General features: G+C 46.1%; 1 protein-coding gene across 4 annotated transcripts; it reads right to left on the reverse strand.

Moving 5' to 3' along the window:
• Positions 1-24,434: 24,434 nt before the first annotated feature.
• FAM222A (family with sequence similarity 222 member A) lies at positions 24,435-107,194 on the reverse strand. Of its 4 annotated transcripts, XM_075568763.1 has the most exons (4): positions 82,031-83,246; positions 81,498-81,585; positions 66,185-66,305; positions 24,435-30,733 (listed from the first exon to the last, which is right to left on the reverse strand). In XM_075568763.1, exons 3-4 carry the CDS (start codon positions 66,264-66,266, stop codon positions 29,493-29,495), a joined length of 1,323 nt encoding a protein of 440 aa, XP_075424878.1. In that variant the 5' UTR covers positions 66,267-66,305; positions 81,498-81,585; positions 82,031-83,246; the 3' UTR covers positions 24,435-29,492. The 4 variants fall into 4 exon arrangements, with proteins under 4 accessions (XP_075424878.1, XP_075424877.1, XP_075424879.1 ...); XM_075568762.1 differs by lacking the exons at positions 81,498-81,585; positions 82,031-83,246 and adding an exon at positions 106,070-107,194; XM_075568764.1 differs by lacking the exons at positions 66,185-66,305; positions 81,498-81,585; positions 82,031-83,246 and adding an exon at positions 106,070-107,194.
• Positions 107,195-126,846: the final 19,652 nt, after the last annotated feature.

The following is a 126,846-nucleotide window of genomic DNA, read 5'->3' on the forward strand; positions in this document are numbered from 1 at the left end:
CAGTTAAGCGTTGTGAATTAATAGAAGTTGTGTGTTTATTGGGCTAAATGTAGCCTGTTTTAAACCACACGAGTGTATATATATTTTTTTTAAATCCTTTTAATGTCATCGTGCATTGGAGTTTGTTGGTTTTTACCATCTTTACCTAATCTCGTTTTGCGGTAAGACTGTTTGTAAGCTGTTGTGTGTGCAGCTAAATTGTTGACACTTTTTTTTTTTTGCTTTCCTTGTTGGTGTTGCTTGGGTAATGAAAGCAGCATAATTAGTTTAAAGAGGTACAAAGAACGGCCGTTACTGGATAAGAATAGAAACTAAGAATAGAAACAACACAGGCCAAAAGAAAATAGAAACCGGTTCATTTTTATACCGGAAGTGAATATGTGAACAAGTTTCTTGGGGGGGGGGGGACGGGTGGGTTCACATATTTTTAAGGAAGATGATTAAAAAAATACAAAATACAGCAATAAATAACTTTTTACGGGTGAGTCCTACTTAGCTCACAAACAATATGTTAATTATTGCTTCCTTAATCAGATGTAATCAGAGCAAACATTGGTCTCTTTTGGTCTCTTTGCAAATTAAGAGATTATTTCGCCTGAGGGTGGGCACTTCCCTGCTTAACACACTTTTCTCTGGGAACTAAGAGGTTAACATTAGCACTTCCACAATAGTTCCCTTACCCCACTCCCCTGGGCTTGAGTTAAGCTATCGGGAGGGCAACTCCAGTCTTCAAGGGCCACCAACAGGTCAGGTTTTCAGGATAGGACATGATGTGATGACCTGACGTTGATGGAGGAGTGCTGCTCTCTTACACAGGCCTCGCCCGCGCTCTCCCCCGCCAATCCGTTTAATTGATGCGGGGAAGAGCGGGGAAGCCTCTCTCTGTAACTGATTGAGGGGTTCATCCCGACTCCCTTTCCCGCGCTGTCGTCGTCCCAGAGCTGGGGCCCCCGGGACGTGCCAGGCCAGTAGTTATGCCAATAGGCGGGAGCCAAGTGTGGCTACCTGCAGCTTCGGAGGATGGAGGGGACCTGCCGGAAGGCCCCAAGTAAGTGCCTGTCCGAAGGTGTCCGCTGAGGTGCCTGTCAGAGGGGGCCTGGAGGTGTCTGTCAGGGGGGGCCTGGAGGTGCCTGTCAGAGGGGGCCTGGAGGTGCCTGTCAGAGGGGGCCTGGAGGTGTCTGTCAGAGGGGGCCAGGAGGTGCCTGTCAGAGGGTGTCCGCGGAGATGCCTGTCCGAGTGTGTCCGTGGCGGTGCGTGTCAGAGGGTGTCCGCAGAGTTTCCTTTCAGAGGGGGCCCGAAGGTGCCTGTCCGAGGAGGTGCCTGTCAGTGGGTGTCCGCAGAGGTGCCTGTCAGTGGGTGTCCGCGGAGGTGCCTGTCAGAGGGTCCAGTCAGAGGGTGTCCGCAGGCTGGTCTAGGACGTTTGGTGAGATCGGGGTTTATTTTTGGTGAGTTCGGGGTTTATTTTTGGTGAGTTCGGGGTTTATTTATGGTGAGTTCGGGGTTTATTTTTGGTGAGATCGGGGTTCATTTTTTGGTGAGATTGGGGTTCATTTTCCAATGTGTTCAGTGTTTATCTGGGCACTTTGTTTAGTTTCTATACTCTCTTCGGGCTTCTTTGTATCCGATTCGCGGCTGGGTTCCGACAAGAGGTTTAATCCAATAAGAAATGATGCTTCATTTCCGGGATAAAACCGATAGAAAAAACGGATGTGCAAAACGATGAGTCAGTGGTATTTTTTCTGTGTTTTCCGGTTAAAACCTAAACCCGGAATCTCTGTTTGTACATAGCCTCAGTGTTTAATGCAGGCTACATATGGAGCCTGAGGGCAGCCATCTTTGATTTGTGATGTAATTTATGACACTGAACATATTAGAGACACTGTGCATTAATATTCATTATTAATATCTCTTCTGCACAGGGCTAGCATTAATATATTTTAATGCCAGCATTCCCTGGAAGCATAATCCTGGCTGGCGATCCAAAGATGGCCACCAGTAATATGTCAAAAATGGCGTTTGGCAGCTTCCTCACTGACGAGCGAACATGGCGACTTGCCACTTCCAGACTAATTATCCAAAATGGCATCATGTGAGCCAATCATTCATATTTATACATGAGTGAAATGTACCTGCTGGCCACCATTTTGTTTTTTGCTATCAGGAGATAGTAGCATTTAAATCTTTGGATGCCCCTCAATGACATGGGGGTCTGGTACTCCGAGGAGCGGTCACATGATCACGATGTGCCGGAGGGGTTGTGTCACTGTGGAGTCCCATGCCCCCCCCCCCAGCAGAGAACGTTGCCCATAGTAATGAACATACTAAAAATAACTTCACCATCCGAGAGCTGCAAAATGTTCGCACGCAGTCGCCAAACCTCGCCATAACCTCCTCTATCTAAGTGGCATACAAAAAAGGGTGCGGTCAAGTCGAAGATGAGTCGCCAAGAATCAACTCGGCACGCGATCCAGCGTCGTTTAATATGCTCGTTTCCGAAAAATTCTCTAAAATCGCTCGTTTCAAGTAACGCCGAGACTGTCACCGGTACGCACACGCCGAGCCTCGCCCGCTGCCTGCCGAGATTGCGCTGAAAGGTGACTTATTCGGTCGATATTATGAACTAGTTAAAACGTTTAAAGATTTGAAACACTTTAACCATTCGAGTCATCACCTCCCGTCCGCCAGTGCAGATCCGCGTCCTGAGCTCCATAGGAACGCACAACGCGATCTCCCCTAAAAGAACCATTATTTTTTTGGGGGTGGGGGGGGGGGACGTAGCTACTAGGTCATAGGGGCCACTCAAAGGGTTAATGTTCCTGGAAAATGCCATCGGTTTCAAACTCTTTGAAGACTGAGCGGGGAATTTGGAAGGAGCCCATGAAATATCACGCTACTGTGGAACATTTCTCAGAAGCCAGAGCACGGCCATCTTGGATGAGTGTGAAACACGATTGCGATCCCAGACCGGGGAGCCTGAACTTCTGGGATTCTCGCTGACTGGACGTCGATCTCACTGGTTTCACTGGTGAAAAAGAAACCCTTTAGCTTTAAAATAGCAGGGTGGGGGGGGGGGGCGTTTGTCCAGAACTTACTGATTTTGGAGTTAATTCTGCTTTAACCCTATCACTGCTGGAGGCCCCATTACATGAGACTCCATAGGCCTTTTTGAGTGAAAAAACGTCAAATCGCTGTAGCCACAAAAGAGAATTACGTCCCATTAAGTCGTGTTTTCTCTCGTAGAGAGCAGAGCGTTATCGATGGCGGCCGTTGGTGATAATGACATGCACGATATGCAAGTGAGGTGTTACCCTAACATCGCGTATCCACTAAAGCCCGTTAAGGGTAACGCGGGGGGCTTAACGTTACGTTAGGTAGGTCAGATGTAAACTTGGCGTAACTCCCACCCAGACCCCCGATATAGGGCTTTTTATAGGGTCTGGATCGGTGTGTAGGGATAATTTACCTAGCATAGCGTTATTTCCCTCCCCTCTCTTTCTCACCTCCAGTTAAACCCCTTGTCTCAGGACCTGGACTGGAGTAACACTAAGACACACTTACCGTCACGTTATAGGAAGATAACACAACATTGTGCTACAGTAACGTGGCATTAACCACGTGCTAATGAGATGTAGCACGGACGCGGTTTCTGCATATAATTAGCTTTGTGGATACGGGTTCACCTCGGGGAACAGAACATCCGCTCCCGTTTTATATAACGTCCCGTTATGCGCCCGGATTTACCGGAGCGGTGTGGCTCTCGGGACACAATCACGCGCCGGAGAATAAAGTCCATATTTACCAAGGGCTGCTACTCTATAAGGCACCTTACTGCCCATTCAAATGAATATGGAATAGCACATACATATGGTCCTTCCTCAGTACCCTGTGAGAACCAGCTTCCCTGCGCTGGAGAAGATTGTAGCCCTTGTTTATTCCCATGGAGCTGACCCCCTCCTCCAGCATGGGATAGCGGCTGCGCAGCGTATTATATGGAAGCCCAGGCACGCGTTCCACGCTCTGCGGTCTAAAAAAACAAGAGAGATGTTTGACCCCCAGATTCCTACACCCTGCAGTCGGGGGGGGGGGGGGGCGCTGACGTACGGCGCAGGTACGGGATGGATTTATGGCGGATCAGATGGCTTTTATCATACACGGCTCAGCAGTTACCTCTTCCATTTTTAATTGCGCCCGTGACTTTTATGTCCATCTGCCACGTCCTTGGGAACTTTGGAGGCTGTAGGTTCCGAGCCCTTAAAGGGACAAGCTCTCCAAAGTGCACTAATAGCAGGGACGGGGTTTTTTTTTATAGCGGTGACGCCTGGGCGATTGATGCCTTTTTTTAACCCACGCCTGACACCTTTAAATATTTTTTTACGTCAGGCACTTTGTAAACCCGGCGAGCTGAGACTTGGGAGGGGTGGGATATCCTCTGGCTGATCCCTTTCGTCTGACGTCACTGTGTGATCAGCAAGAGTTTGCACAGGCAAAGCCCCCCTCTCTCCCCTTCCTCTTATCGTTACTGGCTCTCTGATAAGGACAGGGTGCGCTAAGAGTAAATAAAACACTCGATTGACAAACGCTCCCTCATTCAGAGGCCGCTTAAGAAATGCAACTTGAAATTAATTTCCAGGGGGGGAGAGAGGAGAGGGGGGGGACCAATGAAGCCCAATTCTTTGTTTTTAAGCATGCTTAGATTGGTGTAAGGAAGCCAATCAGACGGCGACACTTCCCTTTTTAGGCTTCCTGTATAAAAATGACTACGTTTTCATTTTCTCTGTGTCCTTGCAACTCTCATCTTTTCTGTCCGGCGTCTCGTTTGTCCTCATTATCACTTAAAAACTCATCACGCTGCCAAACATGAAGGGGAATGGTGCCACACTTCCCCTGAACAGCTTACAAACAGTCTTATCGCCAACCAGATTAGGTAAAGATAGTAACTTCTTCTCAGTATGACTGAGCCACTAATTGAGCCAGCTGTGCTGAAGTAGGGATAGCCTGAAAACCTGGCCTGGTTGCGGCCTTCGAGAACTGGAGTTGCGCAGGCCTGCGCTACCGCAAACCTGCGAATTGAATTATATCACTAGCCAGTTTTTTGCTCAATGTATACCTACTGTATATAAGCTACATTGCGGCCACCAAGTTCACGTGAAAAGATACATGTATTTAGCGACAATGTTTAGCAATATACACTGTTTAGAAGATTGCAAATGGGAAACTAAATGAACTTCTATTGACTTACCCAAGTGTATACTATAATAAGGGGACATAGAAGATTAATTTAATTATTTCAGCTCTCAAATAGCACGCACGCCCATCTCCATTTTTAATTTATTTTATTGTTCTCGTCGTTACAACATATAGACCCACGTGTATATTTTTTTAGATATATTGACAAATAAAAAAGTTTTTGCGCTGCTGAGGGTTGCGCTCTAGTGCAGCAACACCGGAATTCTGCCTTTCCTACGTAAGTACTATGCGTGTAGTGCCGGAGGCACAGGGAGATAAAGTGACTTTGCCCCAGGTCACAAGGAGTCAACGCCGGGAATTGAACCAGGTTCCCCTGCTTCACGCTCCTGCAGTTTTCTGGGAGACATGAAGCAGCTGTGTTGGCGTTTGCCATGGAAATAACATGGAAATGACATGGAAATGACGGGCACGGCCTTTGCATGTTGTATGATGCATGGAAATCCGAGATGGCCGGAGGAGGTAACGAGGCTGGTGAGATTAACCCGTTGGAAACCACCATATCCTGAGGTCTGACACTACGGGGTGGGGTGGGGTGGGGGGGGGGGGAGGGACCGTCCCGTGCCTTCGGGGGGAGTCTGGGTTCTGCGCTCCTGGGGGATCGGGTAATCAGTGACACCGCGGTCACCGCGTCGTGCCGCAGGGGTTGTGGCCCTCTAGTACCGCGGGCCCCTCCGGCACTCAAAGAGTTAAAAAGTTCAGTCCCCCGTAGCGGACAACCCCCCAGTATTTTATCACCGCGCGATGCACTTCCCCCTTATATTTTCTTTCCGCTTACGTCTTTGTCTAAAAATCCATTTGTATCTAAGTTTCTTCTGGTCTTTTTGGGAAAAAAAATATATTTTGACCTTTTCTGGTACGTGTTGCCCTGCCCCTTTATCTGTTGATGCTAACAATGGCTTCATAATTGGTTCAGGCAAAACAGCGATTGGGGCGGGGGAAAAAAAAGTCTGGATCACACGTAGGGTAGCCAGGTGTCAAGTATTGAACCGGACTGTCCTGAATTTAGACACTCTGTCCAGTAAAAAATGAGAGGTAATATTGGACATGTATGTGTATACCGGTATTACCTCTCTGGGCATGTATGTGCATACCGGTATTACCTCTCTGGGCGTGTATGTATATACCGGTATTACCTCTCTGGACATGTATGTGTATACCGGTATTACCTCTCTGGGCGTGTATGTGTATACCGGTATTACCTCTCTGGGCGTGTATATGTAGACCGATATTACCTCTCTGGGCGTGTATGTGTATACAGGTATTACCACTCTGGGCGTGTATGTGTATACCGGTATTACCTCTCTGGGTGTGTATGTATATACCGGTATTACCTCTCTGGTCGTGTATGTGTATACCGGTATTACCTCTCTGGACATGTATGTGTATACCGGTATTACCTCTCTGGGCGTGTATGTGTATACCGGTATTACCTCTCTGGTCGTGTATGTGTATATCGGTATTACCTCTCTGGGCGTGTATGTTTATACCGGTATTACCTCTCTGGGCGTGTATGTGTATACCAGTATTACCTCTCTGGGCGTGTGTGTGTATACCGGTATTACCTCTCTGGGCGTGTATGTGTATACCGGTATTACCTCTCTGGGCGTGTGTGTGTATACCGGTATTACCTCTCTGGGCGTGTATGTGTATACCGGTATTACCTCTCTGGACATGTATGCGTATACCGGTATTACCTCTCTGGGCGTGTATGTGTATACCGGTATTACCTCTCTGGGCGTGTATGTGTATACCGGTATTGCCTCTCTGGGCGTGTATGTGTATACCAGTATTACCTCTCTGGGCGTGTGTGTGTATATCGGTATTACCTCTCTGGGCGCGTATGTGTATACCGGTATTACCTCTCTGGGCGTGTATGTGTTGTGGCAGGACAGCCTCGCGGCGGGGTCAGTAAGACGCTTGACACGATGGGAAACTTTAAACACTAGTGGTTTATTAGCCACAACCAAAATAAGTACGGGTGCACTGTCCCTTTAAGAAACTACTTTCTTGCAAATTAAAGCCTAGTCCCGTTAGGGACACTAACTCACTTCTTGAGCCCTTACTAACAGGACAGCCAGCTAATCTGGTCATGCCCAAAACATGCTACACAAACGATAACCAATAAGAATAAGAATAAAGTCTTATCTGTTTCAGCTCTAAACAGCAAAAAGGAACACGGTTCCGGGGAGCAGGCTGTGTCCAGCCTCGCAGCAATGTTTATCTTTATCCTAGGTTGGGGTCCCAGCTGGTCCCAGCAGCAAAGCTCCTCGCAGGACTGGGGACCAGAGCAACAGCAACGGCTTCCCAGCCGGGAGAGTTCTCTCCACCTTCCTGTGGAAAAACAAGCTCCCTGTGTGTGTGTCACTTCCTGCTTTTAAACCTGCAGTCTTTCAGGCCTCCTGCTTAATTAGGCTGCAGGTGTGCTTCCTTCTGTCTGAGGAGATTAACACTCTGTGAACTGGCTGCAGCGTCTCTCCATTCACTATTCCAGCCTACTGAGTCAGTGACTCTGTCACAGTGTATACCAGTATTACCTCTCTGGGCGTGTGTGTGTATATCGGTATTACCTCTCTGGGTGTGTATGTGTATACCGGTATTACCTCTCTGGGCGTGTATGTGTATACCAGTATTACCTCTCTGGGCGTGTGTGTGTATACCGGTATTACCTCTCTGGACATACTGACCTGACCGGTGGGATTTCCTTGAGCAGGACTGTTGCTAGTGGGCTGGGCAGCTTCCGCCATACTGATTGGCTGCATTACTCAGCAGCAGCCAATCAGGAGGAGGTGTCAAGAGCCTGGGGGTTGAGCCAAGGAGAGGAGGAAACAGCATGGAGCGGAGAAAGGGGTGTGTGTGTGTGTCTCGATAGTTACCATGGAGACATAAAACGTGTAACCCCTTCTCTGCCGAACCCCGAACATATCACTGACTACCTTGAAGTATTAAACGTAATCCCCTGAGCTGGCAGGTTTGTTCTCAGTTTTGCACCAGCGACTGACAGCCATAAAGTGTCCTCCCTGTCTTATTACAGAGGGTAATACCGCATAGCGGACAAAATATATACACTTCCCGTAAAACAACTAGCGCATGTGTAATACAAAGCAGCCATTTCATTCTCACTTTATATAATGAAGAATTGTTATTGATTTCTCTTGATTTCAAGCGTTACTGGGTTGGCTGGAGATGGTTCATTTAATGCAGGTGGTTCCCCAATTCCAGTCCTCAAGACACCCCAACAGGTTGGCTTTTAAGGATATCCCTGCTTCAGCACAGGTGGCTCAATCGAAGACTGAGCCACTGACTGAGCTACCTGTGCTGAAGCAGGGATATCCTTAGACCCTGATCTGTTGGGGGGCTGGAGTTGAGATCCTCTGATTTAAGGCGATAGAAAGGGGTGAGACTCTTTGACTGTGAAAAAGGCGGTTTCACAAAGCGCGTGACGCGGCTTTTTGTTTACATTTGCGAACGACATTTAATTTTTTTATTTTATGTTAACGTTTTAAAGTGTGTGTGTGTGTGTGTGTGTGTGTGTGTGTGTTATGGGCTCGTCATCATACGAGTTCATCGAAACCCATCCCGATTTCTCCTGTGTACGTCAAAATACATAGGAGCCGTTTTTACATATATATTTTTGAAATAACCTTTATATTGTACAGACGGGACCACAGAATAACACCTTTTATGGACGACATTTAAAAATAGATACATATTAAAAATATTTCCTGAGCGGAAAAGCGACGCTACGCGGGGCATCTCATACGAGATATGGATATTCTAACAGGGCTCGATCAGCAGCTATTAATACAAAGGGGACGGTCTATTTTAAGATGGATGACGCATTAACGTAATTACATTTGTTTAATTAAATGGACTGCGCTGTCATCAATGACATGAGTTTGTAAGTATTGGTTTTACATTATCTGGAGCTCTAATCTTCCTGATACATTTGGAATGGCTAAGTAACATTCTGTTGACTCGACCCGCAGAAAGCCATTATGATTATGGCATAATGAAAAAAACTTTTATTTTTGATGGGCGCTTTTAAGTTGGCGGTGGCCGTGCATTTTTCCTTCTCCCCATTAGAAACAGAAAAGTGGACTCGCTCTGATTTAGCGACATTGCCTTCCAATGAGTTGAGCTCACTGGGATTGAGTGAAGCTTCGTTGAAGTGAGGGAGATTGCTCAATGAGTGCGATTAATTTTGAATGAGTCAGTGTTGTCCAATGAGTGATACTCACTGAGTCACACCGCCCTCCAATGAGTGACACTCACTGAGTCACACTGCCTTCCAATGAATGACACTTGCTTTTAATGAGTTCACACTGCTTTCCAATGATTGACACTCACTCTGATGTGCCAAACTGCCTTCTACTGAGTGACACTCACTCTGAATGAAACACACTGCCTCCCAATGAGTGACGCTCACTTTGAATGAAACAGACTGCCTCTCAAGAAACAAGACGCACCTTTGGAGTTATACTACCTTTTAATGAGTGAAGGTTACCCTGAATGACCCACACTCCAAACAAGCCCTCTGATCTCCAGCCTATAAAACCTAACCCCTTCTCCGTGGCAGGGAAGGGGGGTGATGTGGAAGACGCCCCAAATTTTATATCAACCCCCCCCCCCCCCCCACCCTACACACTTCCCCAAAACGGCGAAGCCCACAGCACGTTGATGTATTTCTCTCACGTCTCTCAGCCGCAGAAGAGCCAAGAATTATCATGCCCGCAGCGGCCGTCAGCCGCCGTATGTAAAATAAGAGATTTATACTGCAGCTCTTCCACTCACACATCTTTATATCCGCTACTATTCTGGGCCACTAAGCCTTGCCTGCATTGTATCACTTAAGCCATCATTTGTAGATGAAGCTGTGCTAATGTGGCATGTTCTGGTCGTCTTCCTGAAGGAACAAATGTAATCAGTCCGGGGATTATTTCCTCTCCCCCCCCCCCCCCACTTCTCCATCATGCTTTTGCTTGTAACTCTTTTGCTGCTGAGAAGGGGGGCTGCGATTCTTAACCCTGTGTGTTCCCCCAAGACGGAATGGGACAGGGGTAGCCAGCTGCAGTCCTCAAGAGCCACCAACAGGTCAGGTTTCCAGGATATCTGCTGCTTCGGCACAAGTGGCTGAGACTGAGCCACTGATTGAGCCACCTGTGCTGAAGCAGGGGGTATCCTGAAAACCTGAACTGTTGGTGGCCCTTGAGGACTGGAGTTGCTCACCCCTAAACTACATTATAAACTCAGACCGTGTCCTACGTTCCCACGGAGCACTCTGGTAGCGCAGTTCCTGCAGAACGCAAAGGGTTAAATTGCTGTTTTGATGTGCAGTTCAAATGGCCATTTCGCCCTCAATCAACTTTTAAACAGCGAACAATTTCAAGCACAACCCTCATCTTCACCCCCCCCCCATAGAAATATCTCCGTAACTACCCATTTCTAAACTAATGCAGTTTGAGGGATTGACCGCTCTCCCAGAATCCTCTGCTTGTCTCGTCCTCGCTACATATCGGCTTCCCCCCGACCCTAATTCTATCCTCCATGTTGTTCTATCCCAGGCGACAGGGGATTTCAGGAATTGCCCCCACTTATAAAGGTTCAGTGATGTTTAGGAAGGGGCGGCAGGAATATATAGGGGACGGATTCAGTGCAAGCTTTCAGATTGAACTAATGACAGTGTGTTCCTACTAGCTCAGAACAAAGTGATTGATGCCTTAATGTTTTAATTCAATTTTGAAAGGGAACATGTTTTCCACCATGCTAAATGTACTATGGTGGAAAATCTTCTTTGCCATATCCCAACGTTAAGATAACCAGATTATTATTTTTTTGGCACGCTGCCTCCTTGTCAAAGCCAAACTAGGAAAATGAACAGGATTAAGTAGAGATAATAAACGCAATAAAACCCACTCTCATTTTACTAGCTGACAATGTTCACAGACATTTCCAGAATAAACTCAAAAATGATTAAGAAGCCCGCCCTCTTGGGATGGGATAGAAACAGGGACAGGACATGTTTAAGGCCTGAAATGTACAAATACGTCTACAGGACAATCTCTCATGTAGATTTAAACCCTTAAAATATCACAGTCAATAAATATCACGTAACGGGTGTTTGTATGTATGCTGAAAGTGTCCATCTATAGGGATTTTTGTCCGGAAATGGCCCTAATTGCTACTTTGGTGTGTGTATGTGTGCATATATATATATACAGGGGTCGACAAATCACCAAAAAATCTACAAATATATAGGTTTGTCGAACACTGTATATATATATATATATATATCTATATATATATATATATCTATATATATATATATATATATGATACGAACCAATCCAAAGACCAGTAAAGAGACAGCACACCGCACGGGGTTAATCCAAAAATCTATATTCACAACATGAAATATACGTAAGCCAACGTTTCGGTCCCACAGAGAGACCTTCCTCAGGGCCGTGCGGCCCTGAGGAAGGTCTCTCTGTGGGACCGAAACGTTGGCTTACGTGTATTTCATGTTGTGAATATAGATTTTTGGATTAACCCCGTGCGGTGTGCTGTCTCTTTACTGGTCTTTGGATTGGTTCGTATCATACTTATTTTCTATGGGACTAGCATCTGCTATTATAACCTTTTCTACTGTAGTGTGCTGACTGACCTTCATGTGTATATATATATATAGATATATATATATATATATATATATATAGATAGAATGAAGGGCAGTTGGCACACTGTAAACTAATAATCCACTGATGCTTGTCCCATATGCACACATAGACAGATACATTTTACCAGATGGAGGTCCCTGAGGAAGGTAACACTTTGATGACCGAAACGTTGGATGCAGTGCCATGTATTTCTATTGAATACAATATTTCTGGATTTCCCTGGCTTTGTGCTGTCTCGTTTTTCCCGGACCTCCATCTGGTAAAAATGTATCTGTATATATATATATATATATATATATATACCTCAGTTTGATCAGCCCTAGAACAGTATAAAGTTGCAGTGACATGTTTAAAGGGCAGATTGTTAGCTCCTCGGGGCAGGGACCTCCTATCTATTGTCTCCGTTTGTCTTGACATATTTGTATGGTATACATACGATGGCATTGCCTCCCACATCGTACTGCACTGCGGAATGCGTTGGCGCCATACACCTAAAAGATGACAATGATGATAATTTAGGCGATTGATGTCAATTTGACTTCTCACAACTATGTGATGTCACTGTGTGTTTGTGATGTCATTGTGCGTTGAGCAGGTCCTGGCCTCCCATACTACATGTGAGGAGCCCCCATCTTCTGCTTCAGTGGTCTGATTATAGGTGTGTGTGGATAGTAGGCTGAGTGGGGTATTACAATGCAAAAAGTCCACCTTAAGACTACAGGTAAAGCCTGGTGAGGTACCATTCTCCTTCACCTCTCACCTCATCATCATTGTGAGGCTGTGGCCCTCGAGACTTCAGTGGGATTAACCTCTTCAAAGTCAGGATCATCTTCTTACCCACAGTGGGTGCCCCAAAAGACGTCAGTAGGATCACGCTCTTCAAAGACTTGTTACGCCCACCATTCCAGCCATACACATTGATTAGAATCACCAGTAGTTGATCCCATAGAGTTTTATAGGATCACTCTATGGAAAGTGACAAAAATCTAACACACCTCGGTTTCCTCCACAAATATCAACTGGATCACCCTCTTCCACACACCATTGGCTCCTGTACACTTTTTAAATATGACCAACCATCTCAAAAGTGAGAATCACACACTCTTCTGCATGTGGATTTTAATGGGATCACCCTTAAAAATCAGGATCCTCTCCCACTAGCTGCCAAAGTTACCGGCCAATATCATTAATTAACACAGATGTAAAAATCTACGCTAAATTACTGGCCAATAGATTAAATGTAATCCTGCCAAGGCTCATCCACCCGGATCAACTTGGCTTCATTAGAGGTAGACAAGCGGCCGACAACACTAGAAGAATTGTGGATATAATAGACTTTATGGGAGCCAATGAGATTCGGGGTGTAGCCCTAAGCTTAGACGCGGAAAAAGCCTTTGACAGGATTGATTGGCCATACCTGGGGTCCACGCTTGGCGCATTTGGGTTTGGAGGCAAATTTCAACAGGCGGTCAAGGCACTATATACGGCACCATCAGCCAGAGTGGTTCACCAGGGATTCCCCTCAGAACTATTCCCAATCAAAAGTGGTACGAGACAGGGTTGTCCGCTTTCGCCCCTGCTATTCGCCTTATGCATCGAACCACTCGCTGCACAAATTCGGAGTAACGCTGATATCGCTGGAGTACAGATCCACTCGCAGGAGCACAAAGTGGCTCTGTACGCGGACGATATTATTCTAACCCTTGCCAAGCCGCTCATCTCGCTGCCCAATCTGTTCGAGCTTCTAGAGCGATTTGCCCAGATCTCTGGCTTCAAAATAAATCAAGCTAAATCGGAGGCCTTAAGCCTACATATGCCAAGAGAAATGGAGAAGCTGATAGAACTCAACTTTGAGTTTAGATGGCGACCATCCGCCATGAAATACCTAGGAGTGCAGATCACAAAAAAGGCGAGCTCCTTATATTCGGCTAACTATCCCATCCTGTTAAGGACTCTCAAAAAAGAGCTGCAGGAGTGGAAGGCATATGGTATTTCTTGGCTGGGGATGATCTATAGTGTCAAGATGAACATCCTTCCCCGAATTCTATTTCTGTTCCAAACTCTCCCGGTTGCAGTGGTTAGAGCAGACATTGCAGGGCTCCAAAAAGCTATTTCTCAATTTATTTGGAAAGATAAAAAACCACGGATTAAAGGAAAAATTATGCAGAAAGCCAAGGAAGCTGGTGGTCTGGCGGTTCCGAGCGTCATATCCTACTATAAAGCGGCACAATTGTGCCAAATCACGCAGTGGCATGGGGACCCGGGGCTCAGGCGATGGGTGGCACTGGAGAAGGAGGTGTGCGCCCCGCTTGAGCTCAGGGACCTAATCTGGTACCCGAGGACACGGGTGAGGGATATACTCATTCCTCTATCCTCTGTGCTCAACTCACTCTCGGTCTGGAAGGCTTCTAAAAGTAGCTGCTCTTTGACCTCTAAACATACACTGATGGCTCCTTTGTATAGCAACCCGGACTTTGCTCCTGGGCTGGCAGAGAAATGCTTCCCACGTTGGCGGCAATTGGGGATTAGTAGATTGAAGGACCTGGAGGTTAAGGGCAAGATCAAATCTTTTGAACTATTACAGTCAGAAACGGGCTTACCTAACACTGATTTTATGAGGTACCTCCAGGTTCGGGCATTTTATAACGCACACCAGGTGAGACCACCGCTGACCAAATTCGAACAGCTCTGCGTGCGCGGAGCAGACACGCGGGGACTGATCTCTGCGTTATGCAAAGAGGTGGTGAATACTGACTCAGACAGGACAGTCAAACCCCGTTTCATGACACAATGGGAAGAGGATCTCCAGACACAACTAGAGGACGAGGACTGGGCTGCGGTGTTCAAAGCTGCGGCCTCGAGCTCCATATGCACGACATTGAAGGAGAACTCATATAAGGTATTATTAAGGTGGTATCTCACCCCAATCAGATTAGCTAAATTTGTCCGGGGTGCTTCCCCGCTCTGCCCCAGGCAGTGCGGGGAACAGGGGGATCTGGTGCACATGCTGTGGTCTTGCCCGAGATTAGTGCCGGTCTGGACCCAGATCCGCGATTGGCTGCAGAGGATCTTTTTAGGGCTCACAATTCAGCTGGACCCGTGGCTATTTTTATTAGGTAAACCTACAAACGAGGTATCTAGTTCGGGTAACAAGCTGATAGCTCATTTTGCTACCGCTATGAGGTGTGAGACCGCAGCACTGTGGAATCAGAATGCGATTCCTTCTATTGATAAAATTAGAAACAGAATTTGGTTCATTTGCAGAATGGAGAAGTTAACGAGTTTAGTTAACGACTCAGCCGACAAATTTGAAAAAGTATGGTCATTATGGCTTGCCCAAACTGATATTCAGGGGATGAATGAGGCCACAATATGGCTTTGATAGAGATAGGTGGGTTCTCCTTGGATGTTGGGCTGGGAGCCGGACAGGACGATCAGACAGTAGGGCTCCCCCCGAGGTACAGTGGTGAATCAACTCACCGACCAACGAAAATCTGATGTGAACCGGAGTTGGGCTCCTCTGAGAGGTGGACTGGAGCAGAGCAAAGGCTGTGGTGGCGAAGGACTCCTGCGAAACGTGGAACCAGCGCTTCTCCCAGGCCGCTCCCCCCATCCCTACCCCCCCCCTTCCTTTCCTTGTCCTTAGATGTTGTTAGTCTGTCTGTGATCTGTCCTGTGGTCCCCCCAATGTTCGTCTGTTACTTGTAAAGTATTCCTGTAAGTTTGGTGTATACCTGACATACTTGACAACATTCTGTTTTCTATGATGTGTATGCATAAAAAACTAATAAAAACAAAGTTGAAAAAAAAAAAAAATCAGGATCCTCCCCCCTCCATAAAACCAGAACCACTCTCTTACACATTGATTAACCCCACAGGTATGGTTGCCAGGTGGCCTCTCCAAAAATACTGGACACAATGGTGAAAGGTTCAATGTGCTCTATACAGAACCACACCCACTCACCTCTCTCTGCTCCATGCTGTTTCCTCCTTTCCTTGGTCCCACCCCCAGTCTCCTCCTGATTGCCTACATTACCCAGCAGCAGTCAATCAGGATGGAGGAAGCTGCTCAGCCCCCTAGCAACAGCCCTGCCCGGGGAAATCCCGCGCCCCCCCCCCAATCCGGTCAGGTCACTATGTCCAGAGAGGTTATACCGGTATACACATACATGTCCAGTGTTACCTCTCATTTTTTTTAATGGACACAGTGTCCAAATACATGACAGTCCGGTTCAATACTGGACACCTGGCGACCCTACCACAGGATGCCAACGGTGTTACCCTAGGAGAAAACCATAATGCATTATTTTAAAAAGGGGAACTCCTAACGAGAGAAACGTCTCTTTTTATTTAGATTTGTCTTCAAAGACGTCCTTGACATGTTGATTACAAAAAAAAAAAACCGAAACAAAAAAACCTTCCTTGACAAGAATGTGAGAAGTGTCAGCGAAAGCTGATTAGTCTCCCGGCGGATAAGGCTAGATAAACAAGTGCACGCGGGCTATTTTCCTCTCCCTATCGCCGGGCGCGGAAAGGACCTTTCTCAAGGTCTTGTTAATTGATAAATGCCTTTTAACAGAATTCCAAAAGATGGAGAACTAAGATATGCATGCGTATTACCGCTTAGAGACTTCTAATGCTGCTTTAATTAAACGCCTTTATTAGAATAGATTCGAGCTGGTAACCTTGATCTTGTTAGAACTTCAGGGGCCTCGGTGCATAGTATAACATGTAACACTGCATCAATAATATTGTCCACCCAAAAAAATAAAAGGCGAATTTAAACCCCACAGTGCATATGAATTCCTTCCAACAAGTCTTTCAACATCAGACTGAATATTTATAGCAGTAGGACTGCAGTTTTTTTTTTAATTTGGAGGACTTTTATGATGGCAGAGGGAAAAAACGGAGGTGCATTAAAAGTACATGAGTCTAAGTTAGTTAGGTGTTGTAAATAGGATTCTTTATGTAAGTTCCGTTACTAAGTTTTACTCCTACTGAGTAATCCATGTATGTATATGTAAATGTATATATAGATAGTTAGATAGATAGAAGTTATAAACCAACCTCACACTGATGAGACCCATTAAGGTTGAAACATGTCTGTGAGTGGTTTGACTTGCTTTGCATCTAATCCCATGCTGTGCTTAAAAGCTGTGTGAACAGCATTGCATTTGCTTATATGGACTCCATGTAAATGGTCTTTCAGGCAAAAGGTGACCCGTGTGCTCATTTGCATGTCATTTCCCAGAATCCCTTGCTGCAGTGGAAGCACTATATGCTAGGTCAGTGGGGCGCAAACTTTTTTCCCTGCGCCCCCCTGCCAGCGGTCCCCTCACCTCCGTGCCCCCCATGACCCCCGTTCTACTGACACGGCGTCATGACACGGTGTAATATGTCATGTGTTGTTGTTCATCTGAGGTTGTATTTACCTAATTTTAAGACCTGCTAAGGAACAGATGATTGTTATTATGTCCTGATATGTAAAACCATAGAATTCAAAGAGGGTGTACTTTCTTTTTCACACAACTGTATCATTTATATAATAATATATATATATATATATTATTATTATTATTATTATTATTTTCGATAAGTACATTTTTCTTTAAAAAAAAAAGAAAGAAGTGGCATATGTCTGTAAGAGAAGAAAAAGAGTAGTGTTCCTGTGGTTTTGTACATTAATATAAAAACCGCGGGTACACTGGCATGTTATTAAAAAGTACAGTAGTGATCCTCTAGGTTAAGAAAGGAAAGGTGCTCCGGGTGTATAACTAAAAGGAAAAGCAGAGGTGCTGTGGTTGTACCATAACAGTCTTATCATCATGTCTTGGTCCCAAATCAAGCTATATTGTGTTTGTGCTTCCAATGAAAGCCCCACGTGTGAGCACATTCACGTCTCAGACAGCTCTGCGATCCTGCCTTTCTCTTAGCATACAGCGCTTCCAGTGCAGCCAGGGATTCTGGGTAATGGCATGTAAATGAGCCCTCACACTGTGTCACTCTTTGCTTATCCCTTTTAACATGGACCCCTGTAAGCTTACGCCTGTCACATTGCACAGCTTTTCAGCACAGCCTGGGTTAAACCGTTGCATAGCTGAAAAGCTGTGTAATACGGCAGGCGTAAGCTTATCGGGATCCATGTTAAAATGGGTGAGAAGTAGAGTCACACTACGAGTGCTCATTTACATGGCATTTCCCAGAATCCCTGGCTGCAGTGGAAGCACAGTATGCTAAGAGATAATGGGGAAAGACAGGGTTGCCACCTTCTACTGAAGGCCAACCCGGAGACAACATTTAAAAATTTCGCGCTTACCTTCGGCGGCGTCTCCCTGGCATCGTTCCAACATCCCCCGCTGCAACCGGTCAATATGGCCGCGCGGCGTCACATGGCTCCGTGTTGCCATGACAACGGGACACCGCACGGCATCAGGTTGCCATGACAATAGGACGCCGTATGGCGTCAAGGCGGCGCACTGTCATGGCAACGGGTGTCACGTGATGCCGTGACGTCACATAGCGTTCCTGTTGATATGGCAACGTGGGCACCATTTAACACCGCGCGGCAATATTGACGAGTTACTTGCAGGGGAAGACGCCGGGAGATGCCGCCGCCAAACGCCCCAACCCGGAGGTTTACTAGGTAATCCCAGAGCCCGGAGAATACGTGGTGAAAATCCGTAGTCTCAGCGTCAAACCGAGAGCGGTGGCGACCCTGGTTACAGACGTGGAAGTGCTCACACGGGGGATTCTTATTTGTTGTGCATTGTAAGGTGCAGGATTTATGTCACTTTTTTTTTTTTTTTTACCCACCATAACATTTTTTAAATGTGTGTTTCAAATGAAATACTCTTTTTCATTTTCGGAGCGCTGCTCCCTTATTTCACCTTCATTTTGGGTTTACAACGATAACACCCTATCGATGAATAAATAAACGTCGCAAATGGCTTGTTTTGGCACAAGGAAAGCTCATTTTAAATTGCCAGTGTGCTAGCCCGAAATTTCTCTGCACCATCCACGTCAAAAACTGTTTTTTTATTTTTTTTATTTGTTGCACAGAAATGACCTGCGCTGGGTGTCCAGCTGGTAATGGGATGTACCAAAAAATGACGTTTCTGTGCGCCAGAATAAAAGGAGAAAGTGCGCCAAAATCATCAGCACGGCGTAAATCCTAAAGTCTCCTAATAGCGTCAGCGCAGAATGACGTTGCAACAAAGAAAGTACACGTCATTCTGTTTTCATTGAAACGGTATCAATCAAGTATTTAACATGACGCGATGCGGCAAACCACGAACTACGCGTAGTGCGGATGTAGCGAGACTTCCAGTCTCTGGAACAGCGGCTGATAAAGTTTAAAGCAGCTGCTTCGGATATAGGCCAAGCTCAGACTGGCTGCTACGTCCGCGCGCTTGCGTACGTGCCTCCGCCGTGCGCTCCTACAGCCCAACGATCTGTGCTCAAACTGCAGGAGTTGGGTCGCAACGTTTTGGGGGCGTGGCGAACACGTCACGGAGCTGGTTCGCCTTTATTGGCTGAACCAGCTCACGTGACGCGACTGCAGCCCCAAATTTCAATTTGGGTTGTGCGGGCAAAATGTTGCAGCGTCAACGCTGTAGTTTGCCGCCACAAGCAGTTTCTAGTGTGACAACTGTCATCCAATAGACTCAAAGAGTGACGAATGTGCGCGTGCACATAACACGGTCTGTCTGAGCGAGGCCATAGTGCTGATCGTGCTGCAGGAGGGGTCCATGCTTCCTGATCAGAAGTTGAATCTTCTCTACTACAAAAAGTTTTCCTTTAGAACAAACAAACAAACAACAAAGAAAGTTTCTCTCCGTATTTCTAACACTGGACCTGTCTAAACAGGAGATAATCCCAGCTGGCGGAGATAGAACGTGGCAGGTAGCCTCTCCGAAGCTTTTTTTGGGCAGCCTGATGATGTCGTTGCCCTCACTCGGGAGGGTGAAGCCACTGATGGCGAGACAAGCAATGGATTCTGGGAGAAGAAATAGCTAGAAGTCTGGCTACGTGAAGTCACATGACACACGGCGCACACGTTTTCGGAAGGTTTGTACTGTATCTTCAGCGCTGCAATTTTGACGCAGGTTTAAAAAAAAAATATAATTTTCGTGCGTAGTCTGCAGAGGGTTAAAAGCAGCGCAGGAGTGATCCCCAGCTCGGGACCTGGTGTTAGGAGAAGAAACGCAGCCCCTTCCTGATTGAATTTTATCCTCAGATGAACACAAACGTCAGTGGATCTGTTTGCTTAAGCCTTTTTTTTTTGCCTAACATAACAGCAGTAACGAGATGTGAAATGTGGAACAAAGGAGAATTTGTCAGAGTTCCTGTTTAAATCTGATTAACCATTTTGTAGCGTGTGAATGCAGGGGAAGTTAAACTTTAACCCCTTTTTTTTAGAGGTCCCCCCCTCCCCCCCGCCCCACGAGCATAGGGGCCCCACGCTAATCTATGCACAGACCAGAATTTAACACTACATTTCCGATCACCCGCCTCAACATTCAAATCTCCCGCTAACTCGGTAGAAGGAGAAAAATTACGACTTGTGGCGGAGAGTTGGCAGGGCCCAGTGCACTGCTTTGCCCGGGGGCCTATAATGCTGTTAAGACGGCCCTGGGTGGGGGGGGGGGAGGGGGATGGGCTTTGAGAGAACCAATAAGCAGGGAGCAGCAAGGGGATTCTGGGAGGTGACATAGCAACCATGGCGTTACCCTGATAGTGTGTCGATCCCCTCTCCTAAACTTGTTTTATTGCATGAACTCCCATGCAAACAGATGGCAGAAAACTGCAATGGCGGCCATCATTAAGATGCCCAGGGAAAAATAATTTTGACCCACCAACATATCCAATATCTGCTCATAGAAATATATATATATATCGATTACCGATATATTATATGTATAGTATATATCATTTAACCTGTTCGGTGCCAGAGGCCTGCAAATCATGGCTAAGAGTTCAAGGCATCTGCTTTATTAACAACACCAACAAAACACCCTTTTTTTTTTCTTTCCTCCAGAAGCCTGGAGACGGAATAAAAACAAATCTAAACAAATTCCTTCTTAGATAAAACATTCTCTCTAATGAGCCCAGCGCCTTTCAAACGCATCTGTTTGTCTCCGCGTTAAGCTTTCCTTTATTTTCCGCTAGGCCTCGGGCCTTCATAATGACACACCATATGCTCAGCTGTCTAAGGCTGCTGAGAGAAGCAAGCCCGTGTGACACAGCCTGTGTGTGTGTGTTGTGTGGAATTGAATACTATTATACTAATGCAGGGCTCACCATTGTTCTGTTTGCCGTGACAGTGCGGGCAGGGTCACGGAGTGGGAGAATTAATTAGGATTAACCATATTGTGAGGGAGATAGCGGAGTCAGCAAGTGAGGGGAGTTGAATGTACAGCGGTCCCCCCCTGCCGCCCCCCCCCCCCCCCCGCCCCTCCGGCCTCTGTAAATTCCCCTCATTCCACTAACTGGAAGTCTTATCAGCAAAAAGAGTTTAGATAAAGATTGTAAAAGAAAGAAAACAAGAGCTTTTGTGTACCGTGGTGATGTTAAACGTTTTGAAAACTCATTTATTAAGACTTGACGCTCGTTTAAAAATAACATCTTCATCCACTACAAACTTGTCACTTTTAGGAGGGATTGACCCTTTTAATGAGGTTATGAGTAGAAGTCCCTTCCTTCTGTATCGCTGTCTCTCTCTGTGCCACTTTCTGGATGTCCCCTCCTGTTGCTCTGACTTTCATTTTAAGTCCCCTGGGCCCCCGCCCCTTTGGTATGGAGAACACTGCAATAAGTACAATAAAAAATATAAACATTTTTTGGTAAAAATGTGCCTTTGTTTCACTTATTTGCATCCGGATCACAGGAATGTGGGGTAGTAGGAGTGTAAGCACGTTGGGGCAGAAACTCACCTGCTTCTGTCTGTAGGAGGGTGAAATCACCCTTGTTCAATCAATGTGTATTTCATGTTGTACAGTGCCGAGTACTAGCACAGGCTATATAAGAATAAATAATAAAGTTATAAGAATCTGTCACCTCTCACCCTTTTGCCCATTTAAAAGGTGTCTTCGCAGTATTGTACAGTAAGGTTTCTGTTTTCACTCTCTAGTTCTCCTTTTTAACTATTATTTTATTCCTAAAAGCCTAAAATAACATGGCTGCTGATTCACCGTCACGCAGTGATATTAGTAGGCCTCAGAGAACCTTCTTTGAGAAGCTTTGTGCGGCCTGGTGGAGGGGAGCAAGTATGAATAAAGCCGCTTGAGTTACCACTGTGGACATTCTTACTACAGGCTTTGGGCCTTTTATAAATAGAAATCTGGTTTATAATCTGCACTGTAGCCTCACACGGAGTTCCCTTTCAAAATAAGTCATACAGGCATACCCCGGTTTAAGGACACTCACTTTAAGTGCACTCGCGAGTAAGTACATATCGCCCAATAGGCAAATGGCACTTTGCGCATGCGCCTGTCAGCACGTCCTGAACAGCAATACCGTTCCCTACCTGTACTGAAGCTGTGCGCAAGCGGCGAGACTATAGAGCCTGTTACAAATGCGTTAGTTACATCAGTTATGCACGTGTATGATGATTGCAGTACAGTACATGCATCGATGAGTGGGAAAAAAGGTAGTGCTTCACTTTAAGTACATTTCCGCTTTACATACATGCTCTGGTCCCATTGTGTACGTTAAAGCTGCAGTTTAGTCTTTTTTTTTTTTTTTTTTTTTTTTACATTTATTTTTTTACTTCAATAGTTTTATGTGTGCAATCTCTAATTACCTAAAGAACAGTATAGCTGCAGCTCAATTCGTTTTCCATGTATTGATAGGTCGAAATTTGGTGACATATTAAAAGCTGGCATTTGTTTATAATCTGCTTGACTGGCAGTGGAAGCTCATGAATATTCATGAGCAGTCCTGCACTGACAAGTGCTAGAGGGAGGGCAGTGCTGACAAAGGGGTGTGCCAGGGCTCGTGACAGGACATGAAGGGGCAGTGCCTTAGCAAATGGCTGTTAAAATAGAATACAAGAAAATTTGTTTTTCAAAGTTGTTTTTTTAAAAACAGAAAATGATAAAAGTATTTTTTCTTACTACAGAACTGATTTATTAAAAAAAAAAAACATGCAGGATATTGACTGAACTGCAGCTTTAATACGGGGTATGCCCGTATACGAGCATTGCTCGTTGTGGCTATGTTTTTTTTAAATAGGTTTAAGCAGGGGGGCTCCCGGAGCTGAACTGCGTTGATTTTAGCTGCGGGAGCCCCCTGCTTCCCGAGATACCTCCCTCTGTATGGGGTGCCGGTTGCAACCCCTAGTTGGGTTCACAATATGGCGGTCCAAAAGTCCCACGTCACGCGGGCCGATAGGAAGCCTCAACGTCGACTTTACGGCAGGGGTGGCCAACTCCGGTCCTCAAGGGCCACCGACCGGCCAGGTTCTCAGGATATCCCTGCTTCAGCACAGGTGGCGCAATCATAATGTTGTTATAAATAATGACTGAGCCACCTGTGCTGAAGCAGGGACATCCTGAAAACCTGGTCTGTTGGTGGCCCTTGAGGACCGAAGTTGGCCACCACCTGCTTTACGGCTTTCCTATTGGCCCGCGTGACAGGAACATTGAAACCAAAGACTATCTCGGGAAGCAGGGGGAAGGGGTCTCCGGGGCTGAAATCACCGCGGTCCAGCTTTGGATAAAACATCACCGCAAGGATTGCTCGTTTAAAGGGGAACGGCACTTTTAACTGCCTTTTAATGGCCTGTTTCCCAGCGGGAATGCAGTTTATCATCCGTTTAACTTCAGCTCCACGGCCGCATCATTATGAATGCAAATGATTGCGTGCACGGAGCCCGCTCCCTTGCCTGGCAGAGCGCTGGATTATACCCATCTCTGTATATCCAAACAAGAGAGTACGGATTATCAATCAACACAGGCTTTCTGTACATATTTGCCTAAGCCGAGGTTTTGTGTAAGCAAACTTGGCAGCCGGCTTCCAGGTGCTCCTCTTCTGTAATCACAGGTGGAATCGGCGTGGGCAGCGCTATCGTTTATTGATTGCTGAAAATCTATTGGATTTAGAAGCCGTTTTCGTTTTTTTTTTTCTCAAAGGCCTTGAAGGAGAACCCTGGTCTGCAACTTCCTCTCCCAGAATCCCTTGCTTGTCTCGCCCTCCCGAGTGAGGGCAACGACGTCATCAGACTGGAAATAAAGCTTCGGCTGAGGGTAGCTGCCATGTCGTTCTATCCCCGCCAGCTGGGATTTTCTCCGTTTTAGAAAGGTCCAGCGTTATGAACATGGAGAGATTATTATTATTATAATATATATATATATATATATATTTTTTTTTTTAAAGACCAGCAAAACTTTCTGTAGTGGAGAGGATCCAACTTTTAATACACAGTATTTATTTATTTAGGGAAAATAAAGATCAGGGCATTACAGCCATCGGCAATGTAGAGGGGGAAAAAAAAAAATAACAAGAGGCAAACAGTTCAAATAATATCCTGATTTTACTCTGGGAAATTCAACAATCAGTAGTTATACATCTGCATTTTTTATTTTTTTGTAGCGTTTGACTTTTTAAACAGCTGTAGTGCAGACGGCGGGGTTCACATTGGCATGTTGTAGAAAAGAACAAAACGTCGCTTCTATGCCCTTTTAATAAACGTTTTAACCAAATTCAGAGCCAGACAGGCTGACCTAGCAACACACTTAATGCTACACAGACCGCTTAAATAAAGACATGGGATATATATATATATTTATTTTTGTTTCATAATTTTGTGATTAGCGCTGTTTTTTCTGATATATATATATTATTTATTTGAAGAAAAAAAAAATATATATATAGCAAATAAAAAGATCACTTGTGAGCACATTCACGTCTTAGACAGGTCTGCAACCCTGTCTTTCACCATTATCCCCAGCATACAGTGCTTCCACTGCAGCAAGGGATTCTGGGAAATGACATGCAAATGAGCACACCGTGTCTCTCTCTCTATATATATATAGAGACACATATGTATCATGAGTTTTTAATGGGCAGTGTGAAATGCAAGCAGCAATCCCACCTACTCGTTTGTTTTAAATGGATTATTTTTACATAATTAGAACCACGGGTCCTTTGAAGCTGAACGGTGCTTTTTTTGAGCTCGGGGGAGACCCCTGACAGTTCCTGAGATACGTATTGGTGTGGTTGCCAGTGTTTCTGCCCCCATTAGGGAAAACAAAATGGCCACCAAATGCCGCGAGACAGTAGGAAGCCAGGGTTCGTATTGGATAACGGCGGGTGTCATATTTGAAAGATCCACCAAAATAAGGGCACGGCAAGTAAAACCGTCATCTCTGGAACGAGGGTGTGCCGGAGCCAAAAAATAGCACGGTTCAGCTCCAGAGGACAGCCCAGTTCAAATGATGCAAAAGGATAAATAAAGGTGTATTTAAATGGGCAGGATTGCTACTTTACGCTGACGCTAAGAGACCCAATTCAATCCGTCAATGTTGCATGGGACTTTCAATCAACTTTGCCCTGCTTAGTCTGAGAGCAATTATAGGGAGCAGTTAGAAGAGGTTATAAGGAGCAGTTATAGGGAGCAGTAAGGGGTGGGAGTTATAGGAGCAGTTAGGGGAGGAGTTATAGGGAGAGGTTATAGGAGCCGTTAGGGGAGGAGTTATAGTGAGAGGTTCTAGGAGCAGTGAGGGGAGGAGTTATAGAAAGCAGTAAGGGGTGGGAGTTATAGGAGCAGTGAGGGGAGGAGTTATAGGGAGCAGTAAGGGGTGCGAGTTATAGGAGCAGTGAGGGGAGGAGTTATAGGGAGCAATAAGGGTTGGGAGCTATAGGAGCAGTTAGGGGAGGAGTTATAGGGAGCAATAAGGGTTGGGAGCTATAGGAGCAGTTAGGGGAGGAGTTATAGGGAGCAATAAGGGGTGGGAGCTATAGGAGCAGTGAGGGGAGGAGTTATAGGGAGCAGGAATGTGGAAAGGTTTCCTTCCAGACTTTAAGGAAAGCAAAAAAAAAAAATATATATATATAGATGGATATTTTTTTTTGTATGGGCAGAAAGGATTGCACCAATAACAGGTGAATTTGTGTGTATATATATATATATATATATATATATATATATATATATATATATATATATATATATATATATATCCATATATATATTTTTTTTTTTGTCCAAGGGCCTTAACTCCTCCTTTGACAACATAAATTGCCTGAAATGTTGGTGACATTTAAAGTGATTTTTTGCTACTTAGTCCATATTATTGTCTTTATTCACAGCACACTTCAGGCTTCAAAAGCGCGGGGGGAGAAAGAGATTGAAAATGTAATTATTCTAAATTGCAATATAGAATGATAGAAGAAAAGATGGTGATAGAATTAAGATTAGCAAAGGGAAATCCAAATTGACAAATTGCCCACCCTAACAGCACTAACTTTGCGGTACCTCGCCTTCCGTTTGCGGTCGAAAATGCGCATTAAACTTTCGGGGGAAACCGGTTGATGAATTCTAGCCCACGGATTGGAGAAAATAAAGCATGAAAAGCACTTTTGGAAGGCTATTCTCAAGGGGAAGAGAGGAGGGGGGAGGAGGAGGATATGAGGAAATGTTCTTTAGCAGCCAACATAGAAATTGTACAATTTTATTAAACTAAGAAAAAAAAAAAATATTAAAAAAAATATTCAAGTTTTCAAGTTTGTTTTTTTTTTTTTTTTTTTAAATCATTTTCGTCTTTTTTTATTTTAAATATCCGTCTGCCGCCTGTTCTCTGTTCTATGCTTGTTTATTACTAGTGCAAGTTACGGTCTAAAAAGGAAATTTGCGTTATTAACCCCCCCCCCCTCCTGCTAACAGAGCCTCCGACACCAAGCGCGAGTGGCCATTTTCTTCCTTCTCTTTCTAAAGCGACGTTGGCATCACGTTGATATAAATAATTTTTTCGATACCACATACAATATTTCGTAACAACGTTAATTCCCCCCCCCCCCCAAGTCAGCGCAGGACTTGGAAATATGACGCTTTCTCCGATGTCTCCGAAAATAGCAGCCATCCTTTTCCCCTCTCGTGGCATTGTTGGAAATGAGCCTAATTCATTCATTTTGATATACTGGGCTCACCTCGAGGGACATCGAGGTTTAGGTGAAAAGAAATCATTTGCGCCACGCGTTTTACCGTGAGGGGGGGACACGTGAGGTTAACCCCCTCACTGCCACAGGAGCCTGCAATGGATTGGAAAAAAGCGTTGTCTTTTTTTTTCCCCCTTCCTTTTTGTAACTGAGAAACGCTTTGAGTCTCATAGGGAGAAAAGCAGCACATATAGTTATTATGATGGAGCGCGCCAAAGAAAGAACGCAAAGGTGTCTGCAGTAAGCGTTATGCAGGTGTAGCAGATATTATGAGCCGTTCATGTGAAATAATGCGTTAAATGCTGTATGCGTTAACGCTAGTGTTAAATGCAGTGCCAGCGTTAACGCTGACTCATCAGGTTATCTGTGCAATACAGTCTGCTACATCTGTATAAGCATGTATGGGCCTGCGTTAAAAATGTATGTGTGTGTCTGTATATTAATGTGTTTATGTGGGTGCATAATTCTGTGTCTGCGGGTGTCAATGTGGTGTATTAGTGTGCTTAATTGTGTGTCTGCATGTGCATCAGTGTGTGTATCTGCGGGAGCATCAATGTGTGTGTGTGTGTGTATATCTGCGGGTGATGAAACAGTGTGTGTTTGCGGGTGCTTCAGTGTGTGTGTCTGTGGGTGCTTCAGTGTCTGTGTGTCTGTCTGTGGGTGCATCAGTGTGTGTGTGTCTGCGGGTGCATCAGTGTGTGTCTGCGGGTGCATCAGTGTGTGTGTGTGTGTGTGTCTGCGGGTGCATCAGTGTGTGTGTGTGTGTCAGCGGGTGCATCAGTGTGTGTCTGTGGGTGCATCAGTGTGTGTGTTTGTGTGTGTGTGTGTCTGCGGGTGCATCTGTGTGTGTGTGTGTCTGCGGGTGCATCTGTGTGTCTGCGGGTGCATCTGTGTGTGTGTGTGTGTGTGTGTGTGTGCATGTTTAAGAGGCTAATTCAATAAACTCCTATTGACATGACTGATTCAGGGCAGCGTATATATCTATATATTTAAATTACCTGAACCAGGGAGGTCTCTTTGAGCCAATCGGCAGTGTCCCAGACCTCCGCGGCCCCCTCCCTGTTCCCCAGGGCACATGCACCATAGAAGAATATTTGCCTGCCAGACGCAATATGGCCGTGGGGTGAGGGTGCGGACTGACAGCCCAAAAGAAGTTGCATCATCATCCAGAGACGACATTTGCAACTTTTTCTTCCCATGACCCCTGCATCCATATTCATTGGGTTTTTTTTGGTGTCCAAATCGGAGCACACACAGAAAAAAATACAAATATTTCGGGATCTGGGGGGGGGGGCTTTTTGGGTGGGGTTGGGGCTTTATTGTGCGTCTGTGTGTGTATCGGTGTGTGCGCAGTGGTGATAAGCAGTATCAGGAGCGAGCATTAAAGGGTCCCGCTGCTAGAAGGATCTGCAACATTTGGCTCCCGTGGCAGCGCGGGGGGGGGGGGGAGGGGGCAGCATTCTGTGCCAACAAAATAAAATAATTGTTCCGTCAGTGTAAAAATAAACGTGACAGATGAGAACATATTGTTCAGGGTCACTTGGGGAGGGAAATACGGACGATTTTGGGGTCTTCTGTTGAAATGAAATGGCCTGGGAACGTTTTGCAGGGAGAAAGTAGAAAATGTATGGACTTTTCAGACGCGGTTGCTAAGTAGACGAGTGAAGCTCAGCAGTGAAGGGGTTAATCGCAGATTGTGTCAGAATACCCCACCCTCCCTCCCCAAAATATACTCTAGTGTTAACCTTCATTTTCTGCTAAAACTGCCAGAGATTTGGAGATTCAGCTTTACTTAACACCTCCCCCAAAAATAGAAACAACTAATACAGATTATCATTTTTTTTTTCTGGGGGGGGGGTGGTAGGGAGGGGCAAAAAAAGAATCGAACATATTCATTAATTTAGGGGAATGGAACATGCGCTCACTCGCACATCTTCGGGTGCGAAACGGCAGCTCTTCCACACTCTGGCGTCCAATGCAGCGGTCGGCCATCCAGCTTTAAGGCCGTGCCCTCCTCTCCCCAAACGTATACCCTCCCAGAAAAACAAAAAGAAGGTACTGTAGAAAAAAAGTCGTATTAACCCTTTTTCGACACCAGAAAGAGCAGCTACGGCCCCGCCCTGGACGTAAAAGAGGGTAAATTAACGTGCGCCTGCGTCTCAGTCACCCCAGCTTGGTTCGATTGCTAGTTAACCCCCGTTGGCGCCTGTGGGGGGGTAGGAGGGGCGGCCAAGACGTCACTGGCCCATCAGGCAGCGGAGGGGATAAGGTTGCCATCACCGTTGGCCATATCACTTGTCCCGGGTCTCTGCGCTTGTTGAACATGCCTTCCCAGCGCCGAATAGTATCGTTTAGTACACGGAACCAACGCGTTCAGCATTAAGCCACCTCTCTAGAGACACAAAGCAGCTTCTTCTATCTGTAAACGGGCAAGCGGATGTGGGCATGCTGATGATCTAAAAGCCTTGGCACTGAGACTGTCTCGTACCCCTTGCCAAGCATCTGCTCTTTGATACAGGGTGGGTGAATGTCGTTGATGAGATACTCCAAGGACTGAAGACTGCTGCTAAGGATGGAGGTATTGCAAAGGGTCTTGCTAGGTATGCTGGTTAGACCGTCCGAAGGGTGGACTGCCAAATCCCTGTGGCCATGGACAATTTCCTGGGTGTTGTAACAGTCGCTATTTGGCGTGACCAAAATGCTGTTCCATGGAGGGGCAAAATACTGCCCCACCGAAAAGTTGCCATGCATGCCAACACAGTTCAGAGGGGAGGAGCTGACTTTGTCAACAGCGCTGGCGAGGGTGTAGGGGCGGGACACCCCAGGGCACACTTCGGGCGACTTACTGACCGCTCCACCACCACCACTGCCACCGCTGTATATCCGGAGCTGCTGCTGCTGCTTCTGCTGCCATATCAGGTAGTCCATGCCATCCGGGTAAGTGCCAGTTTTGGCTACCACAGGGGCTGAACCCAGCATCAGCTCGCCGCCCCCTCTGCAGTCTTGCAAGATAGTGCCGGTGTAAGCCATGGCGCCCGCCGTCATGGTGGCGAAACTATTGGTCATGCCCTGCTTGGCTGGGCTGGAGTTGGTCACCACCACCCCATGGCAAGCCTGGTGAGAGACCTGAGCCTGGCACTGCTGGTTGATCTGGTAAATGATGCTCTGAATGGAAGGCAGGTTGGACTGTTGCAGTGCCAAGTTCCTGCCGGTTAACGGAATGACAGACGCTGCCACAGTCACGTTGGGTGGTACTAGGGCCTCCAGCTGCTTCTGGTTCCCATGATAACCCAGTTGTCCACCACAAGGTTGGCCTTGAGTTAAAGTGCTTGACATTGGATAAGGGGCAACGCCAACCTGTGCTGAAGAAATCTTAGTTCGTTTGCCCTCCACGTTCTTCACCACGCTTTTGCTGGAGGATTTCACAACGGCCAACAGGCCCTGGTACCCGCCCGTGTGAGGCGGGTAAGGGCTGTAGCGCTGGCCTGTGGTGTCGTAACCATTCACAGTCCGGTTTAGGTGTTTCTGCTGGGGGACCCTAATGTTGGTGGGGAAGATCTTGATGTTCAGGGGGTTGTTAGCCACTTTCTGTGCGTAGGCATCTAGTTCGGCAGGACTGGGGTACCGTGGGGAATGCATCGGCGTGACGGCTTCACCTGCAAGACATTGGAAAGAGGACAACTGTTGGCTTGAGAATGTCTAACACATCAAGAGATCCAGGGTTTGAATCGAGGAAAGAATACAATATCTCAAACATCTATAGGATGGTAAAAAGGAGGGAGGGGTGGGAAAGAAAGGAGGGAGGGTGTGGGTATGAGAAAGAAATGGGGGAGAGGGAAGAGAGAGGAGGAAGGGGTTATGAGAGAGGAGAGGGAGGGCATGAGAGAGAGAGGAGAGGGGCATGAGGGAGAGGGGGCTTTTAGAGAGAAAGGAGGGAGAGGGGTTGGAGAGAGAAAGCAGGGCGAAGTGGGCATGAGAGAGAAAAGAGGTAGAGGGGGGTATGAGGGAGTAAGGAGGGAGAGGGGGTATGAGAGAGTTATGAGGGAGAGGGGAGATAGAAGAGAAAGGGCGGAGAGGCGAAAATGAGGAAGAAAAGAGGGATAAAGGGTATGAGAAAGGAGAGATGGAGATACAATAGAGAAAGGAGGAAGGAAACGAGAGGATAGAGAAGAGAAAAAGCAGATGGGACATGAGAGAAATGAAATAAAAGGCGTGGTAATAGAAACGGGGATTAGCAGTGATAAAATAAAACAACTTTCAAGTGTATCAATAAGACACAGGACGGAAACACTACTCTTGTTTGATACAGATGCAATGCCTGGATATGGGCAACACCAAACTAAACGTATTTACAACGACGCCCTGTCCCAGAAAACCTCATTAAGCAGGCCCATAAAAACCAACGTGCTTCCATTTCCCATAACCCAAGGGTCTCAACGCCAGTCCGCAGTACCCCCCCGCCCCCCCCCCCCACCAACAGGTCAGGTTTTCAGGATATCGCTGCGTCAGCACAGGTGGCTCAATCAGTCCCGGCTTCAGCACGGGTGGCTCAGTCTTTGACTCAGCCGCTGATTGAGCCACCTTTGCTGAAGCAGGGATATCCTGAAAACCTGACCTGTTGGAGGAGGCGGTCTTGAAGACAGGAGAACCCCCTGACATAAGCCATCACCTTAATCTATAAACCTGTAACGTCCATCAACTTCATCCTAATCTCAATGTAATTGCTTTAAAATGGACATATATAACTGTAAAACACACACACACACACACACACACACAAAATTGCATTGTTCTCGATTGTAGCAGTAAAACTGTGTTTCCCAAAGAGCATCTTTTTTGATGACTTAAAATTTTTTTAAAAATACATATTTGAGGGCTGGCATTTAATATTATAATGATAGAGGACGCATGCAGCTGTCAGCTTATAACAGTCGTCTTAATTCTTCTTTTACAACAGACAAAAAGAATCTCAAAAAACGCTGGCATCTGGTTCCACCCAAAGTACTTAAAAAAAAATAAAAAAAAGACGACTGAACCGCTGTCTTCAATAAAAAAAAAAAAAAAAATCCCCCGTAATTACAGAGGAAAGTGCGGTGTGTGGGGCCGCGGCTGTCTTTCTCAACACTTAACCGCACAAAGAGCTGAGAGGCGCTCATATTATTTTAACAGGTTAACGAGAGAGTGATTTGCTTGTTATGTAAGGTTGTTCGGTATCTGGAGTTGGTTAGCATGTCGCCACGAGACGGAAAGGCACATCAAGGTGCCGGGTGGTTAAAAGGCGCTCATGTGCCCCGTAAGCAGGTGACATTGTGTTTTAGTTACAGTGCTAGAGGCAGCCGGTGATAAAAGCACACAGTGCGATTATATACTATACAGTATAGAGGAATATATCTACATACAGTGTGTATATATATATATATATATATATATATAAATATATATAAAATAAAATCAAAAACGAATAGACGATACCGTTCTGTGGCTAACGAAATGCTTTTATTTGTGCGAGCTTTCGAGATACACTGATCTCTTCTTCCGGCGATGTGACAATGAATGAAGCAGAAAAGGTTTAACTTAAAAACAGTGCATCCTGGAATGTTATCTGTGACTGAAACCTATCCCTCCCCCTGTGCTGTATGCGATTTATGACTCGAGGTGTTAAATGATCCCTGAATGTTAGTGATGTAAGAGTGTGTGTGTGCGTATGTTTGTGTATGTGTGTGTGTGTGTGTGTGTGTGTGTAAAATACACAGTGAAACACCTATATATCTCTTGAAAAAGTAATTTAGTTAACCCTTTGGCCAAAGCCTCCTCCCGCCCAGGGTTTAAAGCTCGCCCCTCCCCACTGTCCAAGTAAGCAGGTTTTCTTTTCATGCAGCTGGCTGCGACAGGTTCAATGCCAGGACCATCCTTCCTCTAATTATAGAGGTAAATAAGGATTTTAATCAGTTAGTGTTAGGACCTGCGAACTGGTCATGCCTTGAAAGTGGCTCGCAGGCCTATACACTTTGGCCAAAGGGTTAACTAAATGACCCTTTTTTCAAGAGATATATACAGTAGGTATTTCACTGTGTATTTTTGTCACATTGGATGTTGCTCTGGACTTCCTTTTTGCTTGTTTTATACAATTAGCCACGCCCAGCAGCACTCCTTTTGATAATACTTATATACATACATATATTTTGTGGTAATTTTGGGGGGGTTTCTGAGAGCTTGCTGGGTATCTGTGTGTTTGTTAAGTATGTATATATAAATTTATAAAGCGCCCACAGTGTATACAGCGCTTTACAAAAGGTGTGTGGCGTGGGAGTGTATTCCAATGGTGTGGGTACGTGTAGAAATGAAAGAGGGTGTTGCAATATTATAAGTGTGTGGATACTATGTGGTCCTTATTGGTATATAGGGATAGATTTACATTGTGAATATGTATGTGTAAGAGACAGCTGTGTGCATTCATATAGCGCAGTTTGTATAGACATGGTCTTTAGCAATCATGGGAAGAGAATTCTCTTGTATCAGTAGTGACTCATGAAACTTCGGTCTCGGTTTAGGCCACCGCTAAGTGTCCTGAACAGTTGCATACATTTGTAGTCATGCAACCGCCTCTCTTTCGGTGTTCTAAGATTACCTTTGCTTATGGCCACCTTCAGATCGTTCATCTTATGGCCAGAGTCAGAGAAATGTTCGCCGACAGGACTGTCACATGTTCCGCGTGTGATGCTGTGGCGATGCAGATTCATTCTCTTGTTTAGCCCCTGTCCCGTCTCACCTATGTAGTAGCAGCCCCCTGGGCATTTCATGCACATGATGAGGTACACGACATTGCTGGAGGAACAGGTGAAGCTTCCTCTGATTGTGTACCCCAGATTCCTGTGTGGTATTTGTATTGTGCCCGCTGTGTGGAGCATTGCACAGGTTTTGCATCTTGCGCCCTAGCATGGTCTTGTCCCGCATTCAGTTGTACCGTTGAATACTTTACACTCCTCACCATCATTTTCTTGAGATTATGAGGGTGTCTGTATGATAATAATGGTGTTTCAGGGAAGACCTGTTGCAGTCTTGTATCTTCCTGGAGAATGGGTTGTAGTTCCCTGGCAATCTTGCGTAGGGCTTCTAGGTGTGGGTTATATGTCACCACCAAAGGTACCCTGTCGCTTGTCTCTTTCTGTATTCAAGGAGATCACTTCTTGGTATTCTGGTGGCTTTGTGGATTTGCTGATCTACAATTCTGTGGTTATATTCACGGTTTATGAAATCCGATCTCAAGGCTGTATCCGCTGGCCTCTGTCTGCTGTGTCGAAGCATATCCGGTTGTATCATATGGCTTGACTGTAGATGGTTGCATGCTTGGTATGTGTTGGGTGGAAGCTGTTGTCCCTCAAATAGCTGGCTCTGTCTGTAGGTTTGTGGTATACAGAAGTCTGTTGTTGGTTGTTCTTTATAGTAATGGCGGTGTCTAGGAAATGTACTTCGTCCGGGGAATGGGTGGGTTTGAGGTTGATGGTCGGGTGGAACATATTGAAGTTCTCACGGAACTGTAGGAGGTCCTATTCACCAGAGGTCCAAATCAGGAGGATGTTATCGATGTAGTGAAGGTATGTAAGGGGTTTCAAGTGACAGGTGGAATGAAAGTCACTTTCCAGTTTTGCGCAGAACAGATTGGCATACTGTGGCGCCATCCGAGTGCCCATTGCGGTCCCGGTTGTCTGGAGGTATGTGTCATTTCCACATACAAAAAGTAGCTATGGGTCAGAATAAGTTCAATGCATTTAGTCAGTGTCTCTGTGAGTGGCTCCTGCGGTCCCAGAAAGTATCTGCAGGCTGAAATCCCATCTTTGTGGGGGATGTTTGTGTAAAGTGACTCTACATTCATCGTAGCTAGTAGTGATGCATTTGCTTAAATGGGCTCCACGTGAATGGATTTTCCAGGCAAAAGGTGACACATTGTGTGCTCATTTTCATGTCATTTCCCAGAATCTCTTGCTGCAGTGGGAGCACTGTATGCTAGGTGATAATGGTGAAAGGCAGGGTTGCAGACCTGTCTAAGACATGTGAATGTGCTCACAAGTGATATTCTTTATTGGCTATATGCTAACGGTGGAGGTTTTTTGTTGCCTTTTTCACCCACCATAACTTAAAATGTGTGTGTGTATATATATATATATATATATATATATATATATATATATATATATATATATATTTATATATATATATATATATATATATATATATATATATATATACCACAGATAGATATATTCCTCAATAGGTATAGTATATAATCGCATCTATCTATTTATCTAGCTATCTACACAGTGCGATTATATACATATAAACACAGCAATGCAATTACTCAGTACACATACACACACACACACACACACACACACTTATATACAACCCGGCAATGAACAAAACCAGTGTTGATCGAATCCTGAGGTGCTGATGCTACAAATCAGTGAAACTCCGTTGACAGGTCTGTGTGTAATATAAAAATAAAAAACATTATAGCGAGAGAGGAGTATGTGTGTTTATATAGATGTGTATGTATGCATAATTAGTGTTTATTTTTTTTATCCAGATCTTACTTTCTGAAATCCTCCTGCAGTTTTCTGACTGGGATAAACAAAGATGGCCGAAGCAGTCTGTGAGCCAAATCAGCAGCTGCAACTAGCACATTTAAAAAAAAAAAAACGTACTCTCAGGAATATCCCTGGAATGACCTCACCGCGGGTTACATAACCCCTTCAGTGCCTGCAATGTGTTCAAAAGCGAGGGTTTACCCGTCTTCAAATGTAAAAGACCCCTTTGCAGTTTGCCGTGTGCAATGTGTTGCAGGGGCTGGGTCACTGACACAGAAAACCTTACAGTGTTTGTACACGATGAAAGAAATGCTTATACAATGTGTTTTTCCATTCCATTACTCCTACTGAAAGAGAGCCACAGATAATTGCATTGAGATATTAAACATTAAAACGGCTGCAGCCCCAGAGCCAAGCAAAACTCAGAGTAATAATTTTACCCTCATCCGCCTGTCTGACGGACCCAAAAATACTTTCCTTCTGCATCCTAACCATATACTTCACTACATTGGTTATTAGAGCAATATGGATTCAGTCATTGTTACTCAATGTACAATGCACGAACAGTCAACAGGACAGGCATTCAAAGATCCAAAGACGTATTCCTCAACGATTCAGCTCCCCTATATAAATATATATATATATATATATATATATATATATAACAATGAAAAGAAAAAGAAAAGCGTCCCAACTCAGCACTCAAGTATAGAATATGTATCAGACAGGGGAAATCCCCTATGAACATACTGATGGACCCCTAATACCCCTTGTTCTACATATATTTTGTGCTTATAGGCTTTTTCACCTTGCCTTGGGTATTAGGGGTCCATCAGTATCTTCATAGGGGTTTTCCCCTGTCTGATACATATTCTATCACAGGAGGATGTCGGCGTTTGTTTTAATATTTTTTGTATTTTATGTGTGATTATTTGTGCTATTTAATAAATCATAATTTTTTTTGAAATTTGTTCTGAGTATACTTGAGTGCTGAGTTGGGATGCTTTTCTTTTTCTTTTCATTGTTATATTACTTCTAGTCCCTAGCACCGTTAGTGGTTATTATATTACTAATTTAAGTACTCATTGTTTGCTTAGTCTGTTGCAGGCAGTTTGTCTTGTTGTAATATATATATATATATATATATATATATATATATATATATATATATATATATATATATATATATATATATATGTATATATGTATATATATATATATGCAAATACAACTGTATGCTCATCTGCATGTCTTAGGCAGGTCTGCAACCCCGCCTTTCCCCATTACCACCCAGCATACAGCACTTCCACTGCAGCAAGGGATTCTGGGAAATGACATGCAAATGAGCACAGTGTCACTTTTTGCCTCAAAAAACATTTTTAACATGGTTCCTATAGGCTTAAGCTTGCTGCATGGTCACAGCTTTGAGCACAGCCAGGGTTAAGGTGCATACCCAGAAAACCACCCACAGACAGCTGTTTCGACCTTGATGGGTCTCATCAGTGTGGGGTTGATTTTAACTGAGTATGCAAAGAGGCTATGGATAGGCTATACCATAATACTGAGTTAAGTTATGGTGAGTAAAAAAAGTGACAAAAACCCTCCACAGGAAAGCAAATATGCAAATACAACTGTATGCTCATCTGCATGTCTTAGGCAGGTCTGCAACCCCGCCTTTCCCCATTATCAACCATTAAAAATGGTTTTTGAGGCAAAAAGTGACACTGTGTGCTCATTTGCATGTCATTTCCCAGAATCCCTTGCTGCAGTGGAAGTGCTGTATGCTGGGTGATAATGGGGAAAGGCGGGGTTGCAGACCTGCCTAAGACATGCAGATGAGCATACAGTTGTATTTGCATATTTGCTTTCCTGTGGAGGGTTTTTGTCACTTTTTTTACTCACCATAACTTAACTCAGTATTATGGCATACATACATACATACATACATACATACATACATACATACATACATACATACATACATACATACATACATACATACATACATACATACATACATACATACATACATACATACATACATACATACATACATACATACATACCTCGACAACTGCACTCGCCCCCTCGCCTGGGGCGAGTGCATTTTGCCCGCTGTCGAGTGTTACCTTCGGCGGGGTGTGGCATCTCCCGGCATTTTCCCGCATCCCTCAATCTCCCATGAGAATGGCCGCGCAGTGTCAAATGATAACGAAACGCTACGTGATGTCATGCCGTCACGTAGCGTCCCGTTGCCATGGCAACGAGACTTTCAGATTGCGGATCCAATTTTAATCCGCGGCGGTGAGCGTTGGATAATCTGTTCCGGCCTCGAATAATGCGTTCAGCGGAATGCATTATCTAGCATTGGATAATCTGTTCCGACGGATAACGGACCGTCGAATAGGGAGAACCACCTGCATGTGTGTATATATATATATATATATATATACTAGCTGAGAGACCCGGCGTTGCCCGGGATGTAAATGCGTAATAGGTAGTATTATTTATAAATGGTGGAACAATAGGTGACTATTTGTTGGAAAGGTTGGATAATAATGTTGAAAAGAAAGATGGAAGAAAATGTAATACGATGTTGTATAAAAATGGTTTATTGTAAACACACCACAGTACAATGTATATTTTGGTGACATAAGTGATGTGAAAATGTGAGACGTGTGTCCTGCTAGGGTGTGAGCGTGTGTGAGGCGGCAGGTGGGTGTTCAGTACGGGTGGCGCGTGGGTAGTGAGTGCTGGCTGTGGGTGGGGGTCCTGCTAGGGTGTGAGGCGGCGGGTGTGTGGCGAGTGCGGGTGACAGCTGGTCAGTGATATTGTTGCGTAGGGGCAGGATGCGGCAGGTGTGTGTCGAGTGTGTGGGGTGGGTGAGAGGCGGCGGGTGTGTGTCGAGTGGCGGGTGTCTGTTGAGTGCGTGCGGCGGCTGTGTGGCACAGGGGTGTGAGCGGTGGGCGGGTGAAAGGCAGAAGTGCGGGTGGGCGAAAGGCAGAGGCAGGAGGGCGGACGAAAGGCATTGAAGGAGGGGAGGTGATGTCGGAGGGGTGGTGAGGGGGGGTGGTGGTGAGGGGAGGTGAAGGGGGCGGAGGGGAGGTGAGGAGGATGGGTGGTGAGGGGGGGGGTGGTGAGGGGAAGTGAAAGGGGGGCGGAGGGGAGGTGAAGGGGGGGCGGAGGGGAGGTGAAGGGGGGGCGGAGGGGAGGTGAAGGGGGGGCGGAGGGGAGGTGAAGGGGGGGGCGGAGGGGAGGTGAAGGCGGGGTGGAGGGGGTAGGTGGGAAGGGTGGAGGTGGGGGGCTGGGGGGGAGGTGAAGGGGGGGTGAGGGTAGATGAAGGGGGGGGTGGAGGGGAGGTGGTAAGGGGGGGGATGTGGTGGGAAGGGGGGGGATGTGGTGGGAAGGGGGGGAGGTGGTGGGAAGGTGGGAAGGGGGGGAGGTGGTGGGAAGGGGGGGAGGTGGGAAGGGGGGGAGGTGGTGGGAAGGTGGGAAGGGGAGGTGGTGGGGAGGTGGGAGGTTGTAAGGGGGGAGTGAAGGTGGGGTTGAAGGTGGGGGTGAAGGGGGGTGGGGGTGAAGGGGGCAGTGAATGTGGGGGTGGAGGGGGGGGTGAAGGTGGGGATGGAGGGGAGGTGAAGCGGGGGTGGAGGGGAGGTGAAGCGGGGGTGAAGAGGGGGTGGAGGGGAGGTGAAGGGGGGGGGTGGAGGGGAGGTGAAGGGGGGGGGGGTGGAGGGGAGGTGAAGGGGGGGGGTGGAGGGGAGGTGAAGGAGGGTGGAGGAGGGGAGGTGAAGGGGGGTGGAGATGGGGAGGGGTGGAGGGAGGTGAAGGGGGGGGGATGGAGGGGAGGGTGGAGGGGAGGTGAAGGGGGGGGGTGGAGGGGAGGTGAAGGGGGGGGATGGGGGGTGAAGGGGGGGGATGGAGGGGAGGTGAAGGGGGGGGGATGGAGGGGAGGTGAAGGGGGGGGTGGAGGGGAAGGGTGGAGGGGAGGTGAAGGGGGGGGGGTGGAGGGGAGGTGAAGGGGGGGGGGATGGAGGGGAGGTGGAGGGGGGGATGGAGGGGGGGATGGAGGGGAGGTGGGGGGATGGAGGGGAGGTGGGGGGATGGAGGGGAGGTGGAGGGGTGGAGGGGAGGTGAAGGGGGGGGGGGGAGGGGAGGTGAAGGGGGGGGTGGAGGGGAGGTGAAGGGGGGGGTGGAGGGGGGGGGTGGAGGGGAGGTGAAGGGGGGGGGTGGAGGGGAGGGGTGGAGGTGAAGGGGGGGGGGAGGGGAAGGGGGCTGTAGGGGGGGGTGGAGGGGAGGTGAAGGGGGGGGTGGAGGGGAGGTGAAGGGGGGGGTGGAGGGGAGGTGAAGGGGGGGGGGGGGGGGGTGGAGGGGAGGTTAAGGGGGGGGGGTGGAGGGGAGGTTAAGGGGGGGTGGAGGGGAGGTTAAGGGGGGGGGGGGTGGAGGGGAGGTTAAGGGGGGGGTGGAGGGGAGGTTACGGGGGGGTGGAAGGGAGGGGAGGTGGAAGGGAGGGGAAGTGGAGTGAGGGGTGGGTGAGGGGAGGTGACGGCCGTTCCCTCACCCGTCCGGGTCGCACGTGGATCTGAGGCGGGAGGCAGCGTGTTGTGGCCGCTCCCCCGCTGTGTCCATGGCGCGCGCTCGCTCACTTCGCTCCCCCGCTGACTGTAGCGGCGCCGGGGGGGGGGGGTGGAGGGGAAGTGAGTGAGGGAAGGTGAAGGGGGGTGAGGGGAGGTGATGGCCGCTCACTCACCCGTCCGGCAGCTCCCTCACCCGTTCGGCAGCTCCCTCACCCGTCCGGCAGCTCCCTCACCCGTCCGGCAGCTCCCACGTGGAGGGGGGGGGGGGGGGTGAAAGCGCGGGAAACAGGGAGAGGCGGAGCCTCCGGGACCGGTGGGGAAGAGAGCAGGAGATGTGCTGCTAACACTGTGAGCCCCGCTAATGTATGTAACACGGTCACCATGTGTGTGGGGGGGTTGTGTGTGTTTAGTGATGTGTGTGTGTGTGTGTGTGTGTGTATCGTGATGTGTGTGTGTGTGTATAGTGATGTGTGTGTGTGTATATAGTGATGTGTGTGTGTGTGTGTGTGTGTATAGTGATGTGTTTATAGTGATGTGTGTATAGTGATGTGTGTATAGTGATGTGTGTATAGTGATGTGTGTATAGTGATGTGTGTGTGTGTGTGTGTGTGTGTGTGTGTGTGTATAGTGATGTGTGTGTGTGTATAGTGGTGTGTGTGTGTGTGTGTGTGTATAGTGATGTATGTGTGTATAGTGATGTGTGTGTGTGTGTGTTTGTGTGTGTGTATAGTGATGTGTGTATAGTGATGTGTGTATAGTGATGTGTGTGTGTGTGTGTGTGTGTGTGTGTGTGTGTGTATAGTGATGTGTGTGTGTGTGTGTGTGTGTGTGTGTGTGTATAGTGATGTGTGTGTGTGTGTGTGTGTGTGTGTGTATAGTGATGTGTGTGTGTATAGTGATGTGTGTGTGTGTGTGTGTGTATAGTGATGTGTGTGTGTATAGTGATGTGTGTGTGTGTGTGTGTGTATAGTGATGTGTGTGTGTGTGTATAGTGATGTGTGTATAGTGGTGTGTGTGTGTATAGTGATGTGTGTGTGTGTGTGTGTGTGTGTATTGTGATGTGTGTGTGTGTGTGTGTGTGTGTCCTTCACTCCGCCTCAGTGATGTGTGTGTGTGTGTATAGTGATGTGTGTGTGTGTGTGTGTGTGTGTGTGTGTGTGTGTGTGTGTATAGTGATGTGTGTGTGTATAGTGATGTGTGTGTGTGTGTGTATAGTGATGTGTGTGTGTGTGTGTATAGTGATGTGTGTGTGTGTGTATAGTGATGTGTGTGTGTGTGTGTGTATAGTGATGTGTGTGTGTATAGTGATGTGTGTGTCTATAGTGATGTGTGTGTGTGTGTGTGTGTATAGTGATGTGTGTGTGTATAGTGATGTGTGTATAGTGATGTGTGTGTGTGTGTGTGTGTGTGTGTATAGTGATGTGTGTGTGTGTGTGTATAGTGATGTGTGTGTGTGTGTGTATAGTGATGTGTGTGTGTGTGTGTGTGTGTATAGTGATGTGTGTGTGTATAGTGATGTGTGTGTCTATAGTGATGTGTGTGTGTGTGTGTGTATAGTGATGTGTGTGTGTGTATAGTGATGTGTGTGTGTGTGTATAGTGATGTGTGTGTGTGTGTGTGTCCTTCACTCCGCCTCAGTGATGTGTGTGTGTGTGTGTGTGTATAGTGATGTGTGTGTGTGTATAGTGATGTGTGTGTGTGTGTGTGTGTGTTTGTGTGTGTGTATAGTGATGTGTGTGTGTGTGTGTATAGTGATGTGTGTGTGTGTGTGTGTGTGTGTGTGTGTATAGTGATGTGTGTGTGTGTATAGTGATGTGTGTGTGTGTGTGTGTGTGTGTGTATAGTGATGTGTGTGTGTATAGTGATGTGTGTATAGTGGTGTGTGTGTGTGTATAGTGATGTGTGTGTGTGTGTACGTGTGTGTGTGTGTGTGTGTGTGTGTGTGTGTGTGTGTGTGTGTGTGTGTGTGTGTGTGTGTAGTGATGTGTGTATAGTGATGTGTGTATAGTGATGTGTGTGTGTGTGTGTGTGTGTGTGTGTGTGTGTGTATAGTGATGTGTGTGTGTGTGTGTGTGTGTGTGTGTGTGTGTATAGTGATGTGTGTGTGTGTATAGTGATGTGTGTGTGTGTGTGTGTGTGTGTATAGTGATGTGTGTGTGTATAGTGATGTGTGTGTGTGTGTGTGTATAGTGATGTGTGTGTGTATAGTGATGTGTGTGTGTGTGTGTGTGTGTATAGTGATGTGTGTGTGTGTGTATAGTGATGTGTGTATAGTGGTGTGTGTGTGTATAGTGATGTGTGTGTGTGTGTGTGTGTGTGTATTGTGATGTGTGTGTGTGTGTGTGTGTCCTTCACTCCGCCTCAGTGATGTGTGTGTGTGTATAGTGATGTGTGTGTGTGTGTGTGTGTGTGTGTGTGTGTGTGTGTATAGTGATGTGTGTGTGTATAGTGATGTGTGTGTGTGTGTGTATAGTGATGTGTGTGTGTGTGTGTATAGTGATGTGTGTGTGTGTGTATAGTGATGTGTGTGTGTGTGTGTGTATAGTGATGTGTGTGTGTATAGTGATGTGTGTGTCTATAGTGATGTGTGTGTGTGTGTGTGTGTGTGTATAGTGATGTGTGTGTGTATAGTGATGTGTGTATAGTGATGTGTGTGTGTGTGTGTGTGTGTGTATAGTGATGTGTGTGTGTGTGTGTGTATAGTGATGTGTGTGTGTGTGTATAGTGATGTGTGTGTGTGTGTGTGTGTATAGTGATGTGTGTGTGTATAGTGATGTGTGTGTCTATAGTGATGTGTGTGTGTGTGTGTGTGTGTGTATAGTGATGTGTGTGTGTGTATAGTGATGTGTGTGTGTGTGTATAGTGATGTGTGTGTGTGTGTGTGTGTGTCCTTCACTCCGCCTCAGTGATGTGTGTGTGTGTGTGTGTGTGTGTATAGTGATGTGTGTGTGTATAGTGATGTGTGTGTGTGTGTGTGTGTTTGTGTGTGTGTATAGTGATGTGTGTGTGTGTGTGTATAGTGATGTGTGTGTGTGTGTGTGTGTGTGTGTGTGTGTGTGTGTGTGTGTGTGTGTGTGTGTGTGTGTGTGTGTGTGTGTGTGTATAGTGATGTGTGTGTGTATAGTGATGTGTGTATAGTGGTGTGTGTGTGTGTATAGTGATGTGTGTGTGTGTGTACGTGTGTGTGTGTGTGTGTGTGTGTGTGTGTGTGTGTGTGTGTGTGTGTCCTTCACTCCGCCTCAGGCCAATGAGAGGTGTGCGGGGGCGGGCGGGCCAAGGGAGCAATCTCATTGGCCTGGCCCAAGGTCCAATGAGATTGCCGCTAGGGACACGGGGAGGGGCACAGGGAGACACATACAGACCCGGACACATAGGACACTTTCAGAAATATATAGTAGATATATGTATATATACATACATACATACATACAGAAAACCAATAGGCACACGCTCTAGCACAGAGGGTCGCAAACTATTAGAGCTGCGCCCGCCTTGCCTTCTCCCCCCCGTGCTCGCGCACCCCTCACATCTTGTGCCGGCGTCAAATGGTGCCGCGGGGGTCACATGACGTCACACCACATGACCCCAAGGCGTCATTTGATGCCGCGTTGCCATGGCGACGCGTCACAGCAGCCTTCAGAATCAAGGTAAGTTGAGTTACAGAGGCCTCACGCGATGCCCCTGCATTTAATTGAAATGCCTTGGGGAAGAGCGCGGGACCTCTGCAACCGCCCGCGACCCCCAGTTTGCGCACCGCTGCTCTAGCATACTCACTGTATTGGCGTGGGTATGTATCATAAATGTATGTCTTTATTTATATAGCACCCACAGTGTACTCGGTGCTTTACAAAGACAATACAGTACTGGGAATTATAATACAATAGGAGCAACAAAGTCAGACAATAGGAAAGGAAATCTCTGCCCCGGGGAGCTTACAATCTAAGCGGAATGTTGGGAGTGTTACAGAGACAGCAGGTGAGGGAATACTGTAAGTGCAGTAGATGGCAGGGCTTGGCCACAGTGGCTGGTAGCAGTGACTGTGGCCACATACACAGATCACCCAAACCAGCGGCTCAGAAGAAGGATTCAGCACTCCCGGCACGTCTTGAAGAAACTATATTTAAACCAACGTTCCGGTTCCCGCAGGGACCCTCATCACGGCCGCGCCTCCGCTGCGTCAGTTAAACGTACAAGCGATACACGGACAGATTTCTCACAATCCTGGAATACATTTTTGACAGCAGACATTTTCAAACTGTTTCTGAAAAGTATATCTATGCACCAGACATTTAATAAAACAAAGAATAATGTTAGTGCAATTGCTTTTGCGATCTCCGTTAATGTCTCAATTTTCATTCATCTCTAAAATTGCACGAAAAGGACTTTTCTGGGGGGGGGGGGGGGTTCATTATAAAAAGTGCTGATTTTCTCTCTTGGTAAATGGAGTGTCTTTCCTGGTTTTATTTTTTTTAGAGGGGGGTTTAAACACCCATGAAATTGCTTCTATAATATATTTTAATTCCCGTTTCGTACCATTGGGTAAAAATGTCATTTTGTGTTGTGCAGGGCTGTGGTTCTTTAACCCATTTTAACAGCAGTGGAGCGGTTACGGTATCAGTAGATAAATATTATGCTTTCCGCAGTGGCTCTCTCCTTTTCTGCTGAGGTTGCTAAATGCCCCACAGAAATGCACTTGTATTATGAGTATTTTTTATTTTATTTTTAAATCTAGCTGTGAAAGCGTTAACGCCCAGAATATTAGCACGCTGTTTACGGAAAGGCGTCATCCTTAACGGAAAAAACGTAGACACATTTTTAGTGTCGCCATGCACAACATGTTGATTTTGTACTACTGTTGTGTACGCGCAAGCCCAACATATATATATATATATGCAAATATAGCTGTATGCTCATCTGCATGTCTTAGGCAGGTCTGCAACCCCGCCTTTCCCCATTATCACCCAGCATACAGCACTTCCACTGCAGCAAGGGATTCTGGGAAATGACATGCAAATGAGCACACAGTGTCACTTTTTGCCTCAATAACCATTTTTAACATGTCATTTCCCAGAATCCCTTGCTGCAGTGGAAGTGCTGTATGCTGGGTGATAATGGGGAAAGGTGGGGTTGCAGACCTGCCTAAGACATGCAGATGAGCATACAGCTATATTTGCATATTTGCTTTCCTGTGGAGGGTTTTTGTCACTTTTTTTACTCACCATAACTTAACTCAGTATTATGTTTTATATATATACATACATATATACATACATATATACATATATTATATACATATATTATATACATATATTATATACATATATTATATACATATATTACCCTTTTTGTGTTGTACGTTTGAGCACCTCCTGCACTTCAACCCCACACTGATGAGACCCATCAAGGTCGAAACAGCTGTCTGTGGGTGCCTTGGCCCTTTGGCTTAGATCAAGGCGATATGAGTGCTCCTCTCAACCTGCACAGCTATGACCAAATGCAGTACTATCCTATCTGGGGTTTCAGTAGGAAAGGTCTGTGGCAAGCATTTGGCCCTCTAGCTCGTTGAGAGGTGGTGTCCAGACCCCGGACCACAGAACCCCTGAGCCTTCGGGCTAAGGGGGGATGGCATTTGAACAACCAGCCCTTCGGGGCTGGGGTGCACCCGCACAACCCTCGAAAGAGGGGAGATGATGCGAACTCCCTTGCGGGCCTCGGGCCAGAGGGAGGAAGAGACGGATGTCCTGAATCCTAACGGAGGAAGGCATCAATGTCCCTGGAGACCTAGGCTTTCGGGCTGAAACCTTCAGGGAAACTGTGCACTGAGGGCGGGTCTGACTTCGGTTGGACAGTCCAAAGGCAAGCTCCCTATCCACTGAAGTGGACTGGGATCCGATGAGCGAGAGGGTGTACCCTCTCGGGAGGAAAAAAAAATAAAAAATAAAATATATATATATATATATATATATACACACATACATACATACATACACATACCCAGTGTTCGACAAACCTATACATTTGCTCGCCCCGGGCGAGTGGATTTAACCCCCGGGCGAGTAAATATTGGCCCAAGCAGCACACGTTTGGTACTAGGTGGCGAGTAGATTTTTTTGTGTGGCGAGTAGATTTTTTGGTGATTTGTCAACCACTGCACATACCTATCTACAGTATATATAATATACATATATACACACACACACACACACACACACACACACACACACACACACACACACACACACACACACACACACACACACACACACACACACACACACACACACACACACACACACACACACCTGGATATATATATATATATATATATATATATATATATATAAAAATATATATATATATATACACACACACACACATCTATATATACATACACGTACACGTACATATCTATATATAAGCACACACATCTATATACAGTATCTACTGTACACACACACACTTATGTTTCTCATATATAACACAGAGCTGTATGTTTCATTTTGCAGGGTCCTTGCCCTGGGGAGCTTACTATCTAATTGTGATGCTTGAGGCACAGAGAGATAGATATATGTTATACAGTATAGAGAGGGTAGGATACCCACTGAACAAGGGTACGAATAACGGTCCTACAATGTCTAATACTCCTTACACCAAAGCCTCGTCTATTAAAACTGCCGTTAATTGAACAGGGAAGAAGCCATTTGGGATCTGTTGCTAACTCATCCCATTAAATCAATGTTATGTGCTTTTTACAGGTGTCTTAAACAGGCATCCTTATTAACCAGTATATTAAGCTAATTTAGATCCAGCCTTGGGAGTAAAATTTTATGTTGATGGAAATTGTAATAAGGTCGTTCTCATTTCGGGACGAGCGGAGATGTAAGTTCTGCGTGGAAAGTACGGCGGCTGAACGGGTTATTTTTCCCGTTTTATTTTATGCCTAACCTCTCTATTAATATATTTCAATAAAAAGACATGGTGACATCCAAGGAAAATACCGGGAAAATTCAAATAACGGTCATGTTTAGTAAGCAAAATAAAATATGAAATAAAAACCGTATAATATCTCACGTAACATACATTACAATAATGGAAATCAATGAAATTATAGTGGATCGGCATGCTGGTAATTAATATGAAGATCGAACAGATATAGATCACCTTGTGTTTTAACATTGATCAAACGTAACATTTTTATTGGTGCAATTTTTCACATTTACAGGTGGAGTGTGCTGAATTTATCCAATGCTTCTTTTTCATTTTCAATGGTTGGTTCAACCTGTGTTCCTTAGGGTTTTAGCGAGTAAACTCAACCCCCTTATAACGCTGTGCATGGGGTCCAAAGAATCACATTGCGTTATAAGCGGATCGCGTAAGAAATAATGTACAATTGTACGCATTGTACAATAAAGTATTTAAGATAAGAATAATCGTGTTGTAAAGTATTCATAAATACGAAAATTGGGAGCCACGCTTGCATCGCGTTAAAAGCGGATTCGCGTTGTAACGGATCGCGTTGTAACGGGGTTGAGCTGTAAATCTAATACTTTTTTTTAATAATAATGTTTTTGTATTTACTGATGCACCCTTTGGGAACCCCAGGGCGTAGTTACTACGTCATCGGGACTTGGCACTCTGCGGGCGCCAGGGCGTAGTGAGTACGTCATGCTCAAAGGGACTGTTTTTTGGGGGTTAGATCGTGGCCTACATTCCCATGGAGTGCAGGAACACGATCTAACCAGTGAGGAAATAGTGGAGGAGGGTCTCTCGTCTTCTCTTTCCTCCAAAATGGCTGCCACGCACACATGACCGCACTGGGCCGGAAGGGCAGTGGCACTCCGGCACCGTGACCCCATCTCCAGCACTCAAGGGTAAACCAGAATCAAACCAGGGAGGTGGGTCCTCTAGAGGCCAGACGCTCTATTTTCAGCTCTGGCGACCCCTCCTGGTCCCAGAGAAACATACACTTACATAATGGTATCATTTTCCTAAGATGGCACCCATGGTCATCGGGAAACTGCTGCGCCATCCTACAGACCCGCAGTTTGTACATTTGCAAGAAGCCTGTGAGGTTTGGAAAGCTCCATACACTATAATTTCAGATAGAAAGAACTCTAATGTCGGTCTGCCAAAAGATATCCCAACCTACATCGAATCCGCTTTTCTCCGGGATCAATATGGCTACTAGAACTTTGATCTTCTACATCTTTAAATAATTGTCCCCTTAATCCCTTCACTGGTAGAGAATGGGCTAACACAAATTGACTCGAGACCATATAAATTGAGCCTATTATATATCTCACCATCGTCATCTTCAGCCCTTGTTGACCCGCTGAAGGCCTCCCCAATGATCTCCCAGGTACTGCAGTTACAGCCTCTCTTCTATACACATTTCCCAATGTCATCCTCCCATCTTACTTTTGGTTGTTATTTTGGTCTTTTAAATGCCTCTTGCAATCCAGTGGAGTCCCATCTCTGTCCAGCGATGGTCATTTCTTCTCACGATACGTCTGGCCCAACCGCCATTTTCATTTCTTCCCCCTTATGATGATGTCACAGACTTTTGTTTGGTTTCAAACGCATTCATTCTTTTCCCTGTGTCTTCGGGTAATACCCAGCATGCATCTCTCCATACTTCAAGTTCTGAATTCTATATATATATATATATTTATATTTGAGGCTTCCTCCCAGGTGACAATTTCTCAATGCTAATTCTTAGACAGCATTGGCTGCGAGTGTCATGTCTGCATTGTCCTTCACGCTGTCGCCTCAGCACTCAATTAAAATGACACTAATTAGATTGTGACATTTGCAAAATTCTAATGGAAAATAAAACTTCTTTTTATAGTGCCTTGTAGCAAGACACAAAAATAGCTGCCAAAGAAGCAGCCCCCCCCCCCGTTTATTTTATACTACGATAAGAGAAAGGGGGTCCCAAGAGCTGACCTGTGTCACTTTCAGCTCCGGGAACCACCTGGTCCCCGAGAAACCCAAAAATGTAACGTCGGTCATACTCCTTGGTATTGAAACAGGCCTACATGAAGATGACTCACGGCAAATGTAAACGGCCATTTTGTTCCCCCTTTAAAGGAGCAATCCGCTCACACTGAATGTGGGTGTGGGGGGGGGGGGGGACTGGAAATGTTTTTAAATGATCTGAACCAGGGGGTGTCCCTCAGAGACGATCCGCTGCAGAACGGGACAGTTGATCGCTGTCACCGAATGGCCGCCACCGCTTTGCAGCTGGAATCCCCGCCGCCGGCCGCTACTAAGGTAAGTTTTTGGTTAGGCCCGGGCCATAGACGTGTGGGGAGAGCGGAGGCGCGCTAACGCTGAGGCTCGCCTGCTTCAGTCAGCGCGATTGCACGGACTTGCACGCGAGCCAGCGTGCGCGGGGGGAGACGGGGGAAGGTGGTTGGAGGCGGGGCAGTGACGTCGCTGGGCCAATCGCCCGCGACGCACTGACGTCAATGTCACGGCGCCGACGTCACGGCGCTGTGACGTTGACGCTGCTGTGCTGTGATTGGAGGTTTTCAGCCGACAGCGCGCTGAAAAACAGCTTGGCGCTCGGCTGAAACCTCCAACTCGTCAGCACGCCTGCGGACGCTCGCGTGAGCCCCCTCTCAAGGCATCCTCATTGAGGATGCAGGGGCTCAGCGCGGAGCGTCCGCACGCCTCAGCACGGCTGGTCCATCTATGGACGCAGCCTTAGGGTAGGGACTTATTTTAAGGGGTTTAGCGATTAGGGTAGGGGGTTATTTTAAGGGGTTTAGCAGTAATTGTAGGGGGTTAATTTAAGGGGTTTAGCGGTTAGGGTAGGGGGTTAATTTAAGGGGTTTAGCAGTTAGGGTGTTAATTTAAGGGGTTTAGCGGTTAGGGTACCGGGGTTAATTTAAGGGGTTTAGCGGTTAGGGTAGGGGGGTTAATTTAAGGGGTTTAGCGGTTAGGGTAGGGGGGTTAATTTAAGGGGTTTAGCTGTTAGGGTAGGGGGGTTAATTTAAGGGGTTTAGCGGTTAGGGTAGGGGGGTTAATTTAAGGGGTTTAGCGGTTAGGGTAGGGGGGTTAATTTAAGGGGTTTAGCGGTTAGGGTAGGGGGGTTAATTTAAGGGGTTTAGCTGTTAGGGTAGGGGGGTTAATTTAAGGGGTTTAGCGGTTAGGGTAGGGGGGTTAATTTAAGGGGTTTCACGGTTAGGGTAGGGGGGTTAATTTAAGGGGTTTAGCTGTTAGGGTAGGGGGGTTAATTTAAGGGGTTTAGCGGTTAGGGTAGGGGGGTTAATTTAAGGGGTTTAGCGGTTAGGGTAGGGGGGTTAATTTAAGGGGTTTAGCGGTTAGGGTAGTGTTTCCCAACTCCAGTCCTCAGGGAACCACAACAGGTCCGGTCTTAAGGATATCCCTGCTCCAGCACAGGTGGGACAATCAGCGGCTCAGTCATTTTGACTGAGCCACCTGTGCTGGAGCAGGGATATCCTTAAGACCGGACCTGTTGGGGTTCCCCGAGGACTGGAGTTGGGAAACACTGGGGAAGGGTGTTAATTTAAGGGGTTTAGCGGTTAGGGTGTTAATTTAAGGGGTTTAGCAGTTAGGGTAGAAGGTTAATTTAAGGGGTTTAGCGGTTTGGGTAAGGGGTACATTTAAGGGGTTTAGCGGTTAGGGTAGGGGGTTAATTTAAGGGGTTTAGCGGTTAGGGTAGGGTGTTAATTTAAGGGGTTTAGCGGTTAGGGTAGAGTGTTAATTTAAAGGGTTTAGCGGTTTGGGTAGGGGATTAATTTAAGGGGTTTAGCGGTTAGGGTAGGGGGTTAATTTAAGGGGTTTGGCGGTTAGGGTGTTAATTTAAGGGGTTTGGCGGTTAGAGTGTTAATTTAAGGGGTTTAGCGGTTTGGGTAGGGGGTAAATTGAAAGGGTTTAGCGGTTAGGGGGTTTATTTAAGGGGTTTAGCGGTTAGGGTGTTAATTTAAGGGGTTTAGCGGTTAGGGTAGGGGGTTAATTTAAGGGGTTTAGCGGTTAGGGTAGGAGGTTAATTTAAGGGGTTTAGCAGTTAGGATAAGGGGTTATATATGTTATACATATATATATAATATCCAGCCATAACACAATATTAAAGTTAGAGCAGGGCCATCGCTGAACCCAACTTAGTATGAAAAGAACATCAAATATAGAAAGGAGAGGAGTCAGGGTCAGGGTGACCCGTGCGCTTCTTGCTCTTCACAAGATGTAAATTAAATAAGCCAGTGAAGGGAGCAGCACTCTGAGCAAAGCGCCACGGAAGGGGAAATCATTATTTTCTGCTCTTTGTAATTGCTTTTGACAAGGGCCTCTCAGAGAGAAAAAGACTTCCCATTGTTCAAGGGAACAGGTCATGGAATAGAGAGACGGAGTAAAAGGCAGCAATCTGTACTGAAACGTATAGAAAATATAGTCATATATATATATATAAATGTAAATACAACTGTATGCTCATCTGCATGTCTTAGGCAGGTCTGCAACCCCGCCTTTCCCCATTATCACCCAGCACACAGCGCTTCCACTGCAGCAAGGGATTCTGGGAAATGACATGCAAATGAGCACACAGTGCCACTTTTTGCTTCAAAAAACATTTTAACATGGTTCCCTATAGGCTTGAGCTTGCTGCATGGTCACAGCTTTGAGCACAGCCAGGGTTAAGGTGCATACCCAGAAAACCACCCACAGACAGCTGTTTCGACCTTAATGGGTCTCATCAGTGTGGGGTTGATTAACTGGGTATGCAAAGAAGCTAAAGGATGGGCCATATATATATATATATATATATACACATATATATATATACAAATGTAAATACAACTGTATGCTCATCTGCATGTCTTAGGCAGGTCTGCAACCCCACCTTTCACCATTATCACCCAGCACACAGCACTTCCACTGCAGCAAGGGATTCTGGGAAATGACATGCAAATGAGCACACAGTGCCACTTTTTACGTCAAAAACTATATATATATATATATATATATATATATATATATATATATATATATATATATAGTGGTTTTTAGTCACCTTTTCATCCACAATAACCTAAATAATGTGTGGTGATAACCTACCCAAAGTTTCAAATTGCAAAGCCAGTTCAACCAACCTCACACTGGTGACACCCACAAGGTCGAAACAGTCTGTGAGTGGGTTTATTGGCTTTGCATCTCATCCCAGGCGATGTTTAAAAGCTGTGCTTAAAACAGTGAGCATTGGCTTAAGGGTTCCATGTAATAATGTACTTGAGACAAAAGGTGGCACGGTGTGCTCATTTGCATGTCATTTCCCAGGATCCCTTGCTGCAGTGGACGCACTCTATGCTAAGTGATAATGGCGAAAAGCAGGGTTGCAGACCTGTCTAAGACCTGTGAATGTGCTCACATGTAATATTGTGTGTGTGTTATTGCAAGGAGAAAGGTGTTGAAACCCTAAGCAACCCTGTATCATTGATATTTACAAGAGCAATAACTAATTCAACTTGAAATAAAAGAAATCCCTCAAAAGAATTAAGGGATCATTCTCAAAAATGGTTATAATCATAATCGTCAGCCCGTGTCCCTCCATTGCTGGATGAAGGCCACCAGAATGATCTCCCAGGTACTGCAGTTACAGCCTCTCTTCTCCACGTCGCTCCAACACATTTTATGATTTCATCCTCCCATCTTCCTTTTGGTCGTCGTCTTGGTCTTGTGAATCCAGTAAAGTACCCTCTCTGTGCAACAATGGACAGTTCTTCTTGCAACGTGTCCGGCCCAACCGCCATTTGAATTTCTTCACACCTGTGATGAGGTGACAGACTTTTCTTTGGTTTCAAACGCACTCAGTTCTTTTTCCTGTCTCTTCGGGCATTACCCAGTATGCATCTCTCCATACTTCTTTGAGTTGTCTTGTGCATTTAGGGGTTCAGATTTCGCATCCCTACCTGAGCACAGGTAGGATACACTGGTTGAAAACTTTCCTTTTGGAGGGAAAGTGGAAGGTTCCCTTGTAGGATGGTCTTGGGTCTTCCAAACGCGCTCCATCCCATCTTCATTCTCCTATTGATTTCATTTGACAGGTTCCAGTCTGTTGATACTTGCTGGCAGCAGTAGACAACGTGCCTTAACCCCTAAAGTGACGATTGCATGGAAAGCCATACTAAAGTCAATGGGGCTTTCCATGCGGTAGCGCTAGACATATCCATATTGCACTTTATATAATAAGGCTCCATTGACTCCATATAGCTCTATTCCATTTCTTTATAGACTTGACATGTGTTGAACATCACTTTGGTACTGCTGAGATGCATATGGAGGCCCACCTTCCTACTTGCTTTGGAGAGTTCCCCAATTTGTTGCTGGAGGTTTTCTGGAGTTGTGGCAAAAATACCAATGTCACCTGCGAATCGTAGGTGACAAGTATTCATCGTTGATTTGGATTCCTTTATCTTCCCAATCTAATGTCTTGAACAATTCTTCCAGTGTTGCAGTGAAAAGCTTTGGTGACACAGTCTCCCTGCTGCACGCCCTTGCTGATCCTGGTGACGCGGCGTCTCCCTGCTGCACTCCCTTGCTGATCCTGGTGACGCGGCGCCTCCCTTGCTGATCCTGGTGACGCGGCGTCTCCCTGCCGCACTCCCTTGCTGATCCTGATCCTGCTTGTATCTTCATGTTATCTAATGGTTGATGTGGCTCTCTCGTAACTGTCCCTTATCATATGAACATACGCGTCTTCAACACTTTGTCTCCTTAATGCATTTAAAACCGCCGAGGTGTAGACAGAATCAAATGCTTTTTCATAATTTACGAATCCTAAACCGAGTGGTAGATGATATTTATTAGTTCAGGAAATCACTTCTTGTACGACTTGGATGTGGTCCATTGTGTTGTATCCACTGCACAATCCCACTTTTTCTCCAGGCTGGGCGAAGTCCATGGTCCGTTGCAACCGATCAGCGAGCATCTTCGTTAAAATCTTGTGATTGGAGGGAGGCTGATGGGTCTGTAGTTCTTGAGGTCTTCTTGGTCTCCTTTCTTGTGGATGAAGATTCTTTCTTGTGGATGAGGATAACTGTGGCATGGTTCTGGAATTTACCTGTTCTTCAAGCTGCCACTTCCAAGATTTCAGTTGTAAGTCCATCTTCCCCAGGAGCCTCCCCATTCTTCAAGGGTATTATTCCCTTTGCTACTTCTTCTCGAAGGACGCATAGTACATAAGTATTGGTTTCTTCTCGCTATTCGTCTGATTATTCCCTGTGTTATCTGTGTCCTTGTGCAATTTCATGTAGGAGTTCTCTACTCTCTTTATGATAAGTGCCCGGTCTTGTATTTTCGAACCATCGTCTTGTTTGAGTGCGATGATTTGCTTCTGCGCAATCATAAGTCGCTGCTGCATCCAATTCAAAGTGTGTGTGTGTTACACACTTTTTTTTTGTTACCTGATCCAGGGACAGAACCCCCAATTTCTTATTATGTCTTCAGGAGCAATTTGTTACTTTATCCTTGGTGCAAACGATCTGCGTCACTGCTGGCGAGCCAATCACTGAAAGAGACGGTGGAATGATATGCGCGTTCTCTTTACAGATGCACAGCGCTCATTTTTTGGGCACCCCGTCAAATTTCTTCTGGTTTGTTGGTTCTCCATTAACAATATATATTCTTAAATAGCAGCGGTTCAGGTATGAGCAACAAAATATGGTTTCTGGCAGGAGTGGCCACCTCCAGTCCTCAAGGGCCACCAACAGGTCAAGCTTTCAGGATAACCCTGCTTCAGCAGTTGGCTCAGTCAGTGGTTCAGTCGAGCCACCTGTGCTGAAGCAGGGATATCTTTAAAACCTGACCTGTTGGTGGCCCTTGAAGACTGGAGGTGGCCACCCCTGGTTTATGCAGTGGACGCAGTAATTGGATTAACCCCTTCAATGTTTTTAAAGTGAATGACGGTATCCGTGATGTTTAGCATCAGCGACTGATAGCCCAAGTCTCTGCCACACATCAGTATTTACCCATTACAAAATGCTGTGTTTTGGGGGTCCAGAACCCCCAAATCTCACCGATTTTTGGTGACCGACCGTTCTGGGAAAATATTACAGCTGGTTTTTTATTTATTTTTGCCTTGAGCGGGTGGGGAGGGGAAAAACAAAACATATTTAATAGAAAAGCAATAGGCATCTGACCTGCAAGGGAACTATAAACAAGATACAGACACGTGACATGGGTCCGTGACCGTAAAAAAAAGACTGAGCAATGAATAAACCTTTCTACCCACGGCTTGTTTACAGACGGAATAGCAGAAGCAAAATACACAGAGTCACTGTCCTTGTGTCTGAGCTGAGAATTAACCTCTTTGCTGCCAGGGTGGGGGGGGGGGGGTGATGAATAGGAACACATGGGACGCTGCAAATAAAATAAAAAATATCACCACAGCGAATATAATTCTGCGCTATTTTGCTACAGTGTTTTTTTTTGGTGTTGCAGCCGGTAAACCCTCATTTGCCATATTATCTCTGACATGCTGTTGCAGGCCTCTCTGGCAGCAAAGGGGTTAAGTTGAACGGTTATAACGGTGACATTGTTGCAGGGCGCCGAGATTTTACATGTGGGTTTGAAGTCGGTCTCGCTGATTATTATTTTAAAATTAGAAATCGGCCCCGTAGACGTCTCCGAAGAAAAGAAAAAAAATTGAACATTTAAAAAATGTACTTTTCCATTAACATCGGCAATCTAAGCTCTTTTGTTTTTTAGTCAAGATTGCAGGAGGGGGTCTCTGGAGCTGAACCCTAATTCCTTTTAGCTCCGGGGGACCCCCTGCTTCCGGAGATACTTCCCTCTGTAGTAGATGCCGGTAGCCGCTCCGCACGAGTTTCAAAGCTCTCGCACCCTGCGAGCCAATAGGAAGCCGTGACATCATCAGGTTCGGATTCCGATTGGCCCATGTGACGCGGGAGCTTTAAACTTTAAAGCCCAGCAAGCTCAGCCAGAGCGGCTACCGGCCCTTACTACAGAGGTAAGTCTCTCCGGAAGCAGGGGGTCCCCGGAGCTGAAATTAACGGGGTTCAACTCCAGAGACCCCCTGCTTTAATCCTGGGTCAAAACATTTGGAAAAAATAAATAAATATATATATATATATATACGCCATTTTTGGGAGAACCCAAACCCAACCAGCATCACGAACCCCAACAACGAAGCGCCATTGCGACGATTAAACAAGTCACTGCGATTGAATCTGGTCCTAAGCGGGACTGCGTCTTTAAACTGGTCCAGGCAGGCGGCCCAACTGTGTACACATCATTTTGCATACGTCCGCTGAGCACAAATGCAGTAAGACACATTATTAGCCCTGACTGGTACAACGGCAAAGCTTGTCTTATCCTGTTATAGTCCTAGAGGGAGAAAACCGAAGTGAGCAGCTCAACTGTTTGTACGCGTCCTTAACCACTTTGCTGCCAGAGACGCAGATCTGGGAACAAAGGGGTTAATTGATGATTTGATTATTATTATTATATATATTTTTTTTTAACATGGATAGGAAGAGAGGGTCCGAGGGAGCTGAACGGTGATAATTTCGGCTTCGGCGAACCCCTCCCGTTTTCCCGGAGGATGCAGCGTCGCTGCTTCCCGGTGTTTAAATCGCCAGCGTCACGCCGGCCTGTCAGGAAACGGCGCAGGATGGCGGGAGATGAAAGCCGCTATTTTGTGACCTCGGGCAAAGTCCCTTTATATTCCCCGCACTAAAACTAGATTGTCAGCCCTACGACTGTCAGCCCGGGAAAGTGCTACATGCAGCGCTGCAAACACTGCCCGCGCTCTATAAGAAGAAAAACATATATATATATATTATTTATTGAGCTTCTCGCTAATTTTGGCGTCTCACTGATTTGGAGTCAGCCTCGTTAACGTTTAGCGCCAGCCGTCTCAGACTTTAACGCGCCTCGGACATTCGGCGTGCGGCAAGAAAGGTGCCACCTCCAGGGTCCCTCATGATGTAAACCGTCTCCTTTTTCTTTTGGGGACGTACACGTACCTCACTGAAGCCCCCCCCCGCCCCCCCAGATGCAGAAGTGGCGGAGGTGTCACGACCCTCCGGTGCTCCACGGGTTAATGAAATTTTGCAGTAAACCCCCCCCCCCAAATCTCACGGTTGTCGGTCATGGGGGGGGGGGGGGGGGAAGATACGTTGCATGCAATTGGGGATGGGTGTTCTCTTACAAAAGTGCCGGGGTTCCCGGATCACGTCTTGTGCTGCGGGGGGACAGCACTGTGTCTTTAAGAGACAAATCAAATATTAATATAGGGGATAGTTGCAGATCTGTCTCCTAAATGACAGGGGGGGGGGTTAAAACACGCCTTAGGCAGGCCGCAGGGCCCTTCCAATCCATTTAATGTGACAATCCTTTTTCTCTCGCTGACAAAGATCACTCCTGTTTCAGCTCTAAATTGTTGACTCTGCAGATTAACCTGGCACTAGAGAGTGTGGAAAATGCGTACCGGGGAAAACCATATTTTTAGAGGGATTTTAAAAAATGGCTGACATGCAAACCGTGCATTTCAGTTCTGGTGCCTATTTTTTAGGGTTTACCAAGAAACTCCCTATATGGATTATGAAATGGGTAGAGGAGGGGCTGGACTAGTAACTGGCAGATGGGGAGGAGAGAGAGAGGGGGGGGAGAGAGAGAGAGGGGGGGGAGGAGAGAGTGGAGTGGGTGAGTGAGAGTGAGAGAGAATAGAGCGAGGGGGAGGGAGGAGAGAGACGTGGGGTGGGGAGAGCCAGGGGGGAGGAGAGAGAAAGAGAAGGGAGGGGGGAAGAGAGAGAGGGGAGAAGATGAAGGGGGGAGGAGGGAGAGAGAGAGGAGGGAGGAGGGAGAGAGAGAGAGGGGGGAAGATGGAGAGTGAGTGAGTGAGAGGGAGGATAGAGCGAGGGGGAGGGAGGAGAGGGAAGGAGAGAGAGACACGAGGGGTGGGGAGAGCCAGGGGGGAGGAGAGAGAAAGAGAAGGGGGGGAAGAGAGAGAGGGGAGAAGATGAGAGGGGGAGGAGTGAGATAGCGTGGGGGAGGGGAGAGAGGGGGGGAGGGATGAGAGAGGGGGAAGGGAGGAGAGAGAGGGGGGAGGAGAGGGGGGTGAGAGAGTGAGGGCAGGGGGAGGAGACAGTGGGGGGAGGGTAGGAGGAGGGGGGAGGAGAGAGTAAGGGTAGGAAAGAGGGGGAAGGGGGTAGGCGGTAAGAGAGAGCGAGAGGGGGTAGGAGAGAGAGAGGTGGGGAGGAGAGTGAGAGGGCGGAGGAGAGGGGAGAGGATATGCCCCCCTCCCCCCCCCCCCCACACACACAACACGCACCTATATACAAAAGTATCTTCTTATATTATATATTGGTTTCTACTCGAGTTCTGATTGATCAATACATCAGCACTGCCAGTCCGGGTTAGAAGGGAAGGCATGTGTAAGTGCCATTTAATTAAATACAAGCCTTCTCCTCTCTGCTGAACAGCGCAATATCTAAATTAATTTGGCCGCACGGATTTAATTAAGACGATTTATGATTTAAATACGGCTCCAGCTAACGGAATGGGGAAAGGACCCGCAGGCTCGGACGGTCATCGCTCTGCCACGCGTTCCTGGCTCATCTCGGGAGCCAAGGGGTTAAAATGTCAGTTCCGCATGCACACGGAAATTGCAATTTGTATATTAGCTGCGCACAACTACGCCCGGCGCCTCAAAGCGTAATGTCCCACATAGCAGGGCAAAAAATATACACCGGATCGGTGTAAATCGCTTCCTTACAAATAGTCCACCGCCCTTTAAGCGAGTTTCACGGACCGTATATTTGTATCTTGTGTAAAATGAATGCGTTGCGCTTTTCTCTGGGAACACCGAATTGAAAAGGTAACAGCTACGGGGTGCATCTGTTTGACTAATGACGGTGTCAGAATTACTGTGCAAACATATAACGCAGGGGGGTGGCCAACTCCAGTCCTCAAGGGTCCCCAACAGGTCAGGTTTTCAGAATATCCCTGCTTCAGCACAGGTGGCTCAGTCGTTGACTGGCCAACTCCAGTCCTTAAGAGCTACCAACACGTCAGGTTTCAGGATATCCCTGCTTCAGCACAGGGGGCTCATTCAGTGGCTCTGTCTCTGACTGGTTTCTTTGCAGTGTGAGTTCTCGGGAGACGGGATTTGCAGTGTGAGTAATCTTGGGATATGCGGTTTGCAGTGTGAGTTCTCGGGAGACACGGTTTGCAGTGTGAGTTCTCGGGAGACGCGGTTTGCAGTGCGAGTTCTCGGGAGACGCGGTTTGCAGTGTCAGTTATCTCGGGAGACGGGGTTTGCAGTGTAAGTTCTCGGGAGACGCGGTTTGCAGTGTGAGTTCTCGGGAGACACGGTTTGCAGTGCGAGTTCTCTGGATACGCGGTTTGCAGTGCAAGTTCTCGGGAGATGCGGTTTGCAGTGTGAGTAATCTCAGGAGACGCGGTTTGCAGTGCAAGTTCTCGGGAGACGCGGTTTGCAGTGCGAGTTATCTCTGGAGACGCGGTTTGCAGTGCGAGTTATCTCTGGAGAAGCGGTTTGCCGTGTGTTATCTCTGGAGACGCGGTTTGCAGTGTGAGTTCTCTGGAGACGCGGTTTGCAGTGCGAGTTATATCAGAAGACGCGGTTTGCAGTGTGAGTTATCTCGGGAGACGCGGTTTGCAGTGTGAGTTCTCGGGAGATGCAGTTTGCAGTGTAAGGCCGCGCTTATAGTCAAAACAAGTAGATGTAATCTGTCAAGTGCCCCTATAGTGGGCGTGACCACGACGGAGCAACCAAAATCGCTGAAGTCAATAGATTTTGATATTTACCGCGATGGCCGCACCACGTGACTGCAATAAGCCAATCACATTTCCTCTGCCTGACGTTACCGCCCCTTGCAGCCAGCGACATCGCAAACACTGAATTACAACTTTTGCGATGGGTAACGTCACTGGTCGCGTCGCCGTCAATGTAGCCGGCACTATAAGCTCAGCCTAAGTTATCTCGGGAGACGCGGTTTGCAGTGTGAGTTATCTGTTCTTAATGTAGCTTGGCCCGGACACTGAGATCCATACAACAAGATCTGTGCTCGTTAATTCTATCTGCCTGTCCTTCAACCAGAGGTCAGAGTGCGATGGCAGCAAGTGGTAACGAGTACCATGACCGTACTATTTATATAAGGTACGGGATTAACTTTAATTTAAAGTCCCAAAGAACAAATAAAACTACACACACACCCCCACACCCACAGACAGACACACAGACAGACAGAAAAAGACAGACACACAGACAGTGACACACACACAGAAAAACACAGACACACAGACAAGAAAAACACAGAGACACATACAGAAAAACACAGAGACAGTGACACACACAGACACACACACACACAAAGACAGAGACACACACAGACACAAACACACACAGACAGACACACACAAAGACACAGACACACACAATGACAGTGAGACACAGAGACAGTGTATGTACGCACACAAGATACCATAACCACTTTTTGCATGATGCTTCCTGAGATCAAGGAGCAGGTTTATGTCTACGTTTGGATACATTTTGACGTCATTATGAATCAAGATGGCGGACTCAACCTTTCAAAACTGCATTGATTTTAACCAAATTTGGCCAGATTGTATTATGTACCTACAGGCACTCCACAATAATACCGGAAGAATCCGTTCCGCAAACTGCCGGCAGGATATTGAAAACGTTGGAACGCGAATCCCGTGGCTAAAGAGTGGCGGATAAACCGTTCCAACGTCAGATAATGCGTTCCCGCGGAACGCATAGCGAAACGTCGGATAATCCGAACGTCGGATAATCCGTTCCGACGTCAGATAATGCGTTCCCGCGAAACGTCGGATAATCCGTTCCGACGTCAGATAATGCGTTCCCGCGGAACGCATAGCGAAACGTCGGATTATCCGTTCCGACGTCAGATAATGCGTTCCCGCGGAACGCATAGCGAAAAGTCGGATAATCCGTTCCGACGTCAGATAATGCGTTCCCGCGGAACGCATAGCGAAACGTCGGATAATCCGTTCCGACGTCAGATAATGCGTTCCCGCGGAACGCATAGCGAAACGTCGGATAATCCGTTCCGACGTCAGATAATGCGTTCCCGAGGAACGCATAGCGAAACGTCGGATAATCCGAACGTCGGATAATCAGTTCCGATGTCAGATAATGCGTTCCCGCGGAACGCATAGCGAAACGTCGGATTATCCGTTCCGACGTCAGATAATGCGTTCCCGCGGAACGCATAGCGAAAAGTCGGATAATCCGTTCTGACGTCAGATAATGCGTTCCCGCGGAACGCATAGCGAAAAGTCGGATAATCCGTTCCGACGTCAGATAATGCGTTCCCGCGGAACGCATAGCGAAACGTCGGATAATCCATTCCGACGTCAGATAATGCGTTCCCGCGGAACGCATAGCGAAACGTCGGATAATCCGAACATCGGATAATCCGTTCCGACGTCAGATAATGCGTTCCCGCGGAACGCGTAGCGAAACATCGGATTATCCGTTCCGATGTCAGGTAATGCGTTCCCGCGAAACGCATAGCGAAACGTCGGATAATCCGTTCGCCGTAAAGCGAAACGACGGATAGCGAGAACCACCTGAATATAGGTTTTATGGTCTCTGAGCTATGGCTCTGACAGACAGGCTCTTTTATTACTATACATACATACACTTAGACCCAGACACACACACACAGACACAGACACACACACACAGACCCAGACACACACACACAGACACAGAGCGATACACACACGTATATAATCAATTGAAAAAACTTTGTTAAACTGTAGTTAAGGTTTGTAAGCAAACCATTCAAAAGTCTGAAAATGTCAAAGTTAAGGTGACAAGCAACCGTAACTCCCTTCCTATGCTTTGCTGATGTCATCATACATGACGTCACAGTTTACATCAGCAATGACATCAGCAATGACATCATATGTTTTTGAGAGACTCCTCAGGAAGCAAACGCGCCAAACGCGTAGAGTTGAAAGCTCCGGAGGACTGCTGAGCTCTGAGTGCCTACGGGGACAGCTGATCAGTGGTGCAGGAGAACGGGGCTGACTGCATACATCTGCAAACACCGCGAGACGTAAAGGCCGACGTGAGCGGTCCGCACACACGCCGTCGGCACCAGTCTGGTAGCAGCAAGGCATCGCATCCCGGGCGGGGTGTACCCAAACGCCTGAAACCGCCATGAGAGCTGCTATTTGTACCCCAGTGCTTTAAAGATCTGGGAAAGTGTGAGTGTACAGAGAACCGCGTTCCTTTCCCTGTATAAAAGCTTATTGATTTGCGCTATGTTCCTCTTTTCTCTCTTCTCTGCATACGCTGCTTGATTGATTGGGAAGAGTGGTAATTGCAGCTGATTGCACTGTAGTGCATGAAACAATTCATCTAAGAACCTGTGAGACAGTCCTGTTTTCTATTTTCCCATCCATTTATATGGTTAACTTGTCTGCATATCACTTTTTCAGAGTCACTAACTGTCACATTGTGTTTATATTTTTTTGGTACAGTGCATCCTGTGCTCCTCTTATATTTTTCAGGTTATGTTTTGATACAAAGGGAGCCCAGAGCTACTTCCAATATGACAAAAATACACCGTGAAATACCTATATATACATCTTGAAAAAAGGGTCATTTAGTTTAACCCTTTGGCCAAAGCATTATAAGCCTGCAAGCCACTTCAAGGCATGACCATAATATTGCAGGTCCTAACACTAACTGATTACAATTCTTATTTACCTCTATAATTACAGAAAGAATGATCTGCATTGGATCTGTTTTGTTTTTTGTAGTATACAGTGCCACGCTCAGTAGCACTCCTTTTGACACTTATATACATATATATACTTTGCGGTAATTTGGGGGGTTTATATGAGCTTACTGGGTATCTGTGTGTTTGTTATGTTTTGATGCCTGATGAAACCCCCCCCAATTTAAAAAAAAATATATATGTTAAAAATGGTTTTTGAGACAAAAAGTGACACTGTGTGCTCATTTGCATGTCATTTCCCAGAATCCCTTGCTGCAGTGGAAGTGCTGTATGCTGGGTGATAATGGTGAAAGGTGGGGTTGCAGACCTGCCTAAGACATGCAGATGAGCATACAGTTGTATTTGCATATTTGCTTTCCTGTGGAGGGTTTTTGTCACTTTTTTTACTCACCATAACTTAACTCAGTATTATGGTATATATAATATATTATATATATATATAATCAAAAAATAAATAGATGATACCGTTCTGTGGCTAACGAAATGCTTTTATTTGTGCGAGCTTTCGAGATACACTGATTTGATTATTGAAGCTCGGCTAACACGGTACTGATACCTCTACATATATATATATATATATTTACCCAACAGCGTTAGAAGAAAAAAAAACATCCATTTTTATTCCATTCAGAAACTAAAAAGCCACACCTCCTACTGGCCCACACGCGGGGACAATTATTTCACTTAACATGAATAAAAACGGGGGGGGGGGGGGGGGGAGAACTGTTCCTTCAATTCGGCGAGGACACTGCCCATTAATCGCCTGTGCGCCAGGGAAAAGCCGGTGAAACACTAACAAAAAAAACACTGCTCCCGGCACGGCAGCGAAGCGGTTAAATCGCGGACAATATATTACAAAAAAAAAACCACACACACACAAAAAACCAAGCTACATTTTTTTTTTTTTTTTTTTTTTTAAAGGAGGAGGATTGCAAACCTCCCGGAGTTCAGACAAAGGGAGTGGGGGCTTTAAAATAGACTCATTGAAATGTTTGAAAGGCCTTATCAGCGCCTGTCATATCTGTGTCCGTGCGCTGCCGCTGGGAACGCCAGGCAGTGTTAAAGCTCCGACTCTTCACAGACACAGGCTGCTGCGGGCGTCAATGTTTAACACTATGTATTTATATATATATATATATTTATATATATACGGTATATACACACACACAATATAAAACAATGTATTTTGTGCTTATATACATATGTTAATAAGACGTGTGTGTGTGTGTGTATACACACTGAAAGATCTGTTTGTGTCCTTTCCAACACTGTTTTCACTTTTACAATCTGATACTTTGCTCAGGAGATATGAGGCGTTTGAAATATTAAATTCCCGGGCGGTTAAAATGGGGCTCTCCCCGACACCCAGTGCCGTTTTAAGGTTACCATGGTAACCCCAGGAGCTAGAGATGAAGGAAATACCTGTCTTTTCTTTTTAACAATAGAAAAAAAAATTATATGAAAAAGAAGCAGCACACGCTTAGGGGATAAGAAACGAATATTATGGGGAGTTAAACTTGGATAGGATTCTGGGGGGGGGGGGGGGAATTCTGCTTTAAAATCCTATTGGAAAAGTGACAAACGTCCAAACTCCCCAACTAAACCAGTTCCATCCACTGTATGCAGTTAAAGAAGCAGTCAGGATCTGTTTAGATCATGTGGGGTGTGAACCCCAATACTATGCGAACACTGTCATTACTTGCCTCCACAGGTGACCCGGGTACCATCCCCTGCAGGGGAAACAAAATGGAGGTTCGAATCTCCCTGCGGCACATTAGGATAGCCGCGATGTCACCCGTCCATGGCTTCCTCGTGCCGCGGGAGATTTAAGAAACCAGGAAGTAACCAGCAGCATCTACAGAGGTAGGTATTTAGGGAACGAGAGGGGGGGGAGGGGGGTGTTCCCTACAGCTGAAATAACCCGGGGGGACCCCCCTGCTTCATAACCATTTGAAAAAAAGGCGCCCTACCTAGGAGGGAATGCTCCTTTAGTGGCAGGGAGTATTAGTGATGGTGACATGTACTTGAGCACAGAGAGAGATCGGTGGACAGATTATAGTATTTCGGAGCTAATGGAGATAGGTTTTAATCCGAGGCACAAGGAGGATAATAGAATTTCAAATTGGTGCCGGTAAGGACGGGAGCGAACCCAAGATCAACACTTATTAATATATCCAGCTGTGCCAGGCGAGAGACGGGAGACAGAATGAGCCAATTACTAGGGTAATAGGGGCAAATTGAGTTATAGGACACTTTTCAATTACGTGCCACTCAGCAACATATAATGAGACTGCAACGAACCCGAAAGCGCTCAGGCATATAACAATTGAAGGGATGTTAGGCGTGAAGGCTGTTCTTGATCATATCCAAATACCAGAAGGGATCCCAGCAAGGGATTCTGGGTACATACAGTTGGGTACTATGGAACCAATAGCAGTGATGTGCGGGACTTTCTCACGAGGTCACGAACCTTGCAAAATATGCCCTTTTTTTGGATCCCGGCAAAAGCCGCGTCTGATGACAAGGGTACGCAAGCAAACGCCGTATTTCAGTGTCTGGATGTGAGTTTAGGTATAACTTGTGATATTATAACGCCTCAATTGCTTGTCATTATCACTAACGTTCCGTTGTAGGTAACGCTCTGCTCTTTTACGGTAGAAAACATGACTTAACGTTTACGTTATTGTCCTTTAAAGATACTTCGTTAGTCGTAACGGGACATTAAGTTAGGTTACCGCCACGTTAATTGGCTTAACAAGAGCCTTGTGGATCTGGGCCATAGAATCCTATTAAAATGGGCTTTGGAACCAACCAAGGTGTGATGTTCAGACCACATAGAAGAAGGGGAGGTTGGCCATAGTCATGGCGAAGGACATTTTCTTGACCCTCACCATCTTCACATCCATGGGGATCTTTTATGAAGGCGAAAGTAAATAACTCATACACGTTGCTAGACTCTACATGTCTCTAGACATCATATTCCGTAATGGCCATGAGACTTCTGCTTCATTATTTGAGCTGCTATAAAATATCAGGAGTGAAGCCAACATGCCAAATGATGACTACCATTGCTCTGGCACTTCTTGACGACATAATTACTATCGGCTACTCAGGACGTTAGCATGTCCCCCCCGAATGTCACTTACACTTCCGAGTTTCCAGGCCCTTGTTTGCACAAATGAGGTGCTTCGCTGGAGGATTCTGGGTCCTTTGAAGACAGGCCAACATGGTTACAGGGAGGTACGGTCAGCTGGGCCGGAGGTTGCACTGCAAGAGGAGGAGATACGAGATGACATTTTCTTTCAGGTTAGGGTGGATAAATAGGTCAAAGTAATAGAAAAAGGTGACCTTCCACCGTTCAGACTACAGCAAAGACATAGAACCCATGACTGTATCTTCTACAGCCACCCAAAAACTGTTTTCATCCACCCGTTGTAACATAAGAGTGGTTAAGCTGCCAACAAGGATTCTGGGTAATGGAATGCAAATGAGTATGTATGGATGTTTTCCTACAACATGTGCCTGGTATAAGGAGGTATAGAATCAATACCCACTCAGAGACAGCCTTTTCCTCCTGTTAGACTCCGTTTAAACCTGGTTAATGATTCTGATACGGTGTTTAAAATGGACTTATTTAAATCCAAAAAGGGTTAACCAATTTAAAAAATGATAGGCAAAGTGCCCAAGTGTTTTTGAAGTGAAACTACTTTTGTGGCAGTGCTATCCAAAAAAATGACATAGGGAAAAAACCTGAAAATTGTCACGAAACAAATAATGGAAGTGACTGACTGCGCATGTGCAGAATTATATTCTGCGCATGTGCAGCAATACACACCACACACCTTCCCCCCTCCCAAGCACAGTACTGGCGCAGCTCCGCGCATGGGTACCGGGCCCCCAGCTCCCCCCATGCAGCAGGCCTCTGTCTCCGCTGCTGTTGCGAGGGGCCTCCTGTGTAGGCCCCGCCCCCGCGCCAAATCTTTGGAGGCTTGAAGGCAGGGTACAGAAGATGCGTGCGCGATGTGCTGGGGTGGAGGGAGATGTGAGGTGCGGGGGGGGGGAGATGTGAGGTGCAGGGGGGGGGGAGAGAGATGTGAGTTGCAGAGGGGGAGGGTGATGTGAGGTGCAGGGGGGAGGGTGATGTGAGGTGCAGGGTGATGTGAGGTGCAGGGGGGGAGGGTGATGTGAGGTGCAGAGGGGAGAGGGTGATGTGAGGTGCATGGGGGGGAAAGGGTGAAGTGAGGTGCAGGGCGGAGGGTGATGTGAGGTGCAGGGAGGGAGGGTGATGTGAGGTGCAGGGGGGGAGGGTGATGTGAGGTGCAGGGAGGGAGGGTGATGTGAGGTGCAGGGGGAGGGTGATGTGAGATGCGGGGGAGGGTGATGTGAGATGCGGGGGAGGGTGATGTGAGATGCGGGGGAGGGTGATGTGAGATGCAGGGGGGGAGAGGGTGATGTGAGGTTCATGGGGGGAGAGGGTGATGTGAGGTGCAGGGGGGGAGGGTGATGTGAGGTGCAGGGGGGAGGTTGATGTGAGGTGCAGGGGGGGAGGGTGATGTGAGATGCGGGGAGAGAGTGAAGTGAGATACAGGGGGGAAAGGGTGATGTGAGGTACAGGGGGGAGAGGGTGAGGTGCAGGGGGGGGGGAAGAGGGTGATGTGAGGTACAGGGGGGAGAGGGTTATGTGGAGGGGGAGTATTATGTGTGATGTGGAGTATTATGTGTGTGGGTGAGGGGGAGAGATGGGGTGTGAGAGATAGAGGGGGAATCTCGCAAAGGCCGCTGACACTGGGCGTGGAGGGGGGTGGGGTTGGGCAATGGAAACTGTTGACTTGGGCCCCAGGAAAGCGTTCTATGGCCCTGTCTGGTATGACCACATACACACACACATATACATATACATACATATACACACACACATACATACATATACACACACACACACAAATCTATATACAGGAGGGCCCCGGGCATGCGGCGGGTTCCGTTCTAAGGGCCCGCCACGGAACCGGCGATTTTCGGTGTGTGCGCACACGCAGACCAGTAATTCGCCCTTCTACGCATGCACAACCTCAGAAAACCCCTCATTCTGCGCATACGCGACCTCGGACCGGTCCGTTCTGCGCATGCGCAGACATGGCGGCCCCTTCTCGGTATCGCCGTATCAGCGTATCGCTGAAAAGCGGGGCGCCTAGAAGCGAGGCCTTGCTTTACACACATACATAAATATAAGATGTATCTTCTGGAACCAGGATCACATGTGGGATGTGAGTCCAGTGGTTTAACTCCTCCCCTTTTGAGAGCTCAGAGTCCTTTTATTTTCAACTTTAATGGGGGAGTAAAAAACAAATATAAAGGGTACTTGCAGATGGTAATGTGTGGTGAGAGAGGGCTTCTCTATGTGAAGGTGCTCTGTTATGGGGGGACGGTAAAAAAGGATGGCCTTGCATGGGTGAAATGGAGGAAGCATGTACTCACTAAACCAGCTAGTTAGATCTAAAGCACATGTTCCTGTGGCTAGCAGGAAGGGTCTAAGGACCAAAGTAACTGCTATAAAGGCAGGGGAGTAGGATTGAACCAATCTTCTTTCTATGAGGATTGGAAGGTTGTCAGGGCAACCAACTAGAAATGTGTGAAGGGCAAATGTAGCAATAATGTTGCTTTTCACATGCAGCTAGCTGCTGGAACAGGGAGAATTACAGGCAGTTGAGCAAGGGAGACAGGAATAGTCAAAACTGCAAAGGGAGACAGAAAATGCGTAATCCTGTTCCAGGACAATGTATGTGCCGAACACGCGCCTTCACAATCAAACTTCACTGTATTTTATCAAACAAATTGTACTTTCATGTTTATGGTATTTATGGCATGAAACACTTTTGAGAGTGTCAAAACACACAGTTTCACTTCTTGGCACACACATCCTTTTACTTTATTGCAAACCCAATATATATCGCTAAGTGGAATTTTATGGATAAAAAAAAAAAAAAATCAATAAGTTTAATTCTATGTTTCCTGTGAAAAAAAAATACGTTTTTTATTGTCACTTGGCCCGTGCAAAGCTAATATTATCTGATACTTACTGTTCTGAACTTTTATCTGTTTGGCCTCAGATGGTATCGGCATTACATTACACAAAAACAGAACAAACAAAAAAATTGGTTAAGCTGAAGATAAGAATTCTGGGTAGTAGCATGCAATGATTCGTGACTTTTAATTGGTCGACTGGAATGAAACTGACGCTAGCAGCCATGTTGTTTGCCCCACACAACAATTCAACTCAGCGGGACAATCCTACTGTAAGTAATCCGGGAAACTTATTTTCTTCTTCAATTACAATATTTCTCCCCCTCCCCACATTATAACCATGCCATAAACATGCACCGTGCTCCCCTACACCGCTGGGCCCACAGGTACTGACGGCCGGCTAAATCCACCAATCCCCCCGCACTCTCCTGGTCAACCCACTGTGCTGGACCCCGTACACCCCAAGGCACAGATACACCCCAATATATAAAGATACAAATGTATACAGATACACAGACCCGCACATGCTTATATACTGTATATATATATATATAGGTGGGTGTGTGTACAGTATGTGAAAATGTCATCGGTTGACACCTCCATTCACACTGCAAGGCACCCTGGGATATCTCTGAGCAATTTTGTTTTCAGGTGCTTCCTTTTGGCCTGGGTAGCGTTGAAGATGTAAACGCCATTTTGTTTCCCCTGCAGGGGATTCTAACGGCAGCACCTTCACAGGTACGTATCTCGGGAAGCAGGGGAACCACAGTCATTTCTGCTCCGGAGACCACCTGCTATGTAAAAAGGGGGGGGGGGGGGGTTCAACGCACAACGAGCAGGCGAAACTGCACCTTTAAATGTCAACTTCTAATGAGGCATTCATCTTTTGAAAGACTTTCTCGCCGCGTTCCTTAAGATACTAATTACACGACAAAAACCTCGTTAGCCCAGAATTACTCGAAGGGTCTCAATCCCAGAATCAGTATATTTTCTAAAGCACGGTGCCATCTTTTTCTTAGAGTCTTTTACGGTGTGAAATAGGGGGGGTGGGTACCCCTTGAGTCTGATCCAAGGGGGGGGTCTCAGCTCCTGGGTCCCCCCTGCCCCCCCCCCACTGGGGTTCCAGAGATATCGTTTAAGTTAGTTCGTGCTTTAAACGGGAAGGGGGAAACAATATGGCCACCAAGGGGTCAGCCTCTCTCTCCGGCGGCCAATAGAAAGTTATCTTTCTATAGGTGACCCCGCTGGCCGTATTGCATGCGCTCAGCAATGTAACACCTTGTGTAGCATTTTTTTTTTAATGCGTTTTAGATATTAACTCCACTGCATGTGTGTTCTCTACACACACTTCCTTGACAAGAGTATGAGAACACTCGCGCCCCCCCTCTCCCTGCCACCCCCCCAATCAAAAGGCTTCTTTGAAAACATATGTGCGAATGTCATTTTGCCCCTGGGCCTCGGGTCTTCTAACACTTAGTGGGAAATGAATTTGCTTGCACATCACGCACACAGATTTTACACACACACACACACACAACACACACACACACACACACACACACACACACACACTATATAAAAATATATATGAGTATATATATATATATATATATATATATATATATATATATATACACAGTGGTCGACAAATCACCAAAAAATCTACTCGCCCAACAAAAAAATCTACTCGCCACCTAGTACCACACATGTGTTGCTTGGGCCAATAGCAGCTCACCACGATGTTAAATCCACTCGCCCGGGGCGTGCAAATGTATAGGTTTGTCGAACACTGTATATATATATATATACACACGTACGTACACACACACAGTACATACATACATCTCGACAGAAAGATGCCGTTAACCTCTTCATTGCCCAATCACAGCACAACACGTTCTGATTGAAGGGTTTAAGTAACCCCCCGCCCCCACCACCCCCAGTACTGCAGTGGCATGTTTAAGGACTGCAAGAGGTCAAAAATCAACGAGACAATCAAAGCACTCATTTAAACATATATGCTAACAATATTTGTGCTCAACACATTAATCAGGAATGGTCTATTTTTAAATAGATACAACAGATTATCTACCGCAAAAAATCTGATATAAAAAGGAGCCATTCAACGTGCTAAATATGTTCATTAACGAAGGAGAGTCCCCCCACTAAAAAGGAGGACTCCCGACCCTAAAGTCTCTTTTGGGGAGGGGAAAATGGAAAATAAAGTAATTCTTAAAAAATACACAATCTTCTATTGTATTTTATTTGTTAAATTACATCTAAAAGAAAACCTCAAAACATACAGCGCCTCTCTTTTCATTCAATGAGCCCAGCGCAAATTCTGCCAATGTAGAAAAGTGTTCCACAGTAAAAAGTGGACAGTAAATAAAAATACCCCCTGGTGAGCACATTCACATCTCAGACAGGTCTGCACCCCTGCCTTTCCCCATTATCTCCCAGCATACAGTGCTTCCACTGCAGCAAGGGATTCTGGGTAACAACAAGCAAATGAGCAAACAGGGTCACCTTTTGCTTCAATGCCATTGTAAAGAGGCAACCCAAGCCTGCGATTTTTCCTTGTATAGGATAGAAGCAAGAGGTCTCTGGAGTTGAACCCAATTAATTTCAGCTCCGGGGATCCCCCCTGCTTCCGGAGATTCTTCCCTCCGAAGTAGATGCCGGTAGCCGCACTCCTCCGCTGCCAGGGATCACGCAATGGCCGCTGTTCAAAGATCTCGCACCCTATGGGCCAATAGGAAGCCGGGACGTCATGGGTGCGGCCACCTTTTGGCCCATGTGACGCCTTTCACCTGGACCCCTATAAGCGTATGCCTGCCGTATTAGGCCGCGATTATAGTAGCGGCGTGCATGCGCGCAACGCCAGAACAAATGGATGTACAGCAATGAAGGCGCACACAGCGCACGCTCAAGCGCTAACGAAGTGACAGATAACAGAGGAGACAAATAAAATTGTTCTTGCAGCGCGACGGCCGCGTCAGCCAACGAGGGCGAACCGCTCGCGTAACACCACGGCCACGCTTCCCGGTCGCCTAGTGCATTTTTTTCCGCGCGCGCGCACGTCACCACTGTAATCGCGGCCTTGCACAGCTTTTCAGCACAGCTTGGGTTAAAGAAGTACAGAGCTAGCAAACCTACTCACAGACAGCTTTTCGACCTTTTGGGTCTCGTCCGTGGGAGGCGGGTTATGCTGGCAATGTGACCCTGAGATAGTTTTCAACCACACGTTATATAAGTTATGGTGGATAAAAAGAAAAAAGTTACAATAACCCTCCACCAGTACAGTCTTAAAAAAGGAAAGAATGACGGTAGACAGCGCAAAACACAGCAGCCTTCGCGGTTACATTACAACCCAAATACAGTAGCGGTTTGGCGGTGGCAGAGAAGATGTTACATGGGTGGCTCGTCTCTGATTTTTTTTCTACTGCACTCAACGTTTGAACCTAAGCGGGGACTGTATGTACGGCTTCTATATCGCTGGCTACAATCAGCCCTTAGGGGGCAAGTTAGCTGCAGCTGTTTCTCTGAGCGGGATTAATCAGTGGGAAAGCAGGGAGAGAGGGGGAGAGATAGCATCTCTTGACATAAAGTGAGCCTGGCAGTTCTGCTAATCATCAAATTAGATTTTCTGCTACAGTTGTCTACGTATAACTAAATCTGCCGTTGATGGGGCAGAATGGGGGAGGGCGAGAGGCGGGCACGGGGGGGCAAAATGTTTACCGAGCGCGCATTTGAACCTCTTTGGCTGGTGCAGAGGGCCAAGCAAGGCATTGCCCAGCAGTATAATGCGAAATGATACTGTAGTTCTTAGCATGTAAGCATACATAGCATGTCTGCCCGTGGAGCTAACAATCTACAGGGCTATAGTGATTTGCATGAGGTTAGGTGGGGTCCCAACTGGGTTCACCCACTTTAAAGGCAGTGACATTTCTATTGGCTGCAGGATCCAAGGCTGACCTGGCGGCCATATTGTTCTCCCGGGGCAAAAATACTTTAAGGGTTACCTTATTGGCAGACGGGATGGTCCTTATAGCAACCAAGTTAAACCAAACACACACATACATATATATATATGTTCATTTTCCCAGTCCCATTACAATGTTCATGCACCCCCACTGCGGCATGTAGGGGTTAATCCGAAGCCTCTCTCTATTAAGGACGACATCACAAAGTACCCGAGTTCTTATCCCCAAAGCTGGAGCAGATCAGTACTAAATTGGTCCCTGCTGATCCAAAATTAATCTGCCCATGACTCACGTCCCATCAGCCCATGCAAAACGCCGTCCTTCAGACCGTGTTCAACCTGAATATTTCACCCATCGGGCCCAGTTATTATTAAGCAGTGTGTTTGTTTTTTGAATACCAACAGTGGCCATCTTTAATAAGCCCATAATATATTAACCTCATCGGTTGTCCAAAAAAAAAAAAAAAGCACAGCTGAATGTTTTCACAGCGAGGTCCGTGACGCAGGGTGAAAGGGACGTTAATGCAAATTTTATTGCAAATATTTTTTCTTTTTTTGACTGGCCTGTTTTTCAATTCCAAAAAGAAGGATCCAGCGCTCCACGGATTTTGCAAAATTTCAAATTTTATTGCGCCATACACAACGACCGTTTCGACCTTAGTAAGTCTTTTTCAAGTGAAAAGGCATGAAAAGGCTTGAAAAAGACCTACTAAGGTCGAAACGGTCGTTGTGTATGGCGCAATAAAATTTGAAATTTTGCAAAATCTGTAGAGCGCTGGATCCCTCTTTTTGGCAGTCCAAGTGGATGTTTGACAGGTATCCTTGAACCAGCAGCACCGGTAATACTTTTTGGTTTATAACATCTTAGAGTGTGCAGCATATTACTGTTTATTTGACTGTTTTTCAATTCCACAAAGTAAAAAAAAATACAAAAATACAAAAAAATAAAAAAATAAATATATATATACATATATATTAATGTAATTGACTTTGTTAGTAAGGCCGAGCCCCTTTAAGGCTGTTCTGCCTATTTATCCCTTTGGGATGATACCAGCATCATTATGCTTAGCTAAATGAAAGAAGTTAAAATAAATAATTTAATTGAAGTCCGGATCAGCAATGTACCTGTATTTACAATAGAATCTTCTCCCAAAAGAGGTTAGGTAAAGATTGTGAAAACACCCCCAAAGCGTTTGGTTACAAGGGAGACAACAAAATAATTCAAATATATTGAGAAATACTTCAGTGGAGGGTGTTTGTTTGTAAACACTGAGCTCAGACTTGGGGAGGGGTGTGATTTGTTCCGCTGGCTCTCTTTGTGTGATCAACAAGAGTTTGCACAAGCAGAGCTCCCTCTCTCGCACTCCCCTTATGGTTGTCTGATAATGACAGATTGGGCTTAGGGTACAGAAAACACTTGACTGACGAATACTCCCCCATCCAGAGGTCTCCATCAAATCGCAACTTGTAATTCATTTCCCAAAATGAAATGAACTCAGACAAATCTTTGCTAGTAGCACGGTTGCGTTTGTTTGCTTTAGGGAAGCCAGAATCCTTTACAAAAAAAGGTGGTTTTTCTGGCCATGCTAAGGGGCGCTGCACCTTTAACCATTTGAGTGCCGGAGGGAACTAGAACGCCGCGCACCCTCCTTCCCGGCACGTCGCGATCATGTGTCCGCGACATATCGCGGTCGACAAGAGCTGAGAGAGAGGTCTCCCTCTTCCGTTCGGATCGGGATGAACGCCGAACGCGATCGCCCCCTGGCACACGAGTACGCAAAGGGTTAAGTAAAAAAGGTGGAACGATCCGGCTCGTCAGTCGGAAAAACAGCAGACGTAATCCGAGGTCGGAAATAATATAGTGGTACTTTGCAGCTCCCGAAGCACCATCACACTGCAACCAGCGGCATACGCTATTAGTTACATAAGCCACAAGTTCACCTGGCCACCGAATGAACCATCTGAATATGGCTGCCCTGCTATCTACAAGTAATTTGGCTACGACCTCCTGATTGAACCCCATTTTCCTTCCCTAACTAAATAAAAGATCACAGAGGCGAAGGCCACAGCATTTAATAATTACGCAAACCATAAAACATTTGACAGTTGTAACAACCATAATAATATATTAAACCTGAACCTTGCCAGCCCCTGAAACCTAAATCCCCTCCCTCTTGCCTTACAACCACGGTTACCTCGAACCCTATCTAGTCCTAGCAGCCGACTAGCATAAAGCTGCCTAAAAGGCCATGCTGCCCTCAAATCGGGGACCGGTGCACCTTTTTTGTTCCACAAACCCTGGCAAGGGTCCGACACTCATGTTAAACCTTAACTGGACCCATGCAACCCCTATACTCGCAAAGCTCTCTCAATGCCATCCTGCATTGTCTAACAATAGCTCGGACAGATGCACCCATCATCTCTGTAAAGTACAGGCCTTTACCTTCTACCTTCGAAGTCTACATGCATGATGACACAATCTCCAACGCTTCCAAAAAAGCCTGGCAAGGCCTTATTAAGCTTTTTACGGCAACGCTCTAAGGGCTGAGAATTCCAGTTACCTTCCCAACTTAACCTAGGGACGCCTCCAATCAGACAAGGGCCGTATTGATAAATACATCATCCAGCTGAGTAAAATCCCCTGTAATCCTGATAATTAGTTAATAGTTTTCTTAACCCTGAAACCGTTGCCCTCTGCATGGAACACGACTACCAGGAAACCCATACAAGGCTTTACACCCTAGTAACTCTGGAAAAGCTTTATTCCATTGAAGACTCCTCTGACCAAACCAACGAACCTTAAGTTCCGTAGGTAAACCCAGCTGAGGTACATTTGGGCGCTATGATGCTCCTTTGGGGTCCAAAGCACAAAGAAGTGGACAATAATCCACACTGAACCAGACTAGAACCTAGAAGCTAAAATTACATTAAAAAAAAACCATAAATATTAACAACTAGATGAGGATGGAGAACTTCATACTTGTAGCAGCTATATTCCCACCTCCCTATTCTCTTGATCAGTTCTTGTCCCAACCAGGCTGCTTCCGGTCCTGCTCCCACGCAAAAAGAATGAGATTTAAATCAACCAAATTTAAACCCAGTTTCCTCAAGTCCTTATGAAGAACGGCCAAACAACTGGGACCTTGAAACAGCGGTTCCATCTCGATGAATAAAGACTACGCCCTCATATAGCCTAACCTGCAAACACACCAATAACGTCCCTACTGGGCAATTGCTGGCATTGGTAATGGAATAAAATGTTATCCAAGCGCCCCCATCCCCACTGATCCAACGTGGATCTCCGACTACAAACTGATATTCAAATAATAAACCTCTCAAGAGCTGTTTGTTTTTCGGTACTAATTCACTTATGCGCAGAGCACTAAGAAGGCCCGAGTAAAGACCCCTGAAAAAAAAGAAATGCCGACAAAATCTGGTAAAACAATGACCCACGGGTAACAATGGAACCAGAAGACTCTGGGGAGTTATCGGGGAGCAATTATCCCCTGTACACTTGCATTTCTTAAACCCACTTCACAACCGGTTAAATGAGTAACTCTCTTGACATCCATTTTCCTGTATAGTTGCGAAAATGATATCCCCCGATAAACGCCTCTCTAGGCCCAAACCTGACATACGTATTAGTCCAACATGCAAAATAAAGGACATTATTCTGATGAAATCTTCCATATTTAGAAGTCCTCCGAACTGTAGTCTAGAAGTGTCTCATTCCTTCCACACTGTACTATATGAAGACTATGTATCCGAGGACACAATTTATCAGAGGTTCACCCCTCGCTTGGCAATCACCACCCACAGTTGTTCGGGGTAAGTGAGACCTTTCTCCGCCGCATCCAGAACCAGCTGGAGAGCAGAGATATTGTGCTGCAGACATTTCCAAACGAAGTGAAGCAGCAGCATTATCGCTGGGAGGCAGCCCGCTGACATCTTATTAATAATAGACAACGCTCATATCAACTGTCCGAAAGAAAAAAACACTCCTGTTCCTAAGCGCTTGCCCCTAGATTTTAATGCCCACCCTATTACAAAAAAAAGTCCAGGTCCGGTCGCGAATCTGACCATAATTCCAGCCACTTGTCCTTGTAACGCTCCCCCTTCTAGAACTGCCTCCAAAATCTACTGATCCCGAAGCGTCCGTGAAGAATTCCAAAACAAAATTATTTTGTGTCTTTTCCCCTCCAGGCCGAACACCCCTTGTAAAAATACCCCCAAAATTCTCTCTTTTTTTTAGAGATGGGTGAATCTGCCCCAATCCGTTTCCCAGATTTTCTCGCTTTCCCCCCCCCCCCCCAAAAAAAAATCCGTTTGGCGATGTAAAATCATCAGATGGATTTGGTCATCAAAATCCACCATTGGATACAATCCATCCACAGGTTGTGGAATCGGAGGAGTGTATTGGTAATAATAATTTTAAAAGCCGCAAAAAACGCGAACCTCCACTTTTTGAGATTGATCCGCAGAAATCCAGGGACCAAAGGAATCGCCGATCCGCTGCGGATCCAAATCCGGCAAAAAAATGTTGCCCATCTCTACTCTTTTATCTCCCCGTTAATGCCTAACATGGATACGGATGCACTCTACCCGAAATTCTCTTAGAAAAACCCACCCCATTCTCATAAACCTGCCCGCAAAACCAAAGTGCTGCTTAACGCTCCGGGTTTTTGACAGACAGTTGTGACCAAGTACTGCAATTTGTATCATTCGTTTGCCAGCTATTCTGAAAACCATCTGTTCTGTGTTTAACCCTTTGGGTGCTCCAAGATGTAGTCACTACGTGATGGGGTGTGGCACGCCAGGGGGCCCATGGCGACATTGTGCCCAGGGGAAAGCTTTTTTTTCCCCTCTGCGGAGCGCGCAACGCGTTCTGCAGTGAAGGGAAACCGGTAGGCGAGGACTACTCTTACGTTTCCGCGTTAAGGGCCCGCTGCGATCACGTGACTGCGTTCAAAAGCTGTCATGTGACCGCTCTGTGCCGGAGTCATGTCACTCTGGGGTTGCAGTGCCCCACCTAGGCACTTAAGGGGTTACATTCCTAGGAAACAAATTACCCCAACTTGACCCCCTTGTCTTACCTGGAAATGCAAACTCATTATCCACCCCAACCTGTTACAAATGTCACTCCCGTCAGGGCCAACCAACAAGAAAACGTATCCAAATAATCAACGACAAAATTACAACCTGCTTCCATTTTAAGTACCCATTCTAAAAAAAAAGATATCAAAAGTGTCAGATATGCATGCAAAATTGAGCACCCCATGGGATGGTACTTGTCAAAATAACAACTACCCTCCAACTGGCACCCCCATAGATCAGGGTTCTTTACTGGTGACCTGTGTACCAAATGCAGCCCGCAGACGCTCAGATGCCTTATAACCTTAGCCAGAGCAATGTACAGTTTTTTACACTACGGCTGCGCTTATAGTGCCCGCTCCATCGCCAGAGCTTATAGTAAGCGTGACGGCAACAGAGAGACATCGCAGACATTTTTTTGGTAGCGTGTTAAATTTGATTTTTCAGAGACTGTCGCCACATGTGACAGTCTCTGAACCAATCAATCACCCTGTCGCCAGCGACGTCGCCGAAAGTTAAATTATAATTTCCGCGGGTGGCGACGGTTGACGTCATCCGTTGCGTCGCCGTCGCTGGGCACAATACGCGCGGCCTAAAACTCCCTCGTAGGTTAAGGTAATGTAAATATACATGGTACAAACGCTTGTAAAATGTTACAGTTGAGCGATAGGACGTGGTGCTCAGACAGTCCGGTGTGGTTTATGTAAATACATATATGAAGTAATAAATGTCCAGATACTCGTGCGACGTCCACAAATGATTATTGTAAGTGACTGAAATGGGTCTGCACCTAGTGATGTCCACTTGACAACCACAACTGACGGTACACAAATATACACCCAGACAGTATAAGATAAGGAGAAATATCCGGTATACACAGGATAAGTGAAAGCGCACTGTGGCCCGTTACCTGTGTACCTTGGAGGCACGTCCACTGTATCCGCAGCGTGCATCCATAGGTAAGGAATCCGCAGTCGTAGTAGGCAAACAAAGCACAGCTTGATGACATCCAGGGTAGGAAGAGAATGAGAAAAAATCCCAGGCACACTCCAAAATAAACAGATTAATTTAATTGCAAGCTAATGCCATAACAAGGGCTTCATGAACGCACCTACGCGTTTCATGCAAAAAGCACTTTATCAAAGAGATTTTTTTCTCATTCTCTTCCTACCCTGGATATCATCAGGCTGTGCTCTGTTTGCTTACTACGACTGCTTGTAAAATGTTGAAGTATTATAATGTTCGCATTTTTAAAATGCATCAGAAATGACATTACAAATCCCCTTGTGGCCCTTCTACTCCTAAATGTTTTTTTTTTAATCTGGCCCCCTTTGGAGAACTGGTGGAAGTGACCTGCCGTGGGTGAAACCAAGCTGGGTCTATATCGGCAATAACCGAAGAGCAACTTCAATATCGTTGTTAGCGAATAAGGGAACCTCCCTCACCAGTTCAAGTGAATTACCAAAAGACGATGTCATGCACAAGGTTTTAGCAATATCGTCATTTACCGGGGATCTTAAAGGAAAAGAGGGGTGGTGAATGAGATGGTGAATTCCCAAATCTTTTTTTTTTTTTTGTAACTTAGATTTTATTGTATTTTTCCAAACAAGTGATACAGAATACAGTATACATTACATTCAACCCAAAACTTTTTAAAGGTGCCCGGCTCAAAGGGGAAATCCTGAAATTATTAAAAAACAAACAAAAGGTGGCGACGAGATTGGGGCCTCCGTCTTTCCCAGCTGTATTTCCTTGTCCAGCTTTTCGCTGACCAAAATGCTTTATCTCACATGGACTTAAAATTATCAACCCAAATACCCTCATGCTGCCGCGAAAATGTAATTAAAAAAAAAAAATCCTTCATTACAGGAGAAATTCATGCATATTTTTTTTAATTTAAAAAAAAAAAAAATTAACGTAGGTTTGAAGCAGGGCGTCTCCGGAGCTGAATCCCATTCATTTCAGGTCTGGGGACCACCTGTTTCCTGAGGTATTTACCTCCAAAAGGGGGGTGCCGGTATCTCAGCAAAGCTTAAAGCTCCCCCTTCACGTGGGCCCATACGAAGCTGAACCTGATGATGTCACGGCTTCCTATTGGCCCGCAGGGCGCGGGAGCTTTGAAACTCCGCCATTACGTGACCTCCAGCTAGCCGAGCGGCTACTGGCACCCCATACGGAGGTAAGTATCTCGGAAACCAGGGGGTCCCTGGAGCTGAAATAAATGGGGTTCAGCTCAGAAGACCACATGCTTCAATCCTATGTTAAAAAACCCGGTTTGGATTGCCTCTTTAAAACTGTCCCTCAGCAACGTCGCTCACTTTCTGCTGCGGTTATATTTCTAACCATGCTAAGATTGAGTATGTCTAATTGTAAATTGTTGGTTGGCATGTGACCCCTCTTAGTTTATGCTTCCCCATCCCACCCCTATTTAACCCCTTCAGCGTTCCTAACGACTTACACCCGGGGGTCCTTAATGACGTACACCGCCATTGACCTCTGCTGGATTTTGTTTAGGGGCTGTACGGGTACCATACTGCACCCCGTCCACTCTCCGTCACCCCTGGCCCGAGGGGCGCTACAGAAAACTATAGAGCGGCCACGCAATGCGAAAGTGCTGGAGGGTCCGTGGCCACAGAGAAGGCACGACCCTTCCTGCACTGAGAGGGTTAATCAGCAGGTCCACGTACACACAGGTCATTGCGGTGGTTATCAAGAGATTTCTTCCCCCCCGGAGAAAGGTGGCGGTAACCTTCCTCGCGGTGATAATCTTGGAAAGTATATTTCTTCTTTTTTTTTTTTTACAGTATTTCCCAGCGCCCTTTGGTTTTTTAACCAGCGTTAACTGCACTCCCCACACATACAGTAGCACTTCTAAACTCCAACCCCACACATGTCACGCCACTTTTTTCTGTGTCCTCGTTTTGCAGGTAATGCACAGGACACCGTATAACGTGGGTAGCGTAGGAGCCTCGACGTGGTGGCAGCTCGACATGTTTTGGACAAGAGATTGAACTGCATCAGCGGGTGCTCAACTCCAGTCCTCAACAGGTCAGGTTGTAAGGAGATCCCTGCTTCAGCACAGGTGGTTCCTTCGACTGAGCCACTGATTGAGCCACCTGTGCTGAAGAAGGGACATCCTGACCTGTTGGGGGGGGGGGGGTCTCGAGGACGGCGAGTCGAACACCCCTGAACTAAATGACCCATACTTCAGTGAAGAAAAGATAGACATGAACTAAATAATTGGTCACGTTGGCTGTGCTTCGGGGCTCCTTCGTATTTAAGGTCACTTTCCCAGTAGCTCTTCACTTGGCGCTATTACATATATAATACTGTGGGACTGGGGTTTTGAGCTCGCTATTTCTAACCATGGCGGCAGCATTTTGTTCCAGGTCGCTCTCAGCCGTCACCTTGGTCACTCCTCTCTCCACTGGTCTGGGAAGGGTCACGTTTATTCTGTGGGAATGACACAGGCGAGAATCACAGAAGGCTTGCAGCCAATTCTAAAAGACATAGGGGGTATTTATTCTCTGCCATGTCTTTCCAGCCTCATCACTTTCCCCAGAGGCAGCCAGGACAGCATGTCAATATAATCTCATTGCAGTTTTATTGAGTTTAAAAAAATAATAATACATTTAAACCCAAAATGGGTTGATGCAGCACAGTGTATCTTTAAATAAAGTTCTCTTTACACTGACGGGACCCCAGCTTACACCCTGCTTCTCTGGAACACCAGCGAGCCGAGGTGTGCCCCCTCCCCCCCCACCCGTACCAACCTGCTCTGGGCGCCATGCTTTCAATAATGTGGGATCTCACTTGTAACCCCAGTCTCAGATAATGTATTTAAACAATGGATATAAAAGGGACTGCAGCACCTGCTGCATTGTATCGACAGACGTACCGAGCCGAAGTGCCTTCGGTGCTGCAGCCAAGGGCGGTCATGGTACCGAATGATTAACGGGTGCGGGAGGTCCCGTTCAGAGGCATGGACCCCCCCAACCCCATCGCTGCAGACACTGTCCATGGCACCGCAGACTTTTGCTTGGTCGTCCGCTGCTCCAAGGACAGTAAGGTTGCGGCCATAGTTGTGGAGGCGGCACGCGCCTGTACTATGTCCAAGGCCTAAGTCTTACTACATCTGTATATTACTGCAGCCGATGCTTCTTCTAATATAGGCAATTGACCCATACATTGAGGCTGTTGCCCTCCAGAGTTCTGCGTCCCAGATACTCATCTATGTCCTAATCCCTATTCATGACTTATTCCAAAGAGGCGCGATGGCGGCCGTGGTACCGCGGCAGCCGTTACTCCACGATTGGTTGGTTCCTCCACTTGCGACGACGGGCTGTCGTTGATGCCGCCTCTCTGCTTCCACGCCGCGCTCCGCGGGAGAAGCAGGTCTCCTTATTTCGAAGTGCATCGGCTCCCGATTGGAGCACGTGACTGTCGTGGGCTGAGGCTGAATTTGCGCTGCGGCCGGGATGAGTCCCTCCGCCGCTCCTGGTGAACATATCCCCCCCTGACTAAGATCGAACTGAAACCATCACTTCCACTATCCAAATCCGCGAAGCTGCTCTGTGACCCACAAGATCCCTCATGAAGGGACGGCCCGAAAATAATAATCTTGTGATGACTTTTGTGCATTGCTGTTGGATGTGGATGCAGCGGATATGTGGCTGCTACCACATGAGAAAAGGCGAGTGGCGCCCTCAAAATGAACCTGCATTTATTCTCCTCAGGCTTAAAATCCCGCCAAAACGACAGCCAATCAGCTGCTGTTGCTAGCCTGACTCGTGCTCCCCAGGTGCAGGTGTTTCTGCCCAACTACATAGGCAGCCAATCACAGTCTGCCAACATATCCTCGGAGGGGGGAGGCCCCGAGGAGGTCAGGACGCCCTCTCTGTGACCCCTCTGGGCCACCATGAAAGGTACTGACAGCCGGGCATGGATTATCTGTAAGTAGGGCCTTGTGAAGGTCCCGCTGCCAGATAAGACCGTGTCTTATCAGCGTGTGATGTCACGCGGTATGCCAGTTCATTCCATCACTGGAAAACGTGGCCTATCCACTTTTGTTTAATTAAAGTCACAAAGTCCTTGCGCTTATAAATTGCCAGATAAGAGTTTTGAAGGTTTTCATTTTTTTTCCCTTCATATATATTGGTTTTGTTTTTTTTTTCCCCTAGGAAGGCCGAAAAATAATCTGGTCATTCTTCCGGGCATTGCCATTAACCCTTCCTCTGCCAGAGGGATCTGCAACGCATACTTCAAGTGTAAGCTCTCCAGGGCCAGGGAATCCATTGTATGTGGATGACTCTACACACTTTTTTTTTGAGCCCCCAGTAAAATAAATCTGTTGAATGTTTACAAAACCGGCAGACATTAAGGATTAATTAAATATATATATATATATATATATATATATATATTTTTTTAATTAGCAGTTCATTTTTGTTCATTTAATTACGAGCAGAGAGACAACTGCAGAAAGTAAAATAAAGAGAGAAAAAAATAGTAAATTTACAGATGGTATCTACTGTACCGTATCTGGAATGTGGGACCTTGTTAAACATTGAATGCCGCTACCCAGTGCAGGAGAAGATTTGAGTCCCTATTTTTTTTTAATGCACCTAAAACTGTTCTCCAGCACTGGGAATGGTCTCCATAGCATACTGAGCACGGCCCTTAGACCACCGATAATAAATATATCTTGCCATCCACTCCATCTGTCCCTATTTAGCAGGTAACGTACCTACTACAGTCCTGTACCTAATAAAACAAGCTGTACCTATTTCTTCCTGTGCGTAAGAGCCCATTGGTTGAAAATCCGAACCTTCGACTAACTACATCACTGTGAAGACCAATGGATGATTTGATAAATAAAATCCAGAATTACTATATTTTATTGGTGAAACAATCTTTGCATAGAAAACCCATTCAGTGTAAAGGGGCTTTTATAAGGGATCACTTGCTTGTAAGCTCCTGTGTCCCACAGACAGAAGAACAAAAGGAGTACCTTATTTTCATGTAACCAGTGTTGGAGGTGCTGTAAATATAGATAGCAAACCCACCCAAAATTAACTTTGAGCTGAACAAATATTGGCCAACTATAAACAGTAACTGAAATGTATCCCCTAAAAAAAATAAAATCAAATCTACTACATTTATAAAACAATTGTAGTTTTAATGATTGCCACTGTATAAGCGAGACAATGCGGTTGTCATTTCCCCTCCCAGAATCCCTTGCTTGTCTCACACTTTTTTTTTTACTTCAAGTCCTTCCGCCCAAGTGAGGGCAGTGACATCACAACTAAAGCTTCGTCTGACTCTACCGGCCATGTTGTCCTATCCCAACCTGCCAGGATTTCTAGGGGAACATTCGCCTACTTCGAATGTGGAGATCAACTTCGATAGGAAACACACTCCTATGTTTTATACTTTTGTTGTCCATAATAATGGTCATAGAGGTTTGCTGCATATTTTCACTGCCTAAACAACAGGTCATAGAGGCGCAATTCCCCCTTCGGGGCCCAGCCGGCGATGCAACACGCCGTCCTTCGCTTAACAAACCGCCCGGTTCACCTCAAGATGCATAACCTTTTAATTCCACCGACTGGGCGCACTGGCCTGGCCTCGATTAAAAATACATAAGGGTATTATTTATTCAATAAGACTTACTTATGTGAAATATAATCATAAAGTCACGGCATCCCACAGAGAACGCAGGAGGCAGCTTGCCAGGGGAGGAAGGAAAGACTGGAGAAGTTTAACGATTTCCCCTCCCTGCCAATTTACACAAGCGAGCCTCCTTTTTACGGTTAAGGACCGCTGAAGAGGGAGAGAGAAAAAACAACCTGACGCGGCCTGTTTTATTGGCACATGGGTGTCGGGATTGGGGACGGCAGCGTTGACAAATTCAATATGTTGTGGAATGGCGACACGCCTCAGCCTGCGTCTCTTTCCTGCCACATGGGACTTCTCTGCTCCGATCAATTCTGTACGTGGCCCGTTATTTTAAATATGGCGACTTTTTTTGCAGACGCACCTAGGCACAGATCCACCAAGGAGCGTTAAGTCGCTTATTGTGGCGGACACCTAACTTCACCCTTTATGAACCAGAGGGTCGTGGCACCACCTTGGCCACGGACCCCCCCCCCGGCACGTCCACGTCACTGCTCTTTGGAACAATCAATTCTGGGTTCAGTTCGAGAAGTTTTTTTTAGTTTGTTTTTCTAGAAAATAAACAAATATTTTGTATTTCCCTCCCCGTTTTTTTTCATTTTTATTCTTAAAGTATTTTCAAATGTTTTTTAATATTCCATTTTTTCTGTTATTTTTTGATTATTCTCTAACTTTCTAAAAATGTTTTCTTTTGTTCTTACATTAAAAAAAAAATGTATATATGTATATATATATATACACAGCTCAACCCCCTTATAACGCTTTGCTTGGGGTCCAAAGAATCACATCGCGTTATAAGCGGATCGCGTTAGAAATAATGTACAATTGTATGCGTTGTACAATAAAGTGTTTAAGACACCAATAATCGTGTTGTAAAGTATTCATAAATACAAAAATTGGGAGCGACGCTTGCATCGCGTTATAAGCGGATTCGCGTTGTAACGGATCGCGGGTTATATATATATATGGTGGTTGACAAATCACCAAAAAATCTACTCGCCACACAAAAAAAATCTACTCGCCACCTAGTACCAAACGTGTGCTGCTTGGGCCAATATTTACTCGCCCGGGGGTTAAATCCACTCGCCCGGGGCGAGCAAATGTATAGGTTTGTCGAACACACATATATATATATATATATATATATATATATATATATATATATATATATATATACATACATCCCTCCTGTACGACCGGGAGAATAAAATGGCCACCAGCAACGCCAATACGCAAGGTTCTTTTTATTCATCGGCATAGACATTTAAAGCCCAGTTGCTCCGAGACCAAGCTTAACCCCGAAATAATATCAGCGTATGACCCTTCAACCCGGAAAAGTGTTGCCGTTTAAGGCGTACTCGGAAGTAAATAGAGTAATGGTTATTGGGACACATTTTACGCCTTCGTTCGTACCTTTAGATCACATGCACACGTCCCACTAACATTCATTTATTTATACAATGTGTTACCAGGAAATAATACATTGAGAGTTACCTCTCGTTTTCAGGTATGTCCTGGGCACAGGATTTATAATTGTATTGTATGTCTTTATTTATATAGCGCCATAAATGTACATAGCGCTTCACAGTAGTAATACACGTGGTAATCATATAAATAACAAATAATATAAATAACAGGTCATGGGAATAAGTGCTTCAGACATAAAAGTAACATTAAGGAAGAGGAGTCCCTGCTCCGAGGAGCTTACAATCTAATTATGATGACAAATAATACATGCCTACATTTCCTTTCCCGACACTAAAGCGCCAAACGAACCCCATTAATCGGTTGAATTTCAATGACGACGTCACTGTCCAATCCTCCAAATTGCCAAGATTTGTTGTTGTTGTTGTTGTGGGGCTTTTTAAATATGTCCGCCACTGCATTTCCCTAAAGTGGAATGAAGGAATTTCTGCCGCATCTCCATCTCACAGTCACACTTTTTCAATTGCATTTTTTTTTTAACTTCAAAACACCTGTGGCGTGATTTGGTCTACTCAAATCACAAGGCCAGCGATTCCCAACAGGGGGTCCGGTAACCCCTCGGGGTTTGTGAGGTGTCTCGACTGGTTGGTCGAAAATATATATATATATATGTAATGGCGGCTTCCCTGAGCCTGTGTGGGAACTGCGCACTTAGTAAGGCCCCAAGCTGCACCTTAGCGTGGGTGAGGGGTATACCCGTCAATTACAGCAGGAGCTTCCAAAGTCGTTCCCCACAATGCTTTGCATCCACAGCAGCAAGGCATTGTGGGACGTGACTTTGGAAGCTCCCGCAGTGAGTGACAGCTATACCCCCCATGCTGCCTGCACACACTGAGGGGCAGTTTGGGGCCTTATTAAGCGCGTGTTCCCCCCACAAGCTCAGGACACGACACGGCCTGGGATCGGTCACACAGCTCTGTTAGCGACAGTCTGAGGAGCCGCACTCTCCTTCCCCCCCTCCCCCTTGTCGGCAGCAAATTGCGGGAGATGCAGCAGGAAGCACAGAGGGAAATCCCTTCCTCTGCAGGTAGGCGGGGCCTGAGATACAGAAGGAAGCACAGAGGGGAAATCCCTTCCTGTGCAGGTAGGCGGGGCCTGAGATACAGAAGGAAGCACAGAGGGGAAATCCCTTCCTCTGCAGGTAGGCGGGGCCTGAGATACAGAAGGAAGGACAGAGGGAAATCCCTTCCTCTGCAGGTAGGCGGGGCCTGAGATACAGAAGGAAGGACAGGGAAATCCCTTCCTCTGCAGGTAGGCGGGGCCTGAGATGCAGAAGGAAGCACAGAGGGGAAATCCCTTCCTGTGCAGGTAGGCGGGGCCTGAGATGCAGAAGGAAGCACAGAGGGAAATCCCTTCCTGTGCAGGTAGGCGGGGCCTGAGATGCAGAAGGAAGGAGAGAGGGAAATCCCTTCCTGTGCAGGTAGGCCGGGCCTGAGATACAGAAGGAAGCACAGAGGGAAATCCCTTCCTCTGCAGGTAGGCGGGGCCTGAGATGCAGAAGGAAGCACAGAGGGAAATCCCTTCCTCTGCAGGTAGGCGGGGCCTGAGATGCAGAAGGAAGGAGAGAGGGAAATCCCTTCCTCTGCAGGTAGGCGGGGCCTGAGATACAGAAGGAAGCACAGAGGGGAAATCCCTTCCTCTGCAGGTAGGCGGGGCCTGAGATACAGAAGGAAGGACAGAGGGAAATCCCTTCCTGTGCAGGTAGGCGGGGCCTGAGATACAGAAGGAAGCACAGAGGGAAATCCCTTCCTCTGCAGGTAGGCGGGGCCTGAGATGCAGAAGGAAGCACAGAGGGAAATCCCTTCCTCTGCAGGTAGGCGGGGCCTGAGATACAGAAGGAAGCACAGAGGGGAAATCCCTTCCTGTGCAGGTAGGCCGGGCCTGAGATACAGAAGGAAGGACAGAGGGGAAATCCCTTCCTATGCAGGTAGGCCGGGCCTGAGATACAGAAGGAAGCACAGAGGGAAATCCCTTCCTATGCAGGTAGGCCGGGCCTGAGATACAGAAGGAAGCACAGAGGGAAATCCCTTCCTATGCAGGTAGGCCGGGCCTGAGATACAGAAGGAAGGACAGAGGGAAATCCCTTCCTGTGCAGGTAGGCGGGGCCTGAGATACAGAAGGAAGGACAGAGGGAAATCCCTTCCTCTGCAGGTAGGCCGGGCCTGAGATACAGAAGGAAGCACAGAGGGGAAATCCCTTCCTATGCAGGTAGGCGGGGCCTGAGATACAGAAGGAAGCACAGAGGGGAAATCCCTTCCTCTGCAGGTAGGCGGGGCCTGAGATACAGAAGGAAGCACAGAGGGAAATCCCTTCCTCTGCAGGTAGGCGGGGCCTGAGATACAGAAGGAAGCACAGAGGGAAATCCCTTCCTATGCAGGTAGGCCGGGCCTGAGATACAGAAGGAAGGACAGAGGGAAATCCCTTCCTATGCAGGTAGGCCGGGCCTGAGATACAGAAGGAAGCACAGAGGGAAATCTCTTCCTCTGCAGAGCCTCCACAGTTGGGCGGGGCCTAGATCACAGGGTGGGGCCTAGGTCAGGGCCCTGAAATGCAGCAAGAAGAATAGAGGGGAAACCCCTTCCTGTGCAGAGCCTCCATAGGTAGGCGGGGCCTAGGTCAGGGGGCGGGGCTTCAAGTAGAGCAGCGTGGGACAGGATCTGCAGCCTGAGAGACAGGCTGGGAAAGGTGAGAGGGAGGGAAGGGGCGGGGGCTCGGTCAGTGGGCGGGGCTGGAGCTGCAGCCTGAGAGACAGGCTGGGAAAGGTGAGAGGGAGGGAAGGGGCGGAGGCTGGGAAAGGTGAGAGGGAGGGGAAGGGGCGGGGCTCGGTCAGTGGGTGGGGCTGGGACTGCAGCCTGAGAGACAGGCTGGGAAAGGTGAGAGGGAGGGGAAGGGGCGGGGGCTCGGTCAGTGGGCGGGGCTGGAGCTGCAGCCTGAGAGACAGGCTGGGAAAGGTGAGAGGGAGGGGAAGGGTTAAATCACAGGGGTAAAAACAGACATGAAAAGGAAAGGATACAGGAAGGAACACAAAGAGAAATTAAGTACAAGAGAGAAATACATAAGAGGGAAAAGAAAGACGAGAGAGAGAGAGAGAAAAGAGAGAGCAGAGAGAGAACGCAAAGAGAGAGCAAAGATAGAGAGAGAGAAGAGAGCGACATGAGGGGAGAATATAGAGAGAGAAATGAGGGGGGAAAGGGGAAGGAAAAGAGAAAAAGAAGCTGTGAAAAGAAACCTCAGATTGTTAGAGAGAGGATGACTGGGGAAAATATATGGGGGATTAAATAAAGAGAATGGCATGTGTGAGAGAAGAGGGGGGGGGGAAGACATGAGAGGGAAATCAGATAAATACAGGAGGGGAGAACAGAGAATGAGATGAGCATTACTCCATTTCCTCCTCAAATATAATCATTTAAATAGCCCCCCCCCCCACCACAAAATCTACATCTTGTATACTATTTGAGAGCAGCCGTTTAGAACTAGGGTTTGGGGTCAAACAGATATTAAACACTTCTTGGATTATGAGATAAAGGGGATTAAAGTGGTTACAGAACTTTTTGTTCCAGAGTAATATATTTTGCGGTGAGTAACAAAGTATTTTAAAAGGTCAGAGTTACTGTAGCAGCGTATAGCGGACGTGATACAGTGAATGAACCCAGCCATATAACATCTATACTTTTGCAGGCCCCCCTATAAATGGGAACGGGGCTCACACCCCTAAGGGGTTACATTCCTCCCCCCACCTCTGTCCCAGGAATGAGCTGCAGAATTGAAATGCATCAGCGTGGAAACAATGTGACAATAAACCCATTCCTATTGTCCCCTAGGCCAGACAGAAAGAATTTGCCTTCTTCAAATAGCAACATCTGTTTTTTTAGCGCTGGAGCATTTCATTTAAAGGGGCAGTTTATCGGTTAGGCTGTGATTGTAATGGTGGCACACATGTGCACGATGCTGCATGGCGCCAAAACAAAAGTAATGTCAATTGAGCGCGCACATTTGAAACAGATTTTTCCGGGCGACGGCCGCGTCACGTGAGCGGTTCAGCCAATGAGGGCGAACAGCTCACGTGACTTCATGGCCGTGCCTACCTGTTGCCTCCCGGTGCCTGCAGTGCATGTTTCGTGCGTGACGTCACGCAGTTGCGCACGCGAGCATCCACAAAACGAGGCCTTAGAAAGGCAGGGACATTATGCATTCCAAAGTGTGCAAAATCTAGAAAACAATCAAAATATCTACTTAAAAAGTACAATGTGTGTGCGTGTATGTAACTCTCCTCGTAAAGGATTACTAACATGGCTGTTGTATGCTGGTCCCCACCCAGCTATCGGGATCCAGGCATCATGCATAGGTATTTAAGGGGGAGAAACTATTCTAGAAGGCTAGGTTCCAGGAGGACAAGAGGAGAGGAGCCTCGGGGAGAGTAGTTTATAAAGTAATAGCATAGACCAAGCCCTCCTGTTTATTATGTTGTAGATAAGAAAAGTACCCGTTAAGTTTGGATCCCTGAAGGAATGGAATCCAGAATAATTAGTGAATAGGAATACGGCACGCCATAGAGATCGGGTGCTGGCAGATCAGCGCTAATATTCCTCACAAATCCGTATGGAAGTGGCAGTTCCCAAACAGGCAACAGGTATTGGGTCAAGTGAGAAAGATCCACCAGGATTCCCGTAGGGGCCCAGAGTAATCGGATTAATACAAAGGATGGTTCCAAAGCAACAAGGCGGTCAGGCTCCCACACTTACTCAGAGCAACTAAGTCAAAGTACCTTCATGTGAGCGTTAAGAGTGTCACTGATAGAAGAGCTGTATTCATGTCTCCATTATAAAGTACAGTACATCGTTAATGTGTATGAGCGGTCCCTGTCCGTGGGGACACGAATACATGACGGTTGTACTGCAAAAGTTCCATTATTCTACAACCTTGTAACCTCATCGCTCAGCCGCCTGAATCCAGCCCCTGAGTCACGGTAACCCATGCAAAGTAGCCATAACACACCGATAATGTCCCTAGAAGTCGGGCGAGGACGGTTACATCTATATCTATTCGCTCCTGTTGGGGGCCAAAACATTGCTATACTAATCAATATTTTGAGCATATATATATATATATATTATATGTAGTAACACAGGAGGGAGAGGGAGGAGGGGGTATGAGACCTTTGATTGCACCAACAAGTAGTTGATATGTTACAAGCTTTCCCACCTCTCGGCCTCTCGGGGTCCTTCATCAGGTACGGCAGAAACACAATATTATATGCAGTGTATGTCAGAGGGATCTCTGGTTACAACGGGTGTTGAGAAGTGGTTGGAAATAAGATGAGGTAGAAACAGGTAGCCTGGTGTGAACAGTAACAGTAAAGACACACACACACACGGACCATGAACCCGTAAGGTAAAAACACAATTTAGGGCATTTAAGGAACAGAAAGGGACCACAAGACTAGTCTCCCTCCCCCCCCCACCCCCCACCACCACGTGATCATCATTCCAGCACAGGAAGGGTTAAAACGCACCACCTCCCCAAGTTCACTTTGCTCCTAGGAGAAACCGTCACAATAAAAGTAATTATATCCGATTAGCCCTCTGTTATTTCCGGCTCTGTACACTGAATAAAATCATTGACGGTCATTTGTGGGAGTAGGGCTGAACCTGTCGGAGTGGGGGCTGGTCAATATTAAAATGTCAACCCGTGATTATATCACGATTCTGCAGAGATATATATATATATATATATATATATATATATATATATATCTCATGATACAGGATACAGAATGTTTTGACATTAAACATTTAACAGGGGGGGTGGGGACCCCACTCCCTCCCAGCCGCATCCCCCAATTTAGGCTTTGTACAATGAAACTAAATCAATGCACTGGATTGGCTTTATTACAGTGACAGCAGCCAGGAGCCATCTGCTTATCTAGGAGATAAGACACAGGAGACGCACACCTTAACCCCCTCGCTGCCAGATGGGCCGGCGATGCACAGGGTAACAGCCAGGGCGGGTGTGTTAAAACCGTGTTATTACAATGTCAAGTTTGAGTTTCAGAAGGAGTTTCTCTAGCAGAGACGTGCTTCCCCCGTTGGGCTGCGTCCATGCAGCAGGCGACCGCGTGAGTGACGTCACCCGCGTTAAGCGGGAGCGGGTAGACGCGCCGTGGGGGGGTGGCGTGTCTGACGTCACGGAGCTTGTTCACCCTCATTGGGCGAACCGTTCACGTGACCTGCCCCGTCGCGCCAAGGAGTCAGATTGAACTGATTCCTCGCGCTCGCGCGGTCAATGCCTTAAGGCAATGTGATTTCGCCAGCATGGACGCCTCCTTAGACGCATCCACGCTGCTAGACCATTTAGTTACAATGCGCCTACCAGTCATCTGGGGAGAGTTGGATGTTACATACTGTACATGTAATTTATTGTATGATACTTGGGACTTTTTTTTTTGTAATTGTTATTTTTAACGAACAAGAAAACCACTTTGAGTTACATCTTTAACGTGTAGTATGCCTTTAAAGCTGCAGTCCTGGCGTTTTAAAGAATAGGTTTGAAGCAGGGGGTCTCCAGAGCTCAACCGCGTTCATTTCTGCTCCGGGAACCCCCTGCTTCCCGAGACACATGTCAGAAGGGGGTGCCGGTAGCAGCTGAGACGGGGCTATGAAAATGGCGGCTTAAATGTCCCGTGGGCCAACAGGAAGCCGTGACGTCATCTCTTATCTATTGGCCCACGTGGGACCTGTAAACTGCGCCGGCACCCCCCTTCCGCGGTAAGAATCTCGGGAAGTTAACACGGTTCAGCTCCAGAGACCGCCTGTTTCAAATGATATATATGAAGCTCCAAACATTTAGCTCCTTTGGCGATGTCATTTACGGTTGCAGGACTCACCGATATACCTGTAATATCCTATAACCGTGTAAAGCTGTCCAGATGACCGGAAGATACAATGTGGCTAAAATGATCTAGCAGCGTAGATTCATGTGACACAGAGGGGGGCGGGGGGCGGGGGGTTAACAGCTCTGCAAGAGAACCGCCTTCGGAAAGAAAAAAAATCTTTCATATTAAAATCCCTACTTTAAAAAAACTCCCCCGTCCTGCTGTCACCAAATGGTCCCCGTCACGGGAAGAGCCATAAAATGACATCCCAAGAGGTGACAGCCAGACAGCAGAGACGCAGAAGGTGGCAGCACACGGAGGAAAACACACTAAAGGAGATTCTTAGCTTGATTATTTTATTGATGTTTAGGTGCATGTTTACCAAGCCGTGCTTCTTCATACATAGGGTCCATATGGCATCTTCTGGCCCAGTAATGTATGGAACAACATGTCTCAGGGCTGTATTTACTTTAGCCCAGGGGTGCGCAAAATGGGAGAGCGCGGCGGTTACAGAGGCCCCACGCTGAGAGCGCGAGGCCTCTGTAAACCTACTTACCCGGCTTCACTTACGCGTCTCCATGGCAACACGGTGTCAAATGGCGCCCGTTGCCATGGAGACGTGACGTCAAATGACGCCACATTAGAGGGGGGGGGGCGTGACCCAGGAGGAGAGCAGGCAGGGGTGGGAGCACAGCGCAGGAAGTTTGCGCACCCCTGCCTTAGACCTGGGGTGGCAAATTCCAGGACTCAAGGGCCGTCTGTGCTGAAGCAGGGATATCCTCAAAACCGGACCGGTTGGTGGCCCTTGAGAACTGGAGTTGCCCACTCAAACCTTTCTTGTGTTTTAGATTACATTTAAAAAAAAAAAAGTTTTTTCTTAATCCTTATCCCTGCACCAATTCACAAACTACTAACCAGCGCTTGACAACTGAGGGGATAATTGGGGTGCAGCTGCCTTTCAGGATGCCAGCGACACGGCTGTTTTCAGTAGAACTTGAACCTTCAACCACTCGATCGGTTCGCTTAGCATCACGTTAAGTGACGAGTCAAACGTTAGGCCCGAACAGCGACTCTTCAGCGGACAACAACATTAAGTCGTGTATTTTCCCCGTAGAGAGCCGAGCGTTAACGATGACGGCCGTTAGTGATAATGACATGCACATGATATGCAAATGAGGCGTTATCCCAACATTGCGTATCCACTAAAGCCCGTTACGGGTAACGCAGGGACGTAACGTTACGTTAGGTAGGTCAGACCTAAAACTTGGCATTGCTCACATCCAGACCCCGATATAGGGCTTTTATAGGGTCTATCGGTGTAACACAGGGATGATAACAGTGTTACATGCCTCTTCTCTATCAACTTGAGCAAAACCCCCGTCTATCTCAGGGTCTGGATGGGAGTAACACTAAAGACACAATTACCGTCTCGTTTATAGGAAGATAACACAACATTGTGCTACAATAAAGTGACAACGATGCAAATAATGAATGGTTCATTCCATTAGCATTAACCCTATGCTAATGGGATGTATCACGGACGCATATCATAAGATTGTGGATCTGCACTCACCTCGGCGAACATAACGTCCGCTCCCGTTATAGGTAACGTCCCGTTATGCGGCTGGATTTAACACAGCTTTGTAGACCTAGCCTTATATAAAACAAATGACAACGGGGAGCATGAGGCCTATTTGGGGACCCGTGAAAAACAAGCAGATCCGGCCACAGGAATGCTCAATGGCTCTGCCTGGGCCTCCATGTGTATTGCTGGAGAGCAGATTAGAACACACACACACTATTTATGGCTCCTTGTAAACAAACTCTCAATGAAAGAAAGTTAATGACCTGTATCTGACAAGAGCCTGCTGGGGATTTTTTTTTTATTGCTACCGGGATTCACTAAGCAGAGAATTTATCAGTAGCTTTAAAACCAGAAAACAGGATGCGACACCGAAATGCTCCCATACTGAATAAAAATACAAAAAAACATATACGCCATGAATATGAGATTTCAGCCTCCCCCCCCCAGGAGGCTGTATTAATTTAAAGGAGCAATTAACGCAGGCCATGTTTTTTGCATGTTTAAACATTTTTCTTACATAGGATTGAAGCAGGGGGTCTTCGGAGCTGAATCCCATTAACTTCAGCTCTAGAGACCACCTGCTTCCGGAGATACGGACCTCCGAAGGATGTGCCGGTACCTCGGTTGCTTTTTAAAGCTCCCGCGTCACATGGGCCAACAGGAAGACGCACCAGATGATGTCACGGCTTTCTATTGGCCCGCAGGGCGAGGGAGCTTTGAAACGCCGCCATTACGTGATCTCTGCCAGCCAAGCCGGAGTGCCTACCGGCACCCCCTACAGAGGTATGTCGGGAAGCAGGGGGGGGGGGGGGTCCCCCGAAACAGATGTTAATGGGGTTCAGCTCCGAAGACCCTGTTTCAATCCCAACAATCTTGTCCCGTGTTAAAAATCATGATTTTCGGAATCTCTAGCGACAGCGGTAAACCTTTGCACTGCAGAGGGTTCTGGGAAGGTTCCATTCTTACCCTCCCAGACACGTAGGGGGTAATGTACAGACACTGGGTATACGAAGCAGCCATTCAGGCCGTCGTCAGATCAAAAGCCCTCGGAGATCAATGTCCGAAAATATCTTCGGCCTCAATATTTCAAACGCGTCTCTCTCCTAAACAAAAAGCGGCAGATTTTAAAAACGAACACAGCGTTAGAAAGGGGGCAAGAAGGGATTTCAAAAGTAATAATAAAATGATGGGGTGGGGGGAGAAAATGGCACCCAGGGGGTGACTGCGGCTCTAACCCTTTGGGTGACCTATAGATGTAGCTACTAGATTCATCGTGTCCTGCGCAGAATGCGAGCAATGACGCAGTGAAAGGTGGGGGGGGGGGAGGGAGGAGGACTTCGCCCCTTGCGTCATCGGTGAAGGAGCTATCACGTGATTGCGAGCCCCCGGGTGGCGCGGTCCCTCCGACACTCAAAAGGGGTTAAAGCCGCAGATGGTAAAGGAAATAAAAAACAATTTCCTTTTAAAAACAAGACAGAATTTTGCAGCGAGTCAACTCAGTGTTGATGCTCAGGGTCACCAGGGGAGCAGGCACAAGGATTTAAACTGGGTTTATCCCCTTCGAAGGCAAGCATATTACCACTAAGCTAGTCCTACAGCCTTCTACACAGTACACATAGTTCACACTAGACCAGGCAAAAAAAAAGGAAGGAAAAAAAAAACCCAGTGATTTTTAACAACCTATCAAGACAATAATTCCCTTAGAATTATTTATTTATAAAAATGTTTTACCAGGAAGTAATACATTAAGAGTTACCTCTCGTTTTCAAGTATGTCCTGGGTACGGAGTTAAGACAAATAATACATGGTTACAAATACAGTTACATAAATGAACAGGGTATACATTATATACAAGACATTGCATGCACAGCTAGAGGAGATGTATATTATGGGCGTATGAGACAGTTACAGACCAGATTAAAATGTGAGACAGCCTTAGGCCTCGGCCATGTTTACTGCTTGCTGGCGGAAGCGTGCTGACGCGCGCTCCCGCTCAGCACTGAGCCCCTACAGCCGCAATTAGAGCGGCTTTAGTAGGGGCTCGCCTGCGCTTCCGCAAGCGCGCGGAAGCGCAGGTCTTAGGGGAATTTAAAATTCCCCCGCTTGCCGGTGCGACAGGCCGGTCACATGAGTGGTTCGCCCAAGGGCGAACCAGCTCCGTGACGTCACTGGCCCGCCCCCGGCCAGTGACGCGCCCGCCCCCGGCCCGCCCCCTGACGGTCTGTCCCCTTCTGCCCCGATCCCTGTCTCCCTTCTGCCCCGATCCCTGTCCCCCTTCTGCCCCGATCCCTGTCTCCCTCTGCCCCGATCGCTGTCTCCCTTGTGACCCGATCCCTGTCCCCCTTCTGCCCCGATCCATGTCTCCCATCTGCCCAGGTCCATGTCTCCTGTGTGTGTGTGTGTGTCTATGTGTATGTATGTGTGTGTGTGTGTATGTGTATGTATGTGTGTGTATGTGTATGCATGTGTGTGTATGTGTATGCGTGTGTGTATATGTATATGCGTGTGCATGTGTGTGTGCATGTGCGTGTGTGTGTGTATATGCATGTGCGTGCGTGTGTGTGTGTGTGTGCATTGTGTGTGTATGTGTATGCATGTGTGTGTGTGTATATATGTGTATGCATGTGTGTGTGTGTATGCATGTGTGTGTGTGTGTATATGCATGTGTGTGTGTGTATGCATGTGTGTATGTGTGTGTGTGTGTGTGCCTTTGTGTGTGTGTGTGTATGCGCGTGAATATATTTATCAAAAGTTGCACAATGTTAATAAATAATTTATTCTCACAACATGTCTTTTTTTTTAATTTTTCAAATATTATATAATATACACACACACACACACACACACACACACACACACACACACACACACACACACACACACACACACACACAGGTTCCCCAGTGACACACAAACACACAGACCACTTCAAAGTGACACACACACACACACTGACCGCTACCAAGTGACACACACACAGTGATACCCGCCTCCCAAGCGCTTGCTGTCTCCTCTGTCAGGACAGCAAAAAGCTCCTGGTAGAGCGAGCGGCAGCAAGCGAGAGCGAGCAGCAGCAGCACCTAAGCGCTTACTATGTCCCAGGCCTTAGGCTAAGGCCCCGCTGCCTCAGACCACGCGCCGCACTGCAGACAGGCGGCGCGTGGAGAGGCACTTGACCGCTGTAGGGAGCAGGAGCTGGCGCGGGGGCGTGGCCAAAACGGGTCGGGGGGGGGCACGGCAATGACGTCGGGGGGCGGGGCCATCACACTGTGTGCCAGGGATTCCCTCCCCGCTCTCCCGCCTCCAAAGTGAACAGGAGTGCGCTCCGCAGTTGAACTATCCACTTTGTGACCCCCCAGTCTTTGTGGCCAAACCTAACGTCCCCCGTTCCCCTGAAGCCTCCCTGCTCCCCGAAGCCTCCCCTCCTCCGTGCATCTGCTGACACAGACTATGAGGAGAGAGTCTGTGGGAGGGAGTGGGGGGGCTCCCTTGGTGCTGCAGCTGCTTTCCCCGCCTCCCCGAAGCCCTCCTCTCCTCATTGGCTCACAGCCACACCACGTGACGCGTCGCCGCTCGGGATTACACTTCTCTTGCATCCCCTGGCGGCTGACGCGTCACAGCGTGTAGTGAGCTGTGCAGCGAGGGGGGACTGGGACCGGCTCGGGAGGACACCATCAGATGGCGAGTAGCGCACACGCCGCCGGACGCAGCGGGACCAAAGCCTTAGATTTGAAAGACCTTAATCTGCTAGTGGCAAAAGTTAAGATTTCATTTATTTGGTTCTTGTGTAAAAATGTTCCTCCCATTTCATTTTAATCTTATTCTCCTACATGTTGGTTCATTCCCTTTAGCCGTTTGGCGAATGAAAGCGTAATTGATTTACACAAACCAACAAAAAACAGGGGCGGGAAGGGGAGGAGAAATAGTGCGGGTTTAAAACAATTTACCTGCGTATACAAGAATTCACAAAATATATGGGAAAAAAAGCTTAGAAAAGCCCTCTAAATAAACCTAGCTACTATGGAGACATTCAATCTTCAATAAAATATTAAAAAACAAACCGTGTACTTAAATACAGAAAATATATAAGGACTTGCAAGTCGCCCACATTCATTCCTTGCATTATCTGCCATATATTTTCGATGGAGATGAAAATCTCTGCAACAAGTAGGTCCTGCAGTTAACCCTTCAACATGCAGCCCCTTCAAGGGTTAACCCTACAACACCCTATCTCCATTAGCTATTTTTTTGGGGGTGGTAGGGGAGGGTCTTAGGCCGGGACTGCCTCTTCAATATCCATTAGCCTGGGCTTTGCAGATTGAAGTGTGTGTGACAGCCCACGTGAGACAGAAAACTGATTAACTAGGATTTGCCATCACTTAGCAACCCAATAGCTGCCCTCACCCCGGCCAACCCCCCAAAAAAACCCTTCAGTTCCCTACCCTCCTCCCTCTTCCAGCCCCCATAAAAGACTCCTGCCTTCTCACAGGAGGTAAACACAATAAAGCAGGATCACTCCAGGGACAGACCTGCAGCTATTCCCAGGCAAACAGGAGGTAATAAAAGAAGGCTCTTTTATGTCCCTGGCTCCATTCTCAGAACCCAGCCCTGTTCTTGTAGATAAGCATCACTTTTTTTTTTTAATGGAATTACCCTTCATGAATATTTCTTTTCTAGAGAGAGACAGTCCCTGCAGGAAGTGGGGGTGGGGGGGGTGGGGTGGGGGGGGGGGGGAGAAGAGAGAGAAAAGGAAGGGGGAGAGAAAAGGAAATTTATTTATAAAAGGGAGCAATCCCAGCTCGTCTGGAGTTGAACCCCATTTATTTCAGCCCCGGGGACCCCCTGCTTCCGTAGATACAGACCTCTGTAGAAGGTGCCAGGTTGAGCTAACTGGGCTTTAAAGTTTAAAGCGCACGCGCGTCACGCAGGGCAGTAGGAAGTCTAACCTGATGTCGCGGCTTCCTATTGGCCCGCAAGGCGCTGGAGCTTCGAACAGCGGCCATTATGTGATCCCTGCTAGCAGAGCGGCTACCGGCACCTACTACGGAGCTAACTCCGGAAGCAGGGGGTCCCCGGGAGATGAAATTAACGGGGTTCAGCTCCGGAGGCCCTCTGCTTCAATCCTGGGAGGGGGGGGGGGGGGGAGTTATTTGGGAGAGAAAAAAAGTTATTTAAAAATACATACCAGATTATTTTCAAAACAAGGTGTTAATCAGTTATTCTGCTAAATAGGTCACGGTCATGTTCGCTCAGGTCCTAGGTGGGACTGACCCGTTAACCCTTCAGGACCGTGGGAATTAAACAGCAGCATGTTTGATAGATTAATTGTAGGCGATTTGAATGTTTCTTTAATTAGAGAAGTGCAAGTTTCAAAGAAGCCATTGACGCCTTTTGTTTTTAACATAGGATATAAGGGGTCTCCTGAGCTGAACCCCACTCATTTCAGAGCCGTGGAACCACCTGGTTCCGGGATATAGACCTTCAAAAAAAAGGGGGGGCACCGGTATCTCGGCAAAGTTTAAAGCTCCCCCTTTCCTATACGTGGGCGAGTCTCTCCGGAAGCAGGGGGTCCCCAGAGCTGAAATAAATGGGGGTCAGCTCCGGAGACCCTCCTCCCCCCCCTCCCAATCCGATGTAAAAAAAATAAAAAAACAACACGTATGTTTAGATTTAAAAAAATGTATGTTTTATAACAAAAACCTTGAGTTTTTACAATAATATAATATACTTGCAACCCAACTGGTTTCTGAGGCACAGGGAGATAAAGGAGCCCATGTATTAAGCGCATATTTAAACATTTGATGCACCAAAAAAAAAAATAAGTGCTAAAAAGTTTCATTAAAACATGCGTCTTAAATCTGAAGGTCGTTATTTATACACATTATTTATATAGCGCAAACCATTTATGCAGCACTGTAAAAATAATAACAACATGTTCTTGTATCGCTCTGCTAGTTTTACGTAGCGCTTTACAGAGACACTTTGCAGGCACAGCCCGTGGAGCTTACAATCTGATTTTTGGTGCCTGAGGCACAGGGAGATAAAGTGACTTGCCCAAGGTCACAAGGAGCCAACACCAGGAATTGAACCAGGTTCCCCTGCTTCACACTCAGTGCCAGTCAGTGTCTTTAAATCACTGAGCTGCTCCTTCTCCTCTCCTGTACAACATTACAATAGGTCAGTCATGCATATTACTAACTCGGAATAAGCGCAACAGGTAAATGATAACGTAAGGCTAAAGGAGACCCTGCCCCCAAAGAGCTTGCAATCTAAGTTTAGAACACTGTTTAGGGTTTCATGTATCGCCTTATGTTGAATACCCGATGGATACAATTTAAGTTAATGCAGAATTGTGCATTTTATTGGTATAGCTAGTATAAATATTACACTAAATAGATATTTACGAATAATAGCCATACGGTGAAAATACATTTTGGTCATCTACATAATGAAAACATTCATGCTGCATAAAGCACATTTTTTGGTTGACAGACACACAAACGTAATTCTGCGCTATTAACAGAGACTGTGCAGGATTTATGTCATGTTGAACTTGGCGAACGATTGACGCATTGTCTCTTAATTATTTTTTTTGGTACATCCCATTAAACATCTGTACGCCCAGTGCCAGCCATTTATGTGAGCCCCACAAAAATGAAGGAGTGTTAAAGATGGGCATTAAAAATGGCCGTCCCATTGGAAGTGACAACGGGTGGCTTTGCAGCTTCCTGTGGAGCCGCGGGACCTGCGAGGTTTGGCAGCCATTTATTTTCACTTAAGTTTTTATTAGGTTTTTCCCAACAGTTGTGGGGGGAGAGGGGGAAGGGTACAGCGATTTAGATTTCAATATCGGGAGCATTAAACACCGGTAAGCATCTATATTCACAAAGCACCACAACTTTGTTATGTAGACACTTCCAGTTGAGCTGTATTTTAAGAAAAGCAACATGTCTTCTAAACAGCGCCGGGCATCCTAGACATATTAGTACAATCATTATTAAATATTTACAGCAACAGCATTGTATAAACACACACACACACACACACACACACACACACACACACACACACACACACACACACACACACGCGCTCTAGTGTGCAATAAAACATTAATACAGAGATTTGCTTTTAGAAATGTGGATTTGTTTTATGTGTAATCCAACACAGTACTGCTAATTTTTATTTTATTTTTTAATCCACTGAAATGTCACCGCGCGGATCAAGTGGCTTTCACTGCGGCCTGGGAAAGATCTGTCAGGTCACACGTATGTATGAGAAGTAACACTTTGTGCTTCAGTTCTTCTCAGGTTTTAGAAATAACAGAAGGGAGGTGGGGGGGGGTGCGCAGAGAAAGTGCCATCAGCAAAATCAATCTTCAAAAAGAGCTGTAGCCAGGGGCGCCCAGACAGTACAGAGGCGTGGGATAGTGTCAGCATATATAACCCGGGTCTGTTTGCGTGTGCCAGCTCTCACACACGGGCGAGGGGGCAATATACAGTGTGCATCAGGGCAGTGTTTCATACACACACTACCCCAATACACAAACCCTGATACACGCACCCAACCCCAATGCACAGGGCGTGCGTGTGTGTCCGCGTTAGCGAGTGCATGTATATCAGGGTAGTGTGCATCAAAGAGTGCGTGTGTGCACGCGTGTGAGAGTATTAAATATATATCTATATCCAGTGGTTGACAAATCACCAAAAAATCTACTCGCCACACAAAAAAATCTACTCGCCACCTAGTACCAAACGTGTGCTGCTTGGGCCAATATTTACTCGCCCGGGGGTTAAATCCACTCGCCCGGGGCGAGCAAATGTATAGGTTTGTCGAACACTGTTATATCTATCTCAGGTGTGTGTGTGAGATATTGTTTAATGGGGCGTTCAGGGGGCAGCTGCTATAAAAGGAAGACCCCATTAACCCCTTCACTAGCAGAAAGGATTTAGAAGCGGCCGGTACGGCTGTGCCCAGCACAATAAATCTGTGTATAAGTGCGGCGTGTGAGTCTGTGTGTTTTACACGCACCCCATGACTCCCTGTAAAGCACGCGCGTACACTCCCGCAGCCAGATCACTCCGGCGACACCATGCTCCAAACACGTTTTATATGTGTGTGTGCAACCTTATTATCCCCCAAATAAACAGCGCACAACCAACACACACACACGCGTCCCAGAAAAGGAGGACCTCAGTGGTGATGTTACATATAGTTACATAGTAGATGAGGTTACGCTCCTTGAAGTGTGTGCACCAGGCTCGCCCCCCGGCTGTCCTTGTGACCTTGGGCAAACCATCACCGTGCCCACCAGGCATCAAAATAAGACTAGAAGCTCTTTGGGGCAGGGGGCCAGCAAGATGCTGTGTGCAGCACTACGCACACCGTCAGCGCTAATATACACACATGGCAACTATGGAGACTTTCAAATGCGATTGACCGAATACTTATAGGGTCTGATTACCTGTAATCAGACCAAAAGCCATTTGTTTATTTTGGTCCTAGGAGGGAGGACACAACAGTGCCCCTGCCAAAAAGGGACAGACTAGGGTGGTGGATAAAATAATTGTATTTCCATGATCTGATCAAAATCAGCCAGAGAGATGTACATATCCATCACCATGTATTGTATGGTTTTTGCAGGGTTTCGTTGTACAGCCAACACTGAATTTCATAAGCGATGCCTTATAACCCAAGCCCAAAAGCGACGCAGCCCTGGTGACTTAGGCATCGGATGGGTTAATAAGACCCAGGCCGCCCCCTTATCTGTAAAGGTTGAAGCCAGCATTGTGCGGTATTGTGTCTACCTTCAGAAACAAAACAAATATGAGACACTACCCATCTACAAGCCAGGCTTGTCACAAATCCCTCATTCCTTTTCTTCAGCTTCACTAGACTGTCTGCTCTCATTAAAAACGCACAGCTAAACCAACACAACCCAACCCGCAGCAAAAACAGAAAGGCCGCTTCCTTTTACATATTAGGACTAAAAGGACTTTGATGTCTGTTGGGGGGGTGGGGGGGAGAGGGATGTGCCACTCCTGGTGGACCTTTCTCTAGAATGAGGAGTTAAAAAGCGCAGAACAGATGTCTGAAAGGAGCTGCTGACTCTACTGTCCTCACTCGGGCCTGCTCGAGGGGTTCTTAATGGCAGCGGGGTTGTTAATGAACACCGGTTCAACAGGTCAGGTTTTCAGGATTTCCCAGCACAGGTGGCTCAGTCGAAGACAGCCTCTGATTGAGCCACTTGTGCTGAAGCCGGGATATCCTGAAAACCTGACCTGTTGAGTCATTCACCTTCATGGTGACCTGCCGGTTTGATTATTACTTCCCAGGGAGATAGAGCCAGATCAGTAGCAGAACCTATAGTCTTATAAACCAGGGGTGCTCAACTTCCCGCCTCAAGCCCCCCGCCCCCCCCCCCCCCTCAACAGGTCAGGTTTTCAGGATATCCCAGCTTCAGCATAGGTGGTTTAAATAGAGGCTCAGTCCAGGGACCAATTGAGCAACCTGTGCTGAAGCTGGGATATCCTGATAACCTGACCTGTTGAGGGGGGCTTGAGGACTGGAGTTGAGCCCCCCTGGTTTATAGGGCTCTGTAGGTTCTGCTAGTGATCTGGCTTTACCTCCCAGAAAAACAATTATCAGGCCCTGTAATAATCAAAACAGACAGATCACAATGAAGGTACATTACACTGTTCCTGTTATAAAGAATACAAAAAAAAAGCCGGAAACTCTCACAGGTTACCAGGAAGCAACAGATCGCTTTGAATGAAGCGGTGAACAGGTGTGTATACACATACACACAACTTGATAGTGTCCTGAACACTTTGAACTTGACGAATATATGCCAATATAAAAGTGAACGACGTTACGGGCGCCGTTGCGACCTTAATCAAGATACCATCAAGATATTAAAAAAAAAAAAAAAAAGGAGGTGGTCCGAAACATCAAACACACACACACACACACACACGCGCACACACGCACACACACGCACACACACACACACACGTCAAGTCCCAAGTGTGCAGGACTCTTATCAGTACGATGTGGAACTTTTGTCAGTGGCACCTTGACAGTGAATGCCACACACTGGGAATTACATCTTCCCAAACAAGGTGAAGACGGACTATGATTCAGAACCAAACACTGGTCCCTGTGAGAGAGATATATCTATACATAGATATATCTACATATCAGTATCAACAACATTCTTCTGTGTTCTATAAATCTAAGTGCCCCCCTGCAAAAAATTAACTTGCAGCGATATTAAGCAGTACTAAGTATTGCTACGCGCTTGCAAACATCGATCGTCTTCTATTTAGATAATGGAATAATATTTTATATAATTACAGCTGCTAAGCCCAACCACACAACCTCTGCCTGGAAAAATCATATTGCTCACATACTCCATACCATTTTGAAGCGCAGTATGTTCCTTCCGGTCGTGAAAGGGTTATAATGTTTAAATAATATAGGGCTATGCATCAAAAGACACAAACGCCCTTTATATTTTAGCCATATTATTGACGCCAAGAATCTAAAAATGCGGAGAGGTAAGAACACGGTCTTTTAAGTGAATGAAATCCCAATGGTGGTAAGTCAGTCGTTACCTGGGGCAAGTCACCATCTCCCCAAAATAAGATTGCTAGCCCTTCAGGACAGGGACTCACTGCACCGGCAAAATTCTATGTATTGCAATATTTAAGACCATTATTCTATAACAGTTATTACGCTCATCCTGCACCTCTTCATAATAATATACCTAGGTATTTCGCAAGTATTTCGCGTCACCTTGAGATTTAGGGAGGGTTGATAGGTGGAGTCAGGAAAGGGTTAAGCGACGCAGTGACGGGACGCACATACGTTATCGCTCTGTTAACACGGGTAGATGCACAAAACGAAGCGGTTTAGCATCCAAACAGTACGATCTTGCGTCTGCGCGTATCGTAGTCAAACTCACGTTAACAGGTGCAATAACATACATTACATCTACATTTAATTCTGCGTCTGCATTCCCGCCCCTCCCATCAAAAAGTCCGCTGGGTCTGACAATCTGTGTCAAACACGAGTTAAAAAAGAAAGTTTTACACTTAAATTGGATTTCTGTCTTAATTCTTCAATGATCTGAATACATAGATATACATTAAGTGTGGGCAATGGTGAAGATAAAGCAAATTAAGTTAAACCCATTCATAATAATAAAAGAAACACTGATCTAGAGGACACACCATCTATGTATTTTATATCGGCAGAATGTAAATCGTGAAATATTTAGCATTTTAATATGGCAAACCCACCCCCTCCAAAATATTTACCATAAATCCTGGAAATGGTCAGCTTAAAACTCCTTTGATCCAGTAAAAAAAAAAAAAAAAATTAAGTCTTCAGACAGCCCTAAAAAACTCAATCCAAGCCATGAAGTCCTCAAAAATACTTCTTCAAATCCCTTTTTCTTTCAGGATATTCCAGACAAGAAAAAAAACCAAAAACATTTAATACAATTAAACAAATAAGTGTTTTACTTTGAATTCCTTGTCTTCATAAACCATCCGTCCAAATGATTTATTGACATTTATGTTTTCTGCATTGACATGGGAGTAGCATTAATCCAGGCTGAAATTAACTCATAAATACAAACAACAAAAACGATGTAGTCTGGGATCTAAAGATTTAATAGAATATATTTTTTTCCAGGCAGATCAGAGAAACCCTTTAAAAAAAAAAATATGTATATATATCAAACCCCCCTTTAAATCTCCAGTTCTTTGCTGATCTGAAACTGCAAGTAAAGACTCTGTGCCCTTATATATCGTTATGTTCTTCTTAGCAGTGAAAATTCAATTTATTCTCAAGCCTCAGGGGCAACGTTTTCATATCACTGTGGCAGCAGGAAAAGCAAGAAATATACATTTAAATATTAACCCCCCCAAATAATAAAATCAACATTTCTTTGTTATTATCCTGTTAACTCCAGATCAAATGGACAGCAGAAAGGGAATTAAAAAAAAAATCCCACTAAAATAGGGATTTGCAGATCTTTATAAATCCAGTGTATTTAGTTGCAGATAATAAATCTGAATATTTATCCGGGCTTTCTGTAGCAGCTGGAAGTGCAAAATGTGTAGTGACCCCGATGGATGATCTTGGGTGCTGCAGAATTTGGATATTCACTTAATCCTCTCTTGTATGGTAGATCCCCTTTGCTTTGCTCTTGGATGCTTGGTAGACCTTTAATACCTTGACACACGCAGGCGTTGTGGAAGGTTTAGCGGTGATCGTGCAGTTCCAGCCCTCCCCAGGAAACCTGTTTAATGTAGGGAAAGAAGAAAGCAAGGAGGGGAGAATGATCCGAGCGTGCAGAGATTGATGGATTAGCTGTGGAGATCGGCGCTGGTGCAGCAGCCCGGACCAGCGGGTTCCATACAGCTGCTCTGCACGTCGGGAACTGACAGGCAAACTGAGCGATGCATCAGTCTCCTCTCTGGTCGCCACGCCCCTACAACGCCCACTCTATGTGAGCATGCAATCGGAGACGCGCTGGCGGAGAGAGCGAGCCAATGGAATGCGGGGAAGACGGTTAGCAGGGTGACGCGATCGGCGTCCCAGTACTGCCCCTGGGAGGATGGAGAAGCAACGTGTTTATTTCGCGGAAAAATTTAAATGTCCTTAAAGGGCTCCGAGGTTCGATTCAAATGTCAGGAACCCTTATAAGATGTTATGTGTTGTGTCATGCATATATTTGTTCATATTGTATGTCATTGTTTATCAGCCGAGTCTTATTTTAAGTGTATTATAGTTTTTACATGTTTATATATATATATATATATATAATATAAATTATATATGCGAATGTAAATGCTCATCTGCATGTCTTAGGCAGGTCTGCAACCCCACCTTTATATATATATATATATATATATATATATATATATACACACACACACACACATGTAGAGGTATCAGTACCGTGTTAGCCGAGCTTCAATAATCAAAAAATAAATAGATGATACCGTTCTGTGGCTAACGAAATGCTTTTATTTGTGCGAGCTTTCGAGATACACTGATCTCTTCTTCCGGCGATGTTACAATGAATGAAGCAAAAGGTAAACTTAAAAACAGTGTCTCTTGGAATGTTATCTGTGCTGTTCCTTCCCCCGGTGTGGATGTGTTTTATGGCTGGAGGTGTCAAAGGGTAACTGAAAGCAAGTGAAGAAAGAGTGTGTATGTGTATCAGTGTGAATAAAAATGAATGGAGAGCCCACAGTATATACAGTGCTTTACACAAGGTGTGTGTGGAGTGGGACTGGATATAAATAGTGTGGGTGGGTGTGGAAATGTGAGAGTTAGTAGCACAACTAAAAGTGTGTGTGGATACTAAGTGGTCCCTATTGGTGTATAGGGATGGAAAAACAAGGAGTATTAGTATGTGTGAGAGACAGCTGTGTGTGCATACATATAGCACAGTATGTACAGTACAGACATGGCCTTTAGCGCTCATGGGACGAGAGTTCACTACTGTCAGTAATGACTCATAAAATTTCGATCTCTGTTTAGGCCACTGCTAAGTGTCCCGAACAGTTGCATAAATTTGTATTCATGCAACCGTCTCTCTTTCGGGGTTTTAAGATTACCTTTGAGTATGGCAACCCTCAGATCGTTCATCTTATGGCCAGAGTCAGAGAAATGTTCGCCAACAGGACTGTCTCTTGTACCGCGTGTGATGCTCTGGCGATGCAGGTTCATTCTCTTGTTTAGCCCCTGCCCTGTCTCACCTATGTAGTAGCAGCCCCCTGGGCATTTCATGCACATGATGAGGTACACGACATTGCTGGAAGAACAGGTGAACCTTCCTCTGATTTTGTATTCCCGATTCCTGTGTGGTATTTGTATTGTGTCCGCTGTGTAGAGCATTGCGCAGGTTTTGCATCTTGGGTCCTGGCATGGTTTTGTCCCGCATTCAGTTGTACTGCTCAATACTTTACTCCTCACCATAATATTCTTGAGATTATGGGGTTGTCTGTATGATAATAAGGGTGCTTCAGGGAAGACCTGTTGCAGTCTTGTATCTTCCTGGAGGATGGGTTGTAGTTTCCTGGCGATCTTGCGTAGGGCTCCTAGGTGTGGGTTATATGTGACCACCAAAGGTACCCTGTCGCTTGTCTCCTTCTGTTTGTATTCAAGGAGATCACTTCTTGGTATTCTGGTGGCTTTGTGAATTTGCTGGTCTACAATTCTGTGGTTATATCCACGGTTTATAAAGTCTGATCGCAAGGCTTTAATCCACTGGTCTCTGTCTGCTGTGTCGGAGCATATCCGGTTGTATCGTATGGCTTGACTGTAGATGGTTGCATGTTTGGTGTGTGTCGGGTGGAAGCTGTTGTCCCTCAAATAGCTGGCTCTGTCTGTAGGTTTGCGGTATACAGAGGTCTGTAGTTGGTGGTTCTTTATAGTAATGGTGGTGTCTTAGTATCCACACACACTTTTAGTTGTGCTACTAACTCTCACATTTCCACACCCACCCACACCATTTATATCCAGTCCCACTCCACACACACCTTGTGTAAAGCACTGTATATACTGTGGGCTCTCCATTCATTTTTATTCACACTGATACACATACACACTCTTTCTTCACTTGCTTTCAGTTACCCTTTGACACCTCCAGCCATAAAACACATCCACACCGGGGGAAGGAACAGCACAGATAACATTCCAAGAGACACTGTTTTTAAGTTTACCTTTTGCTTCATTCATTGTAACATCGCCGGAAGAAGAGATCAGTGTATCTCGAAAGCTCGCACAAATAAAAGCATTTCGTTAGCCACAGAACGGTATCATCTATTTATTTTTTGATTATATATATATATATATATATATATATATATATATATATATATATATATATATATATATATATATATAATCTCCACTTACATGTAATTTCCCAGAATCCCTTGCTGCAGTGGAAGTGCTGTGTGCTGGGTGATAATGGTGAAAGGCGGGGTTGCAGACCTGTCTAAGACATGCAAATGAGCATACAGTAATATTTCTATTTGCTATATGTTTTGCTGTGGAGGGTTTTTGTCACTTTTTTTACCCACCATAACTTAACTAAGTATGGTAAACCCCATCCTCATTGCTTCATTGCATAGCCAGTTAACCAACCCCAAACTGATGAGACCCATTAAGGTCAAAATGGCTGTCTGTGGGTGGGATTTCTGGCTATGCATCTTAACCGTGGCTGTGACCATGCAGCAAGCTTAAGCTTATAGAGAACCATGTTAAAAATGGTTTAAAGAGAGAGAAAAAAAAACAAACAGGCACACACCTAGTGTATTAACGTATAAAAATACATATTTTAAGGAACATGAACTCATTCAAATGCCCACTCACAAAGGTAATATAAAAACAAGGGTGTATGAGATTAGATCTCAATCGCCCACAACGCGGTCCTCTCAGCACACCACGAGATCCCGGCGTTCTGCGTCGCTCCTCCACGTGAACCGGAAGCGGAACCATCTCCCTTGAGCACCCGGCAAAGATGTTCCTCTGGATACAAGCGAATCAAGAGTTCATACAGGCCAATGTGAATATGTTCAATCTCAATCGCGGGGAGACTCAGGAGCTCATACACAACCTCTATGGTATCCACTAAGTGAGTGTCAGCCACACAGTTAGACCACGCCCTACGAGTTTTGTCATCAAAATGACTTAATCAGGGGATAAAATAAAAAAAGGTATCACCTAATACTAAAGTACTCATTTATTCTGCACTATATATATATACATAATGCAGTTTTGTAATATATGCACATATATTAACGAGAGAGAGAGAGAGAGAGATCGAGATCTGTACCGTGTTAGCTGAGCTTACTAATCAAGAACGAATAGACGATACCGTTCTGTGGCTAACGAAATGCTGTTATTTGTGCGAGCTTTTGAGATACACTGATCTCTTCTTCCGGCGGTGTTACAATGGATAAAGCAAGAAATACACTATATATGTGTGTGTGTGTGTGTATGTACATCATTTTTTTATATATAATCTGTGATATGTAATATATAATATGATATTAATAAAATATTATATATAAGAGGTGTGTGTGAATATAATACAATCTAATATATTTGAAACTATGGTCCAATATATTTCTATCTATATATTTAGAATTAAATATTAATACATTAATTTGATATTTATATTTTCATCTGTCATGAGTCATGTCTCATTCTATTTTCTATTTTCCATAGGTATATTTAGAAATAAAGTAGATATGTTGTTCCGCGCTAAAGATGTCACTGTAAAAAGTCCCTCTTGCAGCCGTTAGTCTGGGAGGGTTCCACACATCCCCTATAAAGGTGAGCTCCCACAAGGGGGGCTCACAGACAAGAAAAACAAATGACAGGCAGGCGCACTAAGGGATCATGAACACTTTATTGTTAAAAAAGAGTAAGACAGTGGGCAAACAGCCTCCACTGATACAGGATAAAAACAAAACGAAAGTAAAAAATGTTAGAATAAGTGTTAGAATAACTGGTTCATACACCGGTATGATCGGGGGATAGCACCGGGTCAACACCGAATCTCACTAGCACTACAGAAAGGATCCGGACCAGTCTGAGTACATACCCTGTTTGAAGCGTGGAGACCCGCTCCCACCGACTGCAAAACTCCACAGGAACTGCCCCACGTGACCTCTACGCGTTTCGCACGCAGTGCTTCGTCAGGAGTTCATGTGACAGACCGAGGGGCTGAGCCACAAGCACATGATCTCACTGTGACTTCAATCCACAGCGACCAACACGCAGGCAAGCCCCAGGACCAGATTTTAGTCTCCTGTGGAATAAGCAGGCCCTATGCGAAGAAGGTGTTGCTGATTCATGGACAGCGCTATCACGTGACCTCCTTACGAAGCACTACGTGCGAAACGCGTAGAGGTCACGTGGGGCAGTTCCTGTGGAGTTTTGTAGTCGGTGGGAGCGGGTCTCCACGCTTCAAACAGGGTATGTACTCAGACTGGTCCGGATCCTTTCTGTAGTGCTAGTGAGATTCGGTGTTGACCCGGTGCTATCCCCCGATCATACCGGTGTATGAACCAGTTATTCTAACACTTATTCTAACATTTTTTACTTTCGTTTTGTTTTTATCCTGTATCAGTGGAGGCTGTTTGCCCACTGTCTTACTCTTTTTTAACAATAAAGTGTTCATGATCCCTTAGTGCGCCTGCCTGTCATTTGTTTATCTCGTATATTTAGAAATGTTGATTTTTTATAAAGGTTTTAAAAAAAAGAGAGATAATTGCTATTTTGATATTTATATATTCCTTGTATCGTTTTACTTTTGTATGATGGATATTTACTACTTTTGTATGTTGTTGTATTTATGTTATCTTGACGTCATATTGTTATGCGCATTGTTTTATGCCTATATTGTATGATGTCTTATATATGTGTGTAACCCCCCTCCTAAAGGGTTACTAGCAGTGTTAGTGTTGCAAGGCCTTACCTTGTGCTGCTATGGGGATCCATACGTCACACAGCGGTATTTAAGAAGGTGGCACTGTTCTCGAAAGTTAGGTTCCAAGAGGACAAGAGGAGAGTGGCCTCGGGGAGAGTAGACACCCATGGTCTTAAAGTAATAGTAGAGAGACAGGCCGCCCATATTTATTATGTTATAGACAGGCATGGTATCCTTGTTCGTTAGGATCCCTAGAGAAGAGTAAGGGAGTCCAATATAGTTGATAAGTGAAATGGCCTGCGACAGAGGGCGTAAGTAACGAGGATTCCCGGATGCCGGTGGATCGGCTCTAACCGCGGATCTGCATTGAAATTCCTCTCAGGCTGAAGTGGAAGTGGCAGTTACTATAAAGGCCAAGGTATAGAGTTACGTATACAGGACCCGCTAGGATCCCAAATGGGCTTATGATTACCAAAATAATGAAGAGAGATATCCCAATACAATGAGGACGGGGCGCCTAGGTCTTAGCACAGTAAAGAGACAAGATATGTACCTCCATTCGAGTATTAAGAGTGGGCACTGTAGGAAGAACCGTATTCATGTATTTGTGATATAAAATACAGTGCAACATTGTCAACATATGAATGAGCAGTCCCTGTGCTTGGGGACACGAATAAATGACAGTTGTACTATAAAACGTCCTGGCGCCCATTTTTATACAAATTTGCTATCTCACTGCCCAGCCGCCGGAATTCTAGCCGCCTGAGTCAAGGTAAACCATGCGGAGTAGCCACATACATATTACACCGATGTAACCTCAATAGGAAGCCAGGCAGGGAGGGTTACATATGGCGCCCAACGTGGGGCTGGGCAAGCAAGAGAAAGAGAGAAGAAGAATGTCTGTGTTTTGCCCATTTTGGAACTGTTAGGGTGAAGAGTTTGTTTTATGTGGACTATGTAATGCAACGTTTTCCCACTATATGAAAGGTAAAATTGCATCAATCCTGAATAGAAGAGTGGTACATTCAAAATGGCGGCGCTCTACACCCAACAGTACTTGCCTATTGCAGAGCTAAAATGGCGTTCTTGAGAAAATGGTGAATATACTCGGGACATAAGTGACAGTTGATCAAAACTATGTTGTTTTGGGGACTAACAACCCCAGTACAGCAACATTTCAGTGAGCCCAACCTTTCGCTATCAGAAAACATTTAGCACAACTCAAAAGGGACAGAGTTTCCCGCCAAGTCAAGAGGGACAGAGTTTCCCGCCAAGTCAAGAGGGACAGAGTTTCCCACCAAGTCAAGAGGGACAGAGTTTCCCGCCAAGTCAAGAGGGACAGAGTTTCCCGCCAAGTCAAGAGGGACAGAGTTTCCCACCAAGTCAAGAGGGACAGAGTTTCGCACCAAATCAAGAGGGACAGAGTTTCCCGCCAAGTTTTGACGTCATGCCGAAGCGACGTACGACGCACTACAGTGCGTGGTGACGTCATTATCGTCGGCGTGCGAATGGAGGGTTTTTTAAAGTTGGATTTTTGTACACTCCACAATTGAGTCCCCGTGGAAGCTGGACACTGGTGAAACGCATAGGAGGAGTTGCGTTATCTACGAAGAGCCATTGGAGAGGCTGTCTAGCCTGAAGTCTGCATCCCTGAGATCCAATTCCATCTACTCATCTCTCGTGGAGGACGCTAAGCAGAGGGACTATCTGGACATTGATTGCTGGAGCTCACAACACGTTTACTCAATGCACAATGTGTCAGTGCATTGATATTCTTCCCTTCGTTTATTAAATGCTTTAATAGTATCACGCTATGTTGGAATTTTATCTCTTTTCATACCTAACCCACCCTGGAGCCTGATCCTTGCATTTATCATCATCACATGGATATCTTTAAACTGGTTTCTAAAGCTGAAAATAATTTGCAATGTGTGAGTGCATTTGACACTGGCTTACTGGTTTCTTTTGATCATCTTTTGATATTTTATGTTATTGTTTTCTCCACATATCCGATGAGAGCTCCGCTCCTGTTTTATATATACAGTAAGCAAAAAAAAAAAAAACAGTTCACAGGGACAGCATTTCCCGACCAGTTCAGAGGGACAGCATTTCCCGACCAGTTCAGAGGGACAGCATTTCCCGACCAGTTCAGAGGGACAGCATTTCCCGACCAGTTCAGAGGGACAGCATTTCCCGACCAGTTCAGAGGGACAGCATTTCCCGACCAGTTCAGAGGGACAGCATTTCCCAATCAGTTCAGAGGGACAGCATTTCCCGACCAGTTCAGAAGGACAGCATTTCCCGACCAGTTCAGAGGGACAGCATTTCCCGACCAGTTCAGAGGGACAGCATTTCCCGACCAGTTCAGAGGGACAGCATTTCCCAATCAGTTCAGAGGGACAGCATTTCCCGACCAGTTCAGAAGGACAGCATTTCCCGACCAGTTCAGAAGGACAGCATTTCCTGACCAGTTCAGAGGGACAGCATTTCCTGACCAGTTCAGAGGGACAGCATTTCCTGACCAGTTCAGAGGGACAGCATTTCCCGACCAGTTCAGAGGGACAGCATTTCCCGACCAGTATAGAAGGACAGCATTTCCCGACCAGTTTAGAGGGACAGCATTTCCCGACCAGTATAGAAGGACAGCATTTCCCGACCAGTTCAGAGGGACAGCATTTCCCGACCAGTATAGAAGGACAGCATTTCCCGACCAGTATAGAAGGACGGCATTTCCCGACCAGTATAGAAGGACAGCATTTCCCGACCAGTTTAGAGGGACAGCATTTCCCGACCAGTTCAGAAGGACAGCGTTTTCCGACCAGTTCAGAAGGACGGCATTTCCTGACCAGTTCAGAAGGACAGCGTTTCCCGACCAGTTCAGAGGGACAGCGTTTCCCGACCAGTTCAGAGGGACGGCATTTCCTGACCAGTTCAGAGGGACGGCATTTCCCGACCAGTTCAGAGGGACAGCATTTCCCGACCAGTTCAGAGGGACAGCATTTCCTGACCAGTTCAGAGGGACAGCATTTCCCGACCAGTTCAGAGGGACAGCATTTCCTGACCAGTTCAGAGGGACGGCATTTCCTGACCAGTTCAGAGGGACAGCATTTCCCGACCAGTTCAGAGGGACAGCATTTCCCGACCAGTTCAGAGGGACAGCATTTCCCGACCAGTTCAGAAGGACAGCATTTCCTGACCAGTTCAGAGGGACAGCATTTCCCGACCAGTTCAGAGGGACGGCATTTCCTGACCAGTTCAGAGGGACAGCATTTCCCGACCAGTTCAGAGGGACAGCATTTCCCGACCAGTTCAGAGGGACAGCATTTCCCGACCAGTTCAGAGGGACAGCATTTCCTGACCAGTTCAGAGGGACAGCATTTCCCGACCAGTTCAGAAGGACAGCATTTCCCGACCAGTTCAGAAGGACAGCATTTCCTGACCAGTTCAGAGGGACAGCATTTCCTGACCAGTTCAGAGGGACAGCATTTCCCGACCAGTTCAGAGGGACAGCATTTCCCGACCAGTATAGAAGGACAGCATTTCCCGACCAGTTCAGAGGGACAGCATTTCCCGACCAGTATAGAAGGACAGCATTTCCCGACCAGTTCAGAAGGACAGCGTTTTCCGACCAGTTCAGAAGGACGGCATTTCCTGACCAGTTCAGAAGGACAGCGTTTCCCGACCAGTTCAGAGGGACAGCGTTTCCCGACCAGTTCAGAGGGACGGCATTTCCTTACCAGTTCAGAGGGACGGCATTTCCCGACCAGTTCAGAGGGACAGCATTTCCCGACCAGTTCAGAGGGACAGCATTTCCCGACCAGTTCAGAGGGACAGCATTTCCCGACCAGTTCAGAGGGACAGCATTTCCCGACCAGTTCAGAAGGACAGCATTTCCTGACCAGTTCAGAAGGACAGCATTTCCCGACCAGTTCAGAGGGACGGCATTTCCTGACCAGTTCAGAGGGACAGCATTTCCCGACCAGTTCAGAGGGACAGCATTTCCCGACCAGTTCAGAGGGACAGCGTTTCTCGACCAGTTAAAGAGGGATGGAGTTTCCAAACAAGTTGTAAGGATGCATGGCGACGACGATGCGCGGCCACGCCCTCCCCTCCGGACTTTTGAACGACAGCCTGGGGATACAGATCAATGTGAGCTGCGCCCTGATCCTTCCGGTTTGTTAGGGAAGGGACAGAGTTACAGAGACACAGAAGCACGTGGAACAAGGAGTGACCATATCACTCACTCTTGTGATTGTGTATACTGGACTAATTCACTGTGGTTTTGGTGAGATGGTGACTTCTACCAGTACTCCACAGCTAGTGAACTTTGACATCCCCGGCTGGGCTTTTTATCATTACCGTAGGAGACACAGATTTCCTACAAGCTGCTTGTTTTGGATGTTGACGTTATTATTATTATTTATTAGTTATTTATTAGTTCACTTATATATCACTTGATTCATCCAATAATTACTTGTATGTTGTGTGAAAGCGCCGGCTAATATCACTTTGTTGGTGTCATCTCCCTGATTGTGACAGGGGTATAAATATGCCCTCTCCCCAGCCTCAAGCGAGTCATTCTGGACTGGATATTCTTGTTTAAGGCTGTGTGCTGAAAGGAGACTGGCAGAGCACCTGTAAAGGAAGAGCTGACAGGGAGTCAGCAGAAGCGAACCGAGGAGACCCAGTGCAGGGGTGTGGAGCATCCGGTGTTGCTGCGCTCTGTGTGTGCAGTGTTGGGCAGAGCTGTTTGGAGTGAAGCAACGACGCAGAATTTAAAACTGCTAGCCATCCGAGAGCAAAGCAGGGCTGCCCATACTACAGAGGACAGTGGCGCAAGTTGGGAACGCGTATTGGGGTAAGCTTCCGGATGGAGATCCCCGCACCTAGGACATTAGGTTGTTCCTCCTAGTTGGGTTGAATTTGTTTGTGTGTTTTATGTACTGGAAGTTTGTGGAAACTTTTTTCCAATAAATTCCCTTTTGTTCAACTCTGCAGTTCTGTCTAGTGTTCTGATCCCTGGGGTAATTGTCCTGGTCTCCTGAGAGAAGGACGTTTTTCAGATAAGCCACATTTTTAGACACTCATTTGAGGGCAAGTTTAAACTGAGCTTTTGTTTTATTTATTTATTTGATATTAAAAGCTGTTATATTATATGGTGTTTGTTCTTTGCGCTTTTGTTTCAAAATACATACAGTATATATACATTTCAACTCATGTTCCTGACATATAGGATCCAAAATCCCATGTTTACCTTGTTGTCATTTTGCTGTGCACAGCACATTTTTACTCCTGGCTTCTGGTTTCCACTGACACTGTGTATCTGTGTCCCAGGGGCAAGCTGCATTTCTGAACATTTCTCAAAGGCTTTCCTCTATAATTGACCTGGGATATAAAAGCAGATGTTTTCACGCCGGAGTTTGCTGTACACATGTTTAGGGTGTGATGCATAGGGGTATGTTTATGGAACGCAGCCCAGCGGCATGGAAAAGGTTGGGCCGCAACACATTGCAAATAATAATAATAAAATATATATATATATACCGACACACCCACAGACACATCACACATACACAGAAATATATATATATCCATCAACGTATATCTTCATCTATCAATGTCTATCTTGTTATCTCTCTCTGTCTCTCTGAGATATATATATATACACACCCACACATTCATATATATACTGTATATAAATCAATGCAATGGCCAAATGATTCTAACTTAATTTCTGTACCTAATACATTTTCTTAGATTTTGTCTGCAATACAAATATTCTTACTTAACAACATCAGTAAATAATAATAATAATAATAATAATACTATAAGAAAGTATTAGCTTATCCCGGCACCTTCATTATACTGTACGTTTTTTTAAACGTTTTTCCTATTTAGTAAAATAATTGCCTTATAGTCAGTCATAAGAACATATCTGCTGTGATTTCCATTAATTTGATCATTTATTTTGCACATGTCCAAATTTTAAAGGCCAACAGCGACACAAGCAAAAAATATTTATATATTATATCGACTTTAACCATAAACAACACTTTCCTAGGGACAAAAACAAAAAAGCAGCGGTGTCATAAACCCGAAACAAAAATTCCCAGCGGTGGCCATTTTTTTTCTGCCCGCTTTGTAAAAAAAACAAAAAAAACAACGCATCTTTACGGCTCAAAAGAGAACAAAGAATCCAGTCTGCCGAAGCGTATATAAAATTAACTTTTTAAAAAAAAAAAAAACACAGGAGAAACAAGGATTCTTCCGAAATATTAAACTGTCATCTTAAAAGGTAAATTGACAAGAGGACGTTCCTGTTAGATGCTCCCAAGAGCTGTCTAACTCGGCAGTTCTTCTCATCTAGAATAAAATTAAAAAATTAAAACATTTTTCTACATGTAAATATCCAAGACGCTTGAACAGATTAACCCTTTACTCCCAAACACAAGGGGTTCATTCCTCGGACATCAACAACCAGGGGTGGATTGTACTTCCCTGCCGGTGCCGGCGTTTCCTTGAAGAGCGGACACGCAAACACACACAAACACACACCTCCTTTTGGGACCTTGTGTGGCGAGGCGCGGCCCAGCCACTCCGGGGACTCCCCCCGGCGCCGACAGGAGGAGGGAGAGTATTGCAGGCGGTTCAGGGAGGTGGGGCGGTACAGCACCGGCCCACCGCGCCGACCCACTAGCCTACCAGAGCAGCTCCGATTACCCGATAAGGCAATCCGTCAATGTCAACAACCAATGAAACCTTTCACTGCCAGACAGATCCCCTTGCATCCCCCCAAAATAGCATATCCATGTAACTAACAGTATTACGCTATAAGGAGCAGTTCTCTCAAACCTGTTTTTTGCCCCCCTCCCTTTTTTTATACATGTATTAGAGGCAGGGGGTCTTCAGGGCTGAAGCAGGGGGTCTTCATGGCTGAACCCCATTAATTTCAGCTCTGGGGACCCTTTTGTTCCTGACATACTTACCGATAAAGATGCCTCCGGTTACTTCCTGGCATTTAAATACCGACGTCACACGGGCCAATTGGACACTGCGACGGATGACACTGAGGCTTCCGATTGGCCAACGTAACGCGGGAGAGTTAAATTACATTTGGTTATCCTTGGAGAAGACAGTATCGGTGGCACCTTAGTATCTCTGGGACCACGGTGTCCCCAGAGCTGAAATTACCGCGGTTCAGCCCTGGAAACCCCCTTCCTCCCACCTAGGGGAAATATTATTCTTTTTTTTTTACATTTAATGTTCCTTTAATTATATCAACTGAACGGAGCACCGGGTTTTCTAAATAAAACCCGCGTTGGAAACGGGCAATTCGAGATTGATTAAACTAAAAATATAAAATGCAACAAAGAAAAAAGCCGATTAGCGCAGAGCGCTTGCCTTAAAGGGAAAACTCTGACAGCGAATAGGACCCCAGACACAGATTATGTTACATCCATGAGAGGTTAATGGTTGTAACCTATATTAATGCATCCCCGAGAGAGACCCTGTCACATCTCAGTGACGCTGACTTACAGGATGGGAATGTAAATGTTTGAAAGAGCGTCTTTCACAGATAAAATAGGATTTTTTTACTTGACGGAGACAGGGCAATTACACATGAAAGTCAGGGTTTCTGCATGATCCTGACTTGGGGTTACACGTGCATGTAAAAGCCAGGGATACATTATACCCCAATATCACAAGGAGAACTGATGCTAGGATTCAAACTTACAATACGCCTATGCTATCCATTCATGTGTGTGTATGTATATATATATATATATATATATATATATATATATATATATATATATATACACATATACATATAGATCTAGACATATTAGATTGTAAGCTCTTCAGGACAAGAACGACTATTGTTACTTTTATGTCTCAAGCGTTTAAGCCCATTATGTGTTATTTTATAATGTCCCACATGTTACTGCTCTGAAGCGCTATGTAGGTGGATGGCGCTACATATACATAAAGACATACATACATATATATATATATATATATCATCATCTTCAGCCCTTGTCTCCACACTCCTGGATGAAGCTGTTACGCCGGTGCTGCCCGCAGACCAGACCCATCCCCTGAGCTGAAGGGGGAAGTGGTAATACACGCACCCGCAGCAAAGGGAGCGTGTCCGGAGTGTGGTATAAAGTGTTGCCAGGCCAGGTGTAGTAAGGTAGACAATACTTGCCGGTACCGGTTGTAGAGATAGAGTGATGAATGCCTTGCCGAGGTCAGGGAGTAGGGAGTGGAGAGTGGAGATAGGCCGTAGTCCAAGCCGTGTTCAAGGGGTTACCAGAGTGAGCGTTGTCCAAGGAGTGCCGAGATCGAGAGCCAAAGGGGGTAGTCGTACGAGCCGCGTCAGAACCTGTGAAAACACTGAGAGAATCCAGAAGTACTTCCATACAGAGACTATGTCGAGCAAAGACTGAGAGCAGAGAGGAGCTAGATAAAGCAGGAAGGTCCAATTAGGAACAGAGGCGGGACAGGAAGGGCTACAGGGAGACACTGCAGATTGGTGCAGGCATAACAGGCCAGGTGAGTCTTGTTGGTAACCTGAGTATGCCCGTGCAATGTGCGGGGGCGGAGCCTGAGGTCCGGGGGACGGGAAGAACAGTGTGCAGACTGAGCGTGCTCCGTAACTCGTGTACGCGCGTGAACCGAGCCAGTGGATGGTGCAGGTGTGCGTGCAGGAGGGTGTGGGCGCGCGCAAAGCTGTACAGAGGAATCGCCGAGGGGAGTGATCCCGCGACGGCGGCAGGGGCGGGGAGCCGTGGAGGCCGGTAAGGCAGGATTGTTTTGTGTGTCCAGGAGCTCCCTGCGGGGAGGGAGTGCTCTGTGTGAGGAGCGTGGAGAACGCCGATTCCTGACAGAAGCTTCCCCAATGATCTCCCAGGTACTGCGGTTACAGCCTCTCTTCTCCACGCCGCTCCAACACATTTTCTGATTTCATCCTCCCATCTCACTTTTATACCATTGTATCGGTCCGCTATGGGTGAAGGATGAAGGTCCCATAACGGACCTAAACGCGTTGGTATAATTTCTGGAGCACAATACAAGTTATTTACTTCAAGATGCTCAGTGTGCTTTGTCCTTTATCCAAGTTCCTGCCTGGGTGCTTGTGTATATTGTGACAGAGTCATTGTCCTTATGGACTAAAGAGCTAGCAGAGTGGATAGGTTCTAGTGTGCAGGTTAAATGTCTCTCTGTGAGCTTGCTGCACCTGCTACCAATTCAGACAGCACTCGTAAGTGAAGGTGTAAAAAGGCAGGAAGTACCTTGCACAGAGAGACAATGCTGAGAGTCACAGAGTGAGAGAGACTGTTTTCCCCAGAGAAGGGAGAGACAGAAAGTGCTCCCCAGCTAAAGAAGAGGCAGGCACAGTTCCTTAGACCCGGTGGATGGTGGTCGTGGAGTCTGCTGGGACTGCCTGGGTTTGAATCCCAGAGGGAAAAAGAAGGACGGAAGACCGTGCTGAAGTGGGGATGTCCGGTCCTTGGCATTTACAGAGGAGAGTTTCTCTGAGCTCACATGGGGCTGAGTTCCCCTAGGAAGAAAGGCCGCAAGGCCGCAAGGCCGCAAGGCCGCACTGAAGCGGGGACGTCTGCACAAACCCTGGACTTACAGATACGCCAACCCTTTTATTGCTGTGTGCAGAGACTGTGTAGATTGTTGCTGTAGTGACCTGGGGCAGAGAGATGACACGCATGAGCAGAGTGTGAGAGAGTAAGGGTTTAGCAACAAAATAAAGCTGAGATATAAGGGGAGGCAAATGAGTGGAGAGCCTTGAAGGAGAGATGCATGTTTTAGTAAAGGCAGAATTTAATAGGGAGACAGACTGCTAGAGAAGAGAGCAAGGCTATTCTCGCAGTCACATTTTGAATAGATTGAAGGGCAGAAAGTTGTGGGGCAGGGAGACCAGTAAAGAAAAGGTTGTAGTAGTCCAGACAGGAAAGAATAAGGGCATGCGCTAAAATTTTAATAGTAGAGGAATAATGTGTGGATAATATATACAGTATTTATATATATATATATATATATATATATATATATATATAGTATTATTTTCTTTCACTGTTTAAGAACAGATCTCTTGTTTTTTCAAAATGTTTCCACATGACTTGATTTTTAGATTTAATAACTGTAGAAATATTCTGACAGTATACTGTATGTCTGAGTACAAATGTTACTAATCTGGTATAACACTCTGCCTGACTCACATCAAATATTCAGACCAACCTGAACTAACATCAGTGATATGTTTAATACATGTAGGTCATTGATTGATAATCAGAAAAATATACATTCTTTTAAAATCCATTTTTTTTAAGCCTACATTTTTAGTACATTTACAATGGGAAGTCTGAATGAAGGGATCAGTTCTGCACTACCCCAATAATAGGAACTGTAATAGGGTTTCTGATCGTCCCCTAACCCCAGCTAGATAAGAGCATAGGATAAGGAGACAATGCAGTAAAACACCCCTTAAATGACCACTGTTCTTTTCTTTTTTTCCCCCACTGAAGCATAATATGCAACATCATCTTTCCTGCCTCATTATACAGCTCTGTGTGAAAATCAGAAGGCATTTATATTAACAGACAGTATAAAATGAATGCCTGAGGCAGGCCAAGGATCTGTTCCCACTGCCAATGTTTTATAACACTCGGAATGTAATGTATCACACGCATCTATAGTATGGCGCTTGCTATTGTCAGAATCATTTTGTACAATAGGTCAGACTATCGCTAACAGAGCTGTGTGACCGATCCCAGGCAGTGTAGTTTCCTGAGTTCGCGGGGGGAACATACGCTTAATAAGGCCCCAAACTGCACCTCGGTGTGTGCGGGCAGCATGGGGGGTATAGCTGTCACTCACTGCGGGAGCTTCCAAAGTCACGTCCCACAATGCCTTGCCGCTGTGGATGCAAAGCGACTTTGGAAGCTCCTGCTGTAAGTGACAGCTGTACCCCCCATGCTAAGGTGCAGTTTGGGGCCTTACTAAGTGCGCAGTCCCCACACGGGCTCAGGACCCCGCTATACTGCCATTACATACTTTTTTGAAGAACCTTTGGAGACACCTCATGAGCCCCATTGGGAATCACTGCAATAAGTATTCAGAAGAGTCAGAAAGGGCAAACCCCTTTTGCAAGGCAATGCGTTGCAGCTCCCTCTGGCACTAGATGGGTTAATAATGCCCTCTGCTATTTATTACAGCTGACCCTTATAATACCAGCAGCTCTTTAACCACTGCACACATTCACTGGCACACACTGATACATACACAGACACGCTGATACACACAGACACACGCAGACAGACTGATACATAGAGACACACTGATACACACGCAGACACGGCAATGATACACACAGAGACACAGAGACACACTGATACAAACAGAGACACACAGAGAGACTCTAATACACACAGAGACACACTGATACACACATGGACACGCTGATACACAGAGACACACTGATACAAACAGACACACAAAGACCCTAATACACACTGAGACACACTGATACATAGAGACACACTGCTACACACAGAAAAACCCTACTACACACAGAGACACCCTGATACACAGAGCCACACACACATACACACAGATTCACAGAGACACGCTGATACACACAGAGACACTGATACATACAGAGACACTGGAACACACAGAAACGCACTGATACACAAAGAGACACTGAAACAGACACACTGATACACACAGAGACACACTGATACACAACAAAGACACACTGATAGGTACAGAGACACATTGAAACAGAGATACACTAATACACAAAGAGACACACTGAATCATACACACACACACACATACTGAAACAGAAATGCACTGATGCACACCCAGACACACTGATACCCACCCAGACACATGCAGGCGCACTGATATATACACATTATACACACTAACACAATGATACACACAAACACTGATACTCATAGAAACGCACCGAGACACATTGGGTCCGATGTACTAAGCGTCGCAAATGTCTTTTCTCAGGCCCAAAATTGGCAAACGTAAATTCCATTTGAAATTACGCTTTATTCGCTTGTGTACTAACTTGACATTTCTCCATCTGCTCCCTCAAAAATATGTATTTTATAATTGTTTGGTGTGCAGAAATGGCTGGCGCCTGGCGCCTGGCGCACAGATGTTAATGGGATATACTGAAAAAGAATGTTTTTGTGCGCCACAAAAACAGTAGAAAGTGCGTGAATGTCATCAGTCATGTACAACAAGGCGTAAACCCTAAAAAGTCAGTTGATAGCGTTACCGCAGAATTAAGATGCTATGTATCAACCCCAAAATCTATTACTTTAATTATACAGGTTAACTACAAATAATATTGCACTAATCATTCATTTATTTAAGTAACACTAGTTATAAATTACAACAATACACAGAATTCTGTTTTAATTTAAAGCGTATCAATCAGGTATTCAACATGACGCAATGCAACCAAAATCATTTCATAGCGAACTATGCATCAAATGTATGGCGTCTCATAACGACCTTCAGACATACGACCCACATTTGTAAGGACAATATTTATTCAAATATCAGAGACGCAGAGACGCAGGGACGCAGAGACCATACATATGCTGTTTTGCTTATAAGGGAAAATGATTCAGCCATCACCTCTAGGACAATCGGACACACGTGATCCTGAAGCCGGCACTTTGGCTCCCATGGACATTCTGGCACTGGAGGAGTCAAGGGAACCTTTTTCAGAGAGAAAGTAGAATCCGGATATCGCTTTATACGGTATAGCATCACGCAGCATGTCTTCTTAATAAGGGGTTACCTCCTACATATCCAGCAAGTTTAGGGGGAAAAAACTTTTTGACATCCTGCTTGTTACCATAATCCCCCCTCTCTCCCCCATCCAATAATGCACAAGATGAACCGTTGCCATGACGATTCCAAAGTGCTCACATTTTGATGGTTTTAGTAGCTCGGTACCCGGTAATGAAGATGCATGCTGGGTGTAAGTGCTTGTGTCGCTCCTATGATGTATATATATACCTTGTGCTATAAATCCACTGCTGTCCCACACACTTAGTCCTGAGAAACCCACAGGTAACAGCCGGCTTCCCGGGGTCTGGGAGGTTACATGGCCCCTTGCTAAGGCAATTAATAAGACAAAAGTAACATCATTGCAGGATAATTTTGTCCAGTTCTTTAGGTCTCCCTATATATATATATATATATATATATATATATATATATATATATATATATATATATACATACAGTGTTCGACAAACCTATACATTTGCTCGCCCCGGGCGAGTGGATTTAACATCGTGGCGAGCTCATGGGGGGGGGGGGGGGGTTGTCCAAAGTAGGGAGAGTTAAAGGTAATTCTTGAAGTTCTGGCAACACAACAACTGTGTGACCCCCTACATACCCCCTCAAACCTGCCTGGACCCTGCTCTTGGCCTCCCTCACCCCACCCTCCCAATAACAACCACCCAATCCTTCTTCCTTACTGTCCTGGAACGCCCGTCTCTCCCGCCGCCTCCTATCCGCTATCCGCCATTTCTCAAAGCAAGTCAGGCGCTGGGTGTTGTGCCTGGTAGGCTAAGGCCACAGCGGGCGAGCACGTCAGAGCGCACGGCGGCCCACGAACCCTTCGCCCCGGGGCGATCTGCGGACTTCAGATTGCTTGCGATGGGGAGGCATGGCGGGTCGCGGCCATGAGCTCACGGGGCTGGTTTTGCCATCATTGGCCTAACCGCCCGCCGTGACGTGGCCATCGCTCACGCATATAAATATGTATAGGTATGATATATGAAACTATGGGCCAAACATACCAAAACCCCACGTACACTCTTCCTTTTGATCCTATTAGATAGCGTGCCACGTTTGGTGGCTCCAGGATTAAGTGTGTGGCTTTGTATAGCCGGACAAACAAACAAACTTTCTGAATTATAGTATATATATATATATATATATATAGCTTACACATTCCATTTCTAAATGAACTCTATCCCCTCGCTCAACAGGCACTGAAGGGGTTAATGTCTAAACAACAGTGGGGTCCCCCCCACCCCACGATCCACGTAAACATTTTAATGCTCATTGTTTCAGCAGGGGTAGGAGGAGGGGGTAATTTACATAGCAACCACCACAATAAGGGCTATTTACATATAGATCAACTCATCCCGCTTCTATATTTTGACATTTCCCGGGCAAACTCCTTCTGTCTGATAGACGGCTGCCGGCATTGCTTTTGGCGTATTTGTTTATTTTTCCTTTTTTGTTTCTTTGTTTTGTTTTTGGACAGCCCGCGGCCCGAATTTCTGTCGATCGAAGTGTCACGGCAATAAATCTGCCGACGGTGAGCGAAAAATAAATAAATAAAAGAGAGAGAGAGAGAGAGAGAGAGAGAGAGAGAGATAGAGAGAGAGAGAGAGATAGAGATAGAGCCTTATTGCTCTGCAGCAAAAGTGTTAAAGTCCAAGTTCGATTAAACCCCTGGAGTGATAGCAAATGAAAATCCCCCTAGTGAGCACATTCACATGTCTCAGGCAGGTCTGCAACCCTGTCTTTCCCCATTATATACCAGCATACAGTGCTTCCACTGCA

Source organism: Ascaphus truei, chromosome 13, assembly GCF_040206685.1.
Source record: "Ascaphus truei isolate aAscTru1 chromosome 13, aAscTru1.hap1, whole genome shotgun sequence".
NCBI lineage: Eukaryota > Metazoa > Chordata > Amphibia > Anura > Ascaphidae > Ascaphus > Ascaphus truei.

Coding starts and splice junctions, on each gene's coding strand:
- FAM222A (XM_075568761.1), bottom strand. CDS start 33,985: ATGCTCCACACAGCGGGCACAATACAAATACCACACAGGAATCTGGGG. Junction 30,734..33,705: donor GAAGGTGGCCATAAGCAAAG/GTAATCTTAGAA, acceptor AATGTCTTGCAG/GTGAAGCCGTCACGCCGATG.